The following is a 144179-nucleotide window of genomic DNA, read 5'->3' as shown; positions in this document are numbered from 1 at the left end:
ATTGTCATCGATCGCCGGTGCACAGTTTCCACAGGCGGAAGCACGCTCGAAGACGGTGCAGGAGACAGAGCAACGACAGAACCAGTACCGGTACTCGCACTGTCGCTATATATGTGTAAAGCGGTGGTGGTGATGGTACGTATCCCCTTCCCCGTCGGCCGTCATCGTCGTCAGACGCCGTAGCTGCGGGGCAATCGAATTTTCATCGCCGTGAAGGCAAGCCCTGAATATTCATACGGTCGAATCCCTAGTACCTTGCACACGTCCCGCGGTGGTTGGTGCCCCCGTGTGTTAACGTATAGATACATAGCCGCTGGGTAATCGTGGATTCCCACCCCTTGGTCCTCACCCTCCTCCTTCTCCTGACCGTCAGCTGAATTTAAACTGATGTGGCAGGGAGGGCGCGTGATCGCCCTGGGGTGCTTAAGCAAATCGAAGGTTCGGGGGAGCGCGAGCGTGCCGAACTAGCCATATTCTTCTTCCTCGGATGGGATACCGGGTCGAACCACTGTTCCACCTACTATTTATGCTTCCGCATCCACGGCACGCGAATCGATGCGCGCACACGTGCTACATCGCCACTGATAAACGCGCTGTGATTATCGAGTTAGTCAATTATCTGCGAATTCGCAATCAATCGTTGCGTTAATCAGTTGGTTCTTCGTTGGACGAAACCTGGCTAACGGTTCCTCTGCCGGTACAGGGTTGCTTTGACTATTGCCGGCTGGTTGCGATCAACCGATCCAACTTTGCACAAAGGCACGTGTACGGAATTGGTAACGAGCACACATGGTATAACCATGTGATAACGAGGGCAACCCCTACGAGCACGGGAATCGCGTTCAAAGAATAGAAGAAAACCTTACCCGTAGAACAGAATTTTCTGCCTCTGGTTTTATCATCTTCAACGATATTTTAGAAGCGCGCGCGTATTTGTTTCCTTGCGATTCCATCTGTCCGTTTATCCGATGCCGAGTATCTAACGCGATACGTCGAGCTTTAATAAAAGCTCGGCTGGCGGAAAATATAATCCCTATTACGTACCTAAATATCGAAACGGAGCGATGGAGTAGGAAACTAAGTGGGATAATTCTAAAATGAAAAGGAACGCGAGCCCTCGATACACCTCGCGATACGTGCGTTACATATATTCAAATTTTTCTTATACAATACATATCCTTCTTACATCGCTGCGCAAATAAATCGTCGTATAACTTGCCTTGTATAATTTATACGATTATTTTAGTTCGCCAAAGCTAACTCTGCGTGTATCCATATTCATAACGTTCCGCTAACGATAAGAGTGGTTTTCTGCTTCTTAGTTTACGGAGGTGCATTACGATATACGTGATCTGTTTGTGCGGTAGAACCAAGAAACGAAAGGCCACCTTATCGGTCCTGGGGCGTCACGTATGTAGATACATACACTGTAACTCCATTGGTCGACGTTATGATTACAAGGTTTGCCGAATTTCTACAACCAAACGACTCTGTATCGGCTAAGAACTAGAAATTCCATGTACGAACCTAGTTTGAAGCAATAACAACTTAGGTCCGCGTAACGCTTCAAAATAAGAGTCTTTCCGATAGTTTGATCGAACGCGAGAAAACTCTGCTGCCTTTACGTTGCCCGCTAGAATTTATTCTTGCGACTAACAGGTTCCTGCAAGTGGGTAACGCTTGTATTTTTAACGTACTGTACGTATACTCGAATGTTTCGATGTGTCGCTCCTTAAAAAGTCGTAAACGCGCGTTTATCGCTACAAGCATTGCCTGTAATAGCCTCTACAAATATTTATTCACCACACGCAAGTCGAAGATGGTATAAATCGATACTCTGGAGTTGGAATAGTTTCCCTATGCAATACGTTCGTTGATTATAAACGTATTATCCGGATAATGTTCCATCCCCGCGTCCTTGTGCCCGGTATATACGCTATATACGGTACAGATGCTGGCTTGGCCGCAACAACTTGCGGAATCGCCGAGAATGAAATTCTTGTCAACCTAGTTTCGACGAGACTCGTGCGGCCAGCTCTACCAGCGTTTCGTTCAAACGCACGTTTGCAATCGAATAAGAGAGAAGGGCGCGCTGTACAAAGCGAAAGGTAGAAAGAGAAGACGCAGGAGCGTGCAGAAATCAGCCGCTTTTCAGTCCAAAGCACTCGACGCTCCTTGCAGCCGGGTTGCAGCATGATCTGACCCGTGTGCAGCCGTTAAACCGAGGGGAAAAAGAGAAAAGATTGAAAAAAGAGGAAGCAGCGGCCAAAGGGTAGCCAAAGAGAGGAAAGAGATAGAGAGAAATGTCCAGGGAAAACCAGTCGTTGGAGCAACACGACACGCGAACAGAGAGGGATACAACTGGCAGCTGGCGTACGTTCATGTTGGTCTATCTTCTACCTCAATGACTGGGGAAAGCGAGAAAGAAGGAAGAGGAAAGAGGAAAGCTGCGGAAGGGACAGGAAGAAACAAAAGCGAAAGGGAAGCAACAAGAATGAAGAAGGGGCAGAGAAGAAAACGGGGGGTAAAGAGGCTGACGTAAAGACAGATCGAGAAACAGGGGAAAAGAAAATGTAAGAGAGCCAGTGCGCCACGGCACGGCACGCCGGCGCGGCGCTGTGGAATCGCTGTGAGAATCGAGGGCTCGCGGCCGTCGTTTCTTCTTCGAGATACTCGTTCAAAGTACACACTTCGCAAACGCGGAGCCTACATCCATTCATGATTTTTTCAAAGAAATCCTCTATCCTTTCATATCTTTCCCTTTCCTTTTCTAAACGGCCAGCCAGTGTGGACCACGGGCTGAAATTATTTAACCACAGCTTCTGACCGCTAGCAATGTGCTTATTTTTTCCGCCCTCTCTTCTTCCTCTCTTAACCTCTGAATATTCCACGCTCGTGCTAGATCGAAACGAATTAAACGCGAGCTCGTAAAGAGAACGACGACGATGCTGTTGCCACGATTCTCGCCAAGCTACTCGCATCGAATAATAAACCGTGTTTCCTCTGCATCGCGAGGTTTAAGGGTACGTTGGAAATTTATCGAACTTTCTGGTTCGCAGGCTGGTTCGCCAGAGTCTTCCCCCGGTAAATTGTAACGATATTTGTCGAAGCGGAATTTAAGGAAGTGGACGGTGTTATATGTGTGTGTCATCGATCATAAAACGGTTGGATATTTTTCTCGGTCAGAGATTGATGGCCCGTCGTGTTCGTCGCGGTCTTATTTTATTTTAATTTGACACCTCGGTGGACTTGGTCCGTTTTGATTGCGAACCATCCACGTATATATTTCACACTGGCAAGTTTACGTTCAACGATAAATCGATGGTAACGAGTGCAGCTTTCCCGAGCTGCGGCTGTTTCGGCCTTCTCGATGAGTTCCGTAATTTTTAACCCACTGGCGGAACAGTTCGTTCGATCGTCGTAGTCTGAAACTGTTTTAAAACTTTGCTTTAGGATGCTCGTCTCGATTTAAAATGGATTTGTCGTGAACAGGATCGATCGCGCGACGATTAAACCATCCGCCCGCCCGTTCTTTTCCCATGCAACACGAATCGAATTCTAAAAAACGAGCCAAAAAGGCGTGTCCAAAATTATTATAATCGAGTAACCGAAACAGAAACAAGCGATACAAACGAACAAGACGATAACGAAATAATCGATGTACGTAGCTTTGAAAACGCCAGAAGCGCAGTCACAAACGTTTCATCCGGCGGGATTTCGAGAAAACTGCTGCAAAGTAAAGGACTATCGATCGGTCGGTTTATCATTCTCTGCGCTACTCTTCAGATTATTAAACTAATACTAGAGAAATGGAACTAACTAAAAAATTCATTCGACTCCAGTAATTCGATAAACTTCATTTCAACAAACAAATAGGATTCTGCCGACAGTGAAAATGTTCGTCTCTTGAATCGTATTTACCGCAAACTTCGCCACTATCAATCACCCAGATGTATCTGACAGGTACCTACATGTACATATGTAATGTTGCAAATTTAACAGTTAGCTCGACGTGTTTCTTCGTTAACAACCGAGAAAACATTCTTCTTAGGGAAGCTAGGAAAAGGAAGGTCGATTATTCGATCTTCGAATGATTTAACACGAACAGCCGACATTCCTGGCGAAGCGCGAAGACTATCTTTCTCCGTACCGTCAACCGCGGTAAAAGACCGGAAACAACCGAGCTGCAGCCGTAAGTACGTCTAACGGTATACCATCGTCCTTCTGCTCTTCTCCTCTTAACCGCGAGTTCGTGCTTGCAGTTTTCTGTCCTCCGTTCCTCGAGCTCGGTTGCTTAACTCCTGCGACTGTCGTCTAATCCTTCTATCGGAGATCGTAGACAGTCGTCGTAATCGGACTCCAACTCTCAAGGCGAACCTCCATAATTTCACAGATATTCCTTATGTTCCTGTATTTTTACATCTCCGTCTGTGCCGTCTACACAGCTGTACCTTTCTAATTTCAAACGATATACATACATATGTATACAATTCGCTCGTTTGAAATTGCCATATGGAGAGAAGAACTTTCGAATAAACGTGATATTCGATATTTTGTAAATTGAAGAAATATGTAAAAACTACACGAATCGCTAAAGACGAGATTTGGAAATGTCAAACGTCGAAAAAGATTGGTATAGGAGATATCGAAGAGAAAAATAATTATAGAATATTCAATGCCATCGTATTTGATCACACAGAGAGATACGCAAGACATTAAAAAGGAATAAGAAACGCCTCTACGTTTTGTATATTTTGTTCCATGCGAGGCGAAAGTAATATAAGAAAGTAACATATCGAACCTAATTACGTATTTATTTGATCATTTTCTTGTTTGATCGCGATCATTTAATTGAATTATCGTTACAGACTTTCCCATTCGCTACGCTTATATATCGCAATTTATAATAATTTGCACGATCGAGATGTTCGTGGCATTCTAATCAACAGGATACGATAGACAAAAAGAGCATGACAGCCAATGTCAATCGATTTATCGTTATTATTCAGGATTGCCAACACTTTTCTAGATTGAACGACGCCTGTACACGAACCCGTGAAGAATACATACGCTACGTTTGTAGTAGTATTTCAATATTTCGGGAAAACATTTTCATGAAAACCTCAAAATCAAACAAGCTGCGCTATAACAATATAACTTTATTACGGCACTTGTTGAAACAATATCAAAATGTGTTGTAAAAAAATATGCAGAAATTAAAATCTTTTATGTATAAACGAGAAGAACAAAACGATGAGAGAGAGAGAGAGAAAGAGAGAAATATAGACAGGCAGACAAAGTTTCTATGAGTGTGCATGTATATATACATATAAATGTATAAAAAAAAAAATTGAGCGAAACTTGAAAACGAGAAACGAAACATAAAAATTTTAATTCAACACTGAACAAATTCGCCAACATATCTACAAAATTAGCCAAGTTTTGACAGAGAATTTAACTGAAATTTTTTATCAAATAATGCGGGTAGGTAACAAAAATTATTCGAATACGAACTTGTAGAAGATCAAGTGCATCGATAAACACCTCTTTTAATCCGAAAAATGATTCGGTGGATTTTCATAAAAATGAACTAACCGCAATCGCAAAACACACATGAGTTTCATAAATTTGCCGGTCGTTTCTGAAAAAGACAACAGAAGGTTCTGGTGATTCGGTCGTTTGCAGTTTAATTTTAAACGGCGAAGGTAAACACGAAACAGACGCGGTGACGGTGCGTGCGAGGATAAAACTAGCAACGCGTGGACCTGGCGCGCCGCGTTACTCTTAGCTGACACAAGGGTAAAGTTAAACAAGAAAACGAATCAAACTAACTGCACGACCTCAAATTCCGTCAAACGTCGCCAACGTCGGAAATTTCTGTAACGAGCTTAGGGTTGCACGATAGAAGCCGGTGCACCATATCCGCCTCCGTAAACCTGCCTGCAGCGTAAACGCGTTAGAGTAGGTGTCTAGGTAATAACCTCAACATAGTAGTCTTCTGCGTTCGCAGAAACTTTCTCGAGTTCGCGGTAAACTTCCGTATACCGATGGATGTACAATCTCTCCCCGTAAACAGGCTTCGCTACCGACAATCAGTTACGAACTGTACGTATCGAAAATGTCGGTTATCAACAAGAACCAATTATTACCTCGTTGTAATCCACGAATCACGGAAAATTCAAATACCTACCTTTCTTGCTAGATCTATGCGATCGTTAACACTTTGACTGCCACGTTGGTCATATGTGACCCGCCGCGGTTTCTCCTGTGACGCCACGGTGGTCATTGGTGACCGGAGCGATTGAACTTCTTACAATTGCAAAAATTGAATGAAAATTGACAGTTAGGGCATTTTGAATATAACCGATAAATAGGAGATACTTTGAAACAAAAAGTGCCCCATTGAACAATTAAACGTTTTTATTAGAACATTAATAAAAAAAAAAATGAGAAGAAATCTTGCATCTAACGGTGCACTGTGTTCGCATCCATAACTTTGAGGGGTAATCTACGAATATTATTATAAACACACCTTAGAAAATACTGTGTTAAAACACTGTGGCGTCCTGAGCGAAACATGTGATTTCGGCGTGGCAGTCAAAGTGTTCAAATAAATATACTATTATTAGATGCTCTTTTTAACATGTGTATCCGTGTCCTTATAATTTTTTAGAATCTTCAAGCTGAAAATGTCGCTACAAAATAGAAAACAAAGAGCAATTGGAAAAACACTATCGCGCTATGAGTGTGAAAATTGTGACGTGAGTGTATGTGTCGCACCGTGCTTTAAAATATATCACATTCAGTTGTATTATTAATTATTAAAATAAATTATTAAAGTTCAAGTATATGCATCATATCTTTAAGAAAAATTATAATTTAATTATCAAAAACTTCGTTCCAATGTGCTTGCGTAGAGAATGTAATAAACAATAAGTGCTCTTGCGTTTGTAGTACATCGGCGCGCCGTTAGGTGGCCTATAAGATATTTGCTTTCTCACTAGTTGTAGCATAAGTAGTATGTTGCTTTATATACGGGAAACAAATCGTACCTTACCTTGGTAGTACATATACTAAAAGTGGAACGATACAGAAAATTGTGTAGCGTGGCCCCTGCCCTGCGCGCAAGGGTTGATGATGATATGCTTGCAAACTCGTGATGTTCCATTGAAATATGTGTGTGTAATATTGTGCGTTACAACCTGAGTTGGCCGCCGCACAGTGACACGCATATTACAGTGTGTGAGTGTGGTGGGTGTGAGTTTGTGAGTACGTGCGTGACAGGATCCCTTTCAACGAAAGAAGAGAAAATGTAACTTGGCAAGAAGAGGAGGACAAGTGACACTAGAAGAGTAGTGAGTGAAACACATGTAATTGTTATCTATGAACATCTTGTAAAACACGTGCTAAATAAATAAAAAATATTTTTTATTTATAATGAATTCCTACATATTTATTTCGACAATTACGATCCATAATTCTCAACACGTAATATGCATTCAGTGTAACAAGAATCTCATATGATAAATAGTTAATGTTTTATTTGGGGCAACTTAAGTTTGTGATAGAGGAAGTCATATAGGTATTCCGTCTTTTTGCAATTACGAGGTTTCTCGGAGTGAAAAGTTTATTTCGCGAGTACATCGTACCTCGGCGACTTATATCGGGGTTCCAGGTACTCGTACCGTAGAAATAATGGTCGCAGTAAGCATATCGGCATAGCAAACTACGCGTAATACGTTGGACAACTTGATAATAACTTGCAACCTCGAGTTTCGGATCGCCAAATTTATTCAACGGTAATCGAACATCCGGTATACGAGAGATTCCAAGAAACGACTTCCGTTCCCGGGAAAATTTAAAATGTCAAAAGTTCACCCTTAGACTGTAAACGTTTTTACGGTACTCTAACTATAACTCTAACTCCGACCTTCGTGTCCGATGCTTTTTCAGTGAGTAACACTTGTTAGAAAAATTTTTGGTTCAATTCTTAGCAATTTTTGATCCTAACTGTTTAACTTTTCTTTTATAGTACTCTCTGCATATAGGGCTCTCGATACCTTCTCTGCGAGTTTCGTCGAATCAGCCTTGAGCACCATTCATATTTTTTTCTTCCTACCTCTGTCTTCGAGGTCGACTCGATCGGAAACGAAAGACCCTACGATGCCACCTGAATGGATAATGACACGCGCACATTGGCGAAAAGAAAAAACAATTTCAAAGAATACCTCAAATGTTAAATCGTTCCCAGATTTCAGGTCGATGTAGCTTGCGTCTAACCATTCAACTTTATACAGATCTTGTAACTGCTGCTACAAGCAGCGGAATAATTCGATAAATTTTTTCGACGTAAAACTTTGTTATGCGAGGACGAGCTGCACGGCACCACGAACAATTACGAGATACCCTGTGTATTTTCTCGAGAGCGCTGTTGCTACGCTTTGCTTCCTAGATATATGTATACCTAGCCTGGAGAAGGTGGCACGTGTTAACACAGGCATTTGCTCGCAACCATGAATGAATAACGAGAGACACACCGTTCAAGATAACGTTTTGGCATCTTGCGTAATGATGCCGGAATAAGGTCGTCCAGGGAAACTCAATAAACGACACGTTGCGTTCACGATAAACAGTAAAGAGCTTCGTTGTTGCAACGATAATGCGAGTAGTTGCTGTGCTCTTTGAAAACAAGTCGGACGATTCGTTGTCGTTCTTGAAACGATCCAACGAAATAATTAAAAGGATTGATTATTGCAGCAGGTCGTCCGATGGAAAATATCGCCCAATAAGATACTTTTTATCGACATAGTAGCTACTTTCGTTCCTCTCGTAATTTAAATATGCACAATCAATTACTTTTCGAATTACCCAAGGTATGAGATGTTCTTTTTATAGAAGTAGCTTGGTTCGGGGAAAAACCTGTTAGTCGAATTGAATTTCCTTTGGAATCAATTTAGACTGAATATTATATCGTTGATGTACGTTTATTACACGAACTTCCATATGGGTCCACTTCACCAAGTCGAGCATACAACGTATAGTATAGTATGCATACATACTACTATGTTACTACTTACAGTTGACGTTTTTTCTCGCAACCTACGACGATGTTAATAGTAATAATAATAATAATAATTCAGAAGGTGATACGAAGAATACCGAGCAACGGTCAAGCGGAAATCAATTATCTTGGAATTAGTATGACGAAGCTAGGAGATAGAAAAACGTCTGTAACTGCGTCGATATGATGGATTGCTGAAATTACTAAAAGCTCGGAAAATATGAGAAGTCTCTTTTGATAAAAAGATTGAATTGACGTTTAATCGTGGCATGAAGAAAAATTCCTGTTGTTTAGATATTTCGTACGTATACTACATTCGAGCAAGATGAACATTATAACAGCATAAATATTTGGTAATTATTCATTAACGATTTAGAGAAAGCACGTGCCGAAATGGTCATTAACGATTTAGGCAACGATACAAACGACAATTCAGCTGGAATTTCATAACGTTCTTACAATTAGTGTCACACAACGTGATAAGAAAACACCTTGGACAACAGCGGCTGCAATTTATACGCTCAAATAAACACGCTTAGTGCTTTAATACAGAGACACCGCAAGCATTTTACGTGAATTATTTCCAACATAAACATCCTGCGTTTAATCATTCCTTTGACTCAGCGCGATATTATTTGTCGTTAATGTGCTTTCGCATAAAGTGGAATACCTTTTCGTTCAAAAACGATGTTATCTATGCGAGTAATTAATAAAAATATAATAACGACAATTGTACGGAATGTACACAGACGACAAATACCTACAGAATTGAACTGAAACCGAACGTGAATTTACGAGAAAATAACAAAATAACACATTACATACCGAGAACTAAGACAGTGGATAAAGGTATGTATTAGCTTTTTTGCTATCGATTTAAGTTGCAAATGAAAAATATTTCTCCCGATTAAACATTTTAATATCGCAAAGTAACTTCGTAAGTGGACTTGATACGTGGATACGATTTAAAACGACGTTAATTGAAAAATGAAATCACTCACGACAGCTCAGTGACTAAAACGTCAGCTATTTCCGCAAGCTATTTCATCGCGTTCGCAAATTCCATTTTTACCTAACAATGGATTTTCCTCTTTTAAAGTTAAACGCTACTTGAGCAAGCATCAAGAAAAATACAGGAGTGTCGGCGTGTGTATATATGCACACATTGCATATCCACGCCATGGATCAATACGTATCTTACGTCGTAGCTGAACAACGTGTCCGATCTGAACATCCATACTTGAGCTCGAGACATACAAAGTGATTGTACTGGGTACTTGCTAACATATATCGTAAAACAAGGGTATAGATACTCGTTAACCTATGTGTTTGCCCGGCGACATAAATATACGCAGAGAGAAAAATGAGCGTTTGCTTAACTTGTACTGAGAAAGATGAAATTGATTATACCTTCCAACATACAAATAGAATATCCGTGATAAAAAAAAAAAAAGAATACAAATACAAACTTCTCTCATAATTTTACTCGGACGATTCACTCGGCTCAAGCAGATTCGATTTTGTAAACGAAGTAGCGAGTGCGATTAAATAAAACATTCGTAATAACTGGAATTGAATTTGAAAATAAATCTATTTCTGCTATTATAAAACATTTCTATTTTTGTCCGACAGAAAATAACAAGCGAAAAATAAAATTCTGATCACGAGTTTCGCTTAACGAATAATTCCTCTATTCGAAAGTATCGTGGAAACTCGATTGGAATTCCAACACGCTTCTTCTCTAACCTCTCTAACTGCAATCTAATGAAACGAAATCATCTAACTCAAACGAATATCGCGCCGTTGTTCCAGCGATTCTACCGACTGGTAGGGCGAACGTAAATACTCGTTCGCAAGGACTTCGTCCTAAAATTGCACTACGAAACGTACGAGCATACCCGCATTTTCGACTTTCTCCGTACGCGGCGACAAAAATTTCTCATGGTAAGTTTGAAAGAAATCTGAAAAATTTCATAATACCACCAGAGTCTCTCGAAGATTAAACGGAACGTATGGATACGCGATGAAATGCCGGCAGCCAGTGTTGTACTACTACGCGAGCGACGAGGACGAGATTGTGGAAAGCATCAACCAGCTCTCCGCGTCGTGTCCGTCCTGGCTATAGTAAACTTCAAGGCTAACCGTTCGCCTGCGTACAGTCCCCGATATAAATTACCAACGAGTCCAGACATCAGCGCAACGGTCCTACCATGAAAATGTGCCACGCGCGCGTCTTGCCTCAAAGCCGTACAAACGCGATATCTACACACATGGAAACGCGGTGATACTATTCGCGAGCCAGTGGAAGGATCTTGGATTACATCTTGTAAGGTGTAAAGAAGATTAAAACGTCAAGATAGCGATAGATAGCGGAGGGCACCGTGTTACAAATCCTACGTCGCGCCAACTGATTGCAAGCACTCGCTTGATGCACTAAGGTTGGCAGGTTAACGCTTCGAATTATGAAATTAGCTTAATGCATCTGAAATTTGTTGAACGTTACAGGGGATGGTTGTGTAAACTCGTGTTCAATTTGAGTTATACCCGCGGTATATGTGCAGAAGCGGGTTTACAGTGTGCGAGCAAAGTTGAGGGATGAGTTAGCAGTTAAAGGACGGTTCGTGTGTTTCACCGTATCGTCGACGTCAACGGTACAAGATTATATTAATTTACGTCCGCATCGATGTCATAATCGGAACTCCTACTAGACGACGTCAGATGTGAACAGTGGAAACTCGTCAGTGTAAAATATACATCTTGTTGTAATAAAGCTGCACATACACAACGAAATCGATACTGTGATTTCATTGAAACGTTTCAAAAATCGCTGAAAATGATATAATATATATATATAGGAAATGTACTATGTTTATTTCCCTATAAATGAATAAATATATATATGTATAGAAATTAGAAGCATTTCAATAGTCTCCTAACTAATATCTTTATATCACCATTCATCTACACCATTCATTTTCTTTCTAATCATTTTAAAGATACAGTCTATGTCATTTGCATGAGATATGAGATATACGCTCTTTGTCTTTCTCACATTTTGCTTGACACTAGAGTAGAAACAAAGAATATAGATTTAATAAAATATAAAATAGATTTAATAAAATATAGATTTTTGGTGAAGTTGGTTACAACAAGCACATGCTGCTAATTCATAACAAAAATTATTAAATAAAATATAAAATTCTCTTAACACTCGCGAACAAGATGAATTCCTTATAATTTCCACCAATTCTGTGTAACAAGTGCTGTATCCCGAACGTTACAGCCCTACACGGTGCTATCACTTGAAAAAATACAATTTCAAACTACGCAAAGGGACGATAAACATGAAGAAGAAAAGAAGAACAGCGTTCGTTTAAAACGGTAAGAAGCTTTTAAAGTATTAATCATCTTAACGAATAATTCGATGAACGTGGTAACCATGATACTATGCTACACTAATGTCAATGTTTTGTCTATATTCTAGTTGTCCATATATCTATTGATATTTCTCTCTTCCTTAAATTACATCACGCCACTCTCAGGTAAAAGTTCATTTTCCAATACACACTATTCTGGGTCAACGGTAACCCGGCTTCCGATTGTACGCAGCTGTTTCTATGTTGGAGTTTAGAATGTTCCCATATTCGGCCAAATTGACGAACGACAAAGCCGCCTTTTATTTAAAAAAAACATCTAACAACGCCTCGCAACAACTTTCGAGTCAAGTTGCAAAGAACTGTTGGTAAAACGACATCGACGTTAGTGCACACCCTGCAACGATTATTCCATCGCGAAAAGGATGGGACAAAAGATCTGGAAGAAAGTTTTCGAAAGAAGAACTGTATTTTGAAAGGAAGTCCTTTGAAATCCTTGTTCTATCCTTGCACATGGAGAAGATCGTCGCAGTCTACGAAGGCATTTGCTTCTGAAAATATGGCCAAAAGCGTGACAAAAGTAAGAGTGACGCGTGTGCTTGCATAACTATGCCGGAACCGCAAGTTTCATGGAAAATTGTTCGTCCAGAAGCAACGATTCGTCGGATTAGCAACTAACCAGGAATTTTCCATGCCGTCGAATACAAAGGAAAGGATTTGTTCAGCCTTGTAGGAACGGTCGATCCCTCTGGCATCACGTGCAACCTATGCGTCTGTCTGTACGTGATAAAAGCTCGTCCTCCCTCTCTGGCAGAGCGCGCGGTGACGCGTTTCGCACCTGTTGGAATGCGAACCAGCGAACGAGAGAAAGAGAGAAAGAGGGAAAGTGAGCACGGAACTAGCGGATGTAGGTGGTTGCAAGGTGGTTGGAGGAAAAGTTGAACGTTCGACCGGAGGTTCGTGCATAGCCGCGGCTACGTAATACGTGGCCGAAAACTGGTGGGAAACGGATCGAATCGAATCCAATCCAACCCAATCCAATCGTAAAAGATTACGTAAAGGCATATGTTTGCAAAGGTCTGGTAGAGTAAACGCGTGACACTGCTGAAACTAATCCAGTGGCCAATTACGCACGATAAACGCACGTGAAAGTCGATACTTGGAGAAAGACGATTGTTCATCATCGAACGATATCTGTATCGCCTTCTCTGAGAAAGCGTTCAGATTAAGAAGAAGAGGGAAGATCGTGTAACGTAGACGAGTGATCTCGTATCGGCGCCGAGTCTCGCGGGATTAATCCTTTCGCTTCGGCAGTCCAGTCCGCCGAAGTACTGAAACGCGCGCCAGAAATACGCACAGTGTGCGTGGTTGCTGTATATACGTTTTCCTAAGTCCTAAATAAGAATAATTCTTGTAAAATCCGTATGAGAAATACCGTTTCACTGTCAATGGATTTAATAGATTTTTTTAGCATGAAACACTATACGATCCTTTGGATGTTTGAAATATATTGCGTGAAACGTTTTCATGTTGTTTCAACAATGACTAACTTTAACGATTTACGTTCGGTCCGATCATCGTACTACGTACTACGGGTTAAGAAGTGATTAATCCAATATGTCAATAAAATCAACAGAAAATGTTCTGCCGATGGCGAAAAAATATATTATTGACTACAGATAGCACTTGTATATACATAATTTGGATGCCGGATATATGGAGCCGCTTATAAGCGGCACTCGAAGCGAAAGGGTTAAATACCGAAATTGTTCGACGATCGCGTTCACGATCGGGATACGCTTGGTTCGCAACGTGGTACAACTACGTCGTCGCGTTGCAAAGTATCGAGTGTAAAGCGTATCCCGAATCTTGTAAAGGAAACCTTATCCATCCGTTGCGCTACTTTTACCCCCGATATCTCTGCCTTAATTATCCGGCGCGAAAACTCGCTCGTTACACGCCTCGCGCGGTAATCCTAATCTCGACGTCTCGATCGGGACTACGCCCACGAGCGCAGCACATTCGAAAACCGGAATCTTCCGTAAATCAATGCCAGCGAAAACTATACGCGGCAGCCGGTACCTGAGTACGTGTAACGTATGAGGTGTAGATTCCGTATCACCGTGGTCGCGTTATTACGATATAACGCATCTCAAACCACGCGTGTTACATAATTATGCGAGGCTGCAAGTCGCGAAAATGTTCGCCTGACGTTCAACCATCCGGTCATACGGACGACACGCGCGCTCCACGATTTCTGTTGAAATTATCATTTTACATGTTCCTACACGTGTACGTTATGTAATAAGGCGCGAGAAAAGGAGTAGAGGGGAAATATAAAGCTGTTCGGTCCACTCGACGGTAGTAGGACGTGTACGAGGATTTCTCGGGTCGAGTGTACCTGGCCCACGCTGCCCGTTTCTTACTCTCGGTGGGTAATGGTCTCTTCCCACCCCGTTCTTCTACCTTCACGCTCGACCGTTCTGGCAACCGATGACAGAGCTGCTAGTAAGTACCCGTACCCGTAGCCGTACTCGTTCGTTCGTTCTTCCTTCACTTCGCCTGCTTGCTCACCATTAAAGAGGGAGCGAGCGAGACAAACACTCCATAATGGAAATTATAGCCAACGAAAAAGAACGACTCGCAAGCCTCTGCACGTACAATACGTACGAAAATGAAGGAAAAACTATCAGACTCTTTTCTTTTCGACAGACCACCCGTGTTCCAATTTTTCTCCTGCGAACAACGTAAAACAGGGTAAACAGTAGGTTCGCATCCAGAATATACATACAAAGTTATTTCGTAATTAATATGAAATTACAAAATGAAATAAATGGCATGAAATCGATGAAACGATAGCTGCGAACATTTACAATTAGCTTAACGATTTTTCAACAGACGTTCGAAGAATGAACTAATGGTTCTAGAAAATAACATATAATATTACTATAATATTACGTTTGCTAGTTTCTCGAATTTTTGAACGTTTTAGAGTTAAACGGCGATAGATACGACGGTACCTACGAAACGACCTAATAAAAACGTTAGCCAAGGTAAATGGTAAGACAGTTTCGTATTGCGGTTGAGTCCACAGAGACTGATTGAAAATATACAGAAAAAGAGGAGAAAATGTGAAACCGCGAGAAATTATTACGGAATACTTGCGGGATGGAGAACGAGGTAAGAGAACGGAAGAATAGGGCTGATATAAAATCTTTTCTTGAAAGTATACAACGACGTGTTTCTGTAACGTATAAGATGACATTTTCTACGCATGCTACAACGAATGAAAAGTAAACACAAAGTGAAAAAATATCGGAATAATTGAATAATTGATGAATAATTAACAACTAATCAAAGTCGAACCGATTTATTGTTTCTGAAAAACATCGATATTATTCATTACAGAGACCAAAGATAAAAAATGTCGTTGCTCTTAATTTATAGCAGCACAGATTTTACTGTAGAAATGGACAAAGGAAACAACGAGACGAGTTTGTTTCTTCCGGCCGAGCCTTGTACTCTCTACAACCTACAACTTCGTTCGTAACGACTGCATAATAATTTTTAAAAACTCTTCACGAAAGCATGGCGTGACAAATGGAAAAACATCGCACACTATTATGAATATCATAATAATAAGATACGGAAACAAGTAACGATCGTATAATCGTAGATACAAGCCGGATAGCATAAAGAGAAACAAGAATATTTATTCGAAAATCGATATTATTCCGTGAAGCATACGGCGAATAGCCAGCTACCGAACACCATAGATATAGTTCCTCATACTTATTCAATGAAGGAAAAAACAGCACGCAAGAAAGTACTTTAGCGCTGTACGGCGTGCAATGAAATTCACTCGGCGATGGATCCTAACGATTTCAACTTCCATCTTATTTCTCCAAACGAGAATACTGAAATCAGAAATTTTCATTCACAATTGCAAATTAGTAAAATACACGCGAATAAAGAAAGAAAGCGAAGCAAAGAGCGAGAAAGACGCGAATGGTGAGCCATGAATGAAACCCAAGCGAACGAAATCCAAGCGAGAAACACTGAAAATAAGAAACAAAGGATAACGACATCTCGTTACAAACATCGCTTTTCCTACGCTTCAGATTTAAGACATGCAACTTGCGAGACAGAACCGTAGCCACGTATTCGGCCCGACACGATGCGATACGACGCGACACAAACAGGCCCAACGTTTCTCGTTACCGTATAAATATCTACTTGGCACGCTTCCGAATATTCCACTTGTCTCTTTACTCTTGCATCGGCATCCATCGAGATAGCAACACGAACAAAACGAAGGAGAGAAACAGGCAGAGAGAAAAGGAAGAACGAATGTTTTGTCTAGACAAGAAGGAAATGGAGAACACGAAAAGAATAGAGCGAGGTGATCGTGGTTGGCGAATGTCCGCTGTGTACTTCCACGTCGACGTTATAATATGTGAACGTAAAACCAGCACTTTCTCTTCCGCGAGCCTGCCTACACGATTCTCAGCTTTAGCACGAATAGTCTACTCGTGTTGCGGTATCAACTGTTCCCGATGACATTAATGACCGGAGAAGAGCAACGTCGCCGTCCACCTTCGAAAGCTGAATAATCGACGACGACGTCTCCAGCAAACACCACGTCGCATCGTGTCGTGATCTAGCGTATAATCCTAAGAATTAACTTCACTTTTTCTTGGTCGATCTTTCATCTTCTTTTTTCTAGAGATTAACGCACCTCTGAGATTCTACGACATTCAAAACGGTCAATTTCTTATACGCAACTTGCTATTTATACGGTTAAACTTATTCGTAGATAAATCACCGAATGTCTCGGATAATTCGGAAAACTGGTAATCGACGACGAGATACCGTTATCCTCGCTATTTTAACCGAACGAGTTTAATAAATGCAAGCATAAGAAGACTCGACGCGATAAATCATCGCCGTACGACAGGATTTATACGTGTGTACCATGGCAAGAAGGGTGTTCATAAATTGCAAGTAGAAGTCAAAGTTTGCCAATTAGAATAATATGAAAACCGCTCGGTTCGAGGATTTACATGAATCGTCTATTCGCACTACCGGTATCAACTCTCCTTCGTGACAAATCACCAGAATGGAATAATGCCAACTTTGCGCTACGCGATTAAGATTGTCGAGCACACAGGAATATCCTGAATAACCGCTGGCGTACATTACGCATCGATACTAATGGAAAGAGTTGCGTATAAAAATTCAACTCGAAGAAAATATCATCTAAATAAAGAATCCCCGATTTTCTTGCTTTACATTCGGTTAAAGAGAACGAGGAAAACAGTCGGTTGAAACTTCGATTAACACTACAACTACCGCACCAGTCAAATTGACTGGTTTTTACAATTTTATTTTTAAAATTTCTACTTCGTGTTATATTTTTTCCGCAGTGATACAATGACTTTCGCAACGATAACCAAAAGAATAATATAATGAATTCTATTTTGTTTTTTATGTATTCAAACTGAAAATAATTTTGTATCAAGGCGACTTATACCAACACCGGTCAAAATAGCTGGTGCTTGTCAAAGTATAAAAGGGTCCCGCGATCTGTTTATCCAACCCCAATTAACCAGTTCTCTCGTTTTGTACAACTTGCCACACGTTTTATAAATTTTTACCGCGTATCGTTCGATACGATGATATCAGTTATCAGGAGAATTCCGGATCGATCGCTAGATCGCTAGATGATAACGCTAGAAATACCACACCAGTGAAAACTGGTTCTACAATTTTATAAATGTGCCAACCATCGTTTAGGGATCATGGTCCCAGATGGATTAATAATACCAAAAATGTCCTACATAACATGGAATTGCTTCTGTAGGAAAGCAATAGATCAATAGATCTAAAAATATTCTATTATTACGTATTTTTTAAAGACCAGTCATTTTGACTGCTTTTTGGTAGAAATAACTTCGTATTAACTATCGGTAGTGTTAAGAAAGTTACGAGCATAGATTATTCTGTTTCGTTGCTACGTACTTGCCATATACTGTGCAAATGAAACAATTCGATCACTGGTTACAATCTTCACTAATTATAACCTGTTGTTGTGTTCACAAATTTCCTACTGTATAAATATTTATACAGTAAAATGTGAATCGTAAGTTGTAATTGACATAATTCAGGACGAAACATTCGCATTGAAAAACGTTCGAAAAACCAATTGCGGCAAACGAAGTGCAACTGCATATTTCGACTAAAGTACATTTATATACGAGCATTTACATATAAGCAGCGTCTTAGACAACATATCGTTACTTTCTCTTTTAGCTAGGGATCCATCCAAAGCAATGTATATATTTCCATAAATACCTCTTTTTTACAGCTTTCTCTCGTCGAAGAGGTCTGTAAATGTTTGATGAAAGTTCATGGATCACGCAAAAGGTACATATTTCTTTAACAAACATGACACACTTTACTCATCCCAATGCACATCTCGTGTTTACATCTACCGACATGTTCTTTCTTACGGTACAAAGTCAAGAAACAGTAAACGTGACTAAATGAAAGAAAAGTTCGTCTCCTAGTAATGTCAATATACACACATAATATACTATTATCGTTAATACGCGAAAGAATAAGATATTATTACCCGTTAAACATTGAAAAAATACGCTAATAAATAACCGTAAAACGTTCTCTCTTTATTCCAATTATTCATATACAAACACGTATCGTATCTTGTTATTCATTTTGTACAACCAGCATTCCAATTAATTTTACAATACTAATTGCTCGTAATATAAAATAGAACAGAAGATTCCATTACCGTTGTTTATCGAATTACCGTTCAACCAACCTACTTGAAACAACGGATCATATTTCCACAATTGGAAACCTAACAAAAATTTAGCTGGCTATTAATATCATGATATACACGAGCATTTTTAGCCCGTAGATATCCAAATTTACAAACGCTAATTTTCAGTTCCAGTGGCTTTCGTATTAACTGTCCTTTGTTTTCATTTAAAGTTAAACTTGCGTAAAAGTAATGTTCAATTTCTGGTAAAGAAAAAAAGAAAGCATATATACCTACTAAAGGAAGAATTTATCAGTTAAATTTCAATTTTCATTTAAGTTAAAAATATTCATCGAGCATACTAAACGGACCTTGTTATATCTCGATGAGCAATTCAAGCAAGAAGCAAGAAGAGCGTGCCACCGATCTTCGAATCATTCGAGTTATTACAAAAGAAAATAATTCGCTTATTATGAACAACAGCCAGACATCGTTCGAATAATAGGCGTTATAGTAGCGATCGATTTAGATTTGCTACAGACAATTACGAATGTTCCCAGCCACTGGACTGTCATTAAAATACAATGAAAGATGCCGAATAAAGATCATGCTTTATTAGTAAGCCCTTACTAACGAAGATAACGAATCATGGCAATGTAGCGTACCATATAATCATAAAAATATACAAACGCAGTAATTACTGTACAGTGCGTGGAATATAATTGGTATGCTTCGAATTAAATTTAGATTTGTACAGAAAAGTGAAAAATATGGTCGGTGCGACAATATCCAACGATGCCCTTATCGTGAATATTAAAATAGAACGCAAAGGTTCAATACGCGAGTAATCAATGTGAAAACACTGCCACAAATCTTATCACGAATCTCATTACGCGACGTTTATTTCTATTTAAACGCAACTTATGTTTGTGAACTGCGTACGCCTGTAAATCATAGGTGTCACTTGTAGACACTATCGTTGTGCATACTTTCAACCACCTGGAAACAGTACAAATATCCTACTGTTGAAAATATTTTTAAAGTGTCATTTTATCGCTACAGTCCCGGTAATCGGATTGTTATAACCGTCAAAATATTTCAAACATTCTAATCCGATTTATATGTTATTATACACTGCAAGTCGGTCATTAACCTTACTATTTTTAACTGCAAACGCTGTAAAACTTTTGAGAAAAAATTTTCTCGTATCGTCATAACGATCATGCATTATACAAAGAAATATAGTCGACATAATCGACAATTTGGGATATTTCCCTGTAGCCTGATACAGGCCCAACGTGACCACAAGCTTATCGTGTTCGAACACCACGCGTCGTTACGTTCGAATCGTGGGGCCCCTCGGGCGAAAACCTCGAAACCGGTTCTGAGCGTACAGAATGGCTGGGTAGCCGGTCAGCATGTATATATACGACTCGCTACAACTTTCTAAACTTCCGTCGCGTATACCTAGACGCGTACGTTCAAACCGTGCGCTTTATTTTTCATTTTTCTTCGTCGACGTGTCATGGTGAAAACGTTGCAGAAGAATTTACCTCGTTAAACAGTCACTCCATCGATGCTACGCGCGCATGTTTAGTGTGATCCCTAACTCCGAAAATACTATACTATCCTGTTACAATGATCCGTAATGGAGTGTGAACGACATGAAACAAATATAAGAATGTATATCAAACTTATGGACACGATGAAACTAAGAATTTCATTGGTTCGTTTATTTCGGAATAGTACGCAAATGAACTCGAATATTCGTTCGATTGCAAGCACTCGTCTCTATTTGTTTACGTTCTTGATCGTATTGGACACAAGTTCTAAGAAACGAGGGTGTGAGAACTGGGACGAAGAATGTTTTTGAACGATGAGAACACACTGTTTATGCGAATCTCGTCAACCTTCATGAATGAGATGAAAATGTTCAAAAGCGTTCAAATCAAATATGTGTATGTTTATATGGCTTGATGCGTATCTCCGAAAATGCCTATTCCAATTGTTCCGAAACGATATAGAAAAAGGCTTTTCCTTTGAAAAGGGAATGGTAATGGGAGAAGGGAGTGGGGAATCGCTTTTCTAAGGCGTAACGCACGCTAGGACCAACACTTGACACATATCACAACACGACGCGACGTTGGCGTCGTCTCTGCACACGTGTATTTACTATTTATGACAAAGGATAGAGCAGTTGTACGAACGAGAATAAACTAACCGTTATTGCACTTCGTGCCAAACGCCATGCGATTCTCGCACGCTACCAGCATTCTTAATTGCACCGGACAACGGTTCGTATTCACGACACTTTCCTCCTACTCTAACTCAGTGACTGCGAGCGTTCGTAAACTTCGAAACAGTGATAGAAGACCCTAAGGCGGAACGAGGGTCTTCTATCACCGGCACTTCGCGTCGACGATCAACGATTCGATGACGCTTTTGAAACAACTAACTCGAGCCTACGAGGATTATGTGGCCGGAAACAAAAGTGCATATTTTTCAAACTTACCAGAAATATTGTCTGGATCGGTACAAAGTGTATTCTGCCAGTATGGGACAACCCTCGGCGCGTAGAAGTAACTCACAAAAAATCCCAATGGGTGTTTAGTGAAAAATCTTCGTGGTAAAACCTACGCGAGATGAAACTATTTCCCTACCATAAACGAACGTTAAACACAGAAAAATAACACTGAAAAAACATCACCGAACTCACTGTCCTTTTTAATAGGACGTCCCACGTAATTATAAATTCCCTGGCGATGCCGTGTGGGCGGGAGACGCAGCACAAAACGAAAAAAAAAAGAAACGAATTTGATCGGCACGTAAAAGCTTCGGTAGCTATCACGAGAGGGTACACGAATAGGACGGAACGAAACAATACGCGCGCTGCTCGAGACGCAACTGCCGCCACTACCGACTCTATTTCCCGCTGTACCCCACTTCTTCTCCCGCGATCCCCACCATCTTTCTCTAGCAGTCAACCATTCTCCCCTCTGCCCTACTGCTGCTGCTGCTGCTGTTGCTGCTGCTGCTCCTATCCTTTCCGACCATTCTTTGGTCCCTTCTTCGGCCTTCGACGATTCTTCGATACCTATCCTGCACGCAATAGTATGTACTTACGCGACAAAGACCCTACAGACACTTGTCACGAACGTACTAATACAAGCACACTCGTAACCTGAAAATTTTTAAACGTCAAAACAATTAGTTTTACACGATAAGCTTTTCGCACGTAATACGTGTAATTCACTATCTAACGACTATTTGTCTTTATAAAGATAATCATTTCTAACGTCTATTTACGTTCATAAAAACATTTACACGCGCGCGAATAATAGTACGTATACTAATCTATGTGTGCTTTTAACGTTGTAATTATCATGAGCTAATTTTGCTTAAAGCCGTTTGTACGGAAAACGATATTTTACTTAATATACGACACGTATAATTTTGATCCTTTTGACCCGGAGATGTTCTCTTTTTCTTGAAATAATACGATACTGAGTTGGACGCCTACTTGCATATATGCAACGCGTAGACGCTCTAATGGACATTACGTACGGCGGCGTGTGATATGGAGTAAGTAAGTACAATTGTTCAGCAGACTGCGTGACGCTGCACACCGAGGGCGTGGCAAAGTGTTCGAGTTGCTAATAAAGCAATTTATCGTTATGCAAAGAAAATAACGTTTCATATTCATTAAAATACTTTCACAATCTTTCTAATAACTTCAAAACGTCAAAACGTAATAACTTCAAAATGGTATAATATAGATCGATCGCGTTGTAACACATGTTACGGAAAAAGAAAACTGTAATTCTACCTTATTCGAAACAAACATAAGAAAGTTTCGTTCATAAACATTTCTATTCGCGACATAATAAATAATGAGTTTGAGGAAAGAGATCTATAAATAAACTTAATAAAATAAATGATAAAAGTATATATATTTAGCACTCTACTAGCACTCAACTTTATCGATTATCCATTCTTGCGACTCCTACACGTAAAATACACGTTTTATAAGAATTTACTTTTGGAATATTAAATTCAATGTTGGGGTTTAAAAAAAAGTCGTACAACGAATGACCTTCTATCTATATTGTAATTTTACGTAGACTGCGTACGAAACGAAACTCGGAGTCGCATAAAATGAATCATTGCCGATGACAGTCGTGAATAGATATTAATTCGCGAGACACGAACAGTAGCAGAAAATTTTGTCTCTTCTTTGGAGTAGCTTTGTAGGCTGGCTGAAGGTATAGCGCAACCATTGGAGCTCAAGCTGACGCCGCGTAACCTGTTCTCATTTTTATCGTCAGCATCAGGTTTCAGCGCAGGTGAGCTGCGAAGGTGCTGAGTCGAGTCCAGCGAACCAGCTCGTGGTTCTCGAGCATTTCCTTCTCCCTCATCATAGAAACACATTGACCTTCGGGACAAAATGCCGATGATCAATGCAAACGTTGCATCGTATTAGCGTTATTCGAGGATATAGCCAGGATTATGTGACTATCTGATAACTAGCAGGGATTTTAATTAATTGCAACAGCAAGCGTCTTATTCGCTGTGATATTTAAAACCACGCACGGTGACCGTCTGCTGTTCTTTCGACTCAACGAAACGAACTTGACCGATACTAAAAATGAAATAATTTCCGAACTCGCGTGCTGCTATAGCGCACTTTTATGTACTTTTATAAATAGCTATGCGTGTCAGAAAGAACACAGAATTTGCACTCTTTGATCATTTATAGTGCCTTTACCGCGTATCAAAGCGAAAAGTTTGTTCGCGTTCAAGGAACTTGACGTACTTCGTCACATCTGGAAAAATTCTGTATCGTAGTTTGATAAAAATGAATATGCGATTGGGTCGTAAATTATTAATGGATAGAACATGATGATGTTTACTGTCATTTCTATAGGATTTTATTAACATTGTTACTTCAGTAATATTAATTACAAATACCAATTTTTAATGTTCGATAGTAAAAAAAAAGAGAAAGACGTTTAAAAAAAGAACAAAAGAAAAAGGAACGGGATCAAGATCAAGTACATACACAATTTCGATTTTACAGAATAGCATGACAATGAGCGGCTGCATTATTTAAATATAATTCTACCGCTTTAACGAACGCGTGATAACCGATTGCTTAAACGGAAGGATGACGATACTTCCGGCGTGAAATGATTTATTCGATAAATGACTATTCATCGGCGACATCGCCAGGTACACCGATAAAATAAGCGGAGTTGAATAATATGGGCCTACAGATGACGTTTTGTATGATTTATACAACAATTGTACACTATTTAAACGTCGCAGGGCTTGACAAACTATATCGCAATGCAGTACGCTCAAGTCAAGTGCGATGGAAGTATAAAATTCTAAAACAACCCTAATCGGGTGCCCAGCAAGTGTATTTCAGACTACGCATTCTACACGATTTCGTAAGAAATAACGTTATTCCGCTTGGTATCATGTCTTTATGCACTAAATAAAACAGTAATTTTGTTATTCAATCCGAGATACTCATCTTTCTTCTCTTTCTTCTCTTTCCTGTCCTATAATAATTTTGTAATGAGCTACATGTTATTTACTTATCAGACAACTAATCAACTAATTCATTTTGTGTTACAGTCGTTACACTTCGTGATACATATGACACTAACGATCGGTACAGGGGATCTCGTAATCTCTATCATTGTTATCTCCTCCCTCCCATCTCTTTAACCCATCTTCTGCCGTAAGTACATTGGTTACGACCGAACAGAACATCGAGCGTATTATTTCTAATACTTCACTTACACGCTATTATGTACAGTTATGAATACCGCACCGTGATTCGCGTGATACCCCCGCCCCCCTCAAAGACCATTGAGTACCATTTTACCGGCACGATGCAATTATGAAAGACGAAAGTGCTGTTCAAAACCGGTCGATTGCTTGACGCATATTGAGAGACAGAATAGGGTAGTAAAAAATAGTAAAAGAAATGAGCGAGAGAAAGAGAGAAAAAGAGAAACACACAACAGGAAACGAGAAAGAAAGTAGAAGAAAGAGGGGACGCGTATGCATTCGAAATATGCTGTACAAAAGTTAGTTTCTATCCAGTTTTATAAACGATCGGTTCTAGTTTTCGGCGAGCACCGATCATTTTACTATTATACGTTATCTTTGCGGAGTTTTCTATAAAATCCCTCTCTGAAATATCTGCCGTTTATAAAACTGGACATTTGTCGAACAACGGTATAAATTTTTTTTTTCACGAGTTACGTAATAATTGCGATACAGATCAATTTAACAGCGGCTACGTGAAAGCCAATGGAAGGGTAGCATCGGACTCTTTATTTCGGTACTATTATGTACCATAGACTATTCTAAAAGATTAATGCTAGAGGAAAGTGAATATAATGTTTGACAATCGAGTAGAAAATTTTTCAACAGCAATGTGAAACAAATAAAAAAAGTAATACACATATAAATAACGATAATTAAAATTATCAAAGCTACGATTAAACGAACGAAAATATTTCGTATCTTTCAATAACGATCTATTAGATCGACCTTTATTTTTTTAATTAAATTTTTACAATCTTATATCCTCTTGCAGATAAGATACTTTCAGATAAGTGGAGATGTAGCCAGAAACCATCGAACAACGGAAGCCATGTATCATAAATAGATAATAAAAATATATTCACTTTCCGTTCGTTCATACCATCACAATTATACAAACATTTAATTTCAGTGTATACTTGTAGTTTGAAGACATTCATAGCAATTTATTGTTTAAAAGACAACGAGGACGGGTAGAAATGTTCACGAGAATGCAAAATTAACAATAAAAACGAACAATCCCTAGAGAAATACATACATGTACAAGCGCCGATTCATTCCATTGGCTCCGTACAGTCATTTCACGTTGTCGCATACATTATACATACACTAGTAAAGAAAAAATTATTTAATTGTACTGTATTTACATTATCGAGATATAAAAATACTAACAAGAAACATACCTATAGACAAGATCCTCCAAACGATTCACCTCTTTAGAAATAAACTAATTCATAATCAAGTTTGGCAGTAATATTGTCCCTATCTAGTTGCATTCTTATTCTTATTGTTGTTTGCAAGACCATCATCTCATTCATTGTCATTAAAACATAACGTTTTTTATGACGTCTTACACTTACACATTTTCTTAACGTTATCCATTAACTTTTAGTCTCTATCCTAAATTTTTTGCTACCTTGGAAGATTTCCATTGCTCGCTGCACAGGCCTTTGCTGTGGGTTAATACAAAAACAAATGTTTCCATTATTGGTACAGCTATCATATATTCCGGTCTGAGTGAGCGATTTACTTATAAAATCATGCGACTTCACGTAACATTTTTTTTACCGCTGAACCTAATTTATAAAAGTCATAAAAACACGCAATGCAAAACACATCCCACATTCATTAACAAATCTATTAATCGTTACTTATTCTCTTTTCTTTCGGAGAAATAAGTTTAAATGCATAAGAATATGATGAAATGATCAACAACAAAAGCATTTACAAAGTTGTCTGGTTTTTTGATCAACCAATAATAATATAAAATTATATCGACGTTTAAATTAACGAGTATAGGTTCAGCGAAGAATTTTAGTGCCACACACTTGCTAGAATCGAGTATAATAGCATTCGTGGTAGCAGAAAGTATTTCAATGTAAGCTATATTCGACTCCTTAGTCTTAAAGAGAATGATGATAAAGATCAAATAATAGCAATAATAATAATAATAATAATAATAATAATAATAATAATGATAATAATACTTGACATATTTGTCATAACAATGTTTCACAGCATACGCTGCGAAAACGACTTACAACAAACGCACGCATGCATCAGTATGTGTACGCATGTGTAGTAAGAATATTCAATATGCACAGATATATTATCTCATATCTCTAGAAATATAATAATTTTTATGTATATATCGCATATGTATTTATGTGCACAGTCTCACTAGCACTGTTACAGCCCGAATAAGTGTCGTGCGTATAAATCTATGATTTCTTTAAAGACAGTTATGTGGAAGAATAATGGAACGACAACTCGGCGAGACACGTGGAATTCATATTATTTAGTTAACACTTTGTCTCTAAAGTTGCTTGTTAAATTTTATCAGGATCGATTTGTATAGTTCTCGCTTCAACTTCTGAATAACATTTCCCGAGCATTCAACTGATGATGTCGAAAGTCCAGTTTGTTATATACCATAGTTCCGTTCTAATAGACGAATAATTCAAGATTGCTTCACTTGTTGACAATGTTGCACAACTCACCAACGCTTCTGCTTCGAGGTGTATACCGTGATTTTTGAAATTGTTTTACATTTGGTAACAAATTAGTTTGCATTGATGTTCTTTCTGAAGTCTTCGAACTAATGTCTATCTGTACGTTTATATGCGATGGACTCTTCGAACGTACAGCGTGGTGGGGACTCTCGTGATTTGCAGTGAATCGGGAAAGTAAACTGGAATCATTGGATAAAATCTTTGAGCTTGCAGCCAACCTACAAGCACAAGGAGAACACTTTGGTAAGTTTATCATAATTTTATCTGGCTCGATTGTCAAAGACGACCGACCAAATTTTCTTAACGGGCTGGAAAGAATTCTTTTAGCTCTCAGTTTCTTTTCCATTGAATCTTGGCTTTTTCCTTTATCTTTGCATGTTTTTTCGAAACTTTTACTTGCAAATTTATTACTCTTACTACTCCACGAAAACTTTTTCGTAGATTCTGCTGATTTTTCACTATGAGCTTGTGATTCATGCTCTTCGGATCTCTTACCTTTTACAATTACGTCTTTACTTAAAATTTTAGTACAACAATGTTTCTTAGTATTCTTCGTACATTCTGAATCCAAAACAGATTCTATACTACTATATTTGAATTGATTTATAGGAGATTTCCTCTCTATTTTGAACTGACTTTGAATACTTTTACAGTCTGAAATACTTTTATTATTATCATTAGGAATATTGGAAAATGACGACAGTGACTTTTCTCCGATCGCGTATTGTCGGCAGTCTTCAACCTGTATGTCAACTAAAGTCGTGTGAGATAATTGTGTATCAGCTTTCTTACTATGACTTTGACCAAATGAATTTTTCAAAGTCCTGTGAACAATATTCTTTTGATTTTTACCAAATGGATTTTTTAAATTTTTCGGTAAAGAAATATGCTTTTTTGCAACTTGACTAATATGATTCAACCGGAAGTTGTGGCAAATAGAGGTACTCCCTAATATCGTTTTACTGTGTTTGTTATCTTGAACATCTGTTACTATTTCCTCTTCTTTCATACTCTTCTCATCTTGTTGTATAGCTCTTTTCGAATTACTATCTAAACTGGAGTCATCATCTTCGGAACATGTTTCCTTTAAAGAATCTTTATAATGAACTTTCTGATTAATATCTATCTGTTGATCACGGAAGAAGAATCCGTCGTCAATAGAAACAAAAGATGACTCTTCGTCACAGGGGAGGACAGGTGCCTTCTCCCCTGTGGGAGGCGATTGCTAGACAAGCTTCTCAGTCTGTGAGCTTGTCGAAATAGAGCTGGTAGTATTTGAATTATTAGAAGTAGTGTGTCCTTGACTGCTCACATGTGTATGTCCTCCTCCCTGCCCCCCCTGATTCTGGGAGAGGCTTAGTCGCCGTCAGTTTATCAGTTCCACGCTCACAAATTGTTTCAATCGCTCTAAGTATTGATCGTACAACTCTACGTCATTATGGCCAGCACCCTAAAAACATAAGCGATAGTACTTATACGACTAAATTTCTTGCCTTCTTTACTTGAGAAAAGAAAAGGAAGTGCATAATTTTGTATACCTCGACCCATAATGGCTCTACTGCTCTTGGACACCTCTCGTAAATTGCCAAACCATGACTAAAATTTATTACATCATCTTCGGTTCCATGAATTACCAAAACGGGAGACGTCACCTTGGGTACTTTGTCTATACTGTAAAAAGGAAAGAAACTTCATTTTACACGTAATATTTATTTGATGTGTGATAAGTGCAAAATTTCTACAAAAGCATGAGAGTTTTATATTTACAAGTATATATAATAAATTAATAATATATTATAATAAATTAATATAGAAAATCGACAAATATTTAATTATTATTATTTAGCATAATTTAATTGAATAAAAAAGGAAAAAACGATAGAGAATAGATAAGCAACAGCAAAAGTACAAAACCTATTAGCGAAGTATATGTCAACGGATCATGTAATTTATAGGTTTCCATGACGCAAGTATATAGGTAAACTTTTATTGCTTCCTATACTTGAACTCCGAAAAACCACACACCAACGCGAAAAAAATATATGCAGTCGCAGCATTGCTGCAAGCTTCCGTGAAACTTGTTATGCCAGTCAGAGCGTTCCACTTATTTTAAACTTCGTTTAAATTTTAAATACAGAATGAAATGTTTTTTTATATGCATGTACATATACATATATATGTACACCACGTGCATGGATGTACACCTGAACTGGATGATAGTGTCATGCGCGTAAACTTAGCTGTGCGAATCATAGTATACGATAAGCAGATTATAGATCGCGTTTCATTTAACGCGATAAAGGGGGATATGTGCATGAAAAAGAATTGAACGTACCTAGGGAAGGCGTCAAAGAACCAAGTTCTTTTGGTGTTAGGGAAAGCAACTCGCATTCCCGACATTAGAGGTGAATGCAGAACAACTGCGCCAACCTCGTATCGCGCGGCCAGATCGACCGTGGGTACAGTCCCGATGCTTTGACCATATAGGATAATGTTTTCGGGGCTAATACCGTAACGTGTTCTAAGAGCATGCCACGCAGCATCTATGTCCGCATAAAGATTCTTTTCCGACGGTTTGCCACCAGAAACTCCATAACCCGAATAATCGTAACTGAATATATTACAATTTATTCTAGACCCGAGCCCCAAATAAAAACTAGACATCTGTCCGAGATCGACTGCATTTCCATGGGAATATAGTATGGTAAAACGTGCAGTAGCCGAACAGCGTACAAACAAACAAGCAATTCGATTTCCTCGTGACGTTCTTGCATAGAAACCTTCCACCGACTCTTTCTCCCTTTCCGTATATTGCCATTCTGCTCTTTCAGACAAAGAAATTGTAACCTTGGAACCTTCGTCCTCAATAAACGCATAAGTAGGCTCAGGAGGTAGAAACGCTAATTTCGCAGCGATCCTGGACGGGCAAGGTGGACAGCAAAACAAGCAACACAATTCACTAAAACTTAACCCGTTCATCGTTCCACGGGGGTGTTACGCGCACGCGAAAACGCCGTTTATCACGTTTCTTCGTGGAATCTCCGCATCGAGATTTCCGCTTTGATTTAGAAATAACTCCATCCACTGTAATTTCCACGCCTAGTGATTCAACCACAATGTCATTTGTTATCACACTCCTAGAAGAGTCTCTCACGATGAATCAGCCATGACGGCTCGTAAGGCGGACGATTTCTCTCCCTCCTATTTCCTCTCTTTCTCACATAATACCCCCACCTACCGAATGTTGCACACATCCATTGTATTCTGGTAAAAGGAGATAGTATAAGAAAGGGATAGAAACCATGCTGCTATTTTGCTACGTTCTTCTTCTCTATTCATTGCTCGCTATTGGTGAAACATTTAAACCAACAAGATGATTCGATATGCAACGAAGAATGATCGCGTATTCAAACGCGCGTTTCCTCGCTTACTCTATGTTACCAACATTCTAAATAACAATACAAACCGCATTATGAAAACATAAGTATGCGCCTTGCTATGCGACCGCGTCTAGTGATTTTTTTGAAAGAAAGCTACGAGGTTAGCAATAGCAACCTTTCGTGGAAAATCGATTAAATCCAGGTATATGGTGGAAACTCGACTAGTTTCATGTCGTTGCGTGATCGTTGCCGTTCGCCTATACAGTTTTGGCCGATGGCGGCTGTCAACTGGTGTAACTCTGTCTTTCGTGGAATTCATTTTCATCAATTTTCTAATCATTTTGAAAATTTCTATTCGCAAATAGTTATCACGCATTCGCGTTAAATTCATTTCTCTATGAGTCTGTGAAATTATCATTTACAACATTTGTATGACATCGGGAAAAGAAACAATGGGGTAAGTGAACGTGGTGGTATTCTGCACCGCCTTTTAAGGGTGTGTAATATATGTACACACCATTTTCATGTCGCATACAACTATGATAAACGATCCTTAATTCTTCTATTACTGAATACCGTCAATTGATACAAAATAGGTCGTGTCGCTTTCGTTGCGTTAACTAATGAACACTATCCTCCTTTCCCGTCTATTTACTATCATATTCCCGACATCATCGCAGATACGCATTTAGGTGGGTGCGTACATACATGAGGAAACTGGACCAGAATGTTTCTCTTTTTTTCCCTCCCCCCTGTATTCATATATGCATAACCATAAAATAAAATAGTGAAGGTGGGATAAGTCGACACCGCGTGAAATGTGTTTATTCTAGTTGTTTACTCGGGCACCGTTTCATATATTTTTAGACTCTAATTGTGAAAATTCATTTCGACGACCCTACAAATATTTATTACGTTAATATCTATTCGACAGTTTTTTAATGCGATTATATTTTTATTTCCGATATAACATACCAAGCTTATGTAATTATATTATTTCTTTTTAGATCAGCTCTATAAATGATATCATATTTTATTAAAGTGATGAATCCTTTATTAATGTTTATTTTTTTATTGTAGTTATTTTTCACATAAAGTATATTTATTACTTGTTAAAATTACGTATTTTAAAGAACAATATATATAAATTGTAGATATATTGCACGTGTGAGAAATTAAAGAAATTAAGACAAAAGTATAATTGTTTCTTTTATGAAAACTGAAAATGTCTTGTTTATATTTATTTCTTTTGATTCCTTCCAAATTTATACAATATTGTAATGCTAAATTATAACATTATTAGATTTTCCATTGGATTAATTTTAAGGCATGTAATATGATATGTATATTTGAAATTTTTTGATGTATTTGATTTTGTTATGTTTCTGTGGAATATACATCTAATAAAGTTCTACAAAAAAGATAAACTTTAAGATATTTGTTATTATTAAAACACCTATAATTTATATTTTGATTATATAAATCAAGGTATATATAAATAGATGCTGCATGTATTAATTAAATCAATATATTTAAATACCTAAGTCTTTTACTTTTAATAAATTACAGTGAACAACCAATTTTCACGTGTAAAGGACACGTGTTTCATATTGATCCTAAGACAAAAAGATCTTGGGTATCAGCATCTACAGCAGCAGTGTCTATTTCATTTTTTTATGACTCCACAAGGAGTCTATACAGAATAATTTCTGTTGAAGGAACAAAGGTGACTGAAAAATGGCTGAACTGTTAAACAAAGTAAATATACACTATATCAAAAATAAACTTACATTGTATTTTATTTCTCTTTTAGGCAGTAATAAACAGTACTATTACTCCAAATATGACCTTCACAAAAACATCACAAAAATTTGGGCAATGGTCAGATGTTAGAGCTAATACTATATATGGTCTTGGCTTTTCATCTGAAGTAGAATTAGGAAAGGTTTGTGAAATATGTCTTAAGTTAATGTACAGTCACTTGTACACTGTAATCTCAGAGACAATACTATTCATTTGGCAGTTCATAGAGAAGTTTCATGAAGTGAAGGAAGCCACTAAATTAGCTAGTGCTAAATTACAATCAAACAGCTCATCTGTTACTCCTGCTACTAGTGCAAATGTTAGCCCGATTACATCACGATCAAGTATGCCATCGTCAGAACAAGATCTTATAGACCCGCCAAATTCATCGATGATTAATTCCAATATATCAGCATCAAATAATCCCAATCCAAATGCCAACATGATCTCCACTCAAAACAGTGTGTCTTTGGTAAGCAGCAGTCCCTTACCTGGTAGTTGTCAGAATAAAGTGGATGATGAATTGAAAAATGCAGTCCATTCAAGATCACAGAGTGTTTCTCAGCAGAGTACAGAAAGTCCACAACATCAAGGGAAATCATCGCAACTTAGTTCGACGCCAGGTGGACAATCAGCTGAAATGCAGCTTAAGTATGAGAATGATAGGTTGAAACTTGCATTAGCACAAAGCTCTGCAAATGCTAAGAAATGGGAGGTATGGTTTTATGTATCGAAACATACATAACTATTGTAAAAAATTACCTAGCATATGATATAAGTTATCGCAAAAAATTTGTTTGCAGGTTGAATTGACTACATTGAAAACAAATAATGCCAGATTAACGAGCGCGCTACAAGAATCCACAGCCAATGTTGATGAATGGAAAAGACAATTGCAATTATATAAAGAGGACAATGCAAGGATTAAAGCCAAGTATGCAGATCTCGAAGCTGGAAAAATAGCAGAAGGCAATAGCGAAGCATTAAGGTTGAGAGTTGAAGCGTTAGAAAGTGAACTTAGAACAAAAAATGAAGAAATCAAAGCTCTTACTATAGCTACCAAAAATAAAGATTTTGTAGTACGTATAGATTGTAAAATAATCATATTAAACATTAATAACTAATGATTGTCGAATAATGATATAAAAATGTTTTCTAGCTATTATATTTACTAAATATCATTTCAATCAAAAGAGTATAGAAATTCGATAATAATATCTAGTCATGCTTAATTAATTATTCGTCTATTTTAAATAAATGAATATATAAATTCATAATCTCATCTTTTTCAGGCTTTACAGAAAGAAAATGCAGAATTTCGTGAAATGTTAAGGGCTGTTCATGAACAATTAGAGCTTGCATTAAGCGCAAATAATGTCCAAAAACAGAATTTGAATACACTAAATGCCAGATTAGCTGGATATATACAAGATTTGGTAACTGTACATCGAGAAATTACAAATACATTGCAAACTTAAGTTTCCATGTAGTGATGTCTAAGAATATTCTTCATGAGAGTTTTGTATTTATGATATAAGCGAAGTAAACAAATGGACGGTGTAGATTAATACAATGGGAAAGGTTCCAAAAAAAAAAACATGCATAGTAAAAAAATCTTGAAAAAGTAAACTAAGAACACTATCTTCAAGTGATAAAGATAGATTATATCTCTTTAATGTATTTATTCCGTGTTAAGTTAATGACAGCATTTGGTGTTCACGTTCATAAATTTTTCGTGCCATATTCATGTCCTTATTGTATATAAAAATGTGTTCTTTTTAACAACGTTTTATATATTGTGTTTTTTTAATTAGTATACTTCTACACAGAAGGAAACGTAACTATCATTTACATATTATGTACCTAGTATATTGTACTATAAAAACAATTTTACAATTATTTTTACAGGTTATTTAATTAAAATTTATTGTATTATGTTTTCTATACAAAATGTTACGATCAATTTTTATTAATCATACAAATTATTTACATATATAATTTGTTTTTTTCTGATGATTGTGTCTAAATGTTTGTGAAATAAATTATAGTTGCAATTATACTGCAGTCATCATTACTAATACTGTTTCACTGATAACTGTTGATCTTTGACTCATTATTAAACTCTACAATTCTTACTATACTATTATAGCTATTATTATGATTATTAATGCTATTATAATTACCTCCACTATTGCTGCACTATTAATTGTTATTATTATTGCTCATAGTATCATCATTAGTGTTACTTCTATAACTGTTATTACTGTTACTGCCATTATATGTTCACAAAGGACTTTTATGATATATAAAAATATGAAACATATCAAAAATGTCACAAGATTTAGTGTAATACATGTTTCTCGATGTTTTTTGGAACTTAGCCCCTTGAAGACAACAATAAAATTCAGTTCATTGTACCCATGAACACGACTAAGAAAACTGCACAATTAACGTTAGTAACGTATAGCGATACTCAATTATGTAGTATATCTATTTAATTCAGCTGTACATTGTATCCATATTCTTCTAGTTCTAGCACATATTATTTATCTTTATCAATAGTATAAAAATATATAAAATTGGAGAGTCTGGCATGAGCTGTACAGAACCATTGATATCTAATATAAAATGTAACATGAAAAAATATATTATAGGGCTCATTTACAATGGGTAACTTAGTGGTTTGAACATGGAAGGTTATCTAATACGTCAACAATGAGAAAATAATGTTTTTGATGTGTGAAATATTTTATTGTCTTTCTTATGAAAATCAAGTTATTATTGTTGAGAAAATAAACATCACTCTTCGTAATATAAATGGATTTATATATATTATTTGCTATTTATTATTCAAATAATCTATAGCAATCAAGCCAGATATTCTTCAATATGTTGTATTTGAATAGCATTATAGACTCATTAGGAAACAAAATTTACCCAAGACTGATGACCGATTGTCTTAAAGATGTCAAAGTGATACTTCTTGCAACAATAATTTCTAGTAGTAAATGAAGTGCGAAATACTAAACAGAGCACTTTTTATTGTACTAACAGTATGTATGTATGTACGTAAAATGTTATGGAAATGAGTTTTAAATTTGAGGAATTGGAAACAAAAGCCTCGCTTGCCACATGTAATCCTAATAAAACATTTTCAGATGGCTTTCTTGTGTTCTATTATCAATTATGATATTACTATATCCATACTTTCATAAATTGTTTGACATTATATGATAAATTTAATTTAGTAATTGTTATTAATAGAATTTTAATACTTATCTAAAATATAAATATATATCGCATATACCATGATAGAAAACTAAAGTTATGGAAATTTAGTAAAAATTCTACTGTTTTATTTCATTAACTCATTTATACATTTAAAAAATATGTAACATTTATAAAGATGCTGATTCTCTTCACCTTAAGCTATAATTTATATATGTCTATAAACTTACGAACTTCTACATAAAGTATAAAATGAAATTATGTTCTTACATCATGTAATCGTAGTAGTTTATAAATTATGTATACTGTATAACGAAATATATAAACATATAACTTTATAATAATAGATTAAAAATAGTAAAGTTTTATTAAATTTAAAAAGATTATTAAAATAATAACAGAACATATATTATATTAAAATAAATATGGAAGTCAGCAATAGCTGGTTGTATTTATATCATTTTGCACAATTAGAATGCTAACATTTTAACCGATATCTTAAAAATAAAATCAATTATTACCATTTATTTACTTCTTATTTCCCAATTATATTAAAATAATTTTATATATTATGTTATATGTTTATACTAACATTATTTTTATGTAATGATTATTCACTTTATTTTTCAAAAGTTTACCTAAAATAACCTGATTAAGCAAAATCCATAGAATATCATTTTATTTTAACATTCTTTCGTAAACTACGATATTATACATTTTTTTACATTACTGAATGTTTTATTTTTCTGTATATAAAACAAGCATATCGAGTTTAAAATCAGTATTATAAATTTTAGAAACTTCGATTAAATATTAATTTGATTTATATTTTATATAAAACGAGTAAAGTTAAATATCACAGCTATGTATTAATTTTATATGGTAGATGTAAAAACATGTAAATAGTAAATAGGGATTATTTTCATAGAAAAAATAGGAAGAACTTGTTTCACTTTATGCAAAATGTATGGTAATGAATATTAAATATGATGGTTATTTACATGTATAAAGAATGTATAATAATGACAGCGAACAAATCATAAATAATAATTTTCCAAAATTAACAAGTATATATATATTATATATAATTACAACAATGCGTTATAATACGCTTATTATATTGAAAAAAATGATTGAAAAATTGTTTACTGTTGTTAATAATTTCATACGTCTAACGTACTTATATATATTTATTATTAAAATAGATTTATAAAATATTCTTATGTAGTTTCTTCATTATCATGATAACAATAATTTTGAAATTGTAAAATAAATATTGTATCAGTTAATAAAATAAAATATTATCCTATAATATAACAAAGTTGTATCTCTTCCCTGTATATAACTTTTTTTCTTGAGAAGCTACTTGTTCTTCTATATATCTAAAAAATTATTGCATTTTTATCAATACCTAAATTTATTCGCAATTCCTGAATCTTTGAGTAATTTAAAATAGAATTGAAATAAAGAGAAACATATTTTTAAGAGCCCAGAATTTATATACTTATCTATAACATAAAATCATCAAACAGTTTAATATCTTTTTATTGTAATGTCAAAAATATGCAACAAAACTTCCCGCCCTTTCAAGTATGCTAGTGTAACATCTATGTATAGTTTATCATAAAAAAGTATTCTGCATTAATAGAGTAAAATACAAACACAACAGGGTGCGCAAAAGTTGTATATTTGCAAGTATTAAAAAATGAAAAATCGTCATATTGATTGATTTTAGCGATTGTAAAGCTTTAGTGAACTTTGTCGCGTATATATTTCGAAACGTAAAAAGTGATCTCGAAGTATTGTGTAAGAATTAAAGTTATAAAATCGTTGTCAAGTTTACAAATTCGTTCATTTGGTGGAGAATTTTCTCTTCTTATTTATAATTTGTTTGCAAAAACAAGTAGGTAATGAATTTATACATCAATAGATTATGCATTAGCTAAATTGAGTATAAAAGACAAGTATTATAAAACTAATAAGATTGCTATCTTAAGTATGCAATTACAATTTTGTTTACTGCATTTTACGCTAAATAAAGTGCATGATTAATTAATTATGTTTCCGAACTTGTTTTTATGAAATTTATGTTATTTTATGTTATGAAATGTATATACGTATGTTATATTATATTAATTTATATATATTTGTGTGTATAATGTAACGAAATTTATAATTTTATAAATTCCGGCATAACCTTTCATCTATTTTTGCCTCCTGTCTGTATATTTGTCTAAATAATTGGTTTATTTGATCAAATGCTGTTGGTCCTATATCTCAAGTAAATATTGCAGATAAAAGATGGTAGTGCTTAGCAATTTTCTTGCACCACAGGAGGGAATACGCCATGAAGAACTAAATACTACCGTGTATATTAATGATAGGGAAGTAGGAAAAGGAACTCTGTATATCACAGAGAGGTAAGTACTAATATGACGCAATCTTATATTTCATAATATATTCATATTTTAATACGATGTTCATGTTTGTAGCTTACTTTCTTGGGTGAATTATGATACACAACAGGGATTTTCACTTGAATACCCTCATATATCTTTACATGCCATATCACGAGATGAACAAGCACACCCAAGACAATGTTTATATATTATGGTCGATGCAAAAGTAGATCTTCCAGGTATGTTAAGTTCCCTTTGAATGTAATTGCTTGTCTTTCAGTGAAGAATAAAATCTAAATAAAGTTCGGTTTACTGAATCTGAATTTACTTTCTATGTAATTTTTGCTAAATATATTAAGATTTCATATTTTTATATTTTTTAAATATAATATTTCATATAGATGTACCATTGCCACCAGCTTCAGATAGTGGTTCGGATAATGAATTTGAAGATGCAGATACACCTATCACAGAAATGCGATTTGCCCCTGACAACACAAATAATTTGGAGACAATGTTTCAAGCAATGAACCAATGTCAGGCTCTTCATCCTGATCCACAAGATAGTTTTTCTGATGGTAAATAAAGCTGTTTTAATAATACTTTATTAAACAATCAAATATGTTATAAAAATTTACATATCTTTGTAGCTGAAGAAGATATTTATGAAGATGCAGAGGAAGATGATTTTGAACAGTACGATGTTGGTGCTGGTGATGCTCCCTACATTTTACCAACAGGTAATATTTAAAATTTTAATAGATTTAATGTAAAAAGAATCAATATTCTATAAAGATCAAGATTCTTTATTCTCATTCCTTTAGAACAAATAGGGACAAGTCACAATGGTACAGAAGTAGATGATGCTATGGATATAGAAGCAGGTCAATTTGAAGATGCAGAAGAAGATCTATAAAATATGGAGATAATATAATGCAAACATGCAATTTAGTATTAATTTATGATTACCAGTATCATATACCAAGGTAGATATGTGATATTATGGCAGACTGTATAAGAGAGCAGTATCAAACATAAAAACAGCTAACATTTATTTATATTCATTTTGTACACCGTAATAATATTTTAGATAAAAATAAATAATTGTATATCAAATTCAATTCCTTATTTGTATGCATATTTGTATTTGTTTTTTAGAAAATTATTGGTTTTTTACATTTATTTATACAATAAAAATGAAGCTTAATATAATAACATTTTTTCAAAATATCCGAAAGGTATACTAATATTTATAAAAGTTTATCCATTTTAATGAATAACACAATATCGTGATTAGTTCTAAACGTATTGTATCTTTTTTATTGTTAATAAAAGTTTAATTAAATTATTAAAAATATCGAAGTATAATTTATTAATATGACTTATTATATTATGTCAATATGTAAATTCTGCAATTAAAATTTTTACGATTAACAATCCTGATGTTGAGTATTAGCCAAATTGATTTTTTATTGATAATTTTGTATATTTATAATGTGGAAGTAACAGAGAAGACACCTTATTCGAATACAACAGAGCTTTTTTTCCATATGAATATATGCAAATACATATTGACATATATGACACATTTCTGCATTTTTAATATAAAATATGTTTTTACACTGAAATCTATATGATTGAGAATTCATATAAACAACATATAGATATGTATTTCAAAAAAAAAAATAAAGTATCACGAATTTATTATAAAACCTACACAAAAACATGAACATCAAATAGTTCGTATTGTAGATTTCTTGTTTTCCTCTAACATGACAAGTACTGATTTCCAACAACATTAAGATTACCGTATCTTTTTGGGGCCAAATATAAGATCTGCATCTGGAGCACCTTTAGGATGATTATATTTTTGTCGTCGCTCTCTATTTAAATTTACTGTCACTGGCCTGGTACTTTGGTTAATTGTTTCTTGATAATCTTCTTCTTCTTGTCTTTCTGTAATATTCAGTGTCAATCTTTTAACTCGTTCTTTCTCTTCTTTCTGTTCCTGTTCTCTATTTCGAAGATTCATTGCTAATTCTGATGACACAGGAACTGCTAAATTCTTGTATTGTTGCTTGTTACCTTTCCTTAACATAAGTACGAAATCGACTGTACTATTATCAGAAGGTCTTTCTTGCAGTTGTTCGTATGTTTTTTTAGTACTTTTTACATGCAAAGGAACTGAAATATCCACTTGTTGTGGTTTCACTGAATCTCGCATTCTATCTTGTATATTATCTGAAACCATTTTATCAAGAGCAGATAAAAAGTCATCATCTTCAGGACAACTTACTCTTCTAGGGCCAGCTGGTAATGCTGCATTTAATTCTGTAACATCCATAATAACACCATCAGTACCACCTTCTGAAAGACTTTGATCTCCTTGGGTATTTTCTTGTGTACCCATAGTGTAATCTCTTTCTGCATCGGCAGTCCAATCTTCTTCTGATTGTGCTTCAGAACAATCTTCAGATTCTTCAAAATGCAAATCAGCCACACCTTTTGCATCTCCACTACCATTTCCAGATGTTACAGCTATATCTTCATCTCCTTCAGCAATTACACCCATATCAGGTTCTGCATCAGTACGTTCAATACCATCCTCTGCAATAGGATTTCCAAGAGTGGGATATAATGTATTTCGCAATTCTTCCACAGCACATTGCGCTTCTTTATAACTTTGAAACAATTGCATTTTTGGTCTCAACATTGTTAATGTATCACGATACATATAATCTATACCCACTGGAAATGGATTTTCTGGAGTCCAAATAGGATCTGTATATTTGAACCAATAATAATTTTGGAAAAATATTAAAAAGTAATCTAGCTTTTTCTTGCTAGAACCACCACTAAAGTACTGTCCACAAGTTTCCAATAATGTACACACTAATCGAATTCTAAAAAGGTGGTCAGGTGGATCTAAAATACTTGGTATGGAGTGATCCATACTGACTCCAAATGTAATCAGAAGATACAACGTTCGGAAAATATCTCCACTTTCTACCATGCGATAGTTATACAATTCTCCGAGATATTTAACCATAGCAATACGCCGTTGATTAAATTTTGGTAAATTAATTTCCATGCATAGTCTTATATCTTCCAACACACCATCTACTACGTGAGGACCTATAGTTTCATAATGTGCAACAAGTCCAGCTAATAAACTTCCTACACATCGAATGTTCAAATATTTAACATTGTACGCAGCAGTGAGGCATTTAATAGCGTAGGATGATACACTTTCATCTTCCCAATCTAGTTTACGCATCCATTTGAGTACTTTATCTGTATTTGTTTTTGAGAGATCTTGGTATAATAATTTCCTTATAAATTCATGAATAGGTGGTCTGTCTTTCTTTGATACGCCCCCAGTAGATTCTGGTGGATTTACATAATAATACGCATTTTCAATTATTGTTACATAACGTGAATCTAATGCAGTGACTGCCTTCTTACGCATCATTTGTTCCAAATATACTTTTGTCCTTTGATGTGAGTCTGGTGAACAAAATAGGTATCTTCCACATGTTTCCAACAAATTACAAGCCATTTCAATATGATGATGTGTAAAGTCATGTAACAAAACTTTCAAGCAATATAATGCTTCTATCTTTGAATAAAGTTTAAATTTAACAAGTTCACCAATGTATCTAACAACTTTTACTTTTGATTCTATATTAATTTGATCCTTTTTTCGTACATGATATTTAAAGTCATGTTTTAACATTGAACATAAATCATTGCCAACATCAGGCATAACAGGATAAAGAATAGCTGCCAATCGTGAATAAAATGGCAGTAGATCTAAACGAATTCTAGAAACACCAAACAATGCTTTCACTAGCTTTTTCTTGTTATGTTTCGTGTTGAGATTCATTAAGAAGTGTACTGCCGCATTGTCAATTAATTCACGATTTACGCAATTTGGTAAATGCGTTATAAATGCATCTAGAAGTATTTTATTACTTATATTCGAAACTTGTGGTTCCTCCACTTCTGCCTCAGGTTCATCTACTTTTTCAGTTTCTTCTAGTTCATCAAATGTTATTTCCTCATCTAAAGCTTCTTCGCTTATTGGAGCATCTTGTTTAGGTACTTCTTTCAAATATGATCCTGGAAGGAATACTGTTAAATCTGGCAAAACTTCATAAAATCGTCTGGTTTCTTCATCTCCCCACATATCCTCTAAAATACTATTTTCTTCTCCTTCGCTAATCATTTTCAACGATTCTTCTGCTTCTGCTTTCATCTCACTATTTACAGGAAGTTCTGGCATAGGTTCATCTAAAGTATCAGAAAAGCTTTGCACATTATTAAGTAAACGATCATAGGATACTTGAAGACTCTCAAGTTTTTCTTTTCTTTCAGAGCTTAGCTCGCCTCTGGTCTGCAAAATCTTTCGATTTTGTTTCTCAAAAGCTTGAAGATCCTTATGTTCTTTTAATAAATGTTTACATAATGAATTGTAGTAATCTCGTAACAGTAATCTCACATTTTGTTGTTTATCAGGAGAAAGTAATTTGCTTTTGGGTATAGTTATACTCAACTTTTCAGATATTTCTCTTACTCTTTTAGATACAAGACCTGCATAATCTTCACCACAATGTTTGCAGAAGCTTAATATGATGCTTGCATTGTTATGTTCTTCTTTATCCATATTAATTAAAACCGTTAATGCAGAACCAAGCAGAGGTAATCCTTGCTTATGGGTGAAAATCCCTGCATTAACCAGTTCAGCATAAAATCGAAGATCGACTCTAAGTTTGCTTGGATTTGCAATTTTGTCTACAACCTTTAGAGATAAAATTCTTTGCCAATTCTCAAAAAAATGGGTTGAAAATTCTGCATATGTTTGATGCAAGAAGCTGCATACCTTAATAGCAGGTGCAACATCTGTCATTTTTAATTTAGCATCCACTAAAGCAGTAGCAACTTCACTTACATATTTTGTCAAATTTAAATGTGTCATATCTTTTAGAACTGTATCTAATTGTATACTACTAAAATTTTTTAATTTCTTAACAAACGTAGTATTTCTTTTCAGCGTTGAATCTAATTTGCTGAAATATGTTTCTGGTGGTCTATTAGGATTTAAATTAGCTGCTCGAAGTTCTTCTTTTGCATTTAGTCGCTGTTCTGTTTCTTTTATATAATCAGTCAAATATTGTTTATCTTCCTCAGATACAGCATCTTGTTCTACAGTTGCTTCCGTTGCTTCTGCTACTGTTTCTTGAACTTCTGACATTGTTCAAACCTGTTATCTAAAATATATATTTTATTATGTATTTGTACAAAATGTCATTTGAAAAAGCTACTTATGATTGTTATGCATATAAGACAGTAATGATTATTATAACAACGTATATATTAATTATCATATTTTGATCTTTCTCTATATTACAAGTTATGTTAACAATATTGGAATATTAACATGAAAATGTTATAAAGAAGAGAATGAATATTCTTCTAATCTAAGCAACAAAAGTATTCAATAAAATATTATAATTTGTGTTTGCAAATTTATATACTATCAGAAATTATTCAGTTATATATATAGAAATAAATTATATATATAAAATATGTTTATAATTAATAAATATGTTATAAGCAAATAACATTTACTTATACCGTGTAAAAAGAATCTTTTTTTTTTATAGATGATATGATTTCTTTATATTTATTTAAATATATATTTGATATATGACATGTTTACATTCATAATAAGTAATACAAAATGCATAAAAATTAAATAAATTATGTGAAATAGATTGAAAATGAAAATTAGTACACTAATATTATTTTATAGAATTATGTTATAAACTTCTTAAAATTATTTACTTTCTTACTTTTTAAAAGCGAATGAGGTTATTTTATGGCAGACGAAAACTGATCTCTTACTAACATCCGCTAATACCAATATAAAAAATTGCTTCAGTGTTTTGAATACACGAATATATATGTATGCACATGCACATATGACATTAAGAGAGATTTCCTTTCTGATGTTAATCACTATAAACAGGACAGAAATAAAAAATTGTATGGATCTCTTACATTTTATTTTTGCGATAAAAGATAAATTTTAATTATAAAGAATGACATTTCTGCTTTATCTAAACGTTCTCTATTTGATAAATTCTTTAAAATTTAAAAACTTCAGTATAGATAACAAAATTAAAATTTATTGTAATACATATATAGTCGTTAGTAGGTAAACATAAAATAATTGAACTAAAATAATTATACTAAAATTTATACTACAAAGAAATACAGTTATAACTTTAATTATTATTTTCTAATTTCTAGTATAATACTAAAGCTAATTTCTCTGTATAATACATACATATACGTAATGCCTGATAGTACTTAAATATATACAATGTCATACGTACACACAGCTATATTCATTTATATATGTTATTCAAACTGTCAGTAAGCCGCCAAGAAGAAATGGTTTAAAAGTTATGCTGCTCAGTCGTAATCAGGCAGAGATTAGATTTATATCTACCTTCATGATAGTGAAAATAATATTCGAAGTCAGTATAATCAGTGTAAAAGTGACTTGTGAGCCTTCCGAAATAATTATATTTTGTTGTGTATTTACGATAATAACATTAGGCTATTCGTTTCATTCGTAGTGAAAAAGTTTAGATGATCGTGTAGTGATTGTGAAAAAAAGTTTTATTTTTCTATTATATAATAATCGTTGACACTAATTACGTTAAATTGAATTATATTTAAATTTGCGAATATATGTGGTGTGTTTTAAGGGGACAACTAAAATATTTATTCCCGGATACATCTTTTACAAAGTGGTGAAACAGTTTTTTTCACTTTCTAGGTATATTTCTAGATAAAAGCATGAATCGTTATAGCGATGAAAACAATTTGCTTCATGAGTATAAATTCATTATGCATCGGAAAAGTTGTAAATTATTTCAGGTCTGACTTACTTGATCGTATAATAGATAAACGGGAACAAGATAGACAAACGGTTGAATTCAACAATACGTAAGTTTAATTTATCTTATTAAACTTTTTGTTGTTTACAATATCCTTTGTAAAAATATTTTTTTATATATCATAAAAATACATGGCAAAGAAATTTTTTACAATAATTGTGAAAGAAAGAAAATAAAAAGATATTTCTTACACTAAATAGAGAGTTCTTAAACTTTATTCAGTGTGGAGTATATAAACAGAGTTTTTTGGATCTTATAATTTTCGTACACTCGATAATTGAACGAGAAGGAGATGATAAAGCATGTATAAAATATAGACTAGTTTCCGATATAATAAATTATTATCATTTTAAGATAATTAGATTTTATAGGTACAACGATACATTAACTAAGGCACATTTTCTTTACATGTATAATAGTTTCGACAAAAATACAAAGAATAAATTATTTATCATATATAGTAAAATTGTATGTATGTTTTTCTTCCTTTCTATGCACTTTTCGAAAGGAATTGTGATACTAATATAAACTTTATAAAATGTCATACATTTAGATTTATGAAACATTACTAATAACATATATCTAAACAAATATTCTTTCAATAAATATCTTGCGTTTTTACTTTATGTTTAATCAATGTACAATTAGCAAACTGGAAAACAGCAGTATAGAAAAAGCAATTTCTCAAAATGAAAAACGTGATGGAATCGTCAAGTATTTCCTAATACATACATAGCATGACAAAAGATACGAACGTATTTATATTCCCTTATCTTTATCAATGATTTTGATACACGTATTAGATTACGAGTATAACGTTTTCTCTATCCATTCTTCCATTGTGAATGTCGCCGTATTAGTTAAGTCTGGATCTCGTTCTCTGAAAATATCTGAGAAATGGAAATATTCGTTAATTTCTATATTATGATATAGATGTCCTATTATATTTATCGATACTCGTTTACCTATCATTGTCTTGAGTCGAACTGCACACATGATGTAATCATCGAAGGTGATCATACCATCCTTCGTTCCGTAACGATGTACCAAGATATTTAAAATGTGATTATTGAGTCGATAGCCTGCGCTATTTAATGCTTGCCTCAATTCAAACGCACTCAAATATCCCGATTCGTCTTTGTCGTATAATTTGAACACAGCCTGAAAAGCAAATGTTGTTTTGTAAAGCTTTTTGTTCTCATTTAATTACAGCTGTTTCTTTAATAAATGGAAAGTGGATGATCCACCAAAAAAATAATCTTTCCCATACACTAATCTATTTATCTAATTTTTGTTTCAAATTGTGAACAATTGATAGCAATAAATTAGCGTACCCTCCATTTCCTTATGTCGTTCCATAATGTTCGAAATTCTTCAAATCCGAGTTTTCCAGAGTGATCTACATCTAACATGGCCACCATACTACGGCATACATCCTTACTGAATCCTTTATCATTCGTTTCTGAAATATAGAAATCATTTATGTTTATAATATTGAACGTTATAATCGATTAAACTTAAATGTATTGTTTTATATTGTACATTTTGGTCAACTACATAAACTTCTGAAATCTTACAAAGTAAAAGATATTAAAGGATTATCGTTAGATATATAATTGAAGATGGCAACATCACAGATGTAAAAAATATAAATAGATAACAATAGGTTATAATTATAATGGGATTATATGGTAGAGCTACAGATTTTTATCGACATTTCGCATTCGAAGTCCGATGAATTATTTTCAAGCAACATCGTTAATGGTTTATATGTATATGTTGTTTATGACAAAGGCACATGCACAAACTTTTTTGATTATTCGGTCTTTAAGCTTTTTTGCCTCGCTTCTACAATTATACATGTACGTTTGTTATTTGTTTCAAACAATTAGTTATAAATTACGTGTTACATTTAACAATCGGATAAAATGAACGATGCCTTCTTAATATAAAATTTGCGGTACTATTATCGAGGATTGAGATGTTAAAAAAATTAAAAGGAAGAATTACGATTGCGTTCTAATAACTCATTTTTCTTCTGAAAAGACCTAATGTTTCAAAATATCTGTCTCCTATGTTACATACGTATGACCTGTAGTGTGAAGTATGTACTATGTAAGTACTAGACTAGACGATGCCTTACCTACAGTCTTACTGTACTGTTCATTATTACAAACAATGCCGCACAGCAGTGAGATGAGAGTGTCGATAAACGAACCATTTCCTTGTACAGTTTCAGGGGCATGTGCCTCACTACGACGCGCCGACTGTGGTAGTTCTACCCGTAACATACAGCTACATGTTAACATTAAATTTTACATATGTACATTCGGGTCAGATCGATCAATATACATGTTAAAAATAACGAATTTTCAATACTATTACAGATATTTTCATTAATTCGTATACAAATCGTATGTATTATCAGCACATTTGATTCTTAGGTAAAAAAAGAAGCTTTGTCTAGAAATGTTGCCAGGTTCCTATCACTTTTAAATTGTCTTGACATTTTTAATCGTAACAAATGTTAATTTGGAAGTCAATTAAAAAGTTCTGATCGAACAGTTTATTAGTCGTATGATGTTACGTTAAGAAACAATTTTAACCAGAACATGAATTAATTACAGTATAATACGGACTCGAGGTATTTCTATCTCCCATGTGGACCCAAATGTATTTATGTATAGTACGTATGAAGTAATTATACAGCAAGAAACAAAACATGCATAATTACGCGAATGAAATTTGAGTTGCATTAGCGTTCACACAGTATATAATTGATTCACGTGAATAACAAATTAATCGAAGTGCTACGAAATCAGAATGCATTGTGCCATTTGCGTGTCTTTCCATAAAGTATTCTAAACGAATGAATGATTGACGACAAAAAAGCGTAATTACGTAAATTCTACTATGGTCAATAACAGCAAACGGTATTACGTAAAAAAGCATTATTTCGGAAGCTTATTGTGAGAAAGTAAAGGTATAAAAGCTTTCTTCTTGAATAATAAGCAGACAGCCGTAACAATGAAATAAAATCAATAACTTATTTCTAACAGAATTTTCTCTTAAAAATATATACAATATGTGTAATACTATATCATGAGTAGCGTGATATAGTAAATACAATACTGTTCATGTACATATAATAAACAGATATTAACCGCAATTATATAAGATGTACACATTTCAATTATATTTAAATACCTGTATAGTGAAATTAAGATAAATGCGAAACATTTTTCTCAATTTTACTTATAACGTGGTCTTTGGTATTACTGTAACTGAATTATTTTGATATGCGGTTAATATAAACAAATTAAGTACAAATAACTATACCTTTTCGCATTGCAAAATCTAAAATTTCCTTTAGCTCCATCCAATCCACTTCCATATCGTCACCAGCGAGCTTTTTGAAAAATTCTCGAACTTTGTCTGCATTACGGTCTGGATCTGGTTCTTCTCGAACCTTGAAAAGATAAAAATATAAAAGTTTAATAATACAAATAAAGATAATTCATAAAGTCCAATATCACAGAGATTTTATTAATTATTATTAGACATACTATATTAAACGTTGCATTTGTATTTGTTGTAAAAATTGTAATTGGATCTTGTTAGTGTGTGAATTTAATTAAAAACATATTAGCGTGCACATTACTTACCTTATCTCCATCTTCGTGTACGTTATCACCTTTGGGATTAATGACCTAGAAGCCAAGCAACATCAACATGCGAATTGTTACGAATTATTAATTAACATTCACGATCATCGTGTAAATTTTCTTAGATCGATTTGGTTACACATTGGTAGTTGGGACCAAACACATACATGGTAGATCTAGACTGTAATTCATATTCGATATTCTTTAAAAGCATTATAAAAGCTTAACAGCTTAGATTTAGGTTATCAATATGCAAATGCATAGTGTAAATAATGAACTGGTTTTCAGTTCGTTACTTGTATTACAATGCGTGTTAATGAGTTGTACAAAATCATCATGCTGACTGTGCACGTACTGTGAAAAACAAATATCAAACACTATTTCTCTTACCCTATCATCAATTTCTCCAACACCAACTTCATCATCATTTTCTCTGAAAGAATATAGTTTTAATATCAATATTTTAGTTTCTTTCTCTCTCTCCCTCTCTTCTTACATCTTTTCTAATTTAAGCAAGAGATTACTTACTCCATATTGTTCTTATTTTCGGAGAATATTCTCAGCAAAAATTCGCCCTCTTCATTAGGGTCAAACGTACTTGGAACTATGCAATATGCACCAGGTGGTAATTTGAAACGGCACGTTACTTCTCGTAAATTTATAAATGCTGGCGATCTTGCTACCGACGCGTTGTATTTGAAGAAATTAATGTCCAATGGCTTGGGTAACCGTTCGGGATACTCCAACTGTATATTTGCAATCGTTATAATCAATATATTATCTCCCATAACCGTAACAAGATTGTACGAATATTTAAAAATTACTAGGATATGGATCCTTTTTTAACATTATCAGTGCTACATAAGTACATACATGGTATATGGCAAATCCAATTGTCAGACATTCTGCACCCATTCTTCTCTGTGCTCGCCTATTTTTCTGCATCAACGCAACAATGACTGTACATTTATCGTCATCTTCATCTGGGTACTCGAGAGTAATTCGGTATTGCGGATTATGCCAGAAGGTTTCTGCGAGTCACATCAAAAATAACATCTATTAGTACTTTAGAATAACAAGAACGACGAATACTAACGAAAAGGCACATTTACCTAAAAAGTTCCTACATCCTCCTGCCGTAACACCGCGTACCCATTCCCCTTCGAACACGCTCATCTCCCATTTCTTTTTACCAGCATTTAGATCGTCTTCGGTCAACGAGTCTGGATTCAAGTTACATATTTCTAGTTGCGTAAAATATCGCGTAAAATCCTGGAATGACATCCAAAATTCACCATCCATGTCGAAGGTCAAGCCTAGCTCTTCCTTCTCATGATCGGGAATGAATCTCCACTCTGGTGATCTATTAAACAAACATTCATTTTTGTAGTATCGTGGACGAGAGGTCTAAGAGATATCGGGTGAACTATAAATAATGTCGGGAGAAAGTCTAAGTACCGACAGGCCCAACAATGACCCTGGCCACGAACGGTTGCGAAACACGCGCGTGGCGCGGCTAAGACAAAACACAAAGGGATGCTAAGGGAGAAAGACGAATTAACAGTTAGTGTTACGCCGGGCGACTCTCTGCCTGGCCCAGGTCACACACCGCGGGCCAGACGGACACCAGATGTCCGCTCTTCCGTACGGCGTACCTTCAATAACCTTAAGCACTCGTCATAAACCCGAGTCACTTGCCTGCTGAGGTCCTTCAGACCCAACAAATGTCTTTTCTAAATCAGTTTCCAAAGACTATTGTTTACTGCGGCTTGACACGGGAAAGTTAGTTTTTCTCACGTACGATGCTTCCTACTAGCAACTTTCTATCGAGGGCGGTTAAGACTCTTCCTAGTCCACCAACCTTCGTTTGTCCAATCCGAGGCAATGTATACTGCCCTCACTTGCTGACCTAAAATGGCATGAACAAATCCGATGATCCCGTGCGCTAGACACACCCATCACTAGCTTTCCTCCGACACAGCATCGTCACTCAACTTCATTTCTTCTACATCGTTGGAAAAGTCAACTACTAAGTCTAACGCTAATGCCTATCGGGGCAGTCTAAGCATAACGCGAGAGTCGGTCTCGGTATTGTCGAGCATACATTTCCTCTCCTAAATATCTTATAGTGCTACGTCCACTAATACATTAAATCCAATTATAAGAGCCCTGCTCTAACGTACATATCTATCTTATCTTCGTGCGATAAGTGATTATCTATCTATCTATGCTCATCAGTGTAATCTAAGTGTTGGAAATATATAATTTATAATTCTGTGAATCACGGTGTTATACAAGCTCAATCGCCCCTATTATCTCAACGGAAATCAGGGGATCGATCAAGTCGTGGTGTCGATTGTTATAATCGTAACGGGAATTTACGACTCCCGTTGACGTCTCTCCTAGCGACTACGTCTCCCCGCGATTGGTCGAACAAACAGTTAGTGTTAGTTGAGAAGTCGGAGAGTGTCAGTTGAGAAGCCAGAGAGTGTTAGTCGAGAAGTCAGGGAATGTAAATCGAGAAGTCAGAAGAGAGAGAGCGTTGGATCCGTGGTGACGAGAGTTGCAAATTAACTATCTACTTGTCTTAATTATAATACGTTATTGTGATTAGTTCATGTTAAACAACCATCGTTTCCTGTTTAACCAACATCTGTTTAATCCATTGTAAATGAACTAATTGTAGTAAAGATCCTACATTTTATACTTAGCACGCCACATTTCATCGAGCAAAAGATCCTATATTCTAGGTAAATCAGCTCGAATCTGATGAATAACTTACTGATCGCTCCACGGACCGTTCCATTCTGCCTCGTTACCCCATGGATTTCTAAGTCTAAGTAGCGGTATTTTCCCAAATTGGTTTGGCGTTTGAATCTCCACATATTTGACACGTGTAATACTGTAAGCATGGCCTCTGATCAGTCCTTGAGGCGTCTCGGCTTCCAATATATTTGGATCAGGCTAAAATAATAAAATTAGCTTGATTACGCTCGTTCAACGAGCACAGAAGATCAGAAACGTCGGTCTACCTCTATCGAACAGCCCATTAGCGAGTTCCTTTCGTAAGCTTTTAGCAAAATACTAAATAGATTTGGAGGGGTTTGGTCCATTTGATACATTTCCGTCACACCACCCGTAAAATCCTCCATGGCCTCACAGGTGGTTCCGCCTTTCAAAGCTTCGTACGAGCCATGAAGCTTCGCGTACGCCTTTTCCAAAAGAGCACTCCAGAATTCGTTGATCTCAGCCGAATGCAGATATACCAATTCGCCGCGGTAGGTCGGTAATCTGTCGTCAATCACCACGTCTACCCATCTACCGTACTGCCAGAATCTGTTTAACGTTAATACGTATATACGTATATAGATTTAGCCGAATAAACGTTTTCAATTTACGCAGTATGATAATAAGACGTGGGAATACCTGAAATGAAATATACCGGCGTAGTTTTCTTCGAAACTCTGGTCTTCTGGGACTACTTGGAAAAACAAATTGGCATCCATCGTGAGATTTGCGACTGCTGCCAGCAGCCAACAATCTCCTAATTCGCCTTGCTGAACGTCGAATCTGGAAAAACCCTCGACGAACAGTTGAGGGTTGTCCGCGATTTCCTGTAATCAAATACTCCAATGTAAATATTAACAATTATTCTGGTTAAGGCTACGTAATTAGACCGTCATCATCTCCTTGTAGTCGATGCTTTACCACGTTTTATCGCTAGATCGGACCTGTACATTTACAATTTCATTTGGAGATTTCTTTGGAGATTAGAATTCCATAAGCACAAGTGACATCGAAATGGGAAAATGTTTTAAACCATGTACATTGCGCGATATGAAATAAAGATACAAGCGAATAACTTGAATAATACTTTGACGCTCAACCAACGTTGTACATCATCGACAGCTTCCTACAGGTTTCCGTTTCTACGATACGATATCGTATACTTGGTCTTCGATCGAAGTTTTATCAGCCTCAAAAATTGCAGCCGAAGAAAGAAAATATCGAAGCAAATTGCATGAATATTTTCTATGTAATACTTTCTAGAACTCTGTAATTACGGTACAAACGAAAAAAAAAAAAAACAGCTTAAAAAATATAGTTACACGATACATAACATCGTAAATTATAAAGAGTTCGAGATAAAGATAGATAAAGACGATCTACCATTGGTCGTTTCCATTCTATATATCTGTCTGGCCTTTTCGAGAAATATAACGATGAATCATCCGCTGGAAATTCGGGATCCTCGAAAAGTGTCCCCGTAGCCAAACATTCTTGCTTAAGTTTGCTAAAATCTTGAACCGCTGCTCGGGGTCTGAAGCCAGAACCCTTTTCTCCTAACTGAAACAAAAACAATGCCTTTCTACATAGTTCTAAACTTTTTCATACGAAATCTTTCTTCCTCGTAACAATAATTCTAATAAACAATTCCTACGATAGCCTACGTTATAGTAGGGTTTCCCAATAAAATTTGCGGTTGTCCTTAGAGGTTTGTCTTTGTAAGTGTTCTTTTCTTTCGTTAATTTCGATCGAGAGTTTAAGTTTTCTTTTTCAGAGAATTTTGTATGAGATAGAAGCTTTCCTTGAGCGATATTAGGAATCGTGCTTTTTTTCTCGATATTGATATTTCTGGCATGTTCTAATTTTGGTGACAGTTTCAACTCAGCTACACCTTCCGCTATATAATTTAAGTATCTGTAGTTCGTGTACTTTCGTCGTTCCATTTTGATATATCGACGAGTAAAAATGATCGTATACCGTAACCGAAATTACAATTGCGTGCACAAAATTCCACTAGAATTATCTTGTTCTGATTAAAAATGAAGAAGAACGAAAATATGTGCCTAGCTGTTCGAACGTTTAAATACTTTTACTATAATAAACAAACTGAAGTGTATGTATACTCTCGATTGCGGACGGAAGTATACTGTGGCTGCAAACCTTCTCATTAATTTTATCACATATGGCAAATACATTATTACAAACGGAAGACAGCTTGACCACATCTATTTCAGATTACGTATCGAGATACGGTTGGTGCGGTTTAAAATGTGCGCACAAAGCAACTTCTCGTCATAGACGTTAGTATCTTAGTCACTTAGCACCAGGTGATATCAGTGATATACCAGAGCTTTGTTAATTTAGGAATTTTATCAACAAAAGGTATATAGCTTCTTTTATTTGGAAAGGTAAACGTTATCAAATGTTTATTGTAAGTGAAATGGTTTTCTACGTAGAAGAAAATGCTGATCGTTTTAATCATTTACTATATCGATTCAGTATGTAGCCGAGAGTATCGTGTAAGCGGACAAGAATTAATTCTTTAGGCAATTATAGAATAAGATTTTTTAATCTGCATCTTAGTTCCGTGTGAAATCCTTTGTAGCTGTATTTATAGGATACTTTTTGTTTATTCATAGGAGAAAAGGTTGTTTCGCATCTCGTGTTAACAAACTTAACAAAACACGTTTTCCTATCTACAGTATTTTTCTTAGTGCACGTGCGATGAATGAGAAGTTGAGTAATAACGTGTACACATGACGCATAATAGGAGCATTTTGTTTAATCATGTTCCTTGCAAACACATCACGAGAGATAAAGAATGCGTACTCGTTCATTGAATTGTCGGAACGGAACGTCATCATCTTTTAAAATGATCACTCTCACTTCGTTACTCCGTTCTTCACAGTACTTGGATTAATTTTACTGGAAATAATATCGTAATAACCTCTATCTCTCCACCAGTCAAACTTTAACTTTAACTTGTTTAATTACGTTAACGAATATTTAAAAAAAGGCGATAAAAAATCGTTTACGAATCTAGAGACTTAAAAAGTCACATACATGTTGGAATGTTCGTAACACTTCAGTCGCGTAGCTTTATTTAATTCGAGTACGACTTCCGGTTTTAAACTGCTCTTAAGTATCATGCGTACACTGAATGGAAATGACATGTGTGAATCTTATTATTACGCCAATTTTTCTGCAGTGAATTTGTTCAAGTAAATACTGACGTTGTTAAAGCAATTAGATTATATCATCACCGGAATGTGTCCTTTAATTTTCAAAGACAGTACCGAAAGAATACGGATAAATGGTTTAATTAACACAGATGTAACGTAATACATGATATGCATCTAAATATGCGAACAGAATATCATTGTTAGAAGGTTGCTAAGAGTCTAGGATTAATTAAATTAATGGACGAAAGTAATTAGGCAAAGCCTATATAATGATAAGTAGAGAATATGTTTAGAAAAAGTAAATGTAAGGAAAGCAGTAACATATTTTATGCAGAATTTGTAAGGAGTCACATATAAAACCTGAAACCGGTTAATTATCATAATAATTAGAAATAAATAGCTGACGAAATGTCCAAACATGCAATAAAACGTGAACGAAATTAGTTGGAAAGTTAGCGTCATCAGATACATACAGCAATGAATTAAACGCATTACATGTAATTTTAAGTTGCAGAATGCATCCGAGAATTAGTAACGTGATACACACACATACAACGAAGATGTTGAGGAAAATTAATACCATGTATATGATTGCTGTAGAAAATTCTATTTATTATAATTTTTTTTATATAGCTAGGATCTACTTCATATTTCCCTGAAGTAAGATTATCAAATAATTGTTAACATAAGATTAACGTAGTATAGGATATTATTTAGCGCGGTGAAACTGTAGAAAGACTGACTACCCTTCGATTTCGATGATTTTTGGATATGTTCCAGAAATCGATGTTTTGAACAACTTTTTCCTATACATATTTGGACTGGACTCGCTTAGTTTTCGGGATATTGAACTGCCGATACCGTTACAATGAATTCTGTCTATAGTCGTGCGTCTGTGGCAACGTATATATCGGTATTGGTTACCGGCAGTCTTTGGCGAATATCTCGAAAACTAAACGAGTCCAGTCTTATACGTATAAGAAAGAGTTGCTCGAAACGTCGATTTCTATAACATATCCAAAAATCGTCGAAATCGAAGGGTATTCGTCAATCTTTCTACAGTTTCATCTTTAATGTAATAAGACGCAATAGCAATAAAATTTACGCTTTGTTTAGATTTAAACTGAATTAAGAATGTCATATAAATGACACAAATATTTCAGTCGTGTTAGTTAAAAAAATAATTACTTGTACAATTATTCCATATAAGATCAAGCAAATAGTTTATCGCTTCTACCACCACCAAATGAAATGCGAGAAGATACAGAGTATTTCAACATGTTAAAAGAAACATGACCTATTAAAAGCGTTGTCGTTCAGATAAAATCATTTGAAACAAGTTTCTCAAGGTATTTTCAATTAAGAAGAACGATGACAATAACAACGTAGTGGAACAGCATTGTAAGTTGACTGATTAAAAACCTAACAATAAAAAATCGGTCGTCGCTTTAGAGAAACGCGTACCACTTTGATGTTGAAAAGCGACGGGAGGAATCGTTTAACTTCGACCGCCGCCTTAACGAATACATCGTCGAGCGCAGCTCCGTTCCCATCGCCGTAATAATAACTCATTTTCCACAATGATTACACCCTGATTAGAGTATCTAGTAGCTAGCTTATGTCACGTGTTCGTTATATGGAGCCAAATAATTCAAACTTTAGGCGATAAATGAAAGTCACACAGAAATTCCAAAGCTGTTATTCCACGGGTTTTCACAGTGCGCACACAGAACCGTTACGTTGACAAGTCTGGAGACACGGACTGAGATCATTCTCCTCTTACCCTTACCTAGGTTTCGTCACGTAACACGGCTAAAGGCGCCATAACGCAGACGATTCTTCTGTGGAATTTTTTTCTAATAGCAAATATCAGCTATTGCATACGAAAAAGAACGAATCCGATATGTTGATATACCGTTCCCTGGCATAATTTTGCAATTGCAATTCGTCAAACCGTCCATATACACAAACCAGTATAAATAGACATTATAACTCGTCTGTGTTCGGCTTCATTCGGCTCTGTTCGGTATATTTCTATACTTTTGGACCCTAGCGCATGCGTTTTAATAGAATAACGTATATACCATCTATGAGACATGTCGCGAATTAACATGTAGAGCGGGATTTTTTAAACTTTAAATACATCCTTGCGATCTAATTTCCAATTAACTTTATTGCGTAATCGATGTTGAACAGACGTTTAATAATTACTTTGACTTTATGCAATACGAACCTATTCCTATAATTAACAGCCATAAAATTGTAGCTTCATACTAATACTCACTTCCGCTTTCGACGCTACTTGTTGTATAAATTCTGGTTCGACCACTTCAGGTTTCCATCCATACGAAAAGTGATTCATTCTGCTGTTGTTAAGATTTGACAGATCTTTATTCAGGATTCCGAATTATCCGTCGTTGTCAGAGTGCCGGAACTGCACGGAAATGTAAAATCAATAGGAACGTGTCACGCGTCGTACAAAAAAATCTTTTTATTATTTAGATGTATTCGATGAGAATCAGAATAAATAGCGTCGACTGATAAGGGCGTCTTCCTGAAACGTTGCGAATGATAACAACTTGCTACTTCGAGCACCAGTTTTTATGTGTTTCGACCGTACTGACACCTAACTCATTGAACAAAACTTGAAAACGTACATGCTTTTTAACGTAACTCGATGGTTTTCCGATCGATTGATAAGAAAAGATTTGCTAAATTGACCTTCGTGAGATGTACGTTATACGATTCGAACTTACACATATACATATATTACTGAACTCCGGACTTATTGTTAGTATTTCGTTGAACGTTCACAACATCACACAACGTAGATGTGGAAGATGAATGACTAACGATTTAACTACGTATACGTACATATATATGTCGTGAATTTGTGGCGAATATATCTATATAATTCACCTGTTATATACTCTTGTTTTTATTACAGTTTCGTAACGTTTCAGTTACTTCTGGCGTAACTAACCTGTCTTCCAGTTCCAAAGTGGCTCACGCTATGGATTATTGCAACGGAGCGTGATGTTGCTTTAAATTTTGTAGTTTATGTCGTTGTTGCTTGAAAAATCAATTTTCCTTATAAGAGGCCGTTGGCCAGTGAAGTGAAGGTGAAAGTGAATACATATGGTAAAATTGAAACATAGTCGATTTAAAATCTCATTGATAACCGGAATTTTAACACAATATCACATGCAAGTTTTTCAATAAATGCCATAGATACGAACAATTTTATATCTGAATTTTTTCAATCATAATAGTCGTCAAGTAAATAATTATAATGAATGCTCATTTGCGATATTAAAGATAATTACTCGTAACGAGGAGTTTAATGTAACCTTATTATTTTTTAATTTTACTTGAATATTAGTGAAAGTAAAAAGATTGAGTGAAAAGAAGATGGATGAGACATCATATCTTTGCGTAGTATAATGTTAAGAAAAAAATATGATGCCCTGAAAGGAAGTCATGTGAAAGTACAGGCATTGACGATGACGATGCGTCATACAGATTTCGAGCATCGACCTCCAAATTTAGTCTGACGTATCACTACCTTGAAGTACCTAGACATTGATCCACATTGATAGTAATTATGAAACTTCAAATACAAAAGATTCTGAGTAATTTTTACTTTTCTGCATTTTTTTGTACCTCGTTTTTTTAATCAACTTCGCAACTCAAAAGAATCCATCAAAAGAGTAATCAAAAGAAATTTTCAACGTCTTCTATACAATGTACAATATTCTTTGATCTTTCAATTCTGATTCATTCGTTTCAATTGCCAAACAAAACGATCATCCAATTTTTCGAATAACATATCTAATGGTTACGAAGAACTTTACTATTGAGATATAGTTGGAAACAAGGCATAAGAAATAAGTGTTATATTCTTTTAATCATTGTGCCGTCATTATTGAAAATTAAATTATTTTCTACTAGAGTCGTTGTCAATTCTCAATCGATTCGTGTGTCATATGTCGATATGTAATTTCAGTAAGACGTTCGTTTAAATAAAGCATATTGGCGGATAGAGTGAATATCAATAGAAAATCAAATCGTTCACGGTACATCGGTAGTGTCACAGTGCAACATCACCATGATACGCAGAAAAGCTTTCATTCATCGTATTTTCCGGTTATCCAACGAAATTCAATTCCTTAGCGATCCTTCGGAGTAAAAGTGATGTAAACACAAAAGAACTCTTCGTGTCTGATATTTAAGTTTCGTTTATACCATTAATTGCCGACAACATTTACAATATGGTCGAATGATAATGCCGAAATTTTACCACAAAATCCACGAAGTTGCACTGAATTTATCTTGTTAAACCTTTGTTAAGGTATTTTGGTACTTTAGTTAAGAAACTCAGTCACGATACCGTGGAAACATCTTCGATACAGAAATACTCGAGAAACACTGACTTTTCTTAAGAGATAGATCTCTGGAACGAAAGCATCCTCCCCGCTCGATGAACGACGGCGCGCTGTCGGCGCCACAACGCGTCGTGACGCCCAATTATTGCATATATAGAAACATATACAGTTGTGTGCAAACGCTATACCGTCTAAAATTTCTTTGTTTCACTATGTTTTTCTTTGCTTGTTTATCTATCTAAATGTAGAAAGTTAAAAATTATGGAATTCCACTATTTATCTTGAATGACTCAAATATAACAATGATAAGTTTTAGTGTTTACCAGTCTGTTTAAATTAAAAAAAAAAAAAAAAATTTCTTTCCAGATAATATCGTTCGTGGAACTATTGTTCCGCGAAATAGGCACCGTAATAATGTATATTTAGCGATTATTCTGATAAATTGAGTCTTGGGCGGAAGATCGTCAAATATCAGAGAGATGCAATATAACACAGGTAATGCAATAAGCGTAATCTGTTGCTACATCTTGCACGATGCTATAGTTTGAAAGACATTCTCGTGCCAAAGAGAATAAACGCGTTGTCTTGTAATCTTCACTGAGATGTTTTTTGTGAAATTTAATTACGAAGATCTAAACGATATTATCCGATTCTATTGGTGCAATACTTTGGTATTGCGTGTAAAATTCAGCCAAGCACAAGGAACAAAAGACGATCGATTAATTATTAATATACCGGACGTAATAAAACCTGAATAACGAAATCCCAAGCATTTCGGTTAATGTTTCGATTTTATACGACATCTGCAAAATAAATATCGATTAAACAGTATCGTAAGTAACGTGGAAACGATATTTTGCAAAGAGAAACAGTCACTAAATGAAAGATAGGGAGGCTTTACGTTGGAAGCTGGTTTGAAATGTGGCAACAGGAAAACTGGGGAACAACCTTGGCAGTACGAGACTAAAAATACAAATTTCGTTTCACGTTATAGTCGGCATCGTGTATACGAGGGGGTTCGTTTTAGGTTAAGGCTAAATTTGGCAGCGTTCCAAATGGTGCTTGAGAAAAAAAAGGATTTCCCCTTACTGACATTATTCGAGCATCGTCCGCCGACGCGACGTCTCGACTTCATCCTCGCTTTTACCGAGTGAATATATTTCACTGGCAGTGTATTCGCTCGGTGGAATGTCTTTCAGGCGTGTAAATCAGCCGTAAAATGTTATTAAGAAGGCGGATAAAAGAGAAGAATAGAAGAGAAATTAGTTGATAAATCACCGGGTGTAGTAGTTCCTCGTTCCATTAGTTTCTCTTATCGTCTGTTTAGATATTACACCAATGGGCTTGAATGTTAGCGGTTTTAACGATAATCATTAAAAAGTAGGCGACTGACCAAGCACGGACCTTGAAAACGGCATTCGCTGGATGATGGATATCACCTGAACCAGACAGTCCTCCTCGGAGCAACCGTGACAAAAGATTGTAGCGACCATATGTGGACCATGTGTCCTCTGGTGGTTTAAACAAGATGGGATTCCTACGAATAAATCACCTTTTCTGCAGAAATTAGCATCTATGCTGTTCGTCGTACGAATTAGTGCGAGCCACGTGCATTCCACACTGACGTCTTATTCCCTTTTAGGAATTTCGAGTAACGCGATCTAGCACTTTTCACGCTGTCCGCGATCATACAGGCAATGTTGGACAGACGAATGATGAAAAGAAAGAAACCGAACATAATATGCGGATGATACGTCGTCGGAATATCGTCCTACAGAAAGCTTACCCTTTTAAAAATTTGTAGGTTCTCGAGTTGTCGGTGCCGTCGGCGATAACTTTCACGTAATAGTAAGAATAATTCGACATCTCTTTAATGAAGATACCGCGGTAAATATAATCGCGAGCGTACGAAACTGTAGAGTAGGTGGCGAGATTGTCGAAAGGATGGCACAAACGCGCACTGTTCGCCGAAAACTACACTCGAATTGTCGTCTGTAGTCTGTACCCCTTCTTCTTCGTTCTGTCGATGCCTGCTACTATCTGCTTGTCTGCTCGTTTGTAGTTTTCTTCGCTTATACATACCTATATTTTGAGACGCCTGGACATCTGTACGTTTGACCGAGCTATCTCAAGAATTTATATCAATATCAAGATGACAATGTTATTTCTGTTGCTCGACATTTTACGACATTACATTAGGCGTTGCGCTCCGATTGTAAAGAAATTCGTATTTCCGGTTAAACCACGTGCAATGCGCGTAGAGTCTGTCGATTTTACTTACCACAGTACCATAGTGTTTTTTCCTTTTTTTTTTTTTTTTTTTTTTTTTTTTAATAAAATCCTGAAAACCTTCTCTCTGAAAAATATATTCAAGCGAGGAAATGGCAAGTAAAAATTGACTCGGTCTATCGAGATTGACAAATAACATACGCATCGTGTTTTCCACAAACATGTCTTTATTACGTTTCACGTACAGATATATGGTGGCTGACTTTCATACGCTGAGCGTACGTAAAGTACGTCGTCGTTGTAAGAAAAATAAAAAAGGGCTTGTGCTCAACTTTCACGTTTCGAAAAATGTACCTTTTTCCTTGCCCGTTTTTATGATAACGATCGTATACAACAAGATCGATGTTAAAATAATCAACTTTCCACCATCCATCGTTCTTTCACAAGCTAATAATCAACGAATCAACGAGGTAGGCGAGAATATCCTATTATTCATTTGTCATTTTTCGTGCACCAACAATTAGCCGGTAGGTTAATTAGCGGCAAGAACGACGACCAATTAAGTTTTCGGTACTTCGTTCGAAATCGATTTTCATCCTTTCCTTTTAACAATTAATCCCTTTGTGAAGAAATTACGACCGTTGTACGATGGTATATATATTTTTTCAAATCATAATATACGGAGGATGAAGGCGATTCGATTCAGCCTCGCCTAAAATTTCCCGACAAATATATGTATGTATATATACATACATATACACGTACACATTGTATATATATGTATATATACATATAATAGCATAGTGTGTATAGAAAGAAGGCCATAGGCTCTTTTTCTTCCTGTCATGTAAATTAAGTCTTGTATATAGCGTATTGTCTCTCCCTTTCATTCGTACTCTCTCATTGAAATTTCTTCTATGTATGTATATCACACGTTGTGTACTTCGCTTGTATGTTTAAAAAATTTCTCATATATTTTGCGATTTTTGCCATTCTGACGATCGTCCTGCATATATAGTTCATAAAGAACAAGAAGGAGACCATATACGCGTGTATACGAATTTCTCGGATTAATCCTTCTGCAGGAGGAACATCGACGGTAACGGTTCATTAACAACTATATCTACATAGTTTTTCTCGATAATTTATAATATGTCTGCTGCAACTGCGATAGGATGTACGTGAGTATCCGTTGATGTTGGCTGTTACAAAGTATACGTACACATATTGCGTATATACGTGACGACGTGATGATATTTACCTCAGGTTTAACGATTCGAATGCTTTTGTTTCGTGGTTTTGTTTCGGACACAACGATAATATCTCTACGTTTTGTTTCTTCCTCTTCTTCTTTTTATTTTGTTCGTTCAACTCTTTTACATACAATATAATACGTAGATACGTTTTATAACTTTTACGTGTGTGTGTGTACGAAGATGCACGTGTGTTGTTACGTGCGTATACGCAGTTTCGAGAAAAGGGATTTAGTTGAATTTAATAACGGACGGTCTGAAGCTCGTAATGTTTCACGGTTATTGCAATTCCCTGTGTTCTGTGATTCGTCGACGATTTATGATTAATGTATGTCCTAATAGATATTGCGCGACCGCCCATCTAGTAAACGCAATTAAATTCTTCCCTCTTCTATGTGGACGAAAATAGCTGTTTTCGCGTTCGAAGAACAGAAAGAGAAGGCGAGGAAGGGAAAGACGAGGAAAGGAAAGGAAGGAAAAGAAAAGGGTGAGCAAATAACGCGAATTCACAAGATTCATTCACAGCAGCGTTTCTTCGGAGTACACGCGACGTGAATATTCTTCGTCACGTATCCAGAGAAGCGACGAGGAGTCCTTGAAACGCATCGCCATCGATACTACGGTTACCGTTGCGGAACGTCGTAATGATTTGGAGTTGGTCGCATGTATCGTAACATCAACGACCGGGGAGTCCTGTCACTCCCCTTTGTACAAATCTCAGCAGGAGCATTCCTCTTCCCTTGGTAGCTCGTGACCCAGAGGATCCTTCGTGTGAAGAACAGAGAGACGATAGTTCCATCATACATAGAACTGCGATTAAACGAATTCAGGGATAAGCGTTGCTGGATTATTCGAAATAAAAGACACGATATCGAGTCTCACGAACATATTATGCTAATCCTGTGCACTCGAATCGCTTCACTGACAATGGGCCTTCAACGACATCTTGTACACATCGGGCGATACATTTCGTCGCAGTAACTGGTACTTTCTAGAATGGAAAGTGAAGGTGGAGAGTGCAGAGGGTTACATGTGTTCCGCGTGTAAATTACCATGATTGGAAAGAATAATCTAACTTTTGTTATCGAACAAACGATAAAAAACGAACAAAGCAATATCTCGTTAAAGAAATTATCGTAACGTTTATTACGACCGCTCTGACTGAGTGGATATTGCGATTCTTTCGATATTATTCAATTTTTTTACGAGAATTCGAGAGAATTCCGAGAAAGAGAGGAGAAGCTAAGTTACTCGTTGCTCCAACGAACGAAAGCCTAAATAATTCTATCTATCGTAACATCGCGGATAACGTTTTTTTTTTTTGTCAAATAATCGTTCACGATTATTTGACACCAGTGGTGGGATTCAGCCGGTTCGCATCGGTCCCTAAAAGTTTTGCAGTTCCGACGAACCGGTTGTCGAATTATTCGAATCCCACCACTATGGACCACAAAATTTGACAAAATATTCGACAAAAATAATGAAATTATCTACCTTCTTGATCTCCATACTTCCAGGTGTACTGGAACGCTGCGGTGGTGGCGAGAACGCTATTTTCTCGTATGGTATCGTTCCACGACATAGAGCGCTCGGATCCAAACTGAGCGCAGCCTTTAAGGCGTTTTTCTTTAACATTCCATTTACATTAGTGGCATTCGTATTTAGGCCAGTGTGACTAGGGGAGCAGGTACGTGTGTTCGGTGACGAATTCGTCGTGTCAGGCGGTGTATCCGACGAAGCAACGATCAGAGAGTCGGAGTTGGTGTCGATGGTAGTTATGCTGTCGTTACCATTTCTTCTATCCACGTCCGTCACCTCGACTGTGCTGCTTCGACGGCACTCGATATCTGCTGGACGGTTGTTTCCATTGTCTTCGATTTTTAACTTACCACTATCTTCGATGTCCTTTGAAGTTCGATGTACGCTTTTTTCTTCGCAATTTGAGCTGTCAACCTTGTGCTTGTTCTGCAAATCCGTCACAATCGTCATCACGATACATATCGTAAATTATGGTCAGCATGTTTCTTATGACATTGGTTGTTAATGCATCGTACGTAGACACGGTATATACGGGGGGTTAACATAAAGTAACGTTAATTGAATAGATCGGCCGATGGAAACAAGGCAGAAATTTCGTCAAGTAAAATTTCGTCGCATCGAATAAAATTCAACGAGATTAAGGAGAAGGGAAATATCGACGAAACAAGTCGTAGGGATATCTTTATTTATTCGTAACGCGCATGAATTTAAAAAAAAAATGAATTTAATGTTTTTACTTATCCTAATGTACGTAACGATCATTAGGATATGGGTTTCGATGCGTTAGAAGTGAGAAACATTAACAGCCAACGTATTAAACACGACGTCACACTGCTCGTGCAACAAACAACATCCGGAGTAAAAACCAAATAATTTCAACCTCCAAGGAGATGATGCTTGAAAACGGAAAGCATGACTTAACAGTTGGCACGAATGCGAGTTTACTTTAGAAAAAAAAAAAAAAAAAAAGGAAAAGGCAGCAGCGACAGCACTTTTATATGATATACAAACACATACACAGTTACTCACACAAATATCCCTCCATCTTATATACATATCTATGCTTCATTATATTATACATTTCAGTTATTACAATAATTTTTAATTCGTCATAATATCAGGCATTATGGTCTATGTTAGTATAAGCATCGATTAAAATTGAATTTCCATTCTAAGGCATTATACACAGTTATTAATAAATAATGATTTATTAATAATAATTAATAATAGTAATTTATTAAAAACAATTAATTTTCAATTTATAACTTAAGTAGCTATTTTTAAGAGATACCGTTATCTGTGCGAATGATAATGCAAGGAAAAGAATATCTGACCATCAATCGATTCATCGTTTCTCAGTCAAACGCATCCTAGTTTAAAGCATATTTGTTAATCAAGGTTCATATAACACATATGCAACAACAACTGGAAACTTTGACTTGGATATATGTATAAGATAAGAAGCGAATATTTTCGTGAATAATTATATTTGATTTATTTGAATAATTTTTAATTCAATGTAATTATACTTTATATTAGAGCAGTTGATAAGAAACTTGTAAAAAATACTGAGAAACCAAACTTCCAATTAGCCAAAATGCTAAGCAAAAATTTATTTAAACGATGATAAAAGAAATGTATGCCAGAAAAAGAAATATTTCCAGGCTTTATCCAATGTACCTCTGTATGATTATTCTCATCACTAAAATCATCGCGACTCGCGTTTCCGCCGAAGGTTTGTTCAGAAGTATCTGTATTAGAGCCATACGGATTAGATTGAAATCGTCCTTGCAGACGGTCTGTCGGTTGCACGTTATTTCTTTCATTTGAATTCAATTGGTTCGGATTTTCGTTTCTCGCATTAGGATTATTGCCCGCAATAGCTTGAGCCATACGTTGACTAGCCGATCGCGGATCGATAATTCTGGGTTGCATGTATCCACATGCGTCCAGCTATAAAAATTATAGTATTTACATAGGAAGTGTGGATGCTTAGAAAAGTGTCGCGAAACAGATAGTTTGTAAAGTTAAAAGTTTAGAGGAAATATCAAACGATATCCGCTACTCACTTCTGACTGTACGTTAATGCATTCCGTTTCCGGATCTGGTCTCATGATCGTCACTTCCCGATCGCAGATTGGTAAAATGTCGAAATTTGGCGTCGGATGATTTATCACGTCAGGATCCTAAGGATAGATGTTATTTATTGAAATTTGCTTACTCCGTTCTTGACACATCGACGATGAAATATTCTATATTAAGTGACCCTTAATAATAATCGGACAGTTTTTAAAACAGAATAACTTTTTCAAAACTTGACCAGACGACTGGAGTTTCTTTGATAAGTTTAGGGGGATCAGATTAGTTAACTAGACGCGTAAACAAATTTTTTTTTTAAATTGTAATTTGTCGGTATAATGAAAAAGATAGTAGTATAAGCTCACTTTTTACAAGTTTTTTTTATCTGAACCTATGATAAAAGTTTAAACAATACGTTTTATGGATTTATGTCAGTGATACACATATGTATATGAAATCTTATCGAGATTGGTCGATGCGAAGACAAGCAACAAGTTACGAAACATTAAAATTTGTCACAGTCATAGGTCAAACAGTGGGAAACTCTTATAGAGGGTTGGTAACTGGCGGTACAAGCGGAAAGGGGGTGATTTTACGCGAAAAAAGAAGTCGAAAATATAGAATAAAAATTTTTTTTTTAATTTTTCCATCGAGACAACGATCTACAGTGAGATCCGTTATAACGTACCGCACGCAAATTCAAAGTCGATTTTCTCGAAAACAAAGCCTCAAACGAAAAATTGTTATTCTATATTTTCGACTTCTTTTTTCGCCTAGAATCACCCCCTTTCCGCTTGTACCACCAGTTACCAACCATCCTGTATAATAGTAAGGTATGTTCACACTTCTAACTTCACTTATGTGATTATAAAGCAGCATCGACGATTATTTTCTAAGGCGTGTTTATAATAATGTTTGAACTGTTTGTAGCTGATAATAACGTTAACCGATGTCGATGAAATTTTTTGCACCTATGTATATTATTTAATTTTCGACTTCGCCGCCTAAAGAACTTGAACCTGACTTATACAGCCTCCTACACAACATCAACATCCTCCTACACAACACTCACCACTACACAATCATCCGTCTCTCTCATCCTTCAACAAACTATATTTCTAACGTTTACTTCTTATTCCAACTTACGATTAGGTTCTTATTTGCCCTATCACTACCCTAATCCCTCTATCTACGTACGAATGTGCATACATTATTAGACGAGACACACACGATATGTATCTTGAAATATATCCAGTGGCGCTTGGCGATTTGTTAACGTCCATCAGCCACTGATCCATCTCTTTATCTTTCTATCATGCTTTACGAATCTAAATAATTATTCACAACTGCATAGAGACTGTGAGAAATGTCTTGGAGAATCAGTTCCGACAGCAAAACTGTTTTGACAGACGAGTAATTAAATTCCTTGATGTCCATGTTTCCAATTTCAGATAGTAGCAATAAAAGATAAAAATTAAAACATAATGTAAAATACTAAAATTATTGGAATATTAATATGAGTTATAATTACGTTATTATCAGCCAAACCTGAGGCCGAATCTTAAAAGACTAATCCAGATCATAAATGGCAATCCATAGTAGACTCAAGCTCGTCCAGCATTCGTTTATGTAGGTGTATAATGTTGTACTGTGTACAAAGAAAAGACAAAGGTGTTAAGTTTGAGACAATATATTAAAGATAATGTCTTTGTCAATACATAATTGTCAAAGTGACCTTTACTATTTTCTTTGCAATTCCGACCAACTCCAATTTTTCCAAGATATCTTTTTGCAAGTAATTTAATAAACTAGTCGTCCTTCTAGCTTCTCCAAAGGGCTCAAGTCGTTTGGCCAAACTTTCAAATAGTTATTCCTTTTTAAAGCGTAATAAAGCGTGTACATCTGCACTGTAAACTAGTAAAACCACCAGAAAAGGATGTAAATTGTTTAATTTTAAAATTAAAGTTAAAAGGATTAAAAGGATGTAGACCTGTTGTTAAATCATCATTACGTATTCTAATTTAGAATATCTGAAGAGAACCTATTATACCTGTTTCGAAATAATTTATTTTAAAGACTGAGAACGACGGTAGAAATAAATAGGACATTTTAACATTAGGATATTTAGCTGTAATTTTTCTGCTTATTACATGATAGATGGACGATGGCTGCAAACATTGTGACACATTTAGAAATACATGCAATGATCGTTTACGAAATTGCTTGCTGATCAGAGTATAACATTCTACTTCACAACTTTAAGCATGTTAATTACTTCAATTACAACTAACGAATAAGTTAATCAGCTTTACCTGTAAGCAGTAACCAATTCTCTCGACGATAGTAGCAAAACTAGGCCGGTCTTCGGGACGTGGATGCCAACATTGTGTCATTATTCCATAAATAGGATCAGGGCATCCCGCTGGTTTTTCTAGACGCCCTCCTAACGTTACCATTGTCATGGCTTCTCTATTAGTACAACCAGTATAAGGTATGTAGCCAAAAGACATAATTTCCCACAGCAATACGCCAAATGCCCTACAGTCATTAGAGATTAGTCAAGGAGATTAGTCAAGTACATGGGTTTGTTATTTTCTTGCAGGCAGACTGATCGACGCTTTTAAATATAATGCTGATTAATCGTTCAAATCTGTTAGCAACGCGCTAATTTCCAAAACACGTACACACACATATATATATGTCGGATTATCATTAGGATTTAAGGCGCGTAACGATTCTTTGTTTGAGTTAGCCATCGTTTTACGAGACAGAGATTATATTTACGCGAATATACAAGATTTTACAAAATATTATGAATATTGAGTTTAATGAATGATAAGATTAACAGACGATAAGTTTAACCAATAATTAGATTAAAGAATAATAAGTTTAACGAACAATAAGAGGTACGAATAATATGTTTTACGAATAATAAATTTAACGAATAATGAGATTAACGATTGATAGGTTTAACGAATAATGAATTTAATTAACACTATTAACAATGTTTCCGGGGTTCTAACGAATCCACGGTCAACGGGATAACTCTTTGCTATGCGTAGAATAATTTTAAACACAAAAATACGATTGCTGAGACACTCGGTAAATTGCTCGATGAATCACTTTCCAAGGCGATCACACCAATGAATATCTGATGAAAATCTTTTTCGCTATACGACTGCATTTGTTTGTTATATGCTCGCTGGAGACATCGAGAAGGTTCCAATCGTTGTTGCTAGGCAATTTCTGTCAAAAGTTTGTTGTATACTCTTTGGAAACATCGAGAAAGATCCAAACGCCTATACTAGACAGTTTCTGTCTGGAGATTGATTCCTAATACAACGTGTGTCCCATTATATCAGCATCTCTAAAGTACAATTCTATGTGATTTCTAGGGAGAACGATACAACCGATCCACACCTTCGTCAGGCAAAACGTTTATCCCGTGACCGTGGCTACGTTCGGCGACCAGTTGTCACCTCGAACCCACTTTCGCTTTCACAAATGTCAAACAATTACAAATGACAATTGCTTAATTACAGTTATGATAAAATCTAGGCTAAAGCATTAGAAGGCTTCCTCAAAATTGCAAAGGGAGGGCTCCGGTTTTCCTTTCATCTCCGACATATATATATAATTAAATTGACTATTCGTTGGAGTTGTTAATTAATTCGGTGACTATGGATTTATCGTTGCTACCAACTGCTTTGTCAAATAGAACTCACCAAACGTCGGTTTTCGTAGTAAATATTCCATCCAAAAAACTTTCCGGTGGCATCCATTTGATTGGTAACATAGCTTTGCCTCCCTTCCTATAATAATCGCTTCTATAAATATCCTTGGCCATTCCGAAATCAGCGATTTTGCCTATCCGACCGGGTCCTTTGCACGTAAGCAAACAGTTTCTGGCAGCGATATCTCGATGAATGAATCGAGCCTCTTCCATGTATTTACAACCATTCGCGACGTCGTGGCCGCACATTATCAAGTCCAGCATCGTCAACGAAGTCGGCCGATCCTGCCAAAACAGGAATATACGCATGCACCCCAATGATGACGAGCGCCAAAAATTAACAGCTGTCCCTGTTTAAATCGTAATCGAGGACGACACATAGTTAACGGGAACTAATCGAACTAAATACAAAAAATTGGGTGCATAAAAGTCCTCTCGATCGTGTAAATAGCAAATGGTGGAACAAAATAAAACATTCTTAACATAAATATAAATTTATTAATTCAAACTCAAGGTATAAATGAATGTAAAATTGCTTCAAGCATGAAGTAGTGTACAGGAATTTGTAGCATCTTCTGTAAAAGGAATGCCATTTACCGCACGTGGCCTTTCTTCTCGAAGAAAGTTTTTCAAATTTCCGCCAGCAAGCAATTCTAACACAATGTATTTTGGATTTTTATCGAAAGAAACCCCGATAAAGTGTACTATATTAGGGTGATTAAATTTGCTCATAATTAAAGCTTCCATCATGAAATCTGCTTCGGTTTGAGGCCTGGACGAAGAAGGTATAGTCTTCACAGCGACAGGCTGTTCTTCGTTGCGTCTGTATTTGTACACACCTTGGAAAACTTCGCCGAAAGCGCCTTGACCAAGGGGTCTGCCACACAAATACAAGAAAATATGCTTAGTTCGAAAATATACGAAGAAGAAGTAACAAGTACGTTCTCTATTTTAATTAGATTCTAATCCGGAATTTTAACTCATCGTCATCGTCATCATCGAGGACCAATCGATCGAGTAACGCGTTGAAAATTCGCGACATTATCGTAGAATGTAAATTGAATAATTTACGCATCGGAAAATGCATTAGAGTAACAGGTACTTTACGGATGCCATTAAACGAGTCGGAGAAAAAATCATAGGAATTATACGTATGCGATATACACATGTGTAAGTCGTTAATAGATTCGATCGTCGATGGCCATGAAATTTATACTTACTTTACCAAAGTGATATGTTCGCGAGGGATTTGCGGCAAGTCTTTAAAGCTATAGAGATTTCCAGCAAACTCGTAGTTCGGATTGAATTCAGTCATCATAGTTTCGGAGACAGCACGTAGAGACCTTAATTCAGTTCCGTTACCAAACATTATTTGTCGTCGTTGTAAAAGTGCCTTTCGACTTTGGTAACGATTACCTATCGACAAATATGATTTGCATTTACCATCGAAGTAACACTGTATACGTTACTATCTACTTTCAAACGTTTCAAATGTCGCTCGCGTTTTTCAAGATACGAAATCTCGAAGATTAGAGAAAATTATGTACATTACGGTATCAAATAGTTTCTTACAAACTAGTAGACAGAGAGCGACGCAAACTAAGAATAGGACAATGCATAGGACAGCTATCAGCCAGATGTATGGTTGATGAGTATCCTTCGATTCGTCAGCCGCTGCGAATAGAACAATTATTATATACGTAATTTTATGCAAATCGATCGCGAAGAAAGAAAAGAAGTTGTTGTTCTTGTTTCTCGGTTTACTTACTAACGCAAGATCTCGAATCGTTACTTAATAACCAGCCTGGAGGGCACAGACACTTTATCTCGCTAAGATACCGATCCAGACAAACGCAACGGAAGTCGCATTGACAACCGCTGACAGCAGGAATAATGTAAACCTCCCCAGGCCCATGATTTATTCCTGCCCGGAAATGAACGTGCATAAGTTCGGGACTAGCGTAGGAGTAACCACCTTCACCGTTACCCCGTTCCTTGTGACCGGTATTGCCACCTGAATCATTTTATTTATGGAATTACTGAGAAGTAAATTCTTTCGATAAAAATTAATGGTCAAGATAAAATTAGATTATCCTTTCATCAATCTGCCCTGACCTGAAATTCAAAACACTGAATACTTGAAATACAGGAGTTAGGAATTTCAAATACAACTACGATCAAAGGCAACGTACAGCGCGATTCATCGTAAATTCGGTGTTTGAAATCGCTTTAATACCGATTCGTTACCTATGTAACCACCGCCACCGCCTCCTGTAAGACATCCACCACCTCCGCCACCGAATCCTCCGTTTCCGTGATTCGAATGTCCAGGACCGCAACCGATTCCACCTATGCCACCCGTAACAAGGGTCCCGCCAGCGGAAGATCGTTGACCCGAAACGGTAGTCGATGACCCGTTCCATCCACCGCCAGGACCACCTGTATCTATATCATAGATTTATGTGATTGACAGAGTTTCGAAGCAACTTATAGCTGCAACATAATGTTGCCTAAATAAGATTGAAGCATCGTTGATTGACCTCTAAGTTGAAAATTCAATTAAATTGCAAACCATTCATTATTCATTTTCTTCCGTACTTTTTCCCCTCAACGTTAATCCTTTCGTTATTCAGGAAACGTATAATTCTTTTTATGAAAAGTAATATAATCTATCGAAGAGTAATTTTCTAAAATTATAATAATAATAATAATAATAATAATGTATATGTCACACTAAAGACGTAAATTAGGAATCTAACGTTCTAACTATAATTTACCTGTTTCTGCTGAAAGAATCGTTCCCGAAATTGGTTGTCTTCCGGAAGGAGCGGCTGCCTGTCCATGTTGGTCATGTTGATCATGTTGATGGCCATTACTAATAAATGGTCCCAGTCCTAAACCACCACCACCTCCTGCGATAAGTATCGGATGTTGGTCTCCGTTCTCTTTTAACTGTAACATAGGAAAGTGATAGCCAAGGACGTAATAAGTATTGGACAATAATTTAATTACGTTAATAGGATCAGGTACGATGATTTTAAAATTTTTTTAATAATTGAAAGATATTCCCTTACTGTAAAAATGTACGTTGCTCCGCCACCACCACCGCCACCGTCTTTTATCTTGATATTCTTTACTTTGTGTACTTTAGAACCCCCTGAAGGAATGGAGGATCCGTACGATCCAACACTTTGACAGCTATCTAATTCTAATCCCAAGTTCTAAAAACAATTCATCATTCGTCATGTATAGTTAAAGGATATTCATTTTCAAGAACATTTTGGAATGATTTGCAAAAAAATTCCGAAATAAATATTACACGTGTGTATGTAAAATCGCTTTATCGACGGAACATCGATGCTTTTATATTGTTCCTACTATATAGTAAATATGTGATTCTTACTTTAGGACATGCGTCCATTCCTGGCTGTCCCACCATAAAATACAATTGTTCACCTTTTTCTAATTCAATTACACCACGGGCAAGTGCACCCAATGTACTTCCCATACCGCTAGAACCTTTTCCTCCACGGGCACCCATTGCAATCAATCTACGTTCACGACCATGTAAATGTTAGTTCAGTTTTAATATTTTATAAATGACAATTCAGAGAATTTCGAATAAATTCTCACGTGTAATATCCACCACGAGGTGCTGTCCACCGTTGAACTCCATTTAAATTGGAGGGAAGAGACTCTTCCACTGTTGCCGAAGATGCAAGCACTTCTATATCTGTACTATTGTATTCTTCGGTACATTGTTCGCTATTGGGACCTGTTCTTCCGGTATTTCCACATGTGGTAATTCGTATAACTGAACAAACGAATACAAAGAATAATATGATAAAGAAATTTCGATATGTATTGTGTGAAAACTTCGTAGAATGAACAATGATATTTTTGTTAGATTAGTTGAAACACGGTACCAGTTTCGTTAACAAAGTCGGCATGTGGATCTGGAACTTTTTCCGAATCTATAACAGGATTGTAGTAATTGAAAGTTCCCACGACTTCAGGAGGAACTCCTAATAAAAAGGATATAGTATATAAGTATCTTAATAAGTACACATAAAGTATCATTGGTTATTCATTTGAAAGATTACCAATGCCAAAACACTCTGGACTCAGAGAAAAGTCATCGATCGCTACATCAGCTTTCGAATAATAGCCTCTGCTTGCCTCAAACTGCAGCAAATATCTGGACAAATAGTACATGTATTAGATAATCACTTTTTTCATGTCTTCGACTAAATTTCACGATATCTTCATGATATTTAATATCTAAATGAAATTGAACGCTTTAGTAAATAAACACCTGTATTTGATATCGGGCAATGGAACAGCTTGATTGTACCAAACATCACTTTTGTCGCCGCTAAGATAAGACCACCATAATCGTTCCGTATGGCGTTGATGAGGTTTCACCTGAATTAGATACAATCCAAGCGAACCGCTATTTGCACCATATTGATGGTAAAAGAACCGCACCTGTTCACGTACATACATATTAATGCGTTTTGTATTTGCTATAATATTTCGTTTATTTTGAGATATAGCAACTTACTTGACACGACTTGTAATAAGGACTTTTTGGATCGCCATTATAAGGTGGCGTTGGATTGTACAATGGACTCTCAATGGTACCACGACTACCATATTCCACTCGAGGTGACATACTTACATAGGCGTATGTCCCTGTAATGGAAAATTAACATGGAGATAACTGTTTACCAAAAGTAGTCTGTCATTTGGATAAAAGTCATACATGAGTTACATTTATATTTACATTTTTTCTATTTCAAAGAAATTCGAAGATAAAAGAAGAAGCAATATCGTTGATAAAAATTTGCTCCTTTCAGGTCATTCCGTAAGTAACGACGTTTCTTATCTTACTTTAGATAATTGTGCGTCTCATATTTCGCTGATACGTTTGTAGGAACATCCCCTTTATTTGTTAAAGTACCCTCTTGACATTCCGCAACCATAATGTGTGTTCAAAGCAATTAGATCGATACATTAAAAGAAGTTATACATTGAGTGTCAACGAAAACCATTCGCGGCATTGTACACTACACGAATTTAGAAAAGGCAGTATAACCAAGAACACGAACCAAGGATATAAAAAATATGTAAGAAGATATAAAGCTTTGAACGCCTTCGTTATTATGGCTATGTTTTAAGAAGAGAAAGCGAAGACATTCGAAAATTTCTTCCTCAATTAGACCCTCTACCTTCTTATTGCGTGGTAGTGGGCTCTAACAGGTCACAATGTTTTTTTGATTAATTGCCACGTCTGGAATACTTTTTCATTCTCTGTGCAATCGTCGACGCGGACGATCGTCGAAGAGTGTTCTAAGCGTTGCGTTACGTAAGAATAAACGTAAGTATTAATTTGTTTCAAAGTTAGAATTAAGAAACAACGTCGCTTATGAAACTTATGGATGATTGAATATTCGAACCATGTTTTGTAATCGGTAACGTCACGCACGTGCAACGAAAATTTCGTTTTAATTATTTTTTGCAATTTTACAGTACGATTAATTTAATAAAAATTAATAACGAAGAATCATTTTACTCGCGTTGCAAACAAAATTACGTGACAAAATTCCCGTATATGGTTATTTCCACGCTTTCATTGATTCATTCGTGAAATTAATAATAAATCTAGATAAGCGTAGTTAAAAAAACCAGTGCAAATGCAAGATTCGTTAAAACGTAGATGCAGACGAGGGCATATGTAACTATACGTGCATATATACATATGTACATGTACATATACACACCGGACGCATTGCGGTATGTATGATCGTAACTAGGTCCAGTTTTCTCGGACGGTGTTGCACCACGATGGAGCGTCCAATTTAAAGGTCTTTCCGGTACATTCTTCCAGCCGCACCATCCCTGCTCGAAATTGCATCTGGCGTTTTCCGGTATTTTGTCTGCAATACGAATACACCTTTATTATAGTCTGTCATGCATTGGAACGATGAAATCGGAGCGAAAGGTAATAATTTAACAATTACCGCAATCACCGTCTTCGTCTTCGCCGTCGGCGCAGTCTTTCGTTAGGTCACAAACACGTGTTCTGTTTAAACAGGAGCCATTCTTACAGCGGTACATGTCCTCCGTGCAGGCCATCTTCACCGGTGTTGATTCTGCAAACAAGATGCATTTGTTTTTCTTTTCTCGAGCATACATCAGCGTTTGTTCAGTTTCTTCGCGTGTTTAGATTACACCGTGTCGAGTTTTCTAGTTCTAGAAACTTGAAATTTCCTTTACTATATCTCGTCCTATTATTTTGTTCTTTTTCTCGTTCGTTCGCCGGTGGGACATGCAGAGAAATTCCACGATGTTTCTGTCTGAATGCGGTGCTGCTACGATTCTACTTGTTTCATACACGTTACTTGTACGGGTAATATGGCAATGCGATGCGTTTCATACACCTGGTATGAAAATGATCGTAGTTCGACGTCATAGTTGACAAGCGAGTCTCCTGTCGCAAAGCTATTTACCATAGGAGTAATCTCTAAATAGAGATAATAATTACCTGGAAAACAGTCGATCAGATGAATATTATCAACAGCGATGCTAGAGTTAGAATAGGGCACCGTCATCTCTATAAGCAATTGATGTGGCTGACTAATTGCTCCTAGTGTGAAACGCGTTACTCTCCATCTGTAATGCAGCGAGTAAATCAAACTAACTCTGATTTTTATCGATACAACGAATAAGATCTTCATGCGATTATATACTCTGCGTAATTATTTCCTGGCTTTCCCGTGGCAACCCAACTTGTATTATTCTTGATTATGAGTAACTGGATATCACCACTGCGCATCTCCACTTGATACAGAGATAATTCTAATACACAATGTAATCCAGTGGGAGGAATCGTGGCGGACCATATTTGAGTCTTTCCAGGGCCGGTGAACCATAAAAAATGTCCTAGCCAAAAAAAAAAATAATTATCGTCAGAGAAGATTTTTCGCGCATGTTCCAGCTTTTAATTTGCATCCGGTATGCAAATCGATATTATACGTATGTTGTGTAAAGGTACATATCGACACGGCTCTATAACGTACGGAACGAATTAACGCGAAAACTATCCACCTACGATCTAACGCGTACATTCATTTATACATTCATTATACATTCATTAATACATTCATTTTTATTAAATATACATATATATTTAATAAATAATAATAATCGAAACGATTGAAACAAAAACTAGCTGATTAGATTTGGTAGATCTGACGTTTAAGAAGCGCATCTTACCCTTAGTCGAATTACTGGCATCGACGATAGGCCCGTGCCTATTTCGCACAGATGGCGTGGTTCTTTTGAAGGAGGTTTCATCCCACGTCCAATCACAGGTCTCCTCGAGGTCGCAGTGGCCGAGCTGAGTCAATCGGCTCAGAGCAATCTGCAAGTTGTTGGTCCCGCGCGGCATCCTCTCTTTCCAATCGCAATTGGTACTCGTGATGTAAAACAGCCCAACAAGGATTTTCAACAATAGATCGCCTTTCAAGCCGAACTTACGCCGCGAATCGTGCACGGTGTGACTCGCCTGTTCGAAATTCGCGGTCAACACCCCAGACCGCGTACTTTTCACCATTACTCTGTACTTTCCTCGTGTATCCGTTCGATATACCCTGCAAACGTAGCAGCCAACAAATGTTTACATGCGTTTTCCTTCTGTCCTTCCTTTCTTGTAAGGATCTCTCTTCTTCTAGCAGCTGTTTTCCTTCTTTTTCTCATTACGTAATATACGTCCGACATCGGCATTTTCATCAATGTCGGAATCAGTGGTTTCAACGAAGCTTGCAGTTACCTGTTCGACGCAGAAAACGCGCCTGATCGAGTAATTCATACGTTTCCGAAGCCTTCGAACATCGAGCGAGCAGATTTCTAGCAAGTTCTCTAATTACTTTTACAATTGCAGCTCGAACTTTTGCGGTTTCCTGCCCGCCGAAGCCTTCTCGGTATTTTTAATAAACAACGAACTCAGCGGTTTTTTTTCATTTTTACAGACTTTCAGGCAGCGATTTTCTGAATTATTATTACAGTCGTTTAGTACGAAAGTAACGGTCCAATAAGATTCTATTTATTTGCCTTCGATGTTGAAACCTTTGGCCCACAAAATCGGAGAAAACCGAAAGTATCCAAGTTGTAAGAAACGTAAAAAGTAAATATCGCGAGACAAAGGAAAATATGGGAATGTTATTCGATAAGTCTGCTTATTTTGTTTAATATTTACATAATAAAAGTAATGTTTTCTACGCTGTATCGTTATAGCAGAGCAATAGGGTAAAGCAAAGAAAATTACTCGTGAAAACGAGAGGATGGTTGAAACGATGCGGTGATTGGCGGAAATGGAATAACTGATTCGTCGATATTTCATAATTTCCGGCATGTCGGTAATAACGAAGACGCCCCATCGTACTGGTAACGGTGGTAATGCCAATAGCGAAATTTATCCGAATGTCGTTTTCATTACGCTTGCGTAGAATAGGGGCTACGTTCGCTTGGTCTGTCATCTTTTGTTTTTCAACTTCTGAACACGACAAGACCTGTATCATTCAACATCAAACTAACGAATTAAAGAAACGTGATTGTTCGAAGAACGCAACTTTCATACGATAGGATACCGATTTTATTATCGATTACTTCATATTACCAATATTTTATATTTCCAACTTCTTTTTCTTGCAGCGATAATTTAAGAAAGCAAAGATTTTTCAATGTCCGAGTGAAAAGATTATTATCTATCTACCGCAAAACACTTTCACGTAGTTGCGTCTTATCTAATATTCTACGCGGGTATATAGGTAACACGAATCCTTTTAACGGAACAAACTATTGGAAACCATAGGAAATCGAGAGAAACGGTCTTTGTACACCTGTTTTTTTTTTAAGTATTTAACCATAATTTACCCGCTGTTAACCGTTTGCCCAATCTTTTCTCATCGAGCGAAAAGCGATAACTATCGTCAACTAGAAAACATCGATCGAAATCCAACGAATCCTTGCAAAATTCTAGCTAATTCTGGCTACTGTTCAGCGACGCGAACTCGCTGAAAATGGATCCGCTTGTCGTTCCCCCTTTGTAAATCTTTGTCTAGTAACCCCATACACAATGTAATGGTTCGAAACCTGTATCTATTTTTCGTAGGTTCGTAGCGAACGAGCACCTACGTTTCTCGACAGCTTATAACATTTGCTTTTGTTAAGCTCCTTCTTAACAAAAATATTCTATGGACAGAAGAAGAGATAAGGATTTGAAAACATGGTCGTGTAACTTAAAAAAATATCATAAGATTATACTTTTTAATTATGTACATTGTTTGCAACGAAATAAAAGACACTAGCAACTGCAATTCGTGAAAATCTCTGTGTGGAGAATTGGACATAGAAAGAGCATTTGGGTAGATTTACAACTTGACGATAGAAAAGTCGAGAAAGAACGAACGTAGATAGGAGGTTAGACGGCTTCAACTTGTATCCATAGATACCGTGAACAAATTATTCAGGATATTTCTATCGATCTTTTAGTCACTCTTGGTTCAAAAGCTTAACAACATACCACATATACTGTACTTGCCGTATAACGGGATATTAATAATGCGTAAGATATCAGGTGAATCGATAGCGCATCTAACGATTGTCCATTGCTCGTATCATTCCGTAACAATAATACTGCGTTACGAAGTTTTTGACAGTAAGAAACAACTGCTACACGCCAGACATTTAGCATATTTTTCCTCTTATGAAATCGATTATTATTCAAGATATATACATATTTCAAACAGATTGATCGACAATTTCGACCCAAGTTTTACGAAGTCTAAGCTCGTACGTATGTATGGACGTACATATTGCATAAGTAAACACATTTTCTCTAAAAAGAACGAAATAAGAGTAGAAATTGAGTCAAGAGTCAAAATTAACAAGTTAGATGTTTCAAAATTAGTATGGTCGACATAGCGTTGGTTATACGATGAAAGATTACAATCGAAATATACACATCCATATTTTATCAGTCTAAAGTAGCCACGCGTAGCGAACGATATAACTTTTCCATGGCATAAAGTTGCTGTCTCTTAGAACAATGGTTTAATATTTTGTCGCCGCCGCATCGTAATACGATACGATATTCCTAATAGCAGCGAATCCGTTACAGTTCAAATTATGAAGCAACTATGTAGCGCAGGCAGTGCGAGGCAGTGCGTCGTCCGAGTTACCTCCTGCTGTCACATAGCCACAGAGTACGCGTGGGCAAGAGAGGCAGGCTGAGCCACAGTTTCCAACATCGAATGCATCTCCAAACGAAGCGAGTAACAGCTCGTTCAGACGGTCTTTTCGTCGGTAATTTACAAGTAATTACGGTGATTTTACCGGAAACAGCGTCCACACGTTTCCGTATTTTCGTCGCACATTCAGTTCCCAAAACATATGGCTTCAATGAAGTGCATAATAGCTGTTACTGTAATAGCTTATTCGCGCTACGACGAATTATTCACTCGTCGATTCAAACGTCTGTTGTGTAAGTTACATACGTTTCATATACCGTGAAATCACCGATCCGGTCGCTGTTGACGCTCGGTTTTGTCAACGTACGAAATGATTGAGCAGTTAAAACGAATCGGTCGATATGGGTCAGTTTTCTTTTATATCGATAACCTATTTTCAGAAGAGTCACGGAGACTATAGAAGAGGAGCGAATGATAAAAATAAATACGGGATTTTTAATATCGTTAGTGGATAGAAGGTTCGCTATTTGGGATAAAAAGATTTTGATAAAATTACTAGATTAGCAAATAAAATTTCCCAGAAATGAGAAAGAAAGTGATCGCATTTCATTTTCTAAAAGTCTTTTGCCATCGTTACGTACATTCAACGATGATGAAATTCTAGAAATTTCAAGTCGGAATTATAAATTTAATATAATAAATTTTTAAAAAGACACGCTTTTCTAGACGATCGATGAATGAATTCTATGAATGGGAAAATTATGGAGTCCGGAAACGACACCAACATAGTACATCAGCATTTTCAATGGTAAGTCCAACGAAGCCCGTGATTAGGTCGAAAGTTAAGAATCCGATCATTCAATTATAGTTTTGCATCGAACTACATGATTATATGTATATAGTGACGATAATTAAAAAATTATTGTCATTTGGGTTCTGTAATATCTGGCTCAATTCTAATTTACGAACTTCCTCTTAATGTAATCTCAAAAATTAAATTGCATTAATGTATATAATGATAACGATTTCTCATAGTGATTTCTCATAGATGAGTCTCATAGTTTTGTTAAATCTCTTTCCACTTTTTTCAACAGATCATCAAACGTAGATATTGATATACAAAAATAGAAGAAAAAATGTTACTTCATCATCTGGTAGGAACTGAACCTATCTTTTACAGCAGGATGCAATCGCTATTTTCTGTTGACCCTTTTTCTACGACGATAGATAATACCAATCTAACCCCAAAACATAATGAATCCGTTATGATGATTTACATCCATCTTGTCCGACTGCAAATAGTAAATTAAACGAATAAACAAAGTAAGCATAGGCTTGGATGGACAGCTGGATTTTCAGTAAAGACATGGAACTGCGTGAACGCTGCTTTCGGTAAAATTTTACCAAATTGGTTAAGAAAAAGTTGAAAGATAAAGATAAAACAATAGTAAGCAACCTAAAGTTGATCGAAGTCGAACGTAATGACACAGACTACAGCTGATGCGATATTCATAAAAGATAGACATATTTGAAAATCAAGTTAGTAACGTTGCAAGATATGTTTTAAAAATGGCCGTTGGATTCTAACCTTTCCGACAAATTCCAAATTTTATCGTTCATCGCCGGAAAAGAAATCTGTCTCGATTAGGAGTTGGGCATACCTTCGATCGAAAATAACGTTGTACAATATGCCAGCATAGTTTCCCGTGGTTCATCAGTTCAGTATCATTAGCAGACCCCCGGTGTGTTCAATCCCTGAGCGCTTTCTTCCTTCAATCTCTCATCGTCCGGTAGAAAGTACGAACTTCAATAGCATTCGATAATTCGCTAGCCACCAATTACGATGCTTGCCGCGATTCTTGTCACCTGTGCGAAATGCAATACGTTTAGGGAATATCACGTTTCAAATATGTGTAACATTTTCCAGGAAAGTGAAGAGACAGAAGACGATAACACGATCCTGACGAACGACAAATCGTAACTAGCCTCATCGCGTTATAGGATCTCATGCTCTCAACTGGATAATCTGTCGTCTGTTGTTAACGACAATGTCAATCCAATGACGAGACGGTTTTATTTTTTCTCTAACTAGCCAGCGTGCGTGTTATCTACCCTCTCCTCTCTCTTCCTTTCGTTATCCGATTTCCTTCAATTCTCGCGCGCTACGCGTTCCTCCACACATTCTCTGTCTGTCTGTCTGCCTATCTTTTCCTCTCTTTAGAATGCCATCTCTCTCTTTTCCGGAATATTCGAGTGGTCGTTCCACAAGTGCGAATTAAGTGCTCCCCCGACTCAATTCGACGCAGTTTTAACGATACTCGTTACTCTTATTTCCGCTTCTCTTTCCCCTTCTCTTTCCCTTGCGCGTACAATCACGCATCTTCTCTGATTTATCCACTAATTTTATGGATTTATCACTTTCATACGCTTTTCATACTCTGTCCTTTACTTCGAATTCTCACAATCAGTTTACCCGAGTTTCACAGTTTTGCGTTCGTCGAGTATGCACGCTACCATCACGCACAAGACAATAGTAAATTTTCTATGCAACAGAAACGCGCGCATACCTGCGTGGCGTCGCATCGTAAACATGCTTAGTACGAGAGCAATGAAACGCGTCGATGATACACGGAGGTTAACAAAATTGAAAGGTTACGCCGCAAGATCACGCGCTCGCGAATACAGCGACATTTTCTACCGACGATTGACAAGAATTCTTTTTCGGCTCTTTCTCGAGCTGCCTCTTCGAAAAGTACTTTAGTTCTTGAGAATGTCAAATACACGGCAAATGCTTCTTACCAATTAATTTTATACACCAAAAATCACCAATGTCTCATATATCACGCGAGGCATGAAGTAAAAATAAAAATTGAACAATTATTCGCCACGCGACAGTAATAGAGAAAAGCAACTAGTACAGCCCTGCTACGAACACTATTGTACGAGTAACGAATAATTTTAATTATATTTTTATCTTTTATCGCTAATTCGATGATAGCGCATAGAATAGCCTATTAATTTATCGTTAGTGTAGGAAACAGATTAATTAACGTTCTGATATCAGGTTTCCTTTGGTTGCTTCGGGAACAAGAAACTCAATCTTGAATTCATGCGGCGCGCAATCGTCGTAATTCGTTGAGAAATACTAACAGATGACAGAAACGTATAGGAAAATACATCGAAACTATAACGAAATAAGATAAAACGTTTCAAAGACTAATGATATTTACTAAAAAATAAAAAAGACGATGATGTCGTATTGACAAGTACGTGCTGCATATATTAATATCACGAATAAAGGAGAAGTTGATTTTTCTGGTGTTGCGTAATTATTATGCATAGCTCTGGTTACTGATTACGCGATGATCTTGGAAACAAACTCGCGTACAATACATTACGAATCACCGAGAAATTATTTTCCAACTCGATTCAACTGCTTTTAATACTTTTCGTCTTAATTAAGGTATTTGATCTTCGAAAAATTGCACAAGAAAAATCACTGCTGTTTGAAAGAGCGAAACGGCAGAATAGGACGATCCGTGATTTGACACGAGATATCGAATTTTGATAAATCACGCTACGAAGGCATCACCGTTCCTTGCATTTCGTTTAGGTCGAGATATTTTAAACGTATGACAGACCGAGCTGGCTTTTCTGCGCTTTCTACGCCCTCGAATATTGTTACGTCTGATAAATTTCAAGCATGAAATTTTAACCGTGGGAGAGTTACGTTTGGAAGCTCAAATATCAATACGGTACAGATCCTTTTTCCTACGGTCTGAAATATTTTTCTAAACACACTTCCTCTCTATAAATTCCGATGCTCAATTTGAGAAAAAATTCTACAAACGATGGTATGTGAAATAGAGTAACACTTGTATAAGAATGTCATATTTATCTTGCTATAAGTTCAAGTAGCAACAAGAATGCGATTAGATAGGTGGTACTTACATGCAGTAGTAACGAGGTCAGTCAGCTTCGAGTATCCGCGAATCGTCCCGTGTACACAAACAGATCACACATCTAATAACCTCGTTCCATCAACCGATCACATATTTTCTCCGCGGCGACCTCTCGCATCTGTCACCCCAACAACGAATCACCCTTTTCGCTTTGTCGCTCGCTCGCTCACTATCTCGCGACACACGCTCACCGAGAACGCTATCAGCTGAGACTACGAGGGTCGCCGATAGCCAACGCGAGAGTCATCCCGACTGATCTCGATGAAAAACGCAACGTCGGTTGATGGACAGCACGCGTGGACCGCACAAATTGATTCTATCGTAACGCAAGATCTTGCACTCCCGAATCCAGCACCACGTCTCCCATATCTCGTACCGCGACGACAATCGATAAAAGTCACCTCTCTTTCTCTCACCCTATACCTATCCTTCTCTTTCTCTCTTCCTCTCGTTCTTGTCTCTCTTCTTCGTTTATCTGTTCGTCTCTGGGTATCCTGGTTGTCGCGAGCACTCTCTATTCTCGATTCTCGATTCGCGGTAAGTATCAAGAACGATTATCCCATGGAAGATCGCAGCGCGACATTTCTGGGCAATCGCAGATATTCGAGAGTCGGGAGCAACAGAGTAGCGCGGCTCGCAGCTAGCAGCGCGGCCCTTTGCGCGTACACGCGTGGACCGAGCACATCGGCTGGTTCAGCAGCCACCGATCGATGATACGTTCATCAGGATTCACCTTGGGCGCATATTCGAATCTCACTGAAACTCTGTCGCTCGTACGTTCGCTCTCTCGTTTCGTTTCTGCTCACGACCGTCGATCTGCGCTACGACACAACGCGACCCGACGCGGAGTCGCGACGTTCGTGGCGGATCCGTATCCGTTTCCCTGTAGCTCGCCTAGTCAGCTCCTCGTTCCTAGACAACGTGTCGCGGGTATATTTGCAGAAGCATAGCAAAAAACGTTGGTTCGCTAGGACGAAACCGTGGGAAGAATGAGACGGAAGGTCGGAAGTAAGGGAATACTGAACGTCACGAATGTAAGGAGGAAACGGAGAAAGAAGCGACGAAGAAAAGGAGAGAGCGGAAGAACGGAGAAAAGCGGAGAGAAAAGAAGCGAGAGCGAAAAGTAATGGTGGACGAGAGTGGCTGACTGTTTATACAGAGACGAAAGGAGGGAAAGATCGGGAAGAGAACACGGGAGATGGATGTAGATGAGGACGAAGTGTGGTAGAGAGGAAGTTGCGAGCCCCACACCGAAGGCGAGCAGAGGAGAGGCAAAATAGAGGGATACGAGGTAGAGAGAGAGAGGGGGGGAGAGAGAGAGAAAGAGAGCGTGCTCTTATTGACAAAGGACAGGGACTCCGCCCCTGTCGAGAGAAAGTTACACTCACGTCTGCGCCTCTTTTCTGTTGAACGATCTACGCGTTCTCACAGAGATCCCTGGAATTTCGCTTCTGCGCTTCTTTCCCAAAAATCGAATCTTTCTCGTATCGTTCTTGTTCCAACTATCACCCACGATGTCGAAAGACATCTCATTCGTTTTTGGGCGTGTAGCGTTATGTTTACTCGCGTGAAACACGAATTAACGACGACAAAAAAAAACATATCAAATGCATACAAAATACCGTTTCGTGTCCTAGTACGTGAAACGGGACGGCGTTAGGTCTTGAAATATCTAACAACCGTTCTACATAAGACATCGTTTGCCTATAACGAAAGTTTTAGCGTAACGAATCGTACGAAGAACGTACAAAAACATGCGTTGAATATTAATTTTTCTTTTTTTCATCGTATATACGTTTACGTTTAGGTTGCGACGGTCGTGTACATAAACCCGCAGTGCTTTCTCTCGATTCGATTTCGATACAGTTTATATAACTTCCGTATCTCTGAGGTTCAAGCTTCATACTGTGATAATTATGCGAATATTCGTGACGTACAACTCATTATTGTATCAGCACGGACAACCGTGCGCCGCGTATGGCTATTTCACAATTTTCATTGTACCATCTGCGGTAACATACAAGTATAGTTGGTAAGAGGATACTGTGAACTGTTTTATGTTACCAGCCAAACAGCCACGCACACCAGCGATTTGTACATCGGAAAAAGAATTTTATTGGCGCTGCTACGCACCATCGTGACACATTTTACATCCCCCGGGGAACATCGCGTCGTGTTGCGTTTCTTGCTTTCGTAAAATTATTATTAAAGGGAATAAGTAATTATTATAAATAGTTATTAATCTGTTAAATGCGGAATTTAATTTCCAAAATCCTTTACAGAGCGCGCAGGTAAAATTAAGCAATGGCGAATATACACGTCGAATGTAGAACAAATGTTCTTTTTATAAATTTTACGAAAAAAGTAAGTCAAAATGATGAAGGATTATATTTTTATTCGATAAAAAATGAACAATTCATTGTTGTAAAAGGTATTGTCATTATGAACTTAAAAATTGCCAAAAAAATAATAAAATTCATAAAGAAAAATTTAAGAAATTCAGTTGATTTCAGTATCGTATTTTTTAAAGCAAGATACCACATAAAGTGACACTTCGTCAAATCGAGCACCAGTAATGGTGACTCCTTACGAATTCCATTTTTTGAACAGATGGCACATCTTCGAAGTGGATTTGCTTTTAATGGTGTAGCTGGTATAAAGTTATATAAGCTGATATAAAACACAAAACAATTCGAGGAATAGCTGATATACACAGCAAAGTACACAAAACAATTCGGGGAATAGTCGATATACGCACTTATGGGAATAATCATATAACCAAACTTTTTTTTATAAAATACATGATATTTACTGAAAGTATAAAGGAAACATACCACTAAATGTCATTTATATTATTTTTTATTAAAATTTTGAGTTTTTATAGTAAATAGTAATTTTTTATTTCACATGATGAGTATACACGTCAACGGGATCGAAATAAAGTTTTGGATTGACGTGTTTACACGTCGAATGTAGTTAATTGGTTAAAAAGGAAGAGTCTTCGAAAACGTGTAATCCCGTTTAGGAAGGAAATATTTTTGACAAACAAGAAAAAAACAAAAGACAATGATCTATCTAAGGACCACGCTGTTTTCAAACATTGATATTTTCATCACGTGTTAGAAACATGTAGTTCACTTCTCTCAGTTTATGGCGTTGTTCCGCAGTCTCGGGTATCTCCCTTCTACGAAAGCATCGTGAATGTCACGTTTCGACATCATTTGCATAATCGGAGAGAAGGAGCGAAACCAATGAGACGGAGAAACGAGAAAAATTGCAATCACCACGATATGTGGTGTTAGATCGATTTTTGCAGGCACAGTTCAAGGAGAAAACGCACGGTTCGCACGATTTCGTTCCCTACGTTGCCCTATGACGCGCAAAACAAAACGACGAAAGAAAAGCCAAAGTCCCGGCTCCGGGATTCAAGCGTTTCGTCCGTTTCTCCGGAATGTCAGAAATGTCAATCAAAGATATGCTGATTCGTAACACTTGGGGAAATTCTAGCTAGATGACTTTTCTCAGAATAAACGATAAATCCCACAGTATCCATACGGCGTGTATCGCTTCCATGCCAGCCAATTTATCGAGCAATAAAGTAAGAGTTTCCATCGAATCGTTCGTGGACAATATACATATGATATTGCACGATATATTTGAGCGTAAATTTGTTAACTCGTAAACGGTCCGATCGATTCGATCCTTCGATAGGACAAAATATATAACGTATTTTAGTTTTCAAAAGAAATTTCAAGTTTGTGAAGTCGATGATATAATTTTAAATATAAACTAGATAGTACAGAAAAGCTTATTTTTATGTCTCATCTTTCGAAATTTCCCTACACATATATTCCATACACGTAATTGTGTTTACATATAGTCGTACAACTATGAATTTAATAAAATAGTAATGTCATCACTGCGTAAGATATAGTTTTCTGCTATGAAACTTCCAAAATTTTAAAAGAATAAGATCTAAGAATTAGAAACAAAAGTTAATATAATTACGATTAATTGCGGTTAAATATAAACCGTGATGATAATACGCGTGTTAATTACATATACGTATTACTTTCACGTTTAATAATTTACGTGTCTTCATGCAAGAAACCGTTGTAAATTTCATCATATCGTTTCATCTGATACAGTTTTTAAAGGATTACTGCAAATTGGTGAAACGAGCATTTGTCCAAAAAAATTCCAAGTTTGGATGAATTAAGATTTCTGGTCGAATAGGAATTTATTAATTTTTATGGATTAATCCTACCTGCGCGGTATTTGCGCCCGGATGTTTAACCATAGCTGGCAAGAGCGCCAATCTCGTAGAAAGTAAATCGTTATCCATGGTAGGTGCAAATTCAATCATTTCTGCGATGATGATTCATCGCGAGTCCCGACTTTTCGCTTGCACGATCACTGAATATGTACTTTCCTACGATCGTGCCGCACGGAAGCAGCAATAACGCGTGTAACGACACACACATACATACGCACACATTTGCTTGGTTTATCTTCCCTTGAAATAAAACAGGCCATTCAACTTGTCACGTTAGTGGTTGGTAAACGCAATCACGGCAGCAAATGGTGCCAGGTTAAAACGTTCTTGGAGAATACCGACGGGGAAATGTTCAAGTTTCGCATGGATGATGAAAATCTTTGCACATTAGTAGAAGAAACTTCGTGGATACGTTGCTTAAAAGGAACGATACGAAGTTTCAAAGATAGCCGAGGTATTCGTTTTTCAATCTCCCCGACAATTAAATTCTTTTGAACGTAGCAGATTGTTTAACGCGTTTTTCGTTAATCGAATTTTCATTATCCATGCGTAATTAATTATATTAGCTATATTTTCGCTAATAATTTAGGTAATTTCTGCTGGTATTGAAAGGAAGAAAAATCTATGTAATCAAATTCTTTTTTTAATGTTTCCGAGGCTCACAGCCAAGTAAACAAATAGCAACAACGCGACGTAAAAAATGCGTACGAAACACGTGTTGGTTGAATGGAATCAATATTGTTAACAGCACACGTTCCTGGCTTTCAAATCGTAATCGTATCCAGCTTACCAGCCAAACACGACCTCGGAAGCAGCTCCGCCCTGGTCGTGGCGTTGTATACATTTTTTGAAGCGATTACAAATACTTATACGGGCAATGTTATGGGGAAGACGTTGATATGTCACTTGGTGGAGAAATTGGCGTCAGACACTTGTAAAGTTCGTATGTCGGATGTTTTAACTTCTGTTGTCGGGAACGAGGATGAGATTTTCGCATTCGATGCAATTGGAACGCCATTGATGTTCAATTGATTCTTATCGAATTAAACAATGTTAAAAAAATTAAATTATTGAAACGGCGTGGCGACGAACGTAATCGAATACGTTGCGAAGAAATTATGACAATGATGAACACAATGTCTCCATGGCGTACTCATCCGATCGGTGTGTCCATGATGGAATTTTTATTTCCGCAAGAAACAATGGAAACGGCCAATGATGTGATTGACGAGGATAAAAGAATAGTGGAAATGACGAATGCGATTAGAAATGAACAGTGGGAAGAATTGGGTAGGATTATTTATCAAATGTTTCGGTATATCATGTAGCTTGATTAATTAACTTGATATTTTGTTTTGCCATTGCGTAGTATTAATATCGTATAATTCATATAAGCAAGTATTTTACATAGCTTGTTAAAATATTACACGGAATGTAAATACAATACACTATTTAGGCTGTAGTTTTTTTAAATATATATATTTAGGTATCTTTTCTTATAATAGCAGGTCGCATATTCGACTTCAATTAATATGTTTCAAAATTAGTTTATTTATGTACCGCACATGTTTCCTTAAAAATAACTCAACTCTCGTTACGTCTCTCTGTAAACTTCGATTTAACGTTCATAACGTACATTATAGGAAAACTCTTACGAGAAAATCATCATTCTACGTGTAAACACTTAAATTTTTTACCCGATGATATTAAACGTATCAAAAACATATTCGAAACTATAGAAGGATATATTAGGGGCCAGTGTTATCAATTACGGTACATCTATCGTCACATTGGTAATTTAATTACCTTCTTTTAAAAATAAAATACTTATTTAAAAAAAAGAAAAGAAAGAAAAACGGAATGAAATAAACGAAAACTAAATCTCTATACATTTTGCTCGTATCAGAAAGAAACAAAAGTCTAAATATAAATGAAAATACGTATTATACGATTATATTAAGTAAAATATTAATTAGCATATTACATTTCCTTATGAGGCGAATACCAACTTCAACATTTGTTGTAATCATATAACTATGTCTCCCAACAGGTACAAAAATCGAAACTAAAAACTTTCAATTCTTTTTTGACTCGTACGAAAATTCCTCAACAAGAATATCATTTAATGAAGGCATGTACAGGAGTATCTATAATTTATACGTACGAACGACCCTTATACCCTTAGAATATAAAATATTCTTCACACCCGAAATTAATAATTAAATGTCATCTTAGTGAGAAAAGTAATATTGAAGAATATAATCATAGAAAATATTTCATACTGGAGTTCGTTCATACCATATCATTATTTATGTGCAAATCTCCTAAACTTTAATCGAACTCTTTTAAACATCTCATACTTAATCCTTTTACATATTTTGTTCTTGCTATAAATATACACATAGGAACCTTTATATCTGTGTATATTTCATCGTTTTTATATTATTTTAACCATTGTTTTTACGTATGGCAACAGCTGATAAACGAGTTCAATAAAAGAAAAATAGAAGAGTTTTACGAAATAATTTTCATTTGAGCAGAAAATATTACGTGGACTTGTTGTAGTGCAAAATTGATCTTTTTGATGGAATGTGTATTTGATTGGTCGTCAACTTGCGTACGCAAATTACGCATGCGCATAGTAATACTATATTTGCTTTTCTATTTCTCTCCTCCTCTCACGTCCTCAAGATTCTCTTACATTTTCCTCTTCTTCTATGCACATAGTATTCGTTCTTTCTTTTTCATAAATATAAACACTATTACAATGCGCGTGCGAACATACGAAGAGACAATACTATAATGCGTGTAACTCGTCTTTGTAATTGGGTACAAAGAAACGAAATTCGCGTTTGCACATCACATTACTAAGAGCACTTAAACCACGCGACACTTAAGTGCGTTATAAAAATACGTAATATTATTATGGTAAAATTCATAGTTTCCAGTTCGAACGACTGCATTTACTTATTGGAAAATGGAATTTTCGCGATGACAATATCTGTATCATAGTGTGCGGTAGTTTTGTTCATTGAATGCTCTATAGACTTTCCAAGTGGCAAAACTGATTGCCATTAAACACGTAGCTAAAATGATGCCACCTAGAAAAGGGAAACGTTTTACTTAATCATGTGATAACATCGCAAGTTTCAATGTACGCGTGTATTTCTAAAATCTCCAAGCAAAATGACTATTTGAGGAAGCAACAAAATACACACAAACAGAATGTATCGTTTTTTACTTACCTAAAAAGCTAAGTCCATCAAAGTGTCGTTGTGTATAAGATGGAACAATTTTTGTCGATGATGGAACTGGAGTAGTTATAGGTGTTGATGAAACGATAGGTGTTGTATTGTTCGTAGTAGTAGGTGTAACTATAGTCGTAGATGTAGAGTTTTCAGGCGTAGGTGTTTGTTTGGTTGTTATTGACGAAGTTGTAGGTGTTGAAGTTATCGTAGTTGTTGTTGAATTGGTGGATTCTGCACCATGACCATTGTCAGGAGCAGTATCGGTTTTTGTTTTGTTACCAATAGTGGTGTTAGTAGCAGGAATAGTAGCAATGGTACTGGTAATATTGTCATTGACATTTGCATTTTTAGTTACATTGGTACTAGAATCCTTAACTAGTGCAGCAGGACTCGAGGAATTTTTAATAGATGCAGTACTATTGACTAGATCCACTGTCTGCTGATTGTTAGATTTAGTATCTCCTTGGGTCGTAGCAGCTGTGTAAAGAATTAATATTACATATATTATTATAAAATCTTTCCTTTGAAGCTGCTTATAATAAAAAAGGTAACAAAGGTAAAAAATGTAATTATAAATGAAAACAATATAAACGAGATATAATTATTACAGTTTAAAAAGGAAATGAATTTGTACATTTTAAAAAATGGGTAATAACGTAAAATAAAATTAATCGAAGTAAAACGATATCACGTAAAAGAGCTGAGGATCTCGTAGAAATGAATAAAATTGTGCAAGATGATTATTTACTGTATCTAATAAACTTTAGCGATTATATTCGTTAGATCGCAAAATCTCCTGCCGTATGGCTAAGCGTATAGACAATCGTAAATATAAAATCGATAATGGTAAAATTCTACAGCAACATAGTACAACTATTAATTAAAGAGTGCGAATAAACGATTGAAGGATTAAACGATTACACGATTAGACGATAAAAAGATGAAGGATTTTAGGTACGCCTATGTTTCTAGAGACATCGAGAAATATAGCAAGGGTCTGTCTTGTGTAATACGAAACAAGTGAACGTGCCACTGCGTGCAAACGAAAAATGCCTGTAAGTACGCGAGACAGTACGTATATTACTATTTCTCGCGTAAATCGAATATTTTACGCGACGTTTCGAGAAGTATTAAAAACATAGATTCAATATGTATCAACGTAACAATAGTTAAATGTAAAACGTTTATTAAACGCCACGTAGATGACCGATGTTCGACAGAGAATTTTCCGTTGAAGTCGATTATGTTTCGTGCACATATTAAATAAATGAATGCACGCGCCATCAACGGTACACGTAGCTTGAACAAAATATTACAAGAAAACGGCGCAGTACCGAATTGATTAGTAAATTAAAAAACAAAGTTAACGAAGCAAATATGTACATGGTGAAATATTAATATGTATATACTCACCATTGTCAGCCGCGATGGAGCAAATTGCCGTAGCTAATAAAACGCAGGTTATATACACTAATCTCATTTTTACGGCGAAAATGCGAACAATCTCAACAGTCGCGTATGATCTTTACCAAAAGGCCGATGTCGTTGAATGGATTCCCCGCTACAAACAAGTACAGAAACGCAGGACGTAAGCTTCTGCCAAAGCTGAAATTGAACTGATCGCTGTCGCTAGCATCAGCTTCCACTTCCACCAATTGCAACTGTACGAAGACAGTAGCGACGCTATACGTAGTATGTGTATAACTTTGGTTTTTAAATATATTCCCTAGATCATTCTTAATTTCTTGTTTACCACGGCTCTCCTCCAAACAATATTTTTTGTCGCCAATCTTCAAGACTTAATTCAGAATTTAAATGTTGTAACGTACTTGAAACATATGCATTTAAAATACTCATTAATTACTCATCAACGATCTTCTAATTTGGAGAGAAGAGATTCAATATAAATAAATAAATATGTATACTTCCATTAATTTTTTTTTATTTGGATAGTAAAATAATTTATGTGTGTGTAAGGACTTGGCAGCACCTGGAGATCAGCGGATCACAGATTAAGAATCGCGGCCGTAAATGGTTTGTATGACGTAATCAAAAAATTGTAGATATTATTTTTGCTTCATGCATTATCGGTAAAAATTTGGTAAATTCACTCGTATAACGTTTTTCAATATACATATCCTCTACACTCTACATTGTTGTATGATATATTATTGTATGATATATTAATTAAAATTAATTATTTGATGAAAAAAAATATCGTAATGCAACGGAGAATACTGGAATTTTCTCGAATAAAATACATTATATGTGTAGGTTACTCGTGTACAGGGTTATTCGAAATACGTGAAAACGTTATGTAAGGTAGAATAGATTCGGTATTTAATAGATGAAAATGGGATAAATTCGAACTTTGAAAAGCGAAGAAAATGAACGAAAAAGGAAAGGAAGAAAATGATTCGTTGCTTGGAATATTTGAAGAGCTTTACGATTGAAATTTTGAAGTAGTATCGACTAAGGGATCTTCTAACAACTTAGCATAATAGTTGTAATTGGAATAGAGAAAAAATGAACCAACCAGCAGGGAGTGGAGTAAAACCGGTGAGGTGCACATACCAAAGCGCATATGGACGTTATGTTGTTTTACATTCTGCTCTTGTTCGTGGCGGGTTGTTTGCAGGATATTGTAATAGAGTGGCGCACTCTGGCGTTGTAGCGAGACATCGAAGAGGAACGGTCGGGAATGCCGATGATGCGCGGTCAGCGGTCTGCTGGATCAGTGCTGGTGGTTGATGCGAAGCGAGTGTACGGTAGTGCACGGTCGCTTCGCGTACACGGCTTTGTACGAACTGTTTTCGTTCTGTCGGTGTTTCGTTAAAGCGTGCTCGTACTACTTGATGTAACCGCGTGAAAACATTCTCGGTAGGGAAGATATAGACGACGAAGGTTGATCGCGAGATAAAAGCGACGAGGAGGTGTAATCTTTTGGAAAGAAAGAACAGTTGGAAGCGAGGGTAGCGAGTGACGAAGGACGAGTCGAGGAACGTAGGGCAGGGTGCCTCGCCACCGGCCTACGAATAAACGACAAGAGAAATGGGCCGGTCCGTACTTACGTGATAGGAGGTGCATGAGCGCGCGCGCGCTCGCACTCGCCTGCGTGTGTATGTGCGTGCGTGTGTCATCATCGCTGTGCGAGTGTGTACGCGAGCGAGGGGGCGAGAAAGGGTGAAAATAGTTTGATTAGATTTGGAAAGTGATTGAGAGCCGATCTCGGGGGCTGGTGGCGGAGGTGGTGGAGGTGGAGGTGGAGGAGGTGGTGTTGGTGTTGGTGTTGGTGGTGGTGGTGGTTGTGCTGGTGGTGGTGGCGGTGGTGGTGGTCGCGATCGCGATCGCGTCCGTCTCTCGACTCTGAACTAACCGAAAAGCCGTGCGCAACCATCGTCACGCAAGATGACAGCGAAGTATGTTTTTATCACGCTGATGAACGCGGCTTTTCTTTGCCTGGCATCAAGTATACTCTCGGAATCGGCCGGAGCTTCCTGCAAGTGGTTGTCAGAGGGTGGGAACGACACGCGGTCCGCGGACTGCACCCTTCGAGTGTTGGATCCTGGCGCGATCACCGGTCTGGTTGCGTCGCTCGACGGCGCTCTCAAGCTACGGATACGTTGCAGCGACGTCCATCACTTCGAGAGTAGCTTCAACGCTCACAGTTGGCAACGTCTGACCAGCTTGCACGAATTGCACGTGCACGGCTGTAAGGTACTGCGGATACCAGAGGGTGCGTTTCAACCGCTCCTCGAGTTGAAGAAACTGACTGTGCAAACGTTCAACGCGGTATGGGGTGCCAGCCGTTTTCTCGAACTCGCGCCGGACTCTTTCCATGGTTTGCGCGAATTACACACTTTGGAGATCGTGGAGAGCAACGTGCAAGCGTTGCCGGCGAAACTACTCTGCTCGCTGGATAATCTGCAAACGTTGAATCTGACGGAGAATCGTTTGCACGACGTGAGCGACATCGGATTAAATCGACGCGGTGGCGATTCGATCGAAGGAGTGGAAGTAGTCGAGGGAGCCGACGGAACCGACGACGTTTCGCCACCGTGTCGCGCTGACATTCGAATTCTAGATCTGTCGCGTAACGAGATCACGCGTTTACAAGAGAACAGCCCGCTGCTTGGCCTTCGTCAGCTGCAAGAGTTGCACCTGCAGCGGAACTCGATCGTCGAAATTGCCAGTGACGCGCTCCAAGGGCTGACCGTATTGCGTACATTTAACGCCAGCTATAATTCGTTGGACTCGTTGCCCGAAGGTCTGTTCGCCAGTACGAGGGAGCTTCGAGAGATACACCTGGCGTACAACGGGCTCTGCGACCTGCCCAGGGGTATATTCACCCGGCTGGAGCAGCTGCTCGTGCTAAATCTTGCGGGCAATCGACTCGGCAGTGACCGCGTCGACGAGACTACGTTTCTCGGACTGATTCGGCTGATCGTTCTCGACCTCTCTTACAACATGCTCACGCACATCGACGCGCGTATGTTCAAGGACCTGTTCTTCCTGCAGATCCTCGATCTTAGGAACAATACGATCGATCGGATCGAGAGCAACGCTTTTCTCCCACTTTACAATCTGCATACCCTCGAGCTGTCCGACAACAAGCTTCACACCGTGGGAGCGCAACTGTTCAACGGTCTGTTTGTTCTGAATCGGCTAACGTTGTCCGGCAACGCAATCGCCAGCATCGATCCGCTCGCGTTTCGCAACTGTTCGGACCTGAAGGAACTGGATCTGAGTGGTAACGAGCTTACGTCGGTGCCGGACGCGTTACGCGACCTCGCTCTCCTGAAAACCCTCGACTTGGGCGAGAATCGGATTAGCAATTTCTACAACGGCTCGTTCCGCAATCTGGATCAACTGACGGGTCTGCGACTGATCGGCAACGACATCGGCAATCTGTCGCGCGGCATGCTCTGGGATCTACCAAATCTGCAGATTCTGAATTTAGCTAGAAACAAGGTGCAACACGTCGAGAGATACGCTTTTGAACGGAACGTGCGACTCGAAGCGATTAGACTCGATGGAAACTTCCTGTCCGACATTAACGGCGTTTTCACCAATATCGCCAGTTTGCTGCTGCTCAATCTGTCGGAGAATCATATCGAGTGGTTCGACTACGCGTTCATACCTGGCAACTTGAAATGGTTGGATATACACGGGAATTTTATCGAAAGCTTGGGCAACTATTACAAGATTCGCGACTCGAAGGTGAAAACCTTGGACGCCAGCCACAACCGTGTTACCGAGTTGTCCCCATTGTCCGTGCCGGACAGCGTAGAATTGCTGTTCATAAATAACAACTACATCAGTCTGGTACGACCTAACACGTTCAGGGACAAAGAGAACCTGACCAGGGTCGACATGTACGCGAACATGATCGAGACGATGGAGCTGACGTCGTTGCTATTGACTAAAGTACCGGAAGATCGAGCTCTGCCGGAGTTCTACATCGGTGGAAATCCGTTCAACTGCAACTGTTCGATGGATTGGCTGCCAGCGATCAACAATCAGACATCGACCAGGGAGTATCCACGTATCATGGACTTGGACAACGTAATGTGTCGTACATCCGGACCACGTGGCGTAGCCATTGTGTCCGCGTCAACGGCCAGGTCCGAGCAGTTTCTCTGCCGCTACGAGGCCCATTGTTTCGCCCTGTGCCATTGCTGTGATTTCGACGCGTGCGACTGTGAGATGACCTGCCCGGCAGGTTGCAAGTGTTACAACGACCGCACATGGAACACGAACGCCGTCGATTGCTCCGGCCTGACCGTCGAGGAGATACCGCGGCGGATCCCGATGGACGCTACCGAGGTCTACTTGGACGGGAACGTGTTGCGCGAGCTGCAGAACCACGTGTTCATAGGACGGAAGAACATGCGAGTGCTGTACGTGAACGCCAGTGGCATCGAATCGATCCAGAACCGTACGTTCAACGGGCTGAACAATCTGCAGATTCTTCATCTGGAAGACAATCGGATACGCGAGCTGAAGGGGTTCGAATTCGAACGGTTGTCCCATCTGCGCGAACTCTATCTGCAAAACAATCTGATCGGATTCATCGGTAACCTGACCTTCCTGCCGTTGCGTTCGCTCGAGATATTGAGACTCAGTGGAAATCGATTGGTGACTTTTCCGGTATGGCAGGTCACTCTGAACGCTCGCCTCGTCGAGCTGTCTCTGGGCAGCAACCCGTGGTCCTGTCGATGCAAGTTCTTGCAAGAGCTGTCCTCGTGGGTTTCCGACAACGCGCATAAGGTGGTGGACGCTAGCGACGTTTGGTGCTACTACGGGGGGGACGCGAGACCAGCGTACCGGCGCCGCTTGAACGTCAACGAAACGGTCTGTTCCGATTACTTTTCTCAAGGTGGCGTCATCGAGAGTATCATGGTTTCCGATTATTTGCCTCTGGTGGCCGCAACGCTCTCGGCGGTGCTGGTTATTCTGGTGATCGTCGTGCTCGCCTTTATATTCCGCGAACCGGTCGGTGCGTGGGCGTACTCTAAGTACGGTTTACGGTTTCTGCGGGCCGGTAAACCGTCGGGAAAGTCGAGCGGAGCCGCGACGATGCCGGCCGCGGCTGCACCGATGGCCGCCGCGTGCTGCGACGCCGATCGCGAACGCCTCTACGATTGTTACGTTTGCTACAGTCCGAACGACGAGGATTTCGTGGTGCATTCGTTGGCGATGGAACTGGAGCACGGCACCGCAGGATTTCGGCTGTGCCTGCATCATCGCGACTTACCATGCGTACTTCGTGCTTCCGCACCGGCCCCGATCATCTTGGAAGCGGTGGACGCGTCCCGCCGTGTCCTCATCGTCCTCACTCGTAACTTCGTGCAAACCGAATGGTCCCGTTTCGAGTTTCGCGCGGCGCTTCACGAAGCACTCCGGGGACGAGCGGCGCAGTTGATCGTCGTTCAAGCGGGACACGCGTGCCCGGAAGTGGAACGCGATCCCGAGCTACGACCGTACCTTCGAACCGCGGCGGCGATCCTTACCTGGGGCGAGAAGAGGTTCTGGGAACGTCTCCGATACGCGATACCGTCATCGGTCAATACGATGATGAATCCCGCCGATATATCCGTCGAGAGTAAATCGTCGCCCCTCGTTTATAAGCGTAACATCAACACGTACACGTTGGACTGTATCGGTAGCGAGAAGACGAGCGTGTCGACGCTACGCGCCCAAGAACGTGGTCAAAGATCTCTGTTTAAAGACTCGTCGTCCTCGCCAACGACCGCGTTGATGTTGCAACACGCGCCGCCCGCCTATTCTTGCGGCACGGTCTCCATGCCTCAGCAACAGCTGCCACCTTCGTCGCCGCAGCCTAGGCTGACCGTCAATCACGCCTATCGAGACGCGGTTACCGTGCCAGGTAGCAATCTCATCGGCACCAACAACACCACCATCAGCAGCGGCAGCAGCGAGGATCACAGGAGACCGCTGTCCGAGCACATATACTCGTCCATCGACTCGGATTATTCCACGCTGGAGAGAACCGCCTGGAGACAGCAACAACCGCCGCCTCCGCCACCGCCACCATCTTCCGGCCAGGCCTATCTCGTCTAGCTTCGCGCGCACCGATTCTCTTCTGCTTGTGATATACCTTGGATAAACGTGAACGAGGAGCTTTTCTTGCTTTTTGTGTTCCGTTCCACTGCCGTTTCACTACCGTTTCACTGCCATTTTACTGCCGTTTCACTACCTGTCGCAAAGGGGATGGTATGACCGCCGAGCGTCTGAGTATCTAAGCGTCCAACTGGCTCCAACGAACTAGCCGACTAACCAATTTGGACAATCGATAAACGAAACATATATTTTCTCGATTTTTAATTCGCGTATCGAGTGTCCATGGTTACTAGGGGAACGGGAGAGAACATCGAATTCGATTCGCCGCACCACTATACACGTACCTCGGGAGATCGTCGTCGAGCTGCTGTCGCCTTTTCACAGGCTGTGCTTAAAACGAGGGAGACGTTGTTAGTAGCGATAGAGGAACGCGCGATTAGTCCAAAGCATATACTATGTTACACGCGACTACTATCCAAATATTTGTCCGCGACGATCTTTTTTCTTTTCTCGTGAAACGCGCTCTTGCTTTGTTTGATCGGTAAAGGCGTGATTGTTCACTTTTCCACTCTTGCCTGTTCCCCCATCCCCCCTTTTTCCATCCCTTTTCCTTTTTCCCCTATTCGGTCTATTCCCCTATTCCGTCTCTCTTTTTCTTCTTTTCTCCTCTTCTATGTACCTCCCCACCCCCGCCCGTTATCTCTGGTCCCCGTCTATAGCAGGCTGCTCTCTCTTTCGTTGTACAACTAATTGCGCGCGCGCGCACACAAACTGTATCGTGCGAATTTCTGAATGGCGTCTCGCGAGAATCTAGTTCGACGGACACTCTCTTCTCCGCTCCCTCTTCCACTTGGCTCGACGACTTTACACCGAGCAATAAAGTATAAACACACGCCGTCTCCTTTGCGCCGTGAAATCGGTTTTAATGGCGATTTAGGGCCACGCTCTTGTACATATCTATTATTATACGGAAGAAAGGAAACGCAATATGTAAATAAGATTGCAAAATGTTGCAAGTTTGTGTCGACGTACGTGTACATTGTATATATATATTATAACTATCAACTATACATATACGAGAGGGAACGATACGTCGATTCGGACGTGTTACGGTTTTATCGGCGCGTAGAAAGAGAGAGAGTTTTAGCTTGGATTTTGAATTCTCGACTAGATAGACGATGACTTTTTGTAATTTTATATGTCCGGTCCGATGATAACACTGTACGATATGTAAATATGTATATCACAAAACGTTTCGCCTCGTGTAAAATATTATTCGCCGTGTAAGAATAAAAAGGAAGGGAGGAAGAAGTTACGAAAATACAAATCGAGAAACAAAGCTCGTAATTATGAGTGAGAAACGGAAAAAATGGAGAAGCATGCGCTTTGCGATACTGTGAACTCACACGACACAGGTTGCGCGTATGTCGTAAACTTAACTGTATACTTGATTTATTTAAATCATGTGAATAAATTTATAAAATACGTTATTACACGCTTGCGAGCCTATACCCCGATTCTGCAACCGCTTCCCAATCCGCATACTGATTTCTACGCGCGTGAATACTCTAATATATTGTATACACATCGTACATACTACAGTGTAGTACGAGTCTCGGATCATCCACTTTTTTGCCATTTCCGATCTTCGATAGTCTAGGACTATCCTTGTCGCTCTGTGACAGTTTCTCCGCGTGTAAACTTCCGTTCTTGCCCAGATTTTTCTCGGAAGGCTGATTTCCATAGTCTTTCGCTCGTATCCTTTCATAGAAACGTTCGCGAGCCGAGGGAAACCATAAACACGTAGTGGATTGCGATGGCAATGTATCTTCGATCTTCGTTTCTCTATAACAGCACGTGGAAACGTTTCTTGAAAGTATGTTCGCTTGCCACTGTGTAATATGGATAACGTGGATGGTCTGAAACTCGCCCACGATACTATTATACTTTGTTTCGATCAAATTTTCTCGTCTGTCGTACGAAATTAGTCACGCGTAAATATTTCACGCGGTACTTAAGTAAGTAGGTAAGTGTGCATCCTTCCTATTGTTCCGATGGAAAGACGCTAAATTTTTTCATTTTCGTTCTCCCCTTTTTTCCAGTGAGTATCTCTACGTTATCGTCATACGTCATTTATAGCGTATTTTTGCCACTATATTTTACCTGGTATTGTTCAAACAAATCGAAAGAGATACAAGCCGAATTGATCGTGTGTTTACGCCACGTATGCTTGTTTTCAAATACATATTCCATCCCACGTTTGATCAGAATATTTGCAAATATATTCTATGGAAATGACCTGTGTAACAGTGTGTTGTTTCTCATATAACCGTCGTTGTCGTTACATATACCGTGCTATGTACTATATAGATCGCGAACGGAACATTGATCCTAGTCAGCGCCACCGCGCACTCACTGCACACCATCTGCACACTTACATTATTAATGCGCCTACTCCACCGCCGCAGGCTCCACGTACCACAAAGACCAATGTTTCTATTTGGAAAATCTTTTTCTCTCTCGACAAACGGACAAACGATCCACGACATTCCCACTTCTCAACATCGACCAAACTAGAGATTCGTGAATCGTCGTCGAGAGTTCCGAGTACCTATCGACGTACTATATGCTTCTCGTTTTGTCTTCGATCGCGTTTCGTAAGCCAATTTCCCTCGTTGGGAAAATCTTTCAACGTACCTCGTTCGCAGAACGACGACAGCGAAAAAAAAAAAAGAAGTTATACACGACGGTCGCGTACTCAACGTACTCAACGTGTAATACACGTTTTTATTCCACAGAGAAGAGCTTACCAGGTGTAGGGAAATAAAACGAGCCCGAGGAAAGTTTGTCAGTAAAGTTTTAAACGCATAGTTGTTCCAAGTGCTGATAGAAATCTGTCTCGTTCTCTTTTGTTTCCCTTTGTACGTTCGCTCTTCGTTGCTCGTCCATTCGTTTACGCCTCTTTACCCTTCTTTTCTACGTATAGCGAGCGAGCAGCCAGGTGTCGTTTAAGCGCGCTAGTATCGCATAGATATTCGTAAAATATAACTCGGGCGGTGCTCCGGTAATCGAGTGCGAGTGGGCAGTACGCTGGAAACCAGTTTTCTCGGTTCACCGCGGTATGTAAGTACAGCTGTAATTACTCGCACACCGTACTTATGCCGGCCACGTGATCGAATCTAGCCATAGGCTCACAGGGAATCGAGTCTACGGGGCATTCTCGGCGTGGTGCGGCGCGGTGCGCGAGCGCGCGATCTTTGCGGTATCCGCGAGAACCGCGCGCCAATTTCCGTTCCGTATCGTGCCGGTAAGAGCGCGCACAAGGCGGGTCGATTGCACGAGGTTTGCTCTCACTACTGCACCACGCGATTCAGGAGAAAGGGAATTCACGGATAAAACGGTCGAGCGTCCTCGAGATTCGCGAGAGCACCTTTCACCGGAGATGAAAAGAGAGAGGAGGGGGTGGGCGCCACGCGTCGCGTCAAGTTCGTTATATGGGTCGTTCTTGCGAAACACCATTGAGGACTAAAGCCGAGCAATTGTCGGCCTTGAAGATCGCGTCCGATCCCAATGGCGCAACCGACAGGACATTGGCCTGCATCCGATCCCTGTATGCTCCGGTATGCTCCGCGATTTACATACCGGCCTTACGTACCTTACACGCTTCCTACATCCCATTTGTTCCCTCTTCTTCTTCTTTCTCTTTTCCTTTTTCCCCTATCTCGCCATACCTTCGCCTTCCCTCTTCTCGACGACAACAAAATAGTAGTAATCTTCCCGTTGGTATATTGCTCTTTCGATCGGTAACTCCCTTATCGATAATGAAATCAATTTTGCGCCGAGTTTCACCTCCGCCTTCGACAGTTACGCCCCTGCTTCCCGCTACCCCGCTTCCCTCTTTTCTTTGCCCTGGTAACGATGCAATGCCAAGCGGCTCAGGGAGAGATCTAATACCGATTTTTTTTGTCGGCAGATCTCCTTCCCTCTCTCTTCTCTCTTTTTCTCTCTCTCTCTCTCTCTCTCCCTCTACATTGTGACAATAACCTTTACATATCCTCTTGGGTCGAATTGTCATACGATACATATGCCGATGTATTCCAAAAGGCTGGCGACCCGTGCTCCGGCCTTACGGGGGTCTAAGACGTTCCGTCAACAACAAGTCAACAACAACGGTCGTCGGCCATTGCATGTAGTGCCTTTCGAATATATACCCGTTTTGCTAGTATTTGTCGGTGAGTTTGAAAGCCGCGATATCGTTGGCGGGCTTCGACTTGCGTGACGACTACCATGTTTACGGAGCGAAGTTAGCGCGACTCGTACCGTCGCGCCACCTGCGCCGTTACCTGTGCTTCCTATCCACACGCACCTATTTACAACCACCGACACATCTACCTATGACTTCGTTCGCCTATCAACCAACACTAGCTCGCATCCTTCACCTTTTGTCCTGTGCTGGCACCCGTTAAGCGTACGCCAGTGAACCCAGTAATTTTGCTAAAACTGCCACCACCGTCGTCACTGTCGTCGTTGTTGCATTCTTTGCCTCCTTCTCTATTTTCCTGCTCTTACACACGCTGTTACCCATCGCTACGACAACCAACGACGACCACGACGACGACGACGACGACGACAAGGACGACGATGCGAATACCACGTGTCTGCACGCGATCCTGTCCTGACATTTGGCTATCCTATTTCCAAGTGTTTCTCAGTATTCGAGACCTCGACCAACAGTTCCTTTAATTCTTAATTGTAACGCTAGATTTACGAGCGGCCCGTTTCTCCCTTCTCGGCAACCTGGCTTCTGTGGAAACCGCCGAGGAAAAGGTCGCTCGGTCAAAAACCTCCAATTCGTTGCTTTTACCCCGGTAAGCGGCACGAGGATCCTTTTGCAGTTACTCGATCCTGTGCTTAGACACGGGAACGGCATAAAAATCTGAGATTCCGTGAATCGAGTAGCTGGACTCTCTCGGTGGACTCTTTGAAACATGCGCGTACATACACTGAATGAGGCGGGTAAATGGGACGGATAGCGCTGCGTGACTTGTCACCGTGAACGCCACTAGATTTATATACGAATGCTAACTTGTCGCATATTTACTTGGTCGTCGAGTTCCCTTCTCGCGTATACTCCCGCCTTTCTCAACCTTTTTGAGGTACCTTTGCGAGCCTCTAACCCACCTACCAACCCACTCTCGTCTCGTTTCTCTCTATCTTTCTCTTACTCTCTTTCTCTCTCTCTCTCTCTACCATTCAACCGGTCAGCCCTTGTCGCTTTTGGCTCGCACCCCCTCGCGATGACAAGCCGCAACAATGCTAGAGTAGACAGACTGCCCGACGCCACGAGCAGATACCAACTGCCATACAGCGACGACGACTACCTTTTTTCTTGCTCCCCTTGTCGTTTTTTTTCTACTATCCATGGGGTAGGTACCTATACCTGGCCGTAAACGCCGTGTCCAGGTAGCGAGCCAACCGACTGGTCTGCGTTTATCGACCACCCATATATTCAGAAACTCGTTGCGGGGATCCGAGTGCAGTGATCCGCATAGAATCGTAACTGAAAAGATCGGACAACAACGGTCGGCTCGTTCTCTTAGATTTGTTTGTAATGCCGTTATCTGTTGCACGGGCGTCGCCATATCCTGGATGTGTGCGGATCCACCATGGGACGCGTTTGTTCGTTTGATCGCAAAGGCGAAATAAACCGATCGGGGGAGAGGCAACATTATTTTTCAGTCACATATTATCGCATTAACGGTGTAACGTTCGAAATGCTTTTCATGTAATTACCTAATCTGCTTTGTTCTACCGATGAATTAGTCTTATCCGAGCCCGAACCATGTACATATGCACTTGATCGTACTTGACATCGGTGTATATACGTGCAAACTACATACGTATGTATCGTTATACATACGCATTATACTTTGTCTTCTTTGCCATTCGTTCTTTTCTACCTTTTTACAGATTTTTATTCTTTCATGTGTTTTTACTTCTTCTTTTCTTCTTAATGTGAAGTTTTAATGCGCTGCTTTGGAAATGGTACAACAAAGAAAAAGAAACGAGAGAGAGAGAATACGATACAGCGGTTCTCGCGTTTTGCGTACCCCGCGAGTATGCATTCGCTATCCATTGAAAAATTGAATTTATCTTCGATCAGTTTTCTCGCTAATTGTCAATGGAGAGGCTCGCTAAAGTCGCAGATGGAAATCACCGGAGAGTCATCCTTCCATCCAGGTATTTCGTTTTGTTTTCTCGCCAAGCCATCCGCCAGTCATACCGCGGACCGGCGCGGCGTGCGATATCGAATGCACTGAATCGCGTGAATCGCAATGGAACAATAACGATGCCAACGAACATTTTCAATCGGGAGGAATACATACGTCGATGCGGTGTGCCGTTCGCAAAAACAATGAACTAAAAAAGCAATGTAAAAAATAAAGAGAGGCAGAGGGAGAGAGAAAGATAGGAAAAAAAGGAGAAAATCGTGCACGATTCTTTTTCCTACCAATTATTGAACGCTCGCCAGTGTTAAACGAACCAAGCACCGCGTGTAAATAGGGGAAACGATTCTCGTACTTTTAAAATATTCCTGCTTGCTCTCTGCTCGACGAATAAAACATGCTGCCGCGCCGCTACGTTTGACGTGGTCGGACTCCATCCAGCAGGAGCGGAGCAGAGCGAAATTTTTGAAGGTTTTTAGCGAAGAATGTGTTCCATCGCATGCAATCTTCACTTATGCATTCGACCATCGCGTCGTGGCAGATGCATCCTTGGCATACCTCCACATGCCTACGTATCCCTACTACACTTATATGTATAAATTGAAACCTATGTGTGTAGATTTAACACGTCTATATACGTACGTGTAAAGGGAACATAGCCGGGTCATAGGTAGCCTAGAACTGTGCTCCAAATTCAGGGCAAATCGGTGATTCAATTACGGCGAAATGTGAACGAAAAGCCCGGTGTGATTTATCGTGATACTTTGCGAAATCCAGTCTCAGCTGTCTCAAATAGCGACACGACGGAAATGATAGAAATCTTTTATGTAATCGGAAAATTGGAACGGAAGATGCCGCTCGATTTTTTACGCTGTATTAGTTCCAGAAGCTCTATATTTTAACAGGCACATGCTTATGTAACAACGTATATTCCAATTCGAACTTTTATTATTTCATCCGAAATAAGATTAACGAATTCGTACGTCGAGCGATCTTTTCAAAATTCAAATCAAATATTTACACAAAATGTTCGAGATGAAAGAGTCTAAGAGACTCTATGGGTTCGTACCGCTCGCTCACAGGTAGAGAGAAGCAAAATATGCTTAACCAACGTAGAGCCTAAAATCAATACTTGCTAGTATAAAATGTAATTTTACATCACCTCTTAGGGATATACGTTGGACACAAACAATGTAACCAAACTACCACGATGAATGGAAATTGTGTACGAACATCGAACAATTTGATTCGTGATTTACACATGCGAATATCGTATTCGTATTAAAGGATGATGTATCAAACATCTGCCTTGAAAAAAGATACGTATAAAGTTTCGTATCTTATTATAATTTTTTCGTTGATTTCGACACGATCATCGTCGCTCGTATGATATAATATCGTTATCGTTCGTACGTGCTTTACATCTTTTCAATGAATATCTTTTTCCAATATCTTCTTTTATCTCTATTTAACGCATCGTTAAGAGACAGAGGAGGAAAGAATTGATTTTTCCGTCTATGTTGGTTAATCATTCGTTACCCCTCTCGGCAAGCGGTACATGTTCATAAACTTCCTTACTTACCCCCTTATTTTTCAACACCGTATATATAAAATTCGTGCTTAAAAATACAAAACAACGGGTGCATCAAAAACAGCGCGAAGATCCGCGAAATCGATGACGCATTAACGCGAAATTCATCTGCCTGCATGGTTAATTAAGTATACATATATTTTGCTCGTAACACGTGTTAACGGTGGAGAAAAATTAATTAAAACAGCATAAAGCTATATTTTATATACACAGAGCGAACTCTTTGCAATATAAACTAACACTGCGATGCTTTATCACCCTGTATGCAGGGAACAAGCAATTACGTATATCGCGATCGCGATCGTATGTTTAGGGTGCAAAAAAGTGGAACAAAGTAAAATACGTTAGATCGTAACAGTTGCGAATCAATAGTTTTACCAAAGTAAAAATCGTCGGTGTCATTCTCGTCGGACGTTCAATGGGAACAGGTAGAACGGTATGGAACATTACGAGGTCTTTCAAGGATCTCTGGAGGTCCCCTTGGTAAAGAACGTCGATCATCTCTGCTTGCTATGCGAAAAGTTCATATTCGAAGCTCAACTTAATCACGAAAGATTACGTTGTCCCAATTTCGGTCGATGTCGTCGTGTGCCCGAGAGATTCTTTCCTCGATGTGCTACTCATATCCAAAAAACGTCGTTTCCTCGCGAATGTTGAACAAGTGCTAAAACTATAGCAGGAGTGCGTTGCAGAGGAAAAAAGGTTCAGGCCATCTGACCTTTGCGGAATTTTCCTCAATCGTAACAGCATCCACACCGGCCGATGATTCCCTCAAATCACGTCTCGGTGGTAGCTTTGACGAAAACATAGCTTTTCCCGCTCGAATAATAAACGAGTTCGAGTCGAGCATCTCGTCGAAAGGAAAGCTTACTCGTTAGGGACTCGCTGTCTTTGCAGTCACGATAAGATTTACAACATCGGCAAGAATCACCCGTTATGGCCATCGAGCTTATTAGTCGAATCGTCGTTAAGACGTGCACCAGCAACCTATGAATCGTAAGCGAATCTGTCTGAATCGGTCAGGATCGGAGAGACCGAACCGGTGACGAGCGTGGTTCACCTTCCTATAAACATCCATTCATCCGTTCAATAAAACCAATAAATCCAATTAAGACTGGAGATGCGCGAGCGTCGAAAAGATGTCCGTTGTAGAAATATATCGTTGTATATTAAATCTTCTTGCCGGTAGAATAGCTTTGATTGATTCGCGTCGGAGGTTCGTTTCCTAGTAGTAGCCGAAGGAAATGGTAGAACATAGCGGACCGCACGAGCGTGAGCGAGCGATCGAAGGCCGAAGCACGGCAAGCGGCGCGGCAGCAAGGAGCGAGGACTCGCCCCCTCCCGCACGAGCATTTCTTCGTAGTCGACTTTTTCTTACCTGGGATCGTCCTGGAAGCGCAATAAACAGAGCAATCGGACGAACGAACAAACGGAGAGAGGAAAAGCGGCACGGAGTGCGAGCGCGTTCGAAGCACGACCGACGAAAACAAGGATCCCGGCGACCGTCTTCGATGTACCCCTTGCTGTTTTTGCCTCGTTGGGTTAATGTCGTGACCAAAAAAAAAAAAAAAAAAAAAAATAAAAAAAGAAGAAAAATGAAAAAAGAAAGGGAAAGAAAAGGGACGGATACGAAAAGAGACGAAAAAGGGTGATGGGTGACAAGAAGGGAGAGGCGTTGCGACTTGCCTGCCCCGGTTCCCTGGCTACCGTCGTTCGATCCGATGATACGTATCTCTCGACGGGTCGTGCGTGTGTATACGCATACTCCTCTCTGCTCATTGTATACGTGTCTGCTTGTCGAGAGTACACACACGTGCAGCGTGTACATAAGGACGCGTGTACTCGGGCAAAGAAATGCGGTCTTGTAGCAGGGCGCAAGATATACATACATTGCGTACAAGTACATCGGTAGATAGATATACATACTTACATATTAGATACATACTGTATTTGGTTCATTTCGCTCGGAAACAGTCTACTCGTTCGCTTGGTTGGCACGCTACGCCGAGAGGCGTAGCCTTCTCGAAGGTTAGATGCGTCTGATAATGTGATCCATGTCGTATCTTGGAAGTAGCTAGGCGAATAGAGCGACGGAGAAGGACGTAAGAAAAGAAATAGAAAAAGGAAAAGCAAAAGATGAAGGCGAGAATGAAACGGGATGAGACAGAATGGAACGGAACGGAATGGAACGGGACGGGACGGAACGGGACGGGACGGGACGGGACAGCAGAGGACGGAACGGAACGGAACAAATCGGAACGAAACGAAACGAAAGGGAGCAGAGTTGTACGAAGAAGGGGCGAGAGGGTGAGAGAAAAAGAGTTGGTAAGGTATGTATGTATATAGCGTTGCTCGCGATGGAGTAGGTAGGTATGTACGGTCGGCAAAGTCCGCTCAGGCGCTCAGTCGGCACGGATAGAATGGCGGGTGTGGTACGTGACTATGCGCGATAGAAGGAGAAGGTCGAAAGAAAGGATAGAGGGGCGGGAGAGCGAAGAGATGGGTGAGTCAGAGAGAAGAGAGAGTAGTAGGAGGGTAGCTAGTGGAAGGAAGAAGCAGCGGAGGGAAGGTTGGGTGAGCAAGAAGAGCTACCGGAGAGCCACGAGAGGATGCGTTGGTTCCGTTATCGACCTGCAGCAGGGCGTGTCTCTCTCCCTTCTTCTCACTCGCGCGTCCACCTCGATACTTTTGTCCTTGTTGCTCGTTCGCTCCTTTACCATTGGCCCGTCGCCGCTACGTCGATGTTTGTCGGTGTTACGGCAGCGCTCGCGGCGCTTCGCCTCTTCCGTCTTCGTCATCGGCCGGCAGCCAGCCACGGAGTCGCGGCAACTCGGCTAGAACCTAGAACCAAGCGCGAAGAGACCGCGAACCGACTCAGAACGGTTATGAGTCTTCGAGCACCCTTCGATCCAATCCCGGCTTTTATATCGTTCACGTCTCTCTCGACTCTTCGAACGCTCCACGCTTCGCTCGGGCCCTTAGTTATTGCCATTATTATTATTTGCACCTTCGCGCGCGTACACAGCACGCTGTGAGAACACCCTCGCCACGCTTTCTCCTCTCTCCTCTCCTATATTATATATACGATGATCGACCCAGCCGGCCTCGTTGCACACGGACAGAATGGGACAGCGCCAGCAGGGCAAGGGGGGATGACTCTCTCTCGAAGCTGCTGGCTTGTAACGAGTTAACGAGTTTAAAGAAATGACTCACTGCCTGCCTGTCTACCGTACAAAGGATAATAAGATGGAACGTGTGACGAATAATCGCTCGTTAGAAGCGGAACGATATGGTCGCGCGCATTCTTTGCTACGGCATCGTAGATCGATGACGAACGTCGGTACACGCACGCGGTCGTCCACGAGCAACCAAAGAACACGTCGCGTCGATTCGATAGACGCGAATGCGTGTTCATGCTCTCTGCGTGTTTTGTCTAACGTTCCGTTGCACTCTCGTCTCATTTTTCCTTCTTTTTTCTGCTTTTCTCCTCTCTTTTTCACCCGATCCACCCTTTGCTCCCTTTCGACTCTTCTCTTTTTGCCCCCTTTTTGTTTCTTTATTTTGCTCGCCGTTTATTCTTATTGCTCGTTTTCCCGTTTTAATAATGGGCGTCTCGTTGTGCTTTTAATGCGAGACATTCGAGTCCGACGTATTAACGCGTGTGCGGCACCATTCGAATGAGTTCGTCATTTTTAATTTCAGTCCCGTTCTCGATCTATCGGAACCGCGCCCGTTCTCTCTCTCTCTCTCTCTCTCTGTCTCTCTTCCTGCTCCCCCCTCTCTCTCTCTACCGAGCTCGTAAACTTTTATCGAAATTATTACAATTATTATCGCGAGCTTGTTGCGCGGTCCCTGTTGCAACGGGTATGCAGAGTGGTTTTTGCAAATGGCGTAATAACGAAGATAACGAGCAAAAACAGAAATGGCGAGCAGTTCGAGAAATTACGAGCAATTAAGTTGCAGCGTCGTTATAATTTCGATCGTTCCTTTAAATGTCCATCGTGGAACTAGCATTCCCGTACATTTCGGGCTGTTTACAATACGAGATCGCGAGATCGTCCAAAGCTGACAGCGGTCATAGTTGTGAAGACGTAATACGTTCAAACTTTGTCTCGTTGCTCGGTGACAAAGCTTCTCGCGTACTACGCTACGAGTGAAATGTCGCAAGACGCGTAATTATTTTACGTACGTAGGTTAATCTTCAGAGGTATTTCTAAAAGGCAGACCCAATCGATTATCTGACAAAGCTAACCAAGATAATTTCACGAAATTTGCTGTGAAAACTCCGTTTTAGAGGATATCGAGGCCAACCAGCTATTTCAGCTCGGATAACGGCAAAAAAACCTATTGGTATTTTATTCATTTTATTCTTGGAGGGCTGTTTCATAATGTTTTTCATTGAAACGTGTAACCTCGAACGTTCCGGAATGAAGGAAAGGAGAGAAAGACAGGCAAAACGGTGTGCATATTTCTCACGTTCACAATGTAATGAAACGCCTTCTAACTTTCTACGCGAGCTATATGGCTAAACTATTACTGAAATAGATAAAACGGAACTAACAAATCCGCTCGTGGTATCGCTAAAGGATTTCGCGCGTTTACACCAAAACCGTATATCACTGGTACGTCGTCGGCGAATTAAACTCATTTTTAAAAGCTTCCATCGAGAATACCATTGCTCGAGTTTTCTCTTTAGTATCGAGGCTAAAGTTTTACGCACAACGTTGCCGTAAACTTCTCTTCCACGCCAATAATATACATAGCAGGGTTATTGGTTTTTCTTCTTTTTTTAAACTTTCCAAATAGACAAAAGTTAATCGCAGTTCGCTTCGTTACAATTACATTTATAACGGCTTTCACGAATAAGTATCTACGTTTCCGAGTATCTGTATCGTATCATACGTTAAGAATATTTTTAAAGTTACTATATTTCGTCGTATAATACGCTGATGTCACGTCGCGTCATATGTCGTGAGATTTAGCTGATATGCCACGAGCTATACTTCGCATCGCTCTTTCTGTAACCTAATGAATGTTGTATTCCACTCCAACAATAGAGAATCGAACTTGCAAGATACTCAAGTGTGTTTTATATTACGCGTCTAATTCTGCATCGCTATACTTTGATATATCTACCGAGAAACGAGTAAACGTAGTTTCGAAGTGGTCGAGTCTGAGGTCGATTGGTTGTTCCCATCGAAACGAGTCAAAAATTGAAAACCAAAATTGACGATACTTTGCCGAAAAGCTGCGATGATCGTATCACGAAAGATCAAATGCGCAAGCGAGCAAGTGAAGCGTAAATGCGCGTGAATCAGAGCAACAAAGAATAAAAAAGAGAAGATCACAGCGACGACATCTGAAAGTGAGAAATTGATCGATAAAATCACGTACACTCGAATAGGATAGAAATATCGGCGTATCGAGCGGAAAAAGGCTCGGCGGTCGCTTTAATACGACGTCCAGGAGGTTGACGAGACTCAGATAAATACCATATCACCGTTTCTATGGCACGAGAAAAATTACCACGAAATTGCCCGTATGTTCCCCTAAAAATCGTTGTCTCGTAGCGAACTGCACGTCCTTCTGGATTCTCCACGTTCGTTGGTTCGTTTGTTGGATGCATCTACAGAGTCCTCCTCGTTTCCTCGTAATTACCGTGCCTCGCATACCAGCGTACGGCCGCGGCACGGCGTTTCTGGGGCGCGCACCAATGCGACACCGGAGACAAGAGTGGAACAATCGTGGAAAGAGACGGCGGGGCTAATCGATAAGTACGGTCCCAAACCGAAACTGACATTGAGAAAAGTGCTGATGTCGCTTGGTCATATTCGTTTATACACCAATCGACGAATAATTATTATCAAATAAATTCTAACAGGAAATTATACATCTTTTTGCGCAATCGGTTTTAATCGTAGCATCTTTTTTCCTTTTTATCTGCAAATAGCTTTTATTCCTACAGTAGCGTTGTTTTATATTTCGAACTCGCACAGTTTTTCATTAAAACTGGAAAGTATTATCGAAACAAATTGTCAAAGGACGGTTGCTAGCGAAAATTATATTGCTTAGATATATACGTTTCATAGTTCTTGGGTAAAAATTTTCCAATCTTTCTCACAAATTTATGCATTATCAGAAAGGCATTAACTGACAGCGATTCTCTTCAGCTATTCTTTTCCATTTCCGTTGGTTTATTTGGTTGATCTTTTTAATATAACCAAACTCAAACGGGAATTAATGCAAGGAATGTTAATATTAATGATCCCATAGTCTCTCTCTCTCTCTCTCTCTCTCAATTTCGCATTATACATGGTTTCAGTTGAACAACATTTCTATTGAAATACAAATATCCATGTATCTTCCTTTGAATTGGATAATTTCAACGGGAATAGTTAGAATGCTGTATGTTACTTTTTCCATCCTCGTTCCATACGTGTGATTTTGATTCGAATACGAAAACAATTATACGTATTATATATTATAACTGACCTAAATAAGAACTATTAATAAACAGAATTTCAACGATTTCATCTTGTCGAAGACCGTTCGTTTTATCCATTTTTAAGATCGTAATAAATTGACAAGCAGTAGAATAGAATATGTATGAATAACGTCTCGTCGATTATCTCTTTTCGCGGGATATAACGTAAATATTTATTTCAAATAATTAAAATAACTTTGCCGCATTCTTGCTTTTTCCTCTTTCATTCAGTGCGTAGTTCTCGATGAAATCTCAAAGAAATGCTGAGCCTGACTCAAATCGAAGCTAATGACGAGAAGAACACCGATATCAACGGTTCTACAGCGTCGTGGACAGTGCCATAAACTTTAACGTACTTTCTTCCGATTGCAAGGGAAACGAGAACTAGTATTCGTTAAATAAATACTTCGATAGAGAATTACTTTTTACAATAGCTTGTATTATACTTGTTTCTTTACGGTTCTTGACTATTTAATGGCGATTAATCAAAAAGATGTAATAAATGATAAAAGTTAACAGAAAAAAATGATCATCGCTTTACCATATTTGATATTTTCAATTTTTACCGTGTTTTATTGTTAAGCACGTTAAGGTTCAACGTCAGCTATTCGTACTTTTTATTCCAAATTATACACGCGTATTTCGATGTTGGGTATATCGACATGCATGTAAATAACTGTTTTAAAAAGTCGATAATTTTAGACGGTATTTATGTAGCTATACATGTAGCGTTTCTTTTTCTGGACGCCCAAGTTATTTTCCTTTCTGTATGGTAAAAACTAAATATAATATCAAATTGACGACCGAAAATGTAGTGATGAATGTAATTCACGATATCGTTGGTAGATAAGTTTTTAATACGACGATAAATTGACGAGTTCAATTGGTATACAATAGGAACAAATGTTCCGTTTAATTTGCAGATGCTGCGATGTATTCGATCTTTTCTTTCGTGTTTTTCTGTTTCATATGTTGAATTTTAATCGAAAATGGCAAAGAATATTTCAGCTTATAACGAAAGTTATATGATACAACGCAAGAAACGACGTAACTGATTGTTCTGTTTAAGTGTTATATTATGTAATGGTACACTATATCTCACATTAGTAATATATACATATCGGAGATGAAAGAACATCGGGATTTTCCATCCGGAATGTTGGGAAAAACCCCAATACACTAGTCCAGACTTTTACTACAGCTACACTTAAGTAATAAAAATAAGAAATAGTTCTAATGTTGCAATCTGGCTTTATGACGATGGGTTCGGGCTCGAAGTGACACTAGACGTAGCCACGGTCACGGAAGGGACGTGTACCTGACAGAGGTATGAAATGATTATATGGCTCTCCTTAAAAACAAAGATTGACCCGAGAAGTAGCGACAGGAATATATAAGGGTAGTTTCATTTGGATTACGGAGTTAGTCGTTGGACGAATTGCTGATTCAGTTATCGAGAAAGTTACCCGAATCGTGTATTACGTTGATACTTGTCATCCCGTGGACCGTGGATTCGTTATCGAACCTGAATTCGTTGTCACCATCACCTCGACCATCCTATCGCCGTTATTATTCATAGCCTCTTGTAGTGTCCACATTTGTACCGACAAACATTAGCTACATCCGCGACGGTAAAGTAAGTAAAGGTTTATCGAACGCCCCAAAATTCCAACCTGACTCCGATATACATTATATCGTAAAGTTTGAAAAGAGTAACAAAGGTAAGATTTTATCGATATTTACATACTATATCATATGGCATTATTTTATGTTTAATTAAACACCATTTTCTGCTTTTTCCGAACAGCGAATAACACGCGGTATGTGCGCGTTAATCGCTAAATAAATAAAATTCCAATATCGTACAATTTCAATTAAAGTATCTAATATCGTAGCGAGCAAATTGTATTTAATTTATCACATACTATCCGTATAAACAAATTGCCATCATTTTTTTACGAAACATTCGATTGAACGAAAGATGTACATACGTGTGCACAAGTTAGATCAAATAAAGTGTTACAAGCTGTCTTTTAGGAAATCACGGTGCAAACAGTTCTTTTTTGTAGATTAGCTCATATCCTACTTACGTTGTTCGATTCTTATATCAAAATTTAATCAGAGCGATACACAGCGAAACAAGATACGTTCAAACGTATCATTTACAAAACTAAAAATCGAAACCGCGTTTGAAAGAAAGCAGCTTATAACATTTTATTGTATTTGGTCCATCCTATAAAGGGTAAATAAAAGGAAGGTTGATAGTAAAGAAAATCGGTCATAAGATCTCGCGACCGTTCAATTTTAAATATCAAAATTCTTCTCGCTATGCGCCGTAAATACGACACGACTACAAATTTAATTCGAATCGTTCGAATAATTGGATGGGTTCAGAGTTTCTGCAGAGCGAATCTTTATTACAAATGCAGTCTATTTAACCTGGCGCGTGCAAATGAGATACATATACATACATAGATGACACCGCTTACGAAACTCTAGATTAGTGTAGCTCGTTCGTAATTCCTTATTAATCTCAGTGTATATAACTTGTCTGGCGCGGTTGTCTTTTGGTATTAGCGCTTCCTTTGAATTTTCATAACTTGAATTTCGATCATAAAGCGATCGACACAAGCGAGAAAATATTCCATTCGAGTCGCAGCTCCGGTTTAAAACGGTGCAGCCGATTCGGTTCTCTGAAACATTTCATCGGTTTCACCGGTGGAAGCCCGACGATGCTACTCTGCCAATTTTTCATCTCCTCTCTCCTATTCGATTATAATATCTATTTCTCCGTAGGTTCGAACCGTAGGCTCGTCATCCGCTGCCGGAATTTACAGGGTGGTTAAAATTTATCATGGTAATCATGTATCGACCATGATATCTCGTTTGTAATTTTCATTCTGCCTGAATACCGGAATTAAAATATGTTGAAAAGGGTGGAATGAGCCCTAGGGAAATGTTGGCTATTACGGACGGATGTCGATACGTGATTCGGCAACTCGGTAATCTCTGGCAATTCGCATGCTCTAACTTTATGCTCCGATAAAAAAGATGATTATCGGATATGTTTTAAAGAAACGATGTTTAAAGGCAACGTTAACACATAAAACGAAAAAAATCACATGCAGATAAAAGGATCGCTAGCTAGTAGGTAGAATGCAAATTTCGTAACATTCGGTCGATCGGAAAGTTAACTAAATATAATATAAATATAAATTGTAATATTTGTAATCCTTCGATTACGAGAAGCGTGACGCGACGTGGGTAATAGAGACTGCGTGGGCATCAGTATCGGTTCACTTGTACGAACGTATAGATGCTATCTATTGAATCCTGTGAATAGCACGGTTACATCGTCGTAAAGCGTGAACCGGTCTCTGTTTCTTAAACGTGTACCTATATATCCATGGCTATCGATATTCTCTTGCTTTCTCTCTCCCTTTCTCTCTCTCTCTCTCTCTCTCTCTCTCTCTCCCTGGAATTGCTTCCATGTATTCGCCTTCCTCGTCCATAGCGCTTCTCGAAAGGTCCAAAAGAGCGGATAACGACGTGTGTTATCCGCGTCTGAGCAGTGATTTCTCAGCAAAGAATATGAGCATAGTAGAGAGGATGATAAAGCAGATTTCTTTTCTTCGAACGTAGAACACGATCTGAATAATGGACGCCACGTGGGTGTCTAAACTGAATCGGTCCACGTATGCTGACGAGAATGTGTATGAATGCGAATGACCACGTATGTATACGCATAGACAGTTACGTGGCCATTAAATTGGTCTTCCAAAAAGCGTTCGACGTTGTCGTAAAGAACGAACCGGTCTCTCCCTATCGATACTTATCTACGCGTGCACTCGCGAGTCTACGTATTGTGCACTTGCGCGTACGTGTACGTAAACGCAAGTACCTACTCTGCCCTTTTGGCTTTTCCCTTTCTTCCCTTTTATTTTCCTATTTCTTCGTTGGCCTTCGTTCTCGTTTCTATTTGTTCGAGCGAAACGAAGCGAAGCAAATCAACAATTCATCAAGCGGACCGCGTGCTGCGGTGGAAATTGCGAAAAACAATCGAGAACATTATAAGCTTGGCCGCTTATGAAATCTCGTAATAACTCGATAATTCTCGTGGGATCTATGAATAAAATCGCGTCTATTCCAGGCACCGAACAATTTTCTATTCCCCTTTTCCTCTTCTCATTGTTCGATTCCCGGTTACGAGGATTTTTTCAAACCGCAGCACGTAGAGCAGCAGTTTTGTTTTTATCCGGCAATTACATACCTGTTTAATAGGGGCGGGGAAGTGCAGCAGTGCTTTTATTTTTCGTGCACGGACTAGAGTTTAGTATACACACAGGCAATCTGCGCGTGGAGTATACGAACACAGGTGAAGGAGGAGCAGTGGCTGGAAAAAAAAAAGTAGAGTGGTGTAAGTATTTCTCACGTTCTGCCGTGCGATGAACCGTCTTCTAGCTTTCTACGCTCGTTGCATGCGTAAATTGCGCGATCCGCTCGCGATGCAAAAATACACAGCTGAAAAGCGCGGCGAGACTTATTCTTGTCGCGATGCGCACAGCACTTCGATATCGATAGAAATGCGCGTGCTCGTCTCGACTGTTTTCATGGTCTTTTCGCGCGTGCCTGTCCCAGCGTTTGGCGAATAATCACGGGGACACGCGAAAATCCACTCGACCGCGCTTTCAAAAAATAACAACTGCAATGCCAACGAAAGCTCTTCGTTAATGACATTCGCATGTTCGAGTAATACTTTCGATTCGAAAAAAAAAGAAAAAAAAAAAATGGAAAAAGAAGAAAAAAGGAGAAAGAGGGATCGAACTCGCGAATTACAACGTCGTTAATTACAACGTCTCGACACCTTGGATATTCTATTCTTTCATGATTAAGGTCCTTTAATTCGTCTATATTTTCTATTTTCGGCTATACCATAATGTTCTTGCCTACCGTGATATCTTTCTTTTAGACACTTTAAAACCGTTCAAATAGAACGCGTTCGATACGCCAAGTATCTATAAATATCTCTTACAATCGTTAAAATCGTTAAAATAATAAAAACTATAAATATGAATATCGATACAGGGTTATTCGTTGCCAGAGTCTTCTATCTTTTTGCGTGCCTAACCCTAACCTAACGCCAACCTAACCCCAAACTAATAACAGCATTGTTCTAACAAGTAGATTTCGTGCATAGATTTATAGCAATATTTTTAATGAGATTGCTACTCTTTACGGTACCTTCCAGACACAAACAGTTAACGAGGGTAAAAAATATTTGCGTAGCTTGCTGGGTAAATGCGTTACGCGATTATTTTTCTCGATAGAGAGAGAGAGTAAGAGAGAGACAGAGTCGCGGTTTGTCACTCAAAATGTTTCACGTATTTCTCACGTCCGGAAGGGAACAATGAACCAACTTCCAACTTTCTATACCCCGTGTACGTGCCGGTTACAAACAAAAGGAGCAAGAAAATGAATTCACCGGTACATAATGTAATACGTATCTTATAATTAATTCCAAGGCTCCGGCCAGGAAACGATCCGCCATAACGTTGCTTTGCTACTAATGTTTCCGATAAGATTCGCAAGAGTACCAAGTACGTATCATGCACGATTCTAATCTCTTCGTATTTCCATACATTTTTTCCAGCTCGTCAAAATTATATTAACATATTCATTTGCGAATGAATTTCCTATATCTTAACCACGGTGCTGCAGCGTCGTTACCTATTTTAGAACGATACGTCGCATATGCATATGTATACAGGGTGTTTTCTGCGACGCGGTGTGCACGATCCTTTAAGCACTCCCGATAATATAACAAAAAGGATGTTTCAAGCAAAAATTGATCTGTTTTGAATCAGCTAGAAATTGCGACTTAAAATCAGTTTAAAATAGACAAGAAGTGCTTCTCTCTTTAAAAAAGAAATCAGCGTCACCTTGACTTTTTCACAACGAGTTTAACGATCTAACTTGACTACGATCATCGAATGACCTTCAGCTGAGGAATCTTGAATGAAAGTACAAACGTTATCGTAAACATCTGATCTAACGCCCTATTAAACGAAATTTTAACGCGTTAACGTTTCTATGAATCAATAAATTCACAAAAATACAACTCATCGTGTCATTTAAAAAAATCGAGGCGACCTTGATTTTTTGTAGAAACAAACACTTTTTAACGACCTTACGTGTAGCAAATCAGTAGCCGATTCGAAACTGGTCAACTTCTGTTCGTGCTACAAGATCGTGTACAATTGTACAAATGTACAATTTCGTTGAACACCCGCTATATACGCGTCTTTTCCCATATTTTTTTATACACTCTTAAATGCTTTGTTAAGAAGTTATAAAGTTAAAAAAAGATGAAATGATAACGGACTGCTTTCTTCGTGCGATACCACATAGGAATAGATTGTCAGTTCGTATTATGATTCCATTTCAAAATGTTGCCCTTTATTATGAATATGCTGAAGTAGCATCCGCTTAATACAGAAAACAGGATCTATCGCGTTACTAATTTCTTAAGTTTCTTTCTAAGTTTTCCTTAATTGCAGCAAATACGTCGCGAATCTTTTGCATTAATTCTTGATAAACTTTCTCTTTTACAGTTCCCCACAAGTAAAGATCCACTGACGTGATATCTGATGATCTCCTTGGGGCTCTCTGCGAGCAATTGATTCCGCTCCACTTATCCATCGTTCAAGGTAACAATGATCGTTTAACCATTGCCGAACTGGTTGACCAAATCAACGATCTCAACAAGTAAAACATTAGCAGAACGTCATCATTTCGTATTTTTGTTATGACATTTTAATAATGCATTTTACAACCCATGTTTGTATCACGTCTTTTCCATAGTTTTGTTTATACAATAGAACATGTTTGTAAAGTTCTGCGCAGAAACATCGAGACACCCTGTGTCTCTCTATTTTCCTCTATAGTATGGCGAATATATATCGATGACAAAGTGACTGCGGAAGGATACATTTTTTCATGGAAAATAAGAAAAAACTTGTTTTTAGATGTTAACTTGTAGCAAAATATATAGCAGCATATTACGTTGAATTAATATTTGCAACACGTTCACGGATGTATTAATTACGATCTCTTATTAAATAAATTACGCGGAAAGCGTAACAAAGCGACGGATAGTGTGTACATACTTTGAACATCCATATTACATAATAATATTTCCAGCTATAAATAATTCATCGTTCATTCATTCATTCAAATCACTCAAACCGCTGAAATCGTCGAGAACTATTAATTATTCGCGAGAAATGCTCATTTCGACGCTATTTGTTGCACCGTTGACAACTCTATTCGAACGATTTTTGAAAAATTATTCCCTCGCTGTACCTGACATCTAAGGTACGCTTGATTCGTACGTGTTGACAATCAGTTAAATTAAACAGTTGAACTAAATAAAAATGAGAATTTTGATACCGTGTAAGAATAAAAACTAAGGATAATTAGTTCGTTTAAAGAGAAGATTTGACCAGAAATTTAACGAAAAAGGGAAAAGAACGTTCTCTTACTCGAAACCGAAATGTTGATTAGGCAAAGCCATAGACTTGGAAATGAAACAACGAGAAAGGACATAAAGAAGAACATAAGGAAGAATGGGACTTTCGTGCCATTTTCAAAAGTGGAAAGAAAGAAAGAAAGAGAAGCGTTCGCAGTGGAAGATGGAGCGTATGCAAAGTTGTCGCGTTGCATCAAATTCAAATTGGAGACGACCTAATGCGATAGTTTAGCTGTACGTCGGGAAACCTGAGACTCGTTACGCGAAGCGTATTCGTTTGGCGCGGTGCGGCGTGGCGGACGAACGAGTTTATCTCTCGATCATTCCGCTCGAAATGCCCGAGCGGGTGTGGTACCGGCCGTATTCATTGGGATCGGTCAGCTAGCCGGTTGTAACGGAGCTATAAGATCTGCTGTTCCGTTTCGTTGCTTTGCATTGCGTACTCTCTCTTCCATCCGCCGTACATCGGCGTGCACCAGCGTGCACGGACTTCACCTCGGCTGGACAAGTGTGCGATCCTAGAAGGATAACGCGCATATACGACTTGCTGGACCATTTGTAGAGCCATGAGAAAGACGATGGACGCTTATACATATTAATAGTGTATGTATTACTCATACCGTGAACCATCCTCTCGCAGATACATCTTTTCCACATTCCCTTTCCTTCCCTTTATTTATTTCGTCGAACACATCTTTCTTTTCTCTTTACATCGTGCTATGATTTCGATATTTTCGCGACGGGTGCCCGCCGCAAATATACATATTTCACATGGAATACCGATGACGTGCCGCTTTGTGCACGTGTTTTCGGTCGTTCCATTGGTTATGGGAGAAAAGACGAACGGTTGGCCGAAAATATAAATCGTGAAACGACAACTTTCAATTCTGCTCTGATATTCTCCGTTGGTTTCTAGTTTTCTATCTTCTTATCGACTCTTCTTGCCTTGTGATACAGTTGGCCCATGTAACGAACGCCCAAATAATCATCCGTGTACCATTACTTTTATTTGCTATTCTTTGATAAGTATCGAAGTATTAGAGCAACGAATGGCTCGTTTCAACTTAACTTTTAATTGTTATTTACGAATGGTAAATAACAATTAAAAGATTCCTAAGGTAGAGGTTGAGGTAAGCTTGGGATTTAAATGACATACACGCTGATGTTCTTAAAATGTTTTCACGCTTTTAATGTTATGGCGCGAATACCGAGTACCAAATGCGTCGTAGTACGCTTGCAAACAATGTTATTTTTTAATAAACTATATGTGCGTATAGATATTACCATGTCAGGAATAGATACGGACCAGATTCGCAGGCTGAAGAGGCACTACTCGCTAGACCTAAACGCTAGTTATTCATTTAGTTATCCAAATTAAGCATATGCACTTACTTATAATACTTATAAATTATACCTATCTATAATAAGTATTAACTTATTGTAAATAAACAGCCATGTCACTGCGCCACGCCAGAAAAATTACTGAAAATTCTCAACGCGAGAATTGATTGTAATTTCAACAAATAAATAAAAAAAAAAAAGGAATAGATAAACAAAAATTGCGGTTCGTTCGTTTGTAGATCGGTAGTAGCAAAGAAGACTGTTTTAATCTTTTACATTTGCATATATTTTTCAGAGGACAAAAGACGTATTTAAATATTAGAATAATTCGTTGAAAATTGGTCAAGTACTTGCTCGCTGTAATTGTAATAACGGAAAATAATTCGAAGGACACGAATGAGATAATTTGTCATGCGTAATGGACAGCTATTTCTCGAATAAATCGTTCAATTATTCTGCGACTAAAATAACATTATCGAATAAAAAGTGAATAAATATTTATCCAAAATTACTCGCGTATCATATTTGCTTTTGATAATTCCCCATATTTTTCTATTACAAAATTATTCTAGTTTAACGTGACGATACCAATATTCGCGTAGAAACGAACAAAAATAAATATTTTTCTTAATTAAGAATTGCGTGAAACTTTGAATATGTATATATATATATATATGTATATGAGAGAGTATATGCATATGTATATGCATATGTATATGTAAAGAGAGAGAGAGAGAGAGAGCAATTTTTTAACCTCACTTTTAGCGTTCGCCAGAAACATAAAACGAAATAATCGAGAATAGTACTGCTTTGGGATATTTCTTTGTGACGTGACTATAATTCAGTTTCTGAACAGGTTTAAACGGTACGTAATACAGTATTGATATCTCTTATTAAAAATATAGAATTCATAAACGTTTAGGTTTCCAAATGATCGATAAAATGGGATGCGATATCGGTGACCGGCCGATATTTGACCCCGATATAGTACGTTTCAATTTGTGTAGCTATAAAGGTAGAAATGGTTATCGACGTTATCGCATTCTCGTTGTTGCAAACTTGGCGTAAAAAGAAGGAGCACTTCGATTGTATGTGTATTCCTTCGTTTCGAAATTACGCGCGGTATAATGTCGATCACGTTGATAGTACGAGCCAAACATCCTGCTCTGTATCGACAATTTTCTTCGATATCTATTTGCCACGAGCCAAAGAAAATAATCACCAATGTTAATTATTTGTCTACCTATGTAAACATAAAGAAAGCGAATATTATGTAAAGAACGGTTTGTGTACAAGGGGGAGAAATAATCTTGGAAAAACACGCCCTGCATACGAAGGAAAAGTACAATATGGATCCGAAAGTGGTGCTTGAGGTTGTATCGACGAAGGCTCTTTTAAATGGAGCACAGGTCAGCGCACATGAAACACCGGATTTGTAATTCATATATACCTCATTTATCGAACCCTGTCTTTACGTAATACGAACCAACTGACTTTATTAAAACCTCTAATGCTCCGTCAGTATTTGGCAGAAATGAGATTTTAATTTTGAAAAAGTACCGTGAAAAAGCAGCAATTCATGTATAGCGAAATTAATTTTTGTATTTCCTTTAATTACTTTTAATGTGTTTCATTCTCTCTCTTTCTCTCTCTTTCTCTCTCCCTCTCCCTTTTTTATCTGTAAGAGTTCTTTTAATTTTATTTAATTTGATGGACATTGTATTATTTCTCGTAATATACGGTAGTAATTTAACGAAATGTAGGAAATTTTACGCTTTGTAAATATAAATACTATCGATTAGATGTACGTAATCAAATATAGCGAAAATGCTTTCCCAAAGAAAATTAATTGGCAGTAGATTTATTTGACATTAATATTAAAAAATTTTTAATAATACTGCGCTATGCTCTCAAATAAGTTTTTACTTTATATTTATAACTGAATATATTAAGTATAATAATCCATGATTTAAAAATATGTGAATTAAAAATAAAATAGACGAATACGTAGAATATTTTTAAAAGTATTCGTTTTATTTAATGTTGTATTTCAAGCAATATATTTGTATATACATTTCTTAAATCCTTAATAAATCACTTTAAAAAAAAATTAATTACTTAAATATAAAATAATCTTGTAATAGCACGGAAATATAAATTAATAAAATACAAAATTTGAGTAATGATTAAATTATTTATAAAATAAAAATTACATTAACGAACGTTGCAAAAGGAACATTAATATTCCCTAGTATGTGGTTGATACAAACTACGCAGCACTCAATATACGATACATGATACACACTATCATTGTGTATTATAATAATATACTTGTATTAATAAAAAACGATTGACTAGAAATTGAAAAATTGTATCTGTTCAACATTTTTATTATTTTATATACGCATAGTTATTAATTAGAAATAGAGTAATAAGAAATATTAATGAAATAGATATAATTAAATGCGATTGTATGCGAATTTGATAGAGAATCATACTTAGAGAGATTAAACGAAGAGTTAGCAGCTGAGCGCGCGTAACTTCAGTTCCGCTCTAGCAAAAGTTACTAGATGAATGCCCGCGTTTGTATTCGAAAACATATGTAATATGTACCCACCTTACTACTAGTCATTCTGTGTTTAACAGTACGCGCGTATTTCGCGGCTATCATCGAATTTAGCCGACGTTAACCGATGTTTAACGAAGCTTGTGAGTTCCGTGTGTGTTAAGTGTTCGTTGGTGTTCAGTTGGTGCGCCTCGACTGGGCAAAATCGCGTAAAATGGAAACAGAATTTCGTTGTGAGGTTGAGGTTGGCCGTTGAAAAAAGTGAACATGGGAAGGTCCAAGTTTCCCGGGAAGCCGCCAAAGACGGTCACCAGGAAACGGATCAAAGTTCTCGGTCAACCCGAGACAGCCCAAAGCGATTCGGTAACCGTCGCCGAGAACATCTACTACGGACTTTCCCTGTTCAACGAAACATTTGGTGACAATGAAAAGGTAATTCGTAGTTTACTTTCATGAGGACTACCTGGTGTAAGGCGTCTAATTAGTTACAAATCGTATCATTCTTTCTCCACTTACAAACTATTGTATTTGGTTTATAAGCGCCATAAGGACGCATACGGTGCCGATTCGCTCGCCAGAAAAACTCCAACGTTTGCCTCTATAATAAAAGTTAACCTATTAGAAGAGAATCACAGACTCGGAATGGCAGATGTATATAATACATACTGACGTACCGCTTACTTGAAAATGTCAATGATTTCATAAAAGATCGCCGTTCCGATCTTATTTTTATCAAGTAACTGTGTTTTACCGATTAATTGTTACCAATTTCTTTATTCTTCTTTCAAATAAAACTAATAATCTACGATACATATCTTATTTCTTATTATAATCATAATATACCTTCAGATTACCGAATATCTATTACCATATTCAAAACACCAAATAAAATATGTTTACATGATAAAATGTGAAATATAAACATTTGATGTTTAATTCGATAATTTTTATATCGACAAAATGTTAATGCAAAAGAAAATATATATTATCTGTTTCTAAGGTTTAATGCATTTTTCTCATAGGAACATCCACCATTCCATGGCTTTAGCACTAAAGAAGCTAATCTTTCCGTGTCTTACATAAAAACGCAACAACATGACACAGAAAATACAACTGTTAAATCACCATCTGATGCTATTGATAGTTCTGTGCCACAGCAGAATGTACAGACTGTCGCAGATATTAAAAGTCCTCCATCGCATACTGAAAATAATACAGAAAAATTATGTGATAAAAATATCAAACTGGCGGAAGATGATAAAAAAGATGTGACTGCGTTAAATTCCAAACGTACTACTAAATTTCACAGACCCAAGAGTCGTAGAGCTTGTAAAAATATAAAATTCTCCAATTTTATGAAAACACCAGTATTAAAATCAGTAAATAATATCTTAGATCAGCATCAACGAACGAGACAGCTACGTAACAGTACTGCAAAAAGATTATTACAGAGGGCAAAATCTAACAGTAACAATGTGCGCAATATGACGGCGCAATGTGGAGATAAACCGAATGCAGTAAGGAAATTTATTTTACCGGTTCGAAGTGCCCATTCGTCAAGAGTTATTAAACCAAATAAAAGATTTATCGAAGAATTAGAAGAAGCTCCTGGAGCAGAACATAGTGAGAACGAAATTGGTACGCACGTAAAGAGAGCTAAAATTGCATTAAATAAACATTGTAATCAAGAACCAAAATTAAAAGACGGAAATATTACTAAACTCTACACAAAATTAAAAGATAAAGAAACAAAAAGTAAAGCCAAAAAGGTAATTCAGCGTGTAAATTCCAATGCCCAAACTCTTGTACAACCTGTAAAGAATCTTGAAAAATTAGCACCTTCTATACAAGACACACAATTAACAAAAACTGTTAGTACAGAAGTTAAAAAGATTAATTTATCAGCTAAAAACAAAATGGTAAAATGTTCAACCGATGAATGCAATAGTGTTCAAGATGGTGTATCGAATGTAACCAGAAAAGCTCCAAACACAAAATTAAATATCTCCAAAAATCAAAAATTAATTTCTGTTCCTACGAAAGTTCTTCCTGATTCTGATGTTCCAAGTTCAGAGTCTTCCAGGATTCAAACTAGATCAGGAACTCAAAATGATACAGTTGATTTAGAAGTTCAGACAACTTTTGAAGATTCAGCAAAAATGAAAGAAAATAATAGCGCAAAGGGTCGAAGCAATGTTGATAGCAGCAATAAAAATGCAGAGAGAAATTCAGATAATTTTGATACGGAAAGCACATTATCTGAAAGTGGAAGCGAACATAGTAATCATACAGAAGACGAACAGTCTGAATGGACTGGGATGAAACTAAACGGTGGGAAAGTTATTTTAAGAAAAGCAAGGCTAAAACTGGATAATAAATGTGTCAGTGGAACTGAAGGTCCCTTTTCAATGACAAATAGCAACAGTGTTACAAGTGGAAATACTAATTTAGGTATGAAAACAATAATGTTCACAATATGTTACTTTTATACGGTATTTTCTTTTAATTCAAATATTTGTATTGCACGATCAAAAATGTAGAATAATGCTTCGAATAAATAAGTAATATAATCGATCATATAAATGATATACGAAATAAGAAAATAATAAATTCATTATGCTTTTATAATGTTTTAGGCTTAACAGGTACCATCAAATGTGGGGTTTGCGGTGCTGTACGGTTCTATCGATTTGTGAAACAAGCTCGAAAATTCGGTATTCACAGTTGTGAATCATGTAGAAAGTTTATCAGTAAAATGATTAAACGACAGGCTTGTGCAAAATCTACAAATAGTACACTTCCAGTCCTTCAATGTCATAAAGGCGATGGTTTATGCTTAGTACCACCTGTTGTAAGAAGTCAGCAATGGAATCTCATGAGATGTGTTTATAAAGCTAGATGCCCAGCTTGTTGGTTAAAAATGTGCTTGAAATGTTACAACATTCCTTCTTCTTTGAGAACAGGCTTAAATACATTGTTACCGCCAATGATGAGAGATCCTTTGAATATTCCATTAATATTGAATCAAGAAGATAATGATAATCAAGGGCAAAAATTAATATCTTCTAAGTTAGGTTGGCCTGCGGAAGATAGTTCAGAGAAAAATCTGTTCAAATCAGCTATGAATTGGAGAAACATAGAAATAGGTCAAAAAACAAGCTATCAAGGAACTGGTGGTTTTCTATATACAAAGTTAGATAAGTGTAAGATCGATCCTTCCAATTTATATATCCAATGTGTATACTATATATCTTTTCTTAATATGAATAATTTGCTTTTTCAATTTTCTAGTTGACTCATCACTGAATATATCGCCTAATAAAAAAAGAAGAAAAAACAATAGGATAAAAGTGAGGAAGAAATTGAAGAATCCAATGTTCTCCGTACCACCTTTAAATCAATGTCCACAACCTTTGAGACAGAGACTCGAATTGAAGGGACCAAGAGTGAAACATGTTTGCCGAAGTGCAAGCGTGGCTCTTGGTCAACCAATTGCAACTTTCCCCTCTGTAGATGGAAAAGAAGATACTGAAAGCAATAAGCACATTCCGAAAAATTTAAAGGAAAATGATAGGGTAGAGAAAAAGGATGACACAAAAGAAAAAGAGTCACAAAAACATAACGATGAGAATACTGTAAACCATAATACTGTCAATGCAACGCAGCAACCTCATCCAAAAAGAGGCAAATCACAACAAAATATATCAACGTCAAATTTTCAAGTAGTAAGCACACGTCGAACTAAAATATACAGATATATATATTTTGTTAGATACATTATATTAGTACAGTAAAATATATAAAATTTTAATATTATAGTTATATAATATTACGTAACATGAATATTTATAGTTTTAATAAAACTAATCACTTTGCAGGTGCCTAAAACGAATAATGATGCATTACACACAATATCGATAGATTTTTGGGAACAGTACGATCCTACAGAAGTTGGTGCAAAAGGCTTTGCCCTTATAGGTTCAGAACTCTTTCAGATTCCTGCTATTTGTTACCTTTGTGGAAGTGCTGGCAGAGAACCAGTAAGTAACGTATACACCTATATTGTTATATATGATCATACATTATAAAAATCTTTCCAGCTCATCCACTGTCAGTGCTGTTGTGAGCCATATCATGCCTTTTGTTTGGAACCCAGCGAATGGAATGCTTGTGCTCAACCAAATTGGTGCTGTCCTCGATGTACAATATGCCAATCCTGCCATCTAAGATCTGGTCCAAAATTGTCTTGCATTCGTTGTCGTCAATCATTTCACCATTCGTGTTTGTCAAAATCTGGTGTTAGTGCGAGACTTTACAGTCCTGAAAGACCTTATGTGTGTCAAAATTGTGTTAAGTGTAAAAGCTGTGGTAGTGAAGGAGTTAATGTCCATGTGGGCAATTTACCATTATGCTCCATGTGTTTTAAATTACGTCAACAAGGAAATTACTGTCCTCTATGTCAAAGATGTTACAACGAAAATGATTTCGATACAAAGGTAAGTGTACATATTTTATTTAGAAAATTTACTAAATATATATTTGTATGCGTAACTGTAAAAAATGACATGTGTGTACAGATACATAAAGATTTATGGGAAATACTACGATAAATAGCGCTTTAAAACGGTTTGTAAACTCGTTAAATAAACTCTGCATTTTATTTTTTAGATGATGGAATGTAGCGAATGTTCGTATTGGGTACATGCCTATTGCGAAGGAATTTCTGACGAGCGTTATCAAATTCTTAGTTATCTACCTGATACTATTGAATTTACATGCAGTCAATGTTCTTCAAATCCTAATTCTGTTTGGAGAAATGCCATAGAAGCTGAACTTAAGGCTGGTTTCATAGGAGTTATAAAAGCGTTAAGTAAAAATAAGAAGATTTGCGCTGCTTTGAAATGGAGTCCAAGAAAAGAATGTTTATGCATATCTGTTTCTAATGGGAAAAAATTGGACTTTTCAAATGAGAAAACAGATTCAAATATAACCAATGTTAAAGAAGGCCTGAACGTAGAAGAAGCTGAAGAAAGTAATTGTGAAAAGACTAAAAATACAGAATTTGGACATAATAATAATAATTCAAAATCTGATTCGATAAGTAAATTGGACGAAGATCAACCAAGCGATAGCTGTAACAGAAGAGGTTTAAGACGTCTTCGACAAAAATTTCATTTAAAAGAGTGTTCTGTTCGGGTAAAGAATTGCGCTGTGAAAGATACTCAAGACAATGATAAGAAAGATTCGGTAACTCAAGAAAATACAAATAGTAATTCTAATGATACAGAATGCCATTGTTCAGAGCAGCAAATCATTGTCAGACCTTCGCCTACACTAATGTCGGTGAAACGAAAAGTCAATAACAATGAATATAAAACGCTGTTACAGTTTCATTGTGATATGGAACATGTCATAAGTCGTACTGGAACGAAGGATCTTACAGAAGCTTATCACGAAATTTTACAAGATGTGTTCCCATGGTTTAGTCCGAAAAGTATAAAAAATAATAATGGCAAAGGCGATTCGTTAACAGCTACTAAAGATATTGGTAAAGACGATAGTCCAGTTACAAAATTTGATGATTCTATTCTGGAAGTATGGAAAGAAGAGGTGATCAAAGCACCAAAAGCAATCGCAGCTAAAACAGCAAATTTATATAACGTTCATGTCGAAGATAGTAGATCATGTTGTTTGTGCAAAGGTTTAAGCGATGGTCTAGAAACGAAAGAAGGACGGCTACTATATTGCGGGCAAAACGAGTGGGTACATTCGAATTGCGCGCTTTGGTCTAATGAAGTATTTGAAGAAATCGATGGTTCTTTACAAAATGTTCATAGTGCTATTTCAAGAGGTCGATTAATTCGTTGCACAGAATGTGGAAAGAAAGGGGCCAGCGTTGGCTGTTGCGCGAAGAATTGCAACAGTACCTTCCATTATCCTTGTGCTAGAAACGTTGGTCTTGCCTTTAACGACGATAAAACAGTATTTTGTTCTTCGCATTTAAATAACTGTACGCATAAAACATTGCAAAATGAGAATGAATTTAGTTTACAAAGACCAGTATATGTAGAATTGGATCGTAAGAAGAAAAAATACGCGGAACCAAGTAAAGTGAAAGTAATGATAGGCTCATTGATGATCGATTGTTTAGGTACAGTTATACCTGAATACTCTGATACAATTGAAAGAATTATACCTTGTGATTATAAATGTTCTCGGTTATATTGGTCTACGGTAAACCCATTTAAAATTGTAAGATATTATATTAGAACGTACGTGCAGATGTATGTACCAGAGGTTTCTTCCAATTTAGAAAATAATATAACTATTGATCATTCTAAAGAACAAGAAGAAGAAGATACATTAAATACACAGAAAAGTGAATATTTAGCTGTAAAACAAACTCTAGATGCTTTGATCGATGCAGTTTGTAACAAAGAAGTGGATGAAAATCTGGCAGAACAAAATAATACAGATCTTTTACCTCCAGAATTGAAAGAAGCTATATTCGAAGATTTGCCACATGATTTATTAGATGGTATTTCCATGCAAGATATATTTCCAAAAATGACGTACGAAGATTTTATAGCAATGGATTTGAAAAATGATGGGACCTTCGCGGCAGATCTATTCAAGGATGATATGCTGGCATCCGAAGTAGACGAAATGATAAAGCCATCCGAAAGTAAAGTTTCAAAGATAGATCCTTCTTTAGTAGAATTAGGATCGCATAACGATTTATGGGTCCATTTGGAAACAAAAACATCCGTTCAAGATCTAATGGACGATTTGTTTAGTTCAAAAAATCAAAAACGCGGAGGCAGAGAACTGAAGCGATCTAAATCGGAAGTAATATCGAATAGCCCGTTAATCGTTGGAGGACAAAGGCACCATCAACGATCTTGCAGTTTAACGTGGAGTTGTAAATTAGATGGTACTTACGGTCCCAGCATAAAACGAAGGAAATTGTCTAGGAATTCAAGCATGACGAAATCAAACGAGACAAGCGTGATGGTATTAGATTCGCAAAACGAACGGCCGCCTACTTTGCACGAGTTAAGGATTCCAGACAGTATCATGGTTACTGTAGGCAGAGCAAACACACCTAATATTTTATCCGATTCTATGCGGGAATTAAAGTATTGCATCGAGGATGCTACCAGTGGTATTAATCGTAGAGTAATATCCAGTAGTCGCGAGGAAGGTAAAGAGCATAAACGGTTGTTTTGGCATGCGAGGCAACAACCGCGAATATTACAAGTCGACGGCCCTGCCGATCCAGGCAGCGCCAGTGAATGCAGTTCACCGGAGTATAATATAGAAGAAAAGAGTACGGCATTACGCGTGGCAGAACATTTATCGATTCCGCAATTAGACGGCATCAACGACGAATCGTCGTGCGACAGCAGCGAAATTACTTCGTCTAGCGAGAAGGACTGCTGCAACTCTTATTATACAAAGTCTTCGAATAATATTTTACGATCAAAGCGTATATATGGATTTATTAGATCGCACATTGGGAAATACGAGGATAAAGCACAAAAAACGAAAGGAGGTGACGGCCTTTCCAGCAATTTTCAACAAAGATCGAATGCAGCGCAACAAACAAATCCGCGGGAGAATAATTTGAAATTGAATCTGAAAATTCCACAGTTAGACGGTGCCGATGATATCTCCAGCGACGACGAGTGCGTATCACCGCAACACATTGAAAATGAGACGACTACCATTACATCTCGATGCGATGCACCATTTGATCACATAGATCGCCCTGTAACTTGTAAACGATGCCGCTGTACATATAGAACGCAAGATAGTTACAATAGACACTTGGCAAATTGTGATATCATGATAACGAGCGACAGCGATTCCGAAACTATGGATAATAAGTTAGCATCGCCTGATTCTAGATTTTCTCCGAGTATCGGATCTGTATCTCCACAATTTATAACGTTGTCTCCGTCTGAGGGGCATACACTTTCATCCGATTATCCAGATATCCAAGCTACTTCGCCTTTGGAAGCTTCCGTACCATCGCCTCATCCGGCTATTCAAATCGAGCCGATAGCACAAGCGATTATTACGCCGCAAATTCATACGCACGCTACCGTCGAAACCGTTCATCAAACGGTACTAACATCAAACGATATGATCGTACAAACGCAGTATACTAGAACTACAACTACATTACCGAATGCCACGGTATTACCTCAAGAAAGTACTGTTCAAATAACAGAAATCACAGACCCCCCATCTGTTGCAAGCGATTCCAGTATGTCGCAAAATATCATCAATACTCCTATGAATTCTCCAGATGGTGCAAGTTCCCAAACGGTTCCAAGTCCACAAATATCGCCTACGTTTTCTTCCACCGGCGTACAAACTGCGTCTTCGACCGAATCGTCGCAAGGGAACAGTATTCAGATAACGAAGTTGGCTAAATCAAAATCTCCCAGAGCGCCAAAGTCTCGGACGAAAGGAATCAAAACGCAAATCGTGAAAAATAGTATACAGCCGCACAACAATGGACATGCTAGATTTCAACCGATGCAGAACAATACTCCGATTATACAGCTGCAACAAGCTCAAAGACCGAGTGGGCCAACTGTCATATTGCAACAAGCATCTCCTGGCATCATGTCCGCGTACGTTGAAACATTGCAACAACAGTCCGGACAAAACCTTCAGTACGTAACGACGATCGGTGGTCAGCATGAAACTGCTGCAGCGTTTAAACCTCAGTTCATAACAGCTAATCATTTAATTCCTGGTGCATACATACAAGCATCTTCCGACAACTTGTTGGCATTGCAAAACGGGGGTATATCGATATTGCCAGGTGTACAGATCGCTCAAACACAGCCAACGGTCCTTGGAACGATTATACAGCAACAACCTAGTGCGATTCAATGTGGAGTTATTTCGTCGGAACAGTTATTATTGAGCTCGACACCAACGCTAGAAATGTTTACAGATTCAACGGGCAGTATGTTTCTGTCGAACCAGCCGATGTATTACGGTTTGGAGACTATCGTAAGCAACACGGTGATGTCTTCCAGTCAGTTCATGACTGGCACGGTACCGCAAGTATTGGCAAGCAGTTACCAAACGACAACGCAAGTTTTTCAAGCTTCTAAACTGATGGAACCTATCGTAGATGTTCAGGCTGTTCCAGGTGTTCCCACTGTGACTGCAGTGCAATCCGTACAAAACGTATCCGGAGTACCAAGCGTACCAAACGTTGCTAATGTATCCAACGTAACCAATATAACCAGCATACCTAATGTACCTAGCGTAACGAATGTACCTAATGTTCCGACTGTTCCCGCTATACCGACTATACCCACTGTAACCACTGTACCCACTGTATCCAATGTCTCTAACGTATCTAATATGCCAAGCATAACAAATATACCGAATGTGTCCAATGTACCTACGGTATCTAGCGTGTCTAACGTGCCTAGCGTACCTAGCGTACCTAGCGTACCTAGTGTACCTAGCGTGCCCAGCGTGCACAACGTACACAGCGTGCCTAGCGTTCCTAGTGTACCTAGTACAATACCCGGTGCATCTAATACACCTAGCATACCTAACGTACCTAACGCATCCAGTATGCCTAGCGTGCCTAACGTATCGAACGTACCTAGTATATCTGGTATACCTACCAACTTACCTACCAACGTATCCAGCGTACCCGGTGTATCTAGTATACCTAACGCATCTAATGTATCTAATATACTTAATCCAGCACCTACTTTGTCCAGTACTTCTAACATTACTAACATACCGGCTGTACCTACCGTTCAAAATGTATCTAACGTTTCAACCTTACCATCCAAAGTTGGCAATATTTCCGATATGTCTACGGTACCCGGTGGTTACGTGGTAGTAAATCAATCGACCACGCCTATAGTAGAATCGTCTATCGCAACATCACAGATTCATATTCCAGCGACACCCGATCAAAATTTTCCAACGGCCACTTGTAACACCATGTTGCCTGTATCTTGTCAAAGCGTCGTAGAACCAGTAACATCGATAGAGCTATCGTCAGATACGTGTGCATCCGAAGCTCAAGCCGCGGTAAGAGTGACATCGTCTCCAAAGTTGTTGCAAAACTCAATACCGACGATACCGAGAGTAGCTGTACGGCCAAGTCCAGTTTCAAACTCCGTTGTACAACCTAACAACGGACCATGGAAGATCACAGAACCGTTGTTTGGCTCGGAACAGATGATGAACAATAATGTCCGACCGTACTTTGACTCGAAACACGTGTCAGAGAATACCAGTATGATAAAGTCTAGCATATCATCTAAAATACCCCCATTACCTAATCACTGTATAACTCAAAGGGATATCATTGTAAATAAGTTAAACCACGATGTAAATAATGTGCATAATAATTATAATAGTACCGTACCGAATTCAAACAATATTAATGTAAGTACAAGTAATAATCCAGTGATTGCGAGCTCGACTGTACAAAATAAAATTACAATGTCTACGAGCAACGTACCAACGAGTAGGCCGATGAACAGAGTGCTGCCTATGCAAGCCGTAACTCCGAAACAGGATACGACCAAGAGCATGCAGAAAACAGAAATGATCATAGAAGAGCCAACGAAACCGGTAATTAAGCCAGCAGAACCGGAACAGAAGCTTGGAACGGAATCTGATAAGAAACAGATAGTGGAAGCTGTGACGCCAACGGTGAAGAAACCAGCAGAGACCACTATAAACAACATAAACGAAACGCTGAAATTGAACACCGAAACGATCGAGAAGGTGAAGGAAAATCTGAAATTGGAACTGGACAAAGAGAAACTGCAGAATGCCTCGTTGAAGATAGTACTGCAGAAGCAGCTGCAAGATGGTTCTTACAAAATTACACACAACATGAAAGCAGTGACGCAGAATAAGAAACCACCGCAAGTGACGTCCGTGGAGATATTACCGTCGAAACAGGTGCCGCAGATAACCTCTTTGCAATTGTTACCGATAAAAACGTTCACATTGAAAACGAACAAGATCGAGGAGAAGGTAAAACCTATCGATAACCAGTTTAACATACTGAAAACCAAAACTCCACCAGTTGCCGTGAAAAAGCCAAGAATGATCAGTAAGTCGATCAAATCTGTACAGCCGAACGTAGGAAATATGCAAACGCAGAAATCGAAAGGACCGACATTGATGTACGAGATAAAGTCGCAGGATGGATTCACTCATACTGCCTCCTCCATGGCCGAAGTATGGGAAACCGTGTTTCAAGCTGTGCAAAATGCACGAAAGGCTCACAACTTACCTCCGTTGCCTCATAACCCTCTCACCGAAAATCTGGGCTTGGAAAATAACGCCACCGTCTACCTGGTCGAACAGCTACCAGACGTGAACAGATGTACCAAATACAAACCTCGATTTCATAATTTAGCACCGCCAAAACCGGGAGAAACGGAAAATGACTTACCGAATGCGTGTGTTAATGGTGCTGCTCGTGCAGAACCGTTCAAAGGGAGAAAAGTTCATGATATGTTCAGTTGGCTCGCGTCAAGGCACAGGCAGCAACCAAAAATGATCGCTATCTCCGAAGCTGAGTCCAGGTAAAGCATCTTAATACGTGCAATTAATAAAGTCACTTAATTTTCTCTTTCTTTTCTCTTATATATATATATATAATACACGTATGTGTATGCGAGAGCGTGCGTGTGCGCGCGCTACTGTGTGTATGTATACACACACTGATACATCGTACGTCGGAGGATATATGTTGCATTGTTTTGTTATTACAGACGAGTGGCAAGCACAAATTTACCAATGGCGATGCGCTTTAGGATACTTAAAGAAACGTCGAAAGAATCGGTTGGAGTATACCATTCTCACATACATGGTAGAGGTTTATTCTGCCTAAGAGACATCGAAGCTGGAGAGATGGTTATCGAGTATGCTGGTGAGGTGTGTAGAGAGATGAAAGGCGTTGTTATTTATATAATCTCTTTTACTAACTATTTATATATCGAATGTAGTTTTCTTGGGTAATATTTTATAAATGTTTACAGGTGATTCGTGCCTCGTTAACTGACAAACGAGAAAAATATTATGATAGTAAAAACATAGGATGTTACATGTTTAAAATCGACGATCACCTAGTCGTTGATGCCACAATGAAAGGAAATGCGGCAAGATTCATTAATCACTCGTGCGAGGTATTTATTCGTTTGCCGAATGTATTTTATTTATTTTATTGAAATATACGTTTCGTTTTCCTTATGAACTTGAATTTATCTGAAAAATTGTATCGAACTAATTTTGTAACTTGAAAATCATATTTCAGCCAAATTGTTACTCGCGAGTGGTAGACATCCTAGGTAAGAAGCATATATTAATCTTCGCTCTCCGTCGCATTATTCAAGGAGAAGAGCTAACGTATGACTACAAATTTCCTTTCGAGGATATCAAGATTCCATGTACCTGCGGTTCCCGCAGATGTCGTAAATACCTCAATTGAGACTGCATATACAGCTATCGTAAGCAGCCAACCGTAAGCGGCACAGCAAAAAATATTGTGCTATAATTATGTGCGCTTTGGAATAGGATTCATTTTATTGAACGTTATTCATTTAATCATCAAACTATTTTCAGAGATTGCAGCTTTTTATTATTATAAAAGAAATAGATATACATTTAAAATATTAGAAGGCCAGATATAGTACACAAAACATCGCGTTATGACAATGTTACTTTAAACAGCTACACTTGGTAGTTGATTTAAGGGATATACTTATAGCAATAAATAATTGAATATGTCCTGCTTACGTACCCAACGAGCCTTGCGTGCTTTATCGCACTAAGACTCATGAAAGTGTTACTTTATCCACGCCTGTGCTTTTATGCACTTCTTTTAGACTCTACTTATTATCTTGACTATCGAGGCTTAAGCGTACAAGTTATCGTCACTTTACACTAAATCGACAATGCTTCTAGCTTATACGCATTTATAAGACATATACGTACACATACATGTGTACGCAAATTTCTTCTCTATATATTATATGTTATTTTCAGTCATAAATTCAGTGATCCTAAATGTAATTGAACAAGTTTGATTCTGTGAAATTAAACAAAATCGACTTGCATAGGATAAAATCGACGACCTATATATCTATAGGAACACGGACGAGTTTCCCTCGACTAGGACTTATCTTTTTCTCATTACGTACTTGAACGTAGGAACTATGCTCGTTTACTACGCGACGCGTATCACGCAATTACGGATTACCGGCGAGACTTATGAAATAAAAAGCACACAACTTTATTGTAAGTTTCAATTTTACCAGATTGTACCATTGTAACCAGATAATTCAATGTTCTTGAAAACTTTATGTAAATCTAAAATTTAGTGTACAGTGTACGACTAACTTCGTGACATTTCATGTCTGATGTAGGGCCAGATTTCAAACGTTCTTGTAAAATATGTAATTGTTAGATTAGACATTGTCTTGATGTAAGTACAGCTACCAACTTAACTTAAGTTAGTAACGTAGATGTTTTAAGAAACAAAAAAAAGAACATGAGCGCGCGCATAAGAGGATGTGAGGGAGAGAGAGTGAGCGGGAGAGAGAGAGAGAGAGTGAGAGAAAGAGAGAGAGAGAGAGAGAGAAGGGGGAAGGGAGAGAATGGCTAGAAGGAACAGTTTCCTGGCGTGGGATACTGTTTGAAGGTGTACCTACTTTGGCAGACATTGATGATATTTTAAGTCTTATAATAACAGGAAAAGAAATGAAAGAACAAAGAAGATTGGAAAGAAAGAGGCTTGCTTTCCCAAGAAATTGAAGCCTGTTCATTTGTTTCGAACGAACATATTACGTATATATGCGCAATTATTTTGATATGTTTTTATAGATTTTTAAACGATGCACCCATGCGTTTGTGCTTCCGCCTTGCCAATATTACAATATTAATCTCGTTACTTTATTTTTATATTTAAAGACTACAAATCGCTAGGGAATAGAGAAAAACAAACTTCTTATTTTAGAGAGAAATCCGATAGGGCGGTACCGCTCTGTTCATATAGGAGATTAATCTTCATTTTTTCCCGTAGTTTCTGTTCAAAATTCGTCTATGATTTATAAGAGGCAAGTATGATCACACGTAATCGATTACGTTGACACAGAGTGTAAAAAGATAATTAGATCATTGTTTCAAGTAAACTTTTCTAGAATACGAATATTTCTAGAAAATATTTGTGATATTTTCCCACACTGGGGAAAGTTATGAATGTTCTTTATAGGAATATATTTCAGATTTTTACGGATACACGTGTATATAACGTATATTCCGTAAAAAGCACCTTTCTGTGAAATGCAGTTTTGCCTTACCTTTAATGTACCTACGCTTTAAACCCGGTGATAGATTTAGATATACCCTGATGACTTATATTCAAACTGAAAAAAAACTAATTGTGTCTATGCATCCATTAAGCTATAATAAAGTATTTTAGTGCGGTTAATCAATTTCTGCCGAGGTGGTTGTCCCTTAAATTTGGTGCTCCATGGACACCGTTAAGTGCACTTTACACGAAAAAATGGCCTAGAGTAAGAAATAATAGGTGGCAGCGGAAGAGTTTGATAATAATAAGAAATGCGTTATATATACGAGGAATATCGATCGCGAATTTATTTAACGAAGTAATATAAAGAAGTAAATGATGGCAGGAACATTATTTGAGCACGCAAGTATTCGTCGTCAGTCGTGCAACATTTTAATCGGCCTGGTTTGGTACAAAATGCGTATGCTGATTTGTAAAAAGTTATAAAACAAGGGGAAAAAATAGAAACTTGTTCTGGTCACGAGAAATTGCCATTTTTTAGGTATTTTGAATCTTTTCTTCTCCTTTTTTTTTTTTTTTTTTAATGCTATGATTATCAATAATTAATAACTATTATTGGAAGATGAATATTGTTAATATAATGATAATTAATTTTAATCTGTATAAAAAAAAAAGAAATAATATGACATAAGAAAGGTAATTACTTGAAAATATAATAGCAATGTTAGATATTTTATTAATATTTATTATACTTATGGATGATGGTTTTAGGATTAACAAGATCTATTAATTACATTGAACATGATTTAGAGAACATGGTGCACACGATGGTCTAATATTGTTGAAAAGATACGGACGTCTGCTTTTTTTATGCAGGAGAAGAAAGAGCATTCTTTTCTCTTTAAAATGAAAAAAGAAAAAAAAGTAATGCATTCTTGTAATTGTTATACGATATCACCGCGAGCAATTTAGGATTATGGGATATAAGCGATGTGTTTTCGCTATACTTTATATTCCCATCGCAGATTACTAATATCTCTATGCTGACTGTAACGATAATCTATAATGGGTATATATTTAAATTTAAACATGTCAGTAGGTAAATTAAGAACACTGTTTTTTAATTATTTTTTTATTTGTGAAATCCATATAAAATATCGTATGCTCTGAGAAAGAAAAAGAAGAAAGAAAGGGAAAGTAGATATTAGCGTTCGTATAACAGCATATGAACGATTATGTTCTATGCAATCACTTCTCTGGCGGAACTTTTCAGAGTTTACCGAGCGCTTTTCTGAAACATACTCTATATCCTCTTAAATGATTACTGATTACCTATCTCACGGAGTGTGTACAAACTCCTTAGTATTACGTATCCAGCCTTCATTATTATGGTTATTATTATTATTATTATCGATTAATTATAATCCACACGAGAAGATAGCATAATACACTGTCACTCATACTGTGCACCGTTTGTTTAAACTACACCCGTCAGCACCTTTGGAAAATGATTCGTATGAAAAACAGTAAAAATTTGGACGTGTTAGAGAGAAAGAACTCGAATATGTATATGTATACCTTACCTCGACATAAATTTAGGTATTAGAAAAGTGTTGGATATTTACTACTTTGGTGTGATAATGAAACGAGTGGTTAAGTTTACTCATCATGGACCTGTACGGTGCCCGTTATTACCTTTTACGACAATTTCGAGAACATCGCAGCGTTGCATCCTCTTATGATCGAGAGTTTCATCTCTTCGAATTTTTGGGTTCTTCGTTTCATCGGTAAAGACAAGGAATTTAAAGGGGCAGAAATTTCAAATGCAAAACGCTTTTTAAATCGTGTATGAACGAAACGAAACGAAAAAAGAAAAAAAAAAGATAAGAGAAAGGAAAGAAAAGAATAGTATTATTCTAATGTTTAAACGAATTGTAGAATTTTTAATATTGTACTTGTTTAAAAGAAGATAGAAGAATAGAAAGATGATGCGGCAGCAAAAAGAAATTAAACGATGGTTTTGAGAAATTTAAAAATAAATGAAGAAAGAAAGAAAAGAGAATGAAAGGAAAATTGAAAAAATTGTCTGTGATTATCAGTCATAATAATCTTTAGGTCAACATATTTTTTAGAGAATATTTTTTAGCAAATTACAAAATTTATGATATACCCCTATTATTGATATGATATTGGATCAGACACGCTACGCATAATATTAAAATAAAATGAAAAAAAAAAAGAAATGAAGAAAAAGAATTGAAACTGTAAAAGTTGCAAACTGTTTAATAGAATTATGAATAGTTGAGATCGATGGCTGTTGTAAAATATTCAGTGTTTGGACGAATAATTATTAAAAACTATTTATAATATCGATCAATATCGAGGTACGATTATATATTATTGTATCGTATACTATAGTAGCGTTTCTATCTCTTTTGCGTTTGCATATTCATCGGAATAGATTATAGAAGAGAATTGGTCGTAGGTCCGTACAAGACGAAGTCGTGATGAATGTAAAATTAAACGAAGAGACGCTGCGGGTAAATGGGATGTATTTACTGCACGCGTTCAGCGTGTAAATTGTCGTTATAAAATCCATCTACTTATTGTAGAGAACTTATGAAATAATCGTAATATTTACATTAACCAGATGATATGCATACCACATAGAGACACATAACTACTGCTTTCATCACACTATACAAAAGTACAGACACACACACGCATAATACACACAAAGGAAGATAAGAGACACTACAAAACCGTACGCCCATGTTTTGTAATTAAATGTTTTGTTAGTATTATATGAGAAATTAACAAAATAAAAACAAAAATGGAAGTATAAACATGTATATTCCGTGCTGTATGTAAAAGTACCCTCTACCGCTATGTTATATCTAGAATGGAATAGAAACTGAAACTGGTGAAGTCTGGTTCTATCTTCTACCTTACAATTCTCGTTAAACACGAAGCTAGATTTTTCTCTCCTCGCGCTGGTTTCTATGTTTGCAGCCAGCGTTCAACCGAAATGCCGAGAGAAAAAGAAGAGTAAACTGCGACTCTCGCTTGTATCTCGTTAATTTTAAATATTGTCAGCGCGCAATTAGTTTAAGCATAAAGCGGCAATCTTATCTGCTCTTTGTTCGTTCTCACAAATGGGTAGACTGGGCAAGTACCATATTGTAATCTACGATACACCATTTGTAACAGCGACGTGCGTTATAGGTCATGCTTTTTTTCACGTGTGAGAATACTCTTCTTTTTTTTCCTCTGTTTTTTTAATGTGTGTATTCGGTTGAGCGCGCGTCGCTGACTCATGTACGTTGCTCGGATGTTGTACGTACCTCGTCTAAAACGAGAAAAAAGGAACAGAATTTCTTCTAAAGTAGAATCGATATCTGTGCATTTGCTTGCTCGCTCGATGAAACGTCCGCGAATTGGTAATTGATGTGTCGTTCGTTATCATTATGCGTCGAGAAAGCAAGAAAGAAACAGCATTAAAATTGTCTAATGTAATTTTGCAATATTCGAGATATTTCATTGTCGTCATCGTGCGACGATGCAGCAGTCGTACCGTGAAAATTCGATTCAAATGTTTTTCCAGCGAGAAACAATTACTACGCGAATTAAGATTATCCGGGTACTCGAATAAGTAATTTTTCGGGGCAAAATCAGTATTAAGAATCTCAAGAGAAAATACGTACATACATGTAAATTCCTAAGAGCAATAAGTAGTTAATTCGAAACATACGACTCATGTAGTAATAATCAATCGGCATTACAGTAACGTATCTCGTTTATCTCATTTGAATAAAATACAATTGCGGGATAAGATACGGCAGAAATCATAGAAACAGAGTATGTTGTAACGCTAGGCATACATTATTATCGTTATTTTCGCGTGTATTATTACTGCACAGTCCTTCCACAAACTATCTTAATCGCATTATTAAACGAATGTAGCGTAATAAAATGTTAGATGATGTAGATACAATGTAAATACGATAATGTATCGCTTGACAAATGAAATTTTATTAATACATTCGCTTGTTTCGTATTTAAAGAAAAAGGAAAAAAAAAAAGAGGAAATGAAGAAGAAATATATGATAACGCTGGAATTATTATTTAGGGGTGCACATTACAAGTAAAAAAAAAATGAAAAAAAACTAAAGATTCTCAGATAGAAGGGAAAGGTATTTTTAATAAAATCAATTATTAAATAATTCAATGTTATTTAAGCGTAATGATACATCATAATCATTCAAAGTATATGAAATAAATGAGAAAAACAAGAACATAGTATTTATTACCTTATCGGTAAATTAGATTATTAGCGTAAACATATTACGAACCAATTCGTACAACCATTGTGTATCGGAGATTATAAAAGGCACGTTACTGCAGTAACAGCATCGTGCTCGAACGTTTCCGTAGAACAGTGAATAACCTCCTCGTTCTCACGTACGGACACTTAAGAAGCATGGTTATCCTACTCCCTCTCCTTTTACTTCCAGTTTCAAGAAAAGCGTTACACGCGGACATTCGCCGCTCTTTTCTTTCTCTGTCTTTGTTCTTCGAGTAACATCAAAGTAT

The 144179-nt window shown here is 37.7% G+C and overlaps 10 protein-coding genes, 1 long non-coding RNA gene and 1 pseudogene across 33 annotated transcripts in view; 6 read left to right on the top strand and 6 right to left on the bottom strand.

Annotated features, from left to right (window-relative positions):
• Positions 1-23963, bottom strand: part of LOC126868893 (semaphorin-1A-like) — a 382771-nt gene extending 358808 nt beyond the window's left edge. For 2 of the 3 annotated variants that reach the window (XM_050624865.1, XM_050624867.1), the window contains exon 1: positions 21729-23963. The gene's annotated coding sequence lies outside the window, so the exon portion shown is untranslated. Of the gene's footprint in view, positions 1-14836; positions 15168-21728 lie in introns of those variants that run through there. The other variant, XM_050624866.1, reaches the window with a different exon arrangement.
• A 655-nt stretch (positions 23964-24618) lies between these two features.
• On the bottom strand, positions 24619-30968 carry LOC126868902 (alpha/beta hydrolase domain-containing protein 17B). The gene is made up of 3 exons (XM_050624882.1): positions 29903-30968; positions 29106-29238; positions 24619-29017 (listed from the first exon to the last, which is right to left on the bottom strand). The coding sequence occupies exons 1-3, from the start codon at positions 30544-30546 to the stop codon at positions 28934-28936; spliced, it is 861 nt and encodes a 286-aa protein (XP_050480839.1). The 5' UTR covers positions 30547-30968; the 3' UTR covers positions 24619-28933.
• Positions 30969-31147: 179 nt separating this feature from the next.
• Positions 31148-35913, top strand: LOC126868900 (homer protein homolog 2). Of its 2 annotated transcripts, XM_050624879.1 has the most exons (7): positions 31148-31404; positions 32517-32673; positions 32761-32892; positions 32971-33222; positions 33319-33465; positions 33554-33829; positions 34043-35913. In XM_050624879.1, the coding sequence occupies exons 1-7, from the start codon at positions 31379-31381 to the stop codon at positions 34226-34228; spliced, it is 1176 nt and encodes a 391-aa protein (XP_050480836.1). In that variant the 5' UTR covers positions 31148-31378; the 3' UTR covers positions 34229-35913. The 2 variants fall into 2 exon arrangements, with proteins under 2 accessions (XP_050480836.1, XP_050480835.1); XM_050624878.1 differs by having other exon boundaries at positions 31149-31404; positions 32971-33465.
• Positions 35914-37621: 1708 nt separating this feature from the next.
• LOC126868910 (methylosome subunit pICln) lies at positions 37622-39498 on the top strand. 2 transcript variants are annotated; one of them, XM_050624896.1, is made up of 6 exons: positions 37622-37885; positions 38273-38398; positions 38471-38616; positions 38779-38955; positions 39028-39117; positions 39202-39498. In XM_050624896.1, exons 2-6 carry the CDS (start codon positions 38280-38282, stop codon positions 39291-39293), a joined length of 624 nt encoding a protein of 207 aa, XP_050480853.1. In that variant the 5' UTR covers positions 37622-37885; positions 38273-38279; the 3' UTR covers positions 39294-39498. The 2 variants fall into 2 exon arrangements, with proteins under 2 accessions (XP_050480853.1, XP_050480852.1); XM_050624895.1 differs by having other exon boundaries at positions 37623-37881.
• LOC126868890 (regulator of nonsense transcripts 2) lies at positions 39406-44483 on the bottom strand. Its single transcript, XM_050624846.1, has 2 exons — positions 44233-44483; positions 39406-43647 (listed from the first exon to the last, which is right to left on the bottom strand). The coding sequence occupies exon 2, from the start codon at positions 43629-43631 to the stop codon at positions 40182-40184; it is 3450 nt and encodes a 1149-aa protein (XP_050480803.1). The 5' UTR covers positions 43632-43647; positions 44233-44483; the 3' UTR covers positions 39406-40181.
• An 898-nt stretch (positions 44484-45381) lies between these two features.
• Positions 45382-61303, bottom strand: LOC126868891 (calpain-A-like). Of its 16 annotated transcripts, none has more exons than XM_050624856.1 (17): positions 59283-59437; positions 57966-58054; positions 57267-57536; positions 53184-53360; positions 52440-52627; positions 52046-52349; positions 51796-51977; positions 50126-50376; positions 49887-50044; positions 49542-49759; positions 49404-49446; positions 49014-49058; positions 48688-48817; positions 47492-47626; positions 46683-46810; positions 46314-46509; positions 45382-46238 (listed from the first exon to the last, which is right to left on the bottom strand). In XM_050624856.1, the coding sequence occupies exons 3-17, from the start codon at positions 57342-57344 to the stop codon at positions 46153-46155; spliced, it is 2319 nt and encodes a 772-aa protein (XP_050480813.1). In that variant the 5' UTR covers positions 57345-57536; positions 57966-58054; positions 59283-59437; the 3' UTR covers positions 45382-46152. The 16 variants fall into 16 exon arrangements, with proteins under 16 accessions (XP_050480813.1, XP_050480812.1, XP_050480807.1 ...); XM_050624855.1 differs by having other exon boundaries at positions 57267-57416; XM_050624850.1 differs by lacking the exons at positions 57267-57536; positions 57966-58054; positions 59283-59437 and adding exons at positions 60772-60904; positions 61154-61303.
• A 502-nt stretch (positions 61304-61805) lies between these two features.
• Positions 61806-84566, bottom strand: LOC126868887 (leukocyte tyrosine kinase receptor). Of its 2 annotated transcripts, XM_050624841.1 has the most exons (25): positions 82115-82457; positions 77479-77855; positions 76953-77145; positions 76748-76875; positions 76224-76355; positions 75984-76139; positions 74765-74895; positions 74516-74688; positions 74304-74398; positions 74127-74225; positions 73834-74014; positions 73604-73751; positions 73275-73421; positions 72978-73152; positions 72448-72645; positions 71969-72214; positions 71773-71874; positions 71421-71616; positions 70798-71077; positions 70193-70485; positions 68780-69005; positions 66458-66574; positions 66069-66341; positions 64344-64814; positions 61806-63614 (listed from the first exon to the last, which is right to left on the bottom strand). In XM_050624841.1, exons 2-25 carry the CDS (start codon positions 77816-77818, stop codon positions 63567-63569), a joined length of 4548 nt encoding a protein of 1515 aa, XP_050480798.1. In that variant the 5' UTR covers positions 77819-77855; positions 82115-82457; the 3' UTR covers positions 61806-63566. The 2 variants fall into 2 exon arrangements, with proteins under 2 accessions (XP_050480798.1, XP_050480797.1); XM_050624840.1 differs by lacking the exons at positions 61806-63614; positions 64344-64814 and adding an exon at positions 84405-84566 and having other exon boundaries at positions 65283-66341; positions 82115-82319.
• A 2100-nt stretch (positions 84567-86666) lies between these two features.
• LOC126868904 (galactokinase-like) lies at positions 86667-91718 on the top strand (annotated as a pseudogene).
• LOC126868908 (uncharacterized) lies at positions 90058-93572 on the bottom strand. The gene is made up of 3 exons (XM_050624889.1): positions 93353-93572; positions 91937-92416; positions 90058-91792 (listed from the first exon to the last, which is right to left on the bottom strand). Exons 1-3 carry the CDS (start codon positions 93417-93419, stop codon positions 91698-91700), a joined length of 642 nt encoding a protein of 213 aa, XP_050480846.1. The 5' UTR covers positions 93420-93572; the 3' UTR covers positions 90058-91697.
• Positions 93573-94189: 617 nt separating this feature from the next.
• On the top strand, positions 94190-101016 carry LOC126868888 (toll-like receptor 7). The gene has a single exon (XM_050624842.1). The coding sequence runs from the start codon at positions 95348-95350 to the stop codon at positions 99521-99523; it is 4176 nt and encodes a 1391-aa protein (XP_050480799.1). The 5' UTR covers positions 94190-95347; the 3' UTR covers positions 99524-101016.
• Positions 101017-109681: 8665 nt separating this feature from the next.
• LOC126868916 (uncharacterized) lies at positions 109682-122915 on the top strand. Its single transcript, XR_007690770.1, has 3 exons — positions 109682-109844; positions 120437-120532; positions 121389-122915. It is a non-coding gene; the product is annotated as an uncharacterized LOC126868916 (long non-coding RNA).
• Positions 122916-124824: 1909 nt separating this feature from the next.
• On the top strand, positions 124825-143881 carry LOC126868883 (histone-lysine N-methyltransferase trithorax). 3 transcript variants are annotated; one of them, XM_050624832.1, is made up of 11 exons: positions 124825-125692; positions 126283-127711; positions 127897-128463; positions 128552-128985; positions 129139-129300; positions 129361-129756; positions 129929-134159; positions 134235-136860; positions 137050-137212; positions 137317-137463; positions 137592-143881. In XM_050624832.1, exons 1-11 carry the CDS (start codon positions 125528-125530, stop codon positions 137763-137765), a joined length of 10494 nt encoding a protein of 3497 aa, XP_050480789.1. In that variant the 5' UTR covers positions 124825-125527; the 3' UTR covers positions 137766-143881. The 3 variants fall into 3 exon arrangements, with proteins under 3 accessions (XP_050480789.1, XP_050480788.1, XP_050480790.1); XM_050624831.1 differs by having other exon boundaries at positions 124826-125692; positions 129929-136860; XM_050624833.1 differs by lacking the exon at positions 129361-129756 and having other exon boundaries at positions 124829-125692; positions 129929-136860.
• The last annotated feature ends 298 nt before the right edge of the window (positions 143882-144179 follow it).

Source organism: Bombus huntii, chromosome 8 (assembly GCF_024542735.1).
Source record: "Bombus huntii isolate Logan2020A chromosome 8, iyBomHunt1.1, whole genome shotgun sequence".
NCBI lineage: Eukaryota > Metazoa > Arthropoda > Insecta > Hymenoptera > Apidae > Bombus > Bombus huntii.
This window is presented reverse-complemented; position numbering and strand designations above follow the sequence as displayed.

Bases quoted from the DNA above. Each gene is read 5' to 3' on its own strand.
- LOC126868902 (XM_050624882.1), bottom strand. From the start codon at position 30,546: ATGAACGGGTTAAGTTTTAGTGAATTGTGTTGCTTGTTTTGCTGTCCA. The intron at 29,239-29,902 runs GTACGTTCAATT...TCCTTTTTACAG, and splicing joins TTCTTTGACGCCTTCCCTAG to TATAGACAAAGTACCCAAGG. The intron at 29,018-29,105 runs GTATACAAAATT...TTATGTTTTTAG, and splicing joins TAGAGCCATTATGGGTCGAG to GGTGCTGGCCATAATGACGT.
- LOC126868900 (XM_050624878.1), top strand. From the start codon at position 31,379: ATGACATCGGGAAAAGAAACAATGGG. The intron at 31,405-32,516 runs GTAAGTGAACGT...AATAAATTACAG, and splicing joins TCGGGAAAAGAAACAATGGG to TGAACAACCAATTTTCACGT. The intron at 33,830-34,042 runs GTACGTATAGAT...CATCTTTTTCAG, and splicing joins CCAAAAATAAAGATTTTGTA to GCTTTACAGAAAGAAAATGC.
- LOC126868910 (XM_050624896.1), top strand. From the start codon at position 38,280: ATGGTAGTGCTTAGCAATTTTCTTGCACCACAGGAGGGAATACGCCAT. The intron at 38,399-38,470 runs GTAAGTACTAAT...TCATGTTTGTAG, and splicing joins ACTCTGTATATCACAGAGAG to CTTACTTTCTTGGGTGAATT. The intron at 39,118-39,201 runs GTAATATTTAAA...TCATTCCTTTAG, and splicing joins TCCCTACATTTTACCAACAG to AACAAATAGGGACAAGTCAC.
- LOC126868890 (XM_050624846.1), bottom strand. From the start codon at position 43,631: ATGTCAGAAGTTCAAGAAACAGTAGCAGAAGCAACGGAAGCAACTGTA.
- LOC126868891 (XM_050624848.1), bottom strand. From the start codon at position 53,743: ATGGAACGACGAAAGTACACGAACTACAGATACTTAAATTATATAGCG. The intron at 49,760-49,886 runs GTATGTACTTAT...GCAAATATACAG, and splicing joins TTGGATTTGCCATATACCAT to TTGGAGTATCCCGAACGGTT. The intron at 46,239-46,313 runs GTAAACGAGTAT...TCCATTTCTCAG, and splicing joins TCGACTCAAGACAATGATAG to ATATTTTCAGAGAACGAGAT.
- LOC126868887 (XM_050624841.1), bottom strand. From the start codon at position 77,818: ATGGTGAAAAGTACGCGGTCTGGGGTGTTGACCGCGAATTTCGAACAG. The intron at 71,617-71,772 runs GTAAGAAACTAT...ATTTGTCGATAG, and splicing joins CGCTCTCTGTCTACTAGTTT to GTAATCGTTACCAAAGTCGA. The intron at 63,615-64,343 runs GTAGATAATTTC...CTTCACACGAAG, and splicing joins GAAGTATGGAGATCAAGAAG to GATCCTCTGGGTCACGAGCT.
- LOC126868908 (XM_050624889.1), bottom strand. From the start codon at position 93,419: ATGAGATTAGTGTATATAACCTGCGTTTTATTAGCTACGGCAATTTGC. The intron at 92,417-93,352 runs GTGAGTATATAC...TTCTTTACACAG, and splicing joins CTCCATCGCGGCTGACAATG to CTGCTACGACCCAAGGAGAT. The intron at 91,793-91,936 runs GTAAGTAAAAAA...TCCCTTTTCTAG, and splicing joins TGATGGACTTAGCTTTTTAG to GTGGCATCATTTTAGCTACG.
- LOC126868888 (XM_050624842.1), top strand. From the start codon at position 95,348: ATGACAGCGAAGTATGTTTTTATCACGCTGATGAACGCGGCTTTTCTT.
- LOC126868883 (XM_050624831.1), top strand. From the start codon at position 125,528: ATGGGAAGGTCCAAGTTTCCCGGGAAGCCGCCAAAGACGGTCACCAGG. The intron at 128,464-128,551 runs GTAAGATCGATC...TCAATTTTCTAG, and splicing joins ATATACAAAGTTAGATAAGT to TTGACTCATCACTGAATATA. The intron at 129,757-129,928 runs GTAAGTGTACAT...TTTATTTTTTAG, and splicing joins AAAATGATTTCGATACAAAG to ATGATGGAATGTAGCGAATG.